General features: G+C 33.1%; 10 protein-coding genes and 5 long non-coding RNA genes across 19 annotated transcripts; 9 read left to right on the top strand and 6 right to left on the bottom strand.

Moving 5' to 3' along the window:
- Positions 1–16562: 16562 nt before the first annotated feature.
- LOC135152631 (uncharacterized) lies at positions 16563–18063 on the bottom strand. Its single transcript, XR_010292005.1, has 3 exons — positions 17862–18063; positions 16781–16903; positions 16563–16692 (listed from the first exon to the last, which is right to left on the bottom strand). It is a non-coding gene; the product is annotated as an uncharacterized LOC135152631 (long non-coding RNA).
- Positions 18064–19223: 1160 nt separating this feature from the next.
- On the bottom strand, positions 19224–20076 carry LOC108222604 (uncharacterized). Its single transcript, XM_017396500.2, has 4 exons — positions 19898–20076; positions 19740–19790; positions 19486–19665; positions 19224–19372 (listed from the first exon to the last, which is right to left on the bottom strand). Exons 1-4 carry the CDS (start codon positions 19905–19907, stop codon positions 19239–19241), a joined length of 375 nt encoding a protein of 124 aa, XP_017251989.2. The 5' UTR covers positions 19908–20076; the 3' UTR covers positions 19224–19238.
- Positions 20077–22396: 2320 nt separating this feature from the next.
- LOC108221526 (uncharacterized) lies at positions 22397–23262 on the top strand. The gene is made up of 3 exons (XR_010291842.1): positions 22397–22485; positions 22720–22786; positions 22893–23262. It is a non-coding gene; the product is annotated as an uncharacterized LOC108221526 (long non-coding RNA).
- A 2974-nt stretch (positions 23263–26236) lies between these two features.
- Positions 26237–29515, top strand: LOC108222964 (EIN3-binding F-box protein 2). The gene is made up of 2 exons (XM_017396964.2): positions 26237–26638; positions 26918–29515. Exons 1-2 carry the CDS (start codon positions 26611–26613, stop codon positions 28855–28857), a joined length of 1968 nt encoding a protein of 655 aa, XP_017252453.1. The 5' UTR covers positions 26237–26610; the 3' UTR covers positions 28858–29515.
- Positions 29516–29766: 251 nt separating this feature from the next.
- On the bottom strand, positions 29767–37150 carry LOC108222965 (CBL-interacting serine/threonine-protein kinase 24). The gene is made up of 15 exons (XM_017396966.2): positions 36978–37150; positions 36581–36782; positions 35568–35630; positions 35367–35438; positions 34767–34874; positions 34611–34685; positions 34335–34388; positions 33081–33206; positions 32437–32526; positions 32121–32243; positions 31902–32021; positions 31386–31502; positions 30731–30787; positions 30571–30645; positions 29767–30159 (listed from the first exon to the last, which is right to left on the bottom strand). Exons 2-15 carry the CDS (start codon positions 36743–36745, stop codon positions 30106–30108), a joined length of 1299 nt encoding a protein of 432 aa, XP_017252455.1. The 5' UTR covers positions 36746–36782; positions 36978–37150; the 3' UTR covers positions 29767–30105.
- Positions 37151–38777: 1627 nt separating this feature from the next.
- On the bottom strand, positions 38778–40836 carry LOC108222967 (equilibrative nucleotide transporter 8). The gene is made up of 2 exons (XM_017396969.2): positions 40051–40836; positions 38778–39563 (listed from the first exon to the last, which is right to left on the bottom strand). Exons 1-2 carry the CDS (start codon positions 40550–40552, stop codon positions 38869–38871), a joined length of 1197 nt encoding a protein of 398 aa, XP_017252458.1. The 5' UTR covers positions 40553–40836; the 3' UTR covers positions 38778–38868.
- On the top strand, positions 39561–41253 carry LOC108222968 (uncharacterized). The gene is made up of 4 exons (XR_001807096.2): positions 39561–39682; positions 40017–40473; positions 40579–40645; positions 41037–41253. It is a non-coding gene; the product is annotated as an uncharacterized LOC108222968 (long non-coding RNA).
- A 6031-nt stretch (positions 41254–47284) lies between these two features.
- On the top strand, positions 47285–53070 carry LOC108223587 (nuclear pore complex protein NUP1). Its single transcript, XM_017397908.2, has 8 exons — positions 47285–47608; positions 48286–48344; positions 49015–49181; positions 49868–50075; positions 50357–50674; positions 50757–50861; positions 51320–51982; positions 52406–53070. Exons 1-8 carry the CDS (start codon positions 47368–47370, stop codon positions 52898–52900), a joined length of 2256 nt encoding a protein of 751 aa, XP_017253397.1. The 5' UTR covers positions 47285–47367; the 3' UTR covers positions 52901–53070.
- A 4108-nt stretch (positions 53071–57178) lies between these two features.
- Positions 57179–62181, top strand: LOC108224055 (methyl-CpG-binding domain-containing protein 11). The gene is made up of 2 exons (XM_017398604.2): positions 57179–57414; positions 60979–62181. Exons 1-2 carry the CDS (start codon positions 57331–57333, stop codon positions 61819–61821), a joined length of 927 nt encoding a protein of 308 aa, XP_017254093.1. The 5' UTR covers positions 57179–57330; the 3' UTR covers positions 61822–62181.
- A 1899-nt stretch (positions 62182–64080) lies between these two features.
- Positions 64081–66551, top strand: LOC108220358 (blue copper protein). Its single transcript, XM_017394100.2, has 3 exons — positions 64081–64472; positions 64655–65038; positions 66062–66551. The coding sequence occupies exons 1-3, from the start codon at positions 64289–64291 to the stop codon at positions 66271–66273; spliced, it is 780 nt and encodes a 259-aa protein (XP_017249589.1). The 5' UTR covers positions 64081–64288; the 3' UTR covers positions 66274–66551.
- Positions 66552–68341: 1790 nt separating this feature from the next.
- LOC108222589 (uncharacterized) lies at positions 68342–70026 on the top strand. The gene is made up of 3 exons (XR_010291750.1): positions 68342–68601; positions 68926–68954; positions 69056–70026. It is a non-coding gene; the product is annotated as an uncharacterized LOC108222589 (long non-coding RNA).
- A 365-nt stretch (positions 70027–70391) lies between these two features.
- LOC135152983 (uncharacterized) lies at positions 70392–73160 on the bottom strand. The gene is made up of 2 exons (XR_010292396.1): positions 72746–73160; positions 70392–71062 (listed from the first exon to the last, which is right to left on the bottom strand). It is a non-coding gene; the product is annotated as an uncharacterized LOC135152983 (long non-coding RNA).
- A 28812-nt stretch (positions 73161–101972) lies between these two features.
- Positions 101973–103090, top strand: LOC108223491 (cucumber peeling cupredoxin-like). Its single transcript, XM_017397785.2, has 2 exons — positions 101973–102257; positions 102390–103090. Exons 1-2 carry the CDS (start codon positions 102068–102070, stop codon positions 102938–102940), a joined length of 741 nt encoding a protein of 246 aa, XP_017253274.2. The 5' UTR covers positions 101973–102067; the 3' UTR covers positions 102941–103090.
- Positions 103091–105606: 2516 nt separating this feature from the next.
- On the top strand, positions 105607–114218 carry LOC108223493 (uncharacterized). 5 transcript variants are annotated; one of them, XM_064093303.1, is made up of 8 exons: positions 105632–105879; positions 106008–106174; positions 108542–108698; positions 110833–110926; positions 111783–111936; positions 112047–112095; positions 112201–112293; positions 113712–114101. In XM_064093303.1, exons 4-8 carry the CDS (start codon positions 110860–110862, stop codon positions 113829–113831), a joined length of 483 nt encoding a protein of 160 aa, XP_063949373.1. In that variant the 5' UTR covers positions 105632–105879; positions 106008–106174; positions 108542–108698; positions 110833–110859; the 3' UTR covers positions 113832–114101. The 5 variants fall into 5 exon arrangements, with proteins under 5 accessions (XP_063949376.1, XP_063949377.1, XP_063949375.1 ...); XM_064093305.1 differs by lacking the exon at positions 108542–108698 and having other exon boundaries at positions 105631–105879; XM_064093306.1 differs by lacking the exons at positions 106008–106174; positions 108542–108698; positions 113712–114101 and adding an exon at positions 112830–113339 and having other exon boundaries at positions 105607–105879.
- On the bottom strand, positions 113711–120711 carry LOC108223490 (uncharacterized). Its single transcript, XM_017397784.2, has 4 exons — positions 120391–120711; positions 120178–120292; positions 119983–120097; positions 113711–119788 (listed from the first exon to the last, which is right to left on the bottom strand). Exons 1-4 carry the CDS (start codon positions 120489–120491, stop codon positions 118854–118856), a joined length of 1266 nt encoding a protein of 421 aa, XP_017253273.1. The 5' UTR covers positions 120492–120711; the 3' UTR covers positions 113711–118853.
- Between the last annotated feature and the right edge of the window lie 1034 nt (positions 120712–121745).

Genomic DNA, 121745 nt, shown 5'->3' with positions numbered 1-121745 from the left:
TTGTAAAAAGACATTAAAGCGAGGAGGGCAGGAGCAATGGTTGATACTTCTGATTCGTATGTTGTCTGTGATTACTTTTGGTGTATTTCATTGTGGAAAAGTTTAGCTGAAAAAAATTATAGCATTCAAAAATCGAACTGTGACTATCTTTAAAATAAACAGTTGTTCTAATCATGAGAGCAAGGTTATCACTAGGGAAAAACCTATAATACAGTCTGATTATACTAGAAAATCTACAGAGTATATGTATAAGTTAACTAATACAGTAATTCCGAAAAATTGAATATAGGCCAAACTCACCCCAATTCCGGGGAATGTCTTCTCTTTACCCTCCAATGTGGTTTCTGCTTTAGTTTTTGTCATAACTCATAAAAAAGCCAGCCATCCACTCCATGTGATCGTACTTTCCTATCTCTTTCCAATCACATTCGCTGGAAAGGACGCTTTATATCTATGGTTGGATTAAACTCAATTATTAGATCCTGTAATTAGGTTATGGAGTAACACAAACTTAACGTCAATCTACAATTTCATTAGTCAGTGTACAATTTCACCACCGTTCATTTAGGGAGCATGCATGTGCTTTTCAGCCTATCCTCTGACTCTTCAGGCTTCTACCATCACACAAATCACCTCTCCCATTCCCGATCCTTTATAGATGTTATATAAATTTGTAAGCCTCAATAATATTCACCAAAAAGTTTGTATTGTTCCATTATGTGTGCAAATTGTGTTTGTAAAATAATAAATAAATAATAATCACGAACTATCCCCAAAGTGTTTAAGATCGTTGTTTTAGCAACTTTGGTTTATAATAACTTAAACGGTCTTGTTTGATCAGCTTGAAATAAGTGTACCCACTTTAGTCAGCTAAAGAATACTACTGTACCAACTTTAGAAAAAGACTCGGTGGGAACAGTTTAGTTGAAAATTAAAATTAAATTGGCGATTCTGATGAACCCTAGCCAATATAAATGGTTGTGAATGGTGATGACATTACATATAAAAAGCCGGGGAGGCAAGTTACGTGATCTGAAATGCACAATTGTCCAATCGATAGTCAATACCTGCTTCAAATGACGCACACAGCAACTTACTAATCACGTTAATAATTTAGTTAAGAAATGATAATGATTAATTTAATTGCTTCGAGATAGATCTAGTCTTACCCATGACCTCAGCGACTTAGTTTACTTTGATCAATTCTTGGCGGCCCGGAAGGTCTTCACCGGAGGGAGCACCATAGATTTCTTTATATTTTTTATGTTTTTCTGCTGTTAATAATTCTCATTCATCTCTGTTTTCTGTTTACAAAATTCAAACTGCCTGCATACTTCTGAGGGGTCGTTTGATTGGAGAGGGGGTATGGGTTTGGAATGAAGAATCGGGTTGAGATGGCATGAGTTTGAGGTATCATTTCTGATATCACGTGTTTGGTTGAGTGGTGGAATAAATATGATGGAATTATAATATTTATTAGTTGTAATTATTTTAAAATATCCAGAACTACCTGACCATCCCGGCAACAAATAGAAAAAGATAGGTCGCTGTATTTCGCACCCTTGTTGTTTCTTTCCTCATTCCACATCACGGCTTTACACTTGGAGCAAAGTTCTGTCGGCGGACCAAGATCCATGTAACTTTCCCAGAAATCTGTAAGAATACACGGTGAGCATCAGATTGTCAAAACTTCATTTCTTTAAATGCATGGTAAAGAAAACAAAAAAACTAAGTATTGATGCACACGGTGAGCAACAGATTTAAAGAAACTTCATTAGTACCAATGCATGGTAAAGAAAAAGAAGAAACAAAGTATTGATGCACACAAGGCATATCCACTCTGTTATCATCTACGTCATGGGTTGTGTACTGACCACGTCCAGCCTCTGAGAAATTTCAAGGATGTTAAGATATGTTCGTCTTTCATTTCTCTGCTTTTAACATTGCGATTACATATATGAAATCATGATACTCTCAAGGTTTTGATGATCACACTGCCAGCAAGCTAATAGCATAAAACTGAGGCTTGTTAGCGAGCTATCAAAGAAATATATCTGTGCTAACAGTGTTTCAGGAATTAAGTATGACAACTCACTGTCAGCAAGCTTACAGGAAAATTCACAGACTATCAGCAGGCTCACAGCATACTGACAGGAAAACAAGCGGATAAAGATGAAGTCCTAAAATCGTGGAGATTTATTAGGAATCGATTTGTGAGGACTTTAATATTTATATATGACTTATATAAATATTAGAGCTCAGTTTTAAACAAGAGTTTTAAACAAAAACGATTTCTTAAAAGATAGGAGAGTTTTTCTCTACTTCGAACTTATCCAAAACAACTCCTATTCTATTTCAAATAAGTTGGTTTTATATATACAATTTTACTGGGACTTCTCTCAAACGTTTTATGGTTTTACTCAGTAACGTTCATGATGCTCTAACGTTCAATTCTGAACAAATTAAACGTGAGTTCAGCTGTTGAACAAGAACGTTGTAATTTGTTGCTTATTTGACCGTTGGATCATTGTGTATATATATTGGAGTGTGATTCCGTTTTGAAAAACAAGAAAACACTTCAAGCTTCTGAAATACAACATACTTTCATTGCAAAATCTTTATTTGAGCTCTAGTACTTATATTTGAATATATATCTATATTGAGTTCATAGTTTCGGTTGTATTACACTCATACATTGTATTGTTCAAAGTGTAAAGGTTTGTTGCTGTGTATCCAGCTTGTGAAACAAGGGAACAAGGGGACTAGTTAGCTAGAAGAGTATACTTGGAAAGTATAGGTCTTGGAGAGCTTTTGGTTCGTGGTTCAGAGGTTTCAGCAAGCTGATAACAGGAACAAGGGTATAAGAAAGTTATATTATTGAATCATTGTAATTGTTGATATTATTGATTAATAATATAATCTCTTGCCAGTTGGTAGGGGACCAGGACGTAGACCATTAGGGTTAGGGGTCGAACCTGGCTAAAATTCTCTGTGTTGCTAGCTTACTGATTATATCTGTTTTGCATTGCATCTGCATTGTTAGCTAGCTGACTGTTTACTCTGAAATTAACAGCAAGCTGTCTGTGACAGTTTAAGAAGGATGTAACGCCTGTAATATTTGACTTATATATATTACAGTATTTCATTTTGGTGATATATTAAATTTCGTGTTTTAATTGCCAAATTACGTGAATTTGACACGTTTATCGTTACATGACTTTTGTATGTCGTTATAATGTACTTATATGACTTTTGGTGAATAGTTCTCGCTACGCGATTAAATAATATTACTAGTTGCGACGGTTTTGACTTTTTATTAATAAATGTGATCGTTGTCGCTACCCGATTAAATAATAATAGAGATATATGCGATTTAGTGATATTTGATAAATTGCGAGTAGCCGATAAGCTTTAACTTGTAAAATAGCGTTTGGTGCATATATTTTTCTCGAGATTTTACGTGTATTATATTCGTGTTTTATATTTATGTGAAATGTGACTATTAGAGCTCTACTTGTAATATTTCTTTTAAAATTCATTCCTTGTCCAAAATTTGTGAAAACTATTTTATTAAACTTCTAAAATCTCATATTATTTGTGATATTAATTTCATGATTTATCGATTTGTACTTTATTTACTAAAACTCATTCTTTTAATACTCTTTTTAATCACACTTTTATTAATTATCAAAAGACTACATTACCCTTGCATGCATTTTACACCAACACTTGAAGAGAGGACAAGCTAGTCATTTCTGCATTCCACTACCACTAGTTGGTCAAGTCAAAACACAAGAGAACAAAATATTACATACTTCCACACTTCACTCATTCATACACACCAACTAAAATCAAACCCACTTCTCTCATCTCTCTCTTCTCTCTCCCTCACCTCTCCTCTCGGCTCTCTCTCTCTAAACCCTCCTCCATTGCCGTTTTCTTCATCTTCTTCAAGGATCAAGCTTGTCTTGCCAAGATCTTCATCACCCACACTTGTATCTTCTCTCTCAAGGTTAGACTTGGCTTGCATGTGTCACTTGGAACCGGAATGGGGCTTTAGTTCTTATGGACTTAGAGTCACCATTTCAGAGGTTCCTAGATGATGAGCTTGATGTGATTTTGGTGGAGGTTATACCTCCATTTGGCCGAAATACACTTGCTTCATCACCTTCGGCAATGACCCTCAAGGGAGCCGAAGGAAATGGGTTGTTTTCATGCCTTAAATTCGAAATGGTGTGATGTTTTGATATGGTTTCAAGAAGTTTTGATCCTTTACAATGTGTTTTACAAAGTTTTAGACCTTGCATGTTATGATTTATACAAGAACCATGTGAAACTAGTGATCTTAGGCCATGATATTCGAATGGGTGTTATATGTGATGATTTGGAGCTTTTAACTTGGTTTTTGATCAATGCATGCTTCGATTTTTGCCATAAAATGATAATGTAGATGGTGTCTGATGTATTATGTTTAGTTTTGATGATTAATAAACTTGTATGTATGTGCATTGGCTTGGAAAGTGCTTAAAAACTGCTCCTGAAATTCTGCTCTGTTTTTGCTCTACAAATGCCTCGGTTTTATGCTTATATGAGGTTGGATTTTGTGATATCTTGCTTGGAGTAGCTAGTCAGTAGGTATATGTATATTGTAGGGTAGTATTTGTGGCTTGGTTTGTTGGTATATGGAGTTTTGGAGGGTGTTAAGGTGGAAGGAGTCACACACACACCATGGCAGATTTTTACACCTTAGAAAACTAGTGAAATGGAGGTGTCATGCTTAGGCCCTCATAGGCCCAAGTCTCCTGGAGTTAGGACTTGATGTATACAAGTCTCCAGTAGCTTTAGAAGTCATAAAAACCATCATTTACATAGATGCACACACACATTTCAGAGTACACCCCAGAACAGGGCACAATTGTGTCATTTGCACTTTTGAGTGTTAAAAACCTTGTCATTGATGAGGCCCTCATGGGGCCTTGATTTAGATGAGCTTAGGGAAGTATTAGGAAGCTATTTGAGTCAGTAAATTGGTGTAGTGAGTGAGTTTAGTGAGTCTCAAGTTGTTAAGTTCATGGCAGTCCCCACAGCAGGGCAGAGTGCTCTGTGCCAACTTTGTTTAGAGGCCCAAGGAGGCCTGAGCAAGGCCTTAGTGTCATTCCAAGTGCACAACTTAGATTTAAGTCTTAAGTATCCAGTAGAGTCACAATTTCACCAAGTCACATAGTATAAACACTTGTTTTTGCCAAAACCCCCAAGAGGTGCCAAACTGCCAAGGCAGAATGGTCACTTTGGTACACTAGTTTTTAAGGACCTATATAGGCAAGGCCTTTGAGTCATACCACTTCATAATATTAGTTTAAGATTGTGTCAACCTTTAGAAATTGGTTTGGAGTCAATACCCTAAGTGGAGATGCCTCATTTCCACTAAAGAACACAAGTGTCACACATGGAGTCACATTCTAGTACCAACTTAGGGTGCATTGCATTTTAGTGTGTCATCAGTGAGGCCTTGACCTCATATTGAGTTCATGAGTTAGTTTTAAGTCATATTAGAGAGTGCAAGTTAGTTTAAGTCAATTCACTTAGTGTAGATGCATTCTTTTACCAAGGCACTCTAAGTGTCGCCAAGGTAAGCATACTAGTGAGTCACTTAGGTTGCACTTCACTTGTAAGTCTTGAGTAGTGGGGCACAAGTGTGCCTTACTATTAATTTGTTAATTTGAGGTCAGTAGAGTATGGTTAGGAGGTATTGGTCTTAGACCTTATGTGCTACTTGATTAAATGCTTAATTGACTTAGGAATAATTAGAGATTATTAAGTAATATAAGTTAAGTAACTAAGTGCCATGCTTTACTTGTTATGTGCATTACTTGATGACTATGTTACTTGTTTTAATTAAGTTTAAGTGTATATTTAATATATATGTATATATATTTATTTATATATATATATATACACATTTATACGCGAAAGGGTAGTTAGTGACGAGGATACTATTAATTATAGGTGCAAGTAGGAGGCCAGGCAAGGAACCCCTAGAAGCATCTATACAAGAGTGCAGTAAGCTTTATCCAGGCAAGTGAAACTCTTCCTTTATACTTGCTTTGTAACTGTATACCCTGTGAACGTTGAATTACTGTTTATTTAGGACTGAATTACCTTATCACCCCTTGTGATCATGACTTTGGATTCCAATAATACCCTTAACACTTGAATTACCTTATTCATGTAATATCACCTTACAACCACATGATTATACTCCAATAGTCCCTTGATGAATAATGAGAACTTGATACCCCACATTAAACTGAATTATCTCATTTGGAACCCTGATCTTAATAACATCCTTTACTTTTGAAAGATCGCTTGTATTTTGAAAACACCCTTGCTTATAACTTGTCTTTGATCAAGACCCCTTTTTGAAAATGATTTGATTTGAAATGACCTTAAAAAGGAATTGGTTAATATTTTACTTAAGACTGAGGCGCCAGTCAATTATTGCAGCATCAGTAGCGGGGAGCCTGATGTCTGTTTATGGCCAATGTGTGCCGAGGATCCTCCCTGGTTGAATCACTTTATGTGGTTCGGAGCTTGGTGTGGGCTGATCACCCCTCAATGCTCGTAGCGCTGTGTGTTTCCAATTTCAATAAATTGATACCCCACATTGCACCTTTACTTGTGTTTATACCTTGTGATATCTATTGTTGCTTTTGCACTTGATTATATTGCATATTGTGAACTGTTTTATTACTGCTTTCACTTGCTGAGCTTTATGCTCATATATATTGTTGTTGTTATAACCCTTCAGTGAAACCCGAGAATGGCCTGTTTCAAGCAGACCGCACGTAAATCCACCTCAGGCAACGGGATTGCTTACCGCCGTATGATGGAGCAGGTTGGGGACTCGTAGTTCCCTAGTGGTTATCTTTTGAACTTTTGGGATTTAAAAACTGTAGTAATGACTTAGATTTAATTTGGATTTCTATTTGGGTTGTAATAACTTTAGTTGTTGTTCATACTCATTCCTGGTGATTCCGGGATTGTGGATTAGACTTGTAGATTAATCGTTATAACTCTGTAGTTTAATTATATTTATCGATATGCATGCTTTAGTCGGTTATTTAAGTTGGGTCTGTCACATTAACTATTCGGTAACTATTAAAAATCGGTCATATTAGCCATAACACCTATTCACCCCCCCTCTAGGTGTGTAATTTCAATTGGTATCAGAGCTGTGTTTGTACTAATACTTCTGTAACAGGAATAGTATCGATCGATATGGCTGATAAGTTTCAGGGAAAGTCCGATTTTAGAGCTCCTCTCCTCACGGAATCTGACAACTACAATTGGTGGAAAGGCCAAATGGAGGCTCATCTGTCCAGAGATCCCCTAATGCAAAGAGTTGTGCAAAGAGGTCCTTTTGAATATCTTGATAAAGATGGCAAAGTCAAGGACGTCGATGTTCTCACAGTGGACGAGCTATCAAAGGTTGCTGCCAATGGAAAAGCAAGGAGTACATTGATTAATGGGCTGAATCAAGCTGAATATGACAAGGTCTCTTCTCTCAAAACAGCTAAGGAAATTTGGGATGCATTGGAGACATATCATGAAGACTCACAAGGCTTAAAGAAGGTCAAGCTCGGAAAGCTCATGAAAGAATTTGGAAGCTTCGCTATCAAGAAGGGAGAATCCATTCGGGAAAGCCAAGCTAGATTCCAAGTTACTCTTAACAGCCTTGAAAGACTTGGCAAAAAGATTCCTCAATCGGAAATCAACATGAATATTCTAAATGCAGCTCCATTCGAATATGGTGCCAAGGTCACAGCATTGGAATCAGCTCTCAACATTGATACTATGGATCACCTAGCTATATTTGCTGAGTTGGAACAATTTGAAGCTAAGATTGAAGCTAACAGCTCAGAAAGCAGCAAGCTGCCAACAGAGAAAATGAAGAATCTTGCACTGCACTCCTCTATCAGCAAGCTGGAAACGGATGAGGAAACAAAATCAGATGAGGATCTAGCTCTTTTGTCCAGGAAAATCAAGAGAATGATTGAAAAGAAAAATTAAATGAAAAGAGAAAAGGGCAAAGCATTTGGTGCCAAGAAGGATCCAAAAGATGATGCATGTTTTGAATGTGGCAAGAAAGGACATTTCAAAAGGGATTGCTACAAGCTCAAGAACAAGCCAAAGCCGCCTAGACAGCAAGCTGATTTCAAGAACAAAAAGAAATCCAAGGCACTTCTAACTTGGAGTGATGATGAAGATGAATCAACTTCTGAGGATTCAAGTGATGAGTTGGTGAACTTGGCTCTTGTTGGTCTCGATGGCTCAATTGATACAACTGATTCGGAGACGGACACTAATAGTGAGGTAAATTCTATTAATTCCGAATTACATACTATTGATACAACTGCTTGTGAACTAACCATGCAGGATAAGAGTTGTTCATCAATAATGGAACTCATTGATCTTAAGAATGAGAATTATGAGCTCGAGAAAGAAAATGTTCATTTGAAGAAAGTCATAGGTGATTTCTTAAATGAAAAGAGTGCCAAGGCTAGTAGTGGAATCATTGCTACTCTCAAGGAACAGATCTCACAACTTGTAGTTGTAGGGAACAACATGCAAATCCAAAGGAGGAATGATACACTCATGAAGGAACTCAGCTCGCTGAGAGCAGATCCTAAAGCAAAGGATGCAAGCTTGGAGGCATTCGAGTTGAGCAAAACTCAAAGCTTAGCCGAAATATCTATTCAAGCTGAAAAGATCAAGTCTTGGAGCAAGAAGTCAAAGATCTTCAGAAAGCCATGGGAAAGTTTGTTCAAGGAGAAGAAAGTCTCAAATCTATGATGAAACAAGCTAAAGGTTCTCATGATAAAGGAGGCATTGGTGCAGCTTCTACATCCACATCATCAATGAGATATGAAGGGAAAAATGACATTCCATATAATTATGCCATGCCTTGGGTGACTTGTCACAAGTGTGGAAAGAAGGGCCATCTTGCTAATAATTGTCCAATGAAGAATACTCAATCAGCAAGCTGGAGAAGGAAGTCAGCTCACAGACAGTATGTTGACAACAGAAACAGACAGAAGACAGCTCCGAGACAGTATGCTGATAAGACCAGCAGAACATGGAAGAAGAGTTCTAAAGTGGTCCAAATGTGGATCAAGAAATCTGATCTTAATGTTCTATATGTTTTATCATCTAACACTGCTGGACCCAACAAAATATGGGTACCAAAACGTTGAGTGTTTTGTGTTTGTTTTGTAGGTTTGTCTCGTGTCTAAAGTAAAGCCAAATCAATGGATATTGGATAGTGGATGCACTAGGCACATGAGTGGAGACAAATCTCAGTTTCTAAGCTTGAAGATGAAGAAGGGTGGACGTGTCACAATTGGTGATAGCAAAACTCTTCCTATTCTTGGCAAAGGAACTATAGGTAATAGTATCATTTCTATTAACAAGGTACAATATGTTAAAGGTCTTACCTATAACTTGCTTAGTATAAGTCAGTTGTTTGATGATGGTCATATTGTTAACTTTGGTAAGAATGAATGTACTATACTTGTTGGTGCTAACAAAACTCCTCTAGTTGCAAAACGAGAAGGAAATATATATGTTTTGAACTTTGAAGAACAGGAGGCATGTGTTTGTTTAGCAGCTGTGGATAACAATCCAGAAATTTGGCATAGAAGGCTTGGACATGCTCATATGGATCATCTCAGCAAGCTGTCAGCAAAGAAGTTTGTTCGAGGATTACCAAAGCTTAAGTATGTCAAGATGGAGACGTGTTCTGCTTGTCAATTGGGAAAGCAAACAAAGACTCCACATAAGGCAAAGAAAATGGTATCTACTTCTAAACCTTTAGAGCTTCTTCACTTGGATCTCTTTGGTCCCGAAGCTTATAAGAGTATTGGAGGTAAACAATATGCCTTTGTTATTGTTGATGATTATTCTAGATTCACTTGGGTATTATTCTTGCGTACTAAAGATTGTGCTTTTAGTGAATTTGAGAAACTAATAAAGTTGCTTGAGAACAAATTAGATACAAGACTTGTAGGTATTCGAAGTGATCATGGTGGGGAATTCCAAAAAGACTTCATTACTTATTGTGAAGAAAGAGGAATCTCACATGAGTTCTCAGCACCTCGTACACCTCAGCAAAATGGAGTTGTAGAGCGTAAGAACAGGTCCTTACAAGAAACAGCTAGGACATTGCTGCAGGAGAGCAAGCTGCCAAGAAGTTTTTGGGCAGAAGCTGTCAACACAGCAAGCTATGTTCTTAACAGAGTGCTTATCAGGCCAATTCTCAACAAGACTCCTTATGAATTGCTAAGGAAAAAGAAGCCTAATATCAGCTACTTTAAGGTTTTTGGATCTAAGTGCTTCGTACTCAAAACCATTGATAGGGATGGTAAATTCGATTCTAAATCTTATGAAGCTATATTTTTGGGCTATTCTTTTACAAGTCGTGCTTATAGAGTGTATAATCGTGCTAAACATACTGTTGAAGAGTCTATTGATGTTTCATTTCAAGAGTCTACTGATGATCTTGCAAGAGACGAGGAAGAATGTGCAGGTACAGGTACTAGCAGCAAGCTGACAGTGTAGGAAACTGGAAATCAGCAAGCTGACAAGTCAACTGCCAAAACTTCAGAAGGCAATAAAGCTACTGAATCCACTCCATCTCTTGAAGAAACTTTGGATAAGATGTCAAAGCTCACATTGGATGAATCCAGAGGTCAAACTTCATCAGCAAGCCAAAATGTTGTTGATCAGACTCCTCCTGGGCAGACTACAAGGAATGAAGAGGTCATAGCTCAACATAATCTACCAAAGTCAACTAGAACAGTGAAGAATCATCCTCCTCAGTTGATCATTGGAGACAAATCAGCTGGAATTCAAACAAGGAAAGCTCAAGCCAACATTTGTGCTCATGCTGCCTTTATAGCTCAAGAGGAACCAAAGAATGTTCAAGAAGCTTTACAAGATGAAAATTGGATCATGGCAATGCAAGAAGAACTCAACCAATTCGAAAGATGTGATGTTTGGGAACTTGTAGATCCACCAAAGGATGCTTCAATTGTTGGAACCAAATGGGTGTTCAAGAATAAAGTTGATGAATTTGGTACTATCACTCGGAACAAAGCTAGACTTGTTGCACAAGGATACAATCAGCAAGAAGGGATTGATTTTGATCAAACATATGCTCCGGTTGCAAGATTGGAATCTATTAGGATGCTATTGTCATTTGCATGCTACAAGAAGTTCAAGCTACATCAAATGGACGTCAAAAGTGCATTCTTAAATGGATATCTAAAGGAAGAGGTCTATGTCAAGCAACCACCAGGATTCGAGGATGAAAAATATCCCAACCGTGTCTACAAGCTCAAGAAGGCACTATATGGATTAAGGCAAGCACCTCGGTCATGGTAAGAAAGGTTAAGTGAATTTTTGATCAAAAATGGTTTTATTAGAGGTAAAATTGATCCTACTTTGTTCACTATCTTTAAAGGTCAAGATATATTAGTTGTTCAAATATATGTAGATGATATTATATTTGGATCTACTAATGATTCTTTGTGTAAGTGGTTTTCAAAGTGCATGCATAGTGAGTTTGACATGAGCATGATGGGAGAGCTCAATTATTTCTTGGGGCTCCAAATTAAGCAAACTCCAGAAGGAATTTATGTGCATCAATCCAAATATATCAAGAATCTACTCAAAAGATTTGGATATAAGAATATCAAGGGGAAATCAACACCTATGAGCGTTGTCAGCAAGCTGACAGCAGATGAGCAAGGTAAAGATGTTGATGTTTGAATGTATAGAGGTATGATTGGTAGTTTACTTTATCTTACAGCCTCTAGACCTGATATTATGTATAGTGTTTGTGTTTGTGCTAGATTTCAAGCAAAACCAAAGGATTCTCACTTACAAGCTGTTAAAAGAATATTTAAATATTTAAGTGGAACTATTACTTTGGGTTTATTCTATCCTATCACAAATGCTTTTGATCTTGTGGGGTATAGTGATGCAGATTATGCAGGTAGTCAAACTGATAGAAAAAGTACAAGTGGTGTTTGTGCATTTTTGGGTCAAAGCTTAGTTTCTTGGTTAAGCAAGAAGCAAACTTCAGTTGCTCTATCTACGGCTGGGGGGGAGTATTTAGCAGCTGGTAGCTGTTGTTCTCAAATGCTATGGATGAGACAACAATTGAAGGACTTTGGAATCAAATGCAAGCAAACTCCAATTTTCTGTGACAACACAAGTACAATCAACATTTCAGAAAATCCAGTCAATCATTCGAGGACAAAGCACATTGATGTTCGACATCATTTTTGAGAGACAATGTTGCAAGGGGTGTTGTCAAGTTGATTTTTGTGGCTACAGCAGATCAGCTAGCTGACATCTTCACAAAACCTCTTCCTGAAGAACGCTATGTTGTGCTGAGAAGGGAATTGGGTATGTGTGATGTGCAGTCAGCAAGCTAATAAGCTTGGTCCGGGTACTATCAGCTTACTCTCAGTACTTTACATAATTTTTAATTATTTTTGCATGCAGGTCATTTCAAGTGATTATTTGCATTTTAGTTTAATTAATAAACTAACCGTTATGTGCTGATTCAGATAGAATTTTATGTGAGAATTTGTTACGTGATTATGTGTTAATCTATGCTAAATTCAAATTCAAATCTATCTAATCACTATTTAAGTGGGAGTAAGATTAGTAACAGTAACAAATTTTTGTTTAGATTACGTTCGGATATACAAAATGAATTATTTAAATAATCTAAATCTAACTAGATTTATTCCTAAAAATCCTCCCCCGAATATAATTCAAAAGTGTTTGAGATATATCTTATCTCCGAGTCTGTTCAGTTCCATCTTTAAAAGCTCGCAAACGGAACCTAGGGTTTTATCTTTCCTCTTCAACCGATACACTTTACTCACCATAGCTACAATCGGCGCTGGTCTTGCAATGAAGAAGAAGACCCGAGCCAGTGCAAAAACTCCTACTTCTGCTATGACTAAGCGAAAGCTTATCGATGAAGATGATCTCGATCTCGACCGATTGGTGGATATTGAAAGCAGCGATGAGCAGTCTGGGGTTCGTAAGTCTGGTACGGTGGTTGAGAAATCCAAGAAAGCAAAGATGGGTATGGAAAGTGCATCGGAGGCTCGAGATTTGGGTTCTCGCAAAATAATCTTGGGTAAGCCTCTCTCTGGCAAGACTTCCTTTAATTGTGGAGTTGTGAAACTATTCTCTGAGTTAGGGTTTGAGTCATTCTTAGTTGATTTACCAAAAGTGTGTTATCCGTCTCTGGTGCGAGAGTTTTATGAAAATCTTCAACCTAATTCATCTGGTCTCTATGTGGCGTATGTCAATAACACTAAGATAACCTTGTCTTCGTTGTTTTTGAATGCGATTTTAAAAACTCCTCCATCACCAATTTTAATCTTTACAAAAAGGGGTTTTAAACAGTTTGATGATTTTACTGTCAAGGATCAGTTCAATTTGTTGTTTGGAACTGATGGGCCTTGTGAAACCTTTCCCTCCACTACACAAATTCTTCCTTTAGCTCATGCTCTTTTTAAGGTGTCTATTGAGAATGTGTGTCCTCGTTTGGGTACTCGTTCTAATCTTTCTGCTCAGGATGTTATATTTGTGTCAATGGTGATGGTTGGGAAGTCATTTGATTTGGGTGAGTTAGTTCTGAATAACATGATTGAGGCTGTTGAAGGTAAGTCTGGTACTGGGTTACCTTATGGGTTGTTGCTGTCAAGGATTTTTGAGTGGTATGGTGTTGACACTGATGGGGTTGAGTCAATGACCGCAAAAGAGTTCTTAGATGCTAAGTGCCTTAGCCAGTCAAATTTGAGGGTTGAGAAGGATGGGACTCTATCTGTTATTGAGTCTCCTGTCCAGAATACTTCTCCTGTGCCACCCCCTCCTGCTTCTAGTGGTTGTGTTGACTTGGGAATCTCAGCTAAGAAGATTCTGGATTTTATGGATGAATTACGGGCTAATCACAGACAGCTGGTGGATGGTCAGAAGCAGCTCTCGGAACAGATTCATGAGCTTGGCAGTCAGCTTAAGTTTTGGAAAGAGTTTTTCCTTGGTGCTAAGTTTGGAGACACTCCTGAGATGGATACTTCTGGCAATACTTCCGGTGGGATGAGTTTGCTCAATGAGTTGTACAAGTTTAAGCAGTTTTATGGGTCTGGTGGTTCTTCCGAAATCAAGTTCAGTGCTGGTACAGAGGATACTCCAGCTAAGGATGCTGATAAGGATGCAGGGAAGGATGCTACTATCAGTGATCCTCTTGCTATGGACTTGGAGGCGCTTCAGGCTAAGATGGATGAAAAGCTGCAGGCTGATGAGGATGACAAGATGGCTGCAGACGATGACGAGCCTTAAGTTTCTTCCTTTTAGATGATTAAGGGGGAGACAAATTTAAGAACTTTTAAGATTGAATCTAAAATAAGACTTGTGTGCTTAACTGTTTAAGTACTTTATGGCCCTATGTTTTTGCTTAAGACTAAGTTTGTTTAAGTTGTTGAATTTGCTTGGATTTGTTGGTCCTCAGGTGGTTTATCCTGAGTTGAAGTTGTTTTGAATGTTTATCTGTATCCAGGTGGTTTATCCTGGTCAGATGTTTAGCTTATTTATCTATGCAAGTACTCGTGTGATATATTTTTCTGCTTTGCATATTAAAATATCTTATCTGCCATATTTCATTTTATATGCTCAATTGCTATATTTGTTAAGTTTCATGATATTAGATTGCTGTATTCAGGGGGAGTATAATTACTTTTCCTAAATATGGTGTAAAGGGGGAGATTGATACTCTCAAGGTTTTGATGATCACACTGCCAGCAAGCTAATAACATAAATCTGAGGATTGTTAGCGAGCTATCAAAGAAATATATCTGTGCTAACAGTGTTTCAGGAATTAAGTATGACAACTCACTGTCAGCAAGCTTACAGGAAAATTCATAGACTATCAGCAGGCTCACAGCATACTGACAGGAAAGCAAGCGGATAAAGATGAAGTCCTAAAATCGTGGAGATTTATTAGGAATCGATTTGTGAGGACTTTAATATTTATATATGACTTATATAAATATTAGAGCTCAGTTTTAAACAAGAGTTTTAAACAAAAACGATTTCCTAAAAGATAGGAGAGTTTTTCTCTACTTCGAACTTATCCAAAACAACCCCTATTCTATTTCAAATAAGTTGGTTTTATATACACTATTTTACTGGGTCTTCTCTCAAACGTTTTATGGTTTTACTCAGTAACGTTCATGATGCTCTAATGTTCAATTCTAAACAAATTAAACGTGAGTTCAGCTGTTGAACAAGAACGTTGTAATTTGTTGCTTATTTGACCGTTGGATCATTGTGTATATATATTGGAGTGTGATTCCGTTTTGAAAAACAAGAAAACACTTCAAGCTTCTGAAATACAACATACTTTCATTGCAAAATCTTTATTTGAGCTCTAGTACTTATCTTTGAATATATGTCTATATTGAGTTCATAGTTTCGGTTGTATTACACTCATACATTGTATTGTTCAAAGTGTAAAGGTTTGTTGCTGTGTATCCAGCTTGTGAAACAAGGGAACAAGGGGACTAGTTAGCTAGAAGAGTATACTTGGGAAGTATAGGTCTTGGAGAGCTTTTGGTTCGTGGTTCAGAGGTTTCAGCAAGCTGATAACAGGAACAAGGGTTAAAGGGAGTTATATTATTGAATCATTGTAATTGTTGATATTATTGATTAATAATATAATCTCTTACCAGTTGGTAGGGGACCAGGACGTAGACCATTAGGGTTAGGGGTCGAACCTGGCTAAAATTCTCTGTGTTACTAGTTTACTGATTATATCTGTTTTGCATTGCATCTGCATTGTTAGCTAGCTGACTGTTTACTCTGAAATTAACAGCAAGCTGTCTGTGACAGTTTAACTATTAAAAATCGGTCATATTAGCCATAACACCTATTCACCCCCCCCCCCTCTAGGTGTGTAATTTCAAATCATTCATACCTTCTGCCTCTTCAGCCTGAGTGTCCGCTTCATCCTCTGTGCCATCTCCTATTCAAATACAATATACATGCAAACACGTTTCAATAAATTATAAGAAAAAGGGTTTTTAAGGCACACTGCGTTGCAATAGAGTAAGAACACCAAGCCACGCTCATTGAATTTAACAGATGATTTTCAAAGTACCATTGTTCATAGTTGAGGTGGATGCAAAATCAGGACCACCATAATCATCTGATGTTCCTCCACGTACAAATGTCTCAGATTCATGGTATTTCATGGAGCGTGTGGTAATTGTATCTTTCATACCTGTATCTGACCGTCTCTCTGGACAACTGTTTTGCCCAACCCTATTGAAGGAACTCAACAAATTCTTTTGACCAGGAGTTCCCTGATCAGAATACCAGGCTACAAAATAAAAAACAGCAAATAGTCAGGGCAAGATGATGCTTTTATCTCAAATTAATGCGAATGGTAACATGAAAATTTTAAACTACTAGGACGCCTAACACCGATTTTTACAAGCTCAGGAACCAGGACAGTGATTTCCGAATCAGGGCTAGACATACTTGTAGTATTTGCCGGGGTATGACGGTCCAATAAATTGACAGACCCGGTATTATTAAGTTTATTACCTGCAAAAAAATATAACATAGTGAATTAATCATAGTTACCAAAAAATAAGCTTGATGGATGGTTTTCAAAAATTGGATTTGCTATTACCAGAAGTTTGATTAGCAACGGTCCTTCTTATTGTCGACGCTGGCATATGGAATTGAATGCCATGATTGGAACCGGTTACAGATCTATTTGGCAGCCTAGACGCGGGTAAACGATAGCTTGGACCTGTTTCATTCGAAGACAAAACAGGAAAAATAAACGTCACCACAACATATTATACGTTGCAAAATTTTGTTATCACATCCAGAAGATGGGATACAAACCAGATCAAATGTTAAGTACACTACAAAGAAGGAATTAGTAAAAAAGGATGTTGTCAAAGGTGTACGTGTTGTATCATTACAGAATTAACTACAATATTTTATATTTATAAGGAAGCCCCATCCTTGCACCTCTTATATTCATTATATATCTCACTCTGTCCCATCTCCATTTAGTTTCCACCTAAGCAATTAGACTGTGATAGTCATGTGTAAATTGGTATTCAGTATTTAACGGGCAAAATTTCCTATTTGTTAATTTACAGGATGAGCTGTCTAATGAAGAGTGGCGGCTGGTTGTCAAACTGAAACACTTGCTTAAAATCCAGTGAATTTCACTTTTCAAGCTGAACAATCTGTTGATATCCAGCGACTTCTCCAAATGTGTACTAAAAGCAATTTCTGTTGTTCGATAAACTTGGCAGATAATGGGTGCAGATATTACTGTAAAGAAAGGGCTTTTTTTTTTTGGAGCAAGGAACTCACAGAAGGTATACAACAGATGAACCTGTAACTGTGGGCCTCAGATGTGGCATCAGTTTAAAGCTTTGAAAATTTTTAACAATGAAGATGGGACAGAGTGAGATATATAATGAATATAAGAGGTGCAAGGATGGATATTAATTTCAATTTTAATAATATTAATATTCATGCAATGAAATTATTAAAAAGATGAATAACAGAGGAGTAATATAAGCTGAAAGAACGCCCTGCTCTACTCGACTTTCACTGTCAAAACTTTATTTGCTTAAATGCCGCTTATAATAAAATGTTTAAACTTCCTGTCAATTAGTTAGTGCATCTAATACAATTCAATCAATCATAGCCTCAATCAAAATGCCTGCTTATAATAGAATATTTACCAGACATATCAACACCACGTAGCCTTCTTTATGATGGCGTAAGATACCCCTGCGTTTTGCCACCAAGAATCTGATTACCTGTGAAATAGAGACAGACATCACATGGAGTAGGTAATGCAGGAGGGTGTATTATATATATTATCCATTGCAAATATATTTATATTTATTTATTCTAACATTAATAATCTTGACAGATGACTCGTTTTGAGACATTTTTCTAATATTTTTGTTGCTGTGTAGGAAGACATTGCTTATGAAGATGAGACAGGAAAAATTTACAAAGCCGACTACTATGACAGGCTTGGGAGGACCGTGGTTGTCATGAGACCAGGTCACCAGGTTGATAAAAGTGTATATTACACTATAAAAATTTTCATATAAAAGCTATTATATTAAGTAATATATCTTGCATACTTCTCTTGACATGTGCTTTAATCTCTATTATGTCAGAATCCCACGTCAAATGAAGGGCAAATCAAGTACTTGGTTTATAGTTTGGAAAAGGCCATAATGAACATGGGATGAGGTCAGGATCAGGTTAAATATTTACACTACTAATATTTACAGTATTTTTTTTTGCGTGTAAGAAGGACAGGGTGATTGAGAAGTAATTACATTTGCTCACTTATTAAACACCGACTAATACACCATGATACAATTTGTACCTATAGTTGGCAGGATTATATGATTCTGTGTTCCTGTCCAATAGACAAATTCATGAGGTTTTCGTTTAGTTATACTTATGCATAATAAATTTAAGTTTTTACCTATTAATCACAATAATGCTCAAGTATTCTTCATTTCCAACATAAAAAAGTTACACATATAAGATCAGGAAACACGTGAATAACATTTAGCTGAACTTTTTAAATATCATACTTTGATATCAAATATATATATATATACTTTATACATGTTAGCCTTTGTACATGTACTTGAAGCCCAAGCTTTAATACATTTTTGTGCCTTTTCATGCTACACTTAAAGTTATATCCTGGATCTCTCATAGCAATGCAGGAGTTTAGAACTTGTAGCTATTGTGTTATTTTTTTTACGCACAATTGAACCTGGTGTTTGTACATAATCAAATGCTCTTTCTCTGGCACATTGTAAATGCTCTTTCTCTGACTAATTGTATGTGATTCTAAACATAAATCTGGATCATCATCATAAACGCTATAACCATGTAAGAGACTACGTACCAATGTCATGATTTCAAGATCCTGGGGCTAAAAATGTCATATATACAGTATGAGCCCTCTAATTATTATAGAACTAATAAAACACCTAATTGTTTTCTATGTAACCATCTTTGTCTACTATTTATTGTTGTCATGAACAAAACGGATTTATTAAATCAAAATAAGGATGAGAATGTCACATTAAGGAACTACTCTTGGTACATGTAAAGTTAGGTTGAATGAGTATGATATTTGAACCTGAACTCTGGGTAGGGTAGTAAGCCATTTTTGTTGTTTTACCAGCCTGAGATGAAGTACAAATCCGTGTACCTGGACAAAAAAAATGAGGTAAGATTTTGCTAAACATTGCTTCGCAAACACACAAACCGTATAAACTTGGATAGACAATGTACACGCAGGTCCTAAATCCGCTGAAATTATACCTGTACATGAACCCAGGTTGGAGTGTGATGGCTGCTGGCAAACATTATCATTACGTGCTGGAGTCTGAAAACTTGATTCTGGCAGAGATGCAGATGCTCTATTCGGTTCCAAATTCTCACGATTCGCAGATGACACATTACCAGATGTCTGCACATCATTGGAAGATCGCCTCCGTTGTGCTAACAACACCCAAAAATGTAAAGGTCAGTGGTCTGTATCGATATGACAGAGTTGTAAATTCATTTACGCTCACCATTTCTAACAGCCGAAGGAGAAACAGCACCTAAAGGTATGCGCTTACGACCTGTTCGCAAATATATCGCAACAAACAGATAGAATGCATCTTCAAAACACGAATATATAACCACAAAATTCAGTTTCCGAAACAAAACAGAGAAGACGGAGACTAACCACTGTCCATGGCTACTACTTTCAGCGGAGATCGCAATGAGTGGAAGGCTTCACCGTCCGGTTTCCGTCGGTGTAGGAGCTAGGAAAACCGAAATACTTGGAGAATTAGCAATTAGCAAATCCTGAAATCGTCACAACAACCGGTAAAAACTCATTCCCCAAAAATCAAAAGAAAAATTATATGGTATTATAACTCATCACCCATAACTTGAAAGAGATGGAGATAACAGCTCCTGAAATTATGGACAAACACAACCAACCCAGAAATTCAAAAAAAGTCACGGAGCGCCCGTTTTTCTTCGGATCCTACTGGAAGATAAGCGTGCTGCAGTTGTTTTTTGGTACGGGTCAGTACCCATTTTCTGTGGATAATCCAAGACGCTTGAGAAATTACTTGCAAACCCCTGGGCAATACTGACAAAGAAAAGTAAGGAAGGGCAGAAAAAGTAATTTGGGAGATGCTTTGTATTCACAGACTAGGATTATATAGATAGATATAGATTAGGATTATATATATAGATATAGTTTGCCAAAGTAGCTCTAGGACGACTAGTAAAGATGTTGATGTTAATGTATTGAAGGCCTGCTTTATCTTGTCACAGACATTTGGGCCAGTTAACCCCGGCCCATCTAGCAGTATTCCTTAAGTTCTTATATACTCGTAGTTGCTACTTGGTGGTCAGCCCCTTGAAAGCCCGAGTCAGACGGCATCAAAAATCAGGTCAGTAAATCACTAATAAATCCCCTCCGTACTGTTATATTAGGCCCTACACAGTCACACTGCATGTCCTCGTCGAATGCAAAATTCGGGGTAACTTAATATCGAATGTCCTCTGTGCAGTTCACATGATTTTAATCGAAAAAAAGTATTAGGGTAACTAAATATCGAATGATCCTTGTAATTTTGATTTGTACTATTACGTCATGCGATTATTTATGTTTCTGCACCTCTGATTTGCTAAATGCCTCGCTCATTTTTTGCATTGCATTACTATCAGTTTAGGGCTTCGTGTTTAATTATTGTCTTACTACTGGAGTAAGATCTACTGCTAGCCCTAATTAGATTGGAACGGTCGGGTTGAGTTAAAAAAAATGGCTTATTACTTAAAGGAAAGAAATCGATTATAAGAGATAACTAGGACATTTAATAACATATATTATAGTAGAGGTAATATTCTAGAGGAATGAAACAGGACTCGTAGGCTCATTCATTCGTAAACAAATGAGCCTTTAAAATCTTTTATAATTTAAAAGAAGTAAAGTGTTATCGGGAAAAAGTAGAATTGATAAAACTTCCTATTTCACTCTCTTCACTAGTGTTTTTGTTTTTTTATATGCAGGTCAAGAAAAATAGAAGTCCACTTTTTATTTTAAAAAAAATTTCTTCTTCATAGGCAAAACATGCACATTACTTTCGTTGCTACTTGATTTCTAAATCATGCACCTATTTATGTAGATATGAGACATGTTTCCTCGCATTGTATGGTTGTGACATCTATGAGCGAGTTCATCATGTGGTTTGGCCTGCATTGCTGCTGCTCTCGTTTTAACTTACTGTGTCTGTACAATGTTAGACAACTGGTTTCATGAAATACTATCATAATGCGGTTTCTCCTACAATGCAAAATTAAGTGGCTTTATAGATTTCCTGCTGACAAATTATATATTGTTATTTTCGTGTAGTCATGCAGAAGTTATTCTTGTGTTTTCTTAAGCTTATATAGAGAGTCAAGACTTTAAATATCAATGTATCTTTACATGATTCACATCTTCTGAGCCTGGAATTTAAATATTGAACCTCTAGTAAAAATGTAGAAAGTTCATGAAGACAAGGTACAAAGTAATGCAATAAAGTCCCATTAGCAAGGATTTATTTTGGTCTAGCTATTTTTGAATTTGAATTTGAATTTATCCTTTGTTTAAAGAGTAGTACAGTACTAACTTAAGTAGACACAAGAACTAGAAAATCATAGCTACAAAATTAGCAGTCATGCTAAATTCTTATGTAGGCAATAACTACAGTACACGTAATTAGTTGACATAAGTGCGCTCTTCAGTCTGCAGATATGTTATTCTGGTGATTACTTAAGCATGGGTATATCTGTTGTTTTCTTCTGAGAATCATAGGTTAATATGGTTGCTTAACCAGGTCCACACTAGTTGATGCGGTGAATGAACCGCCAAAAATCTAAGAATTCAAGGACTCACAAAGAAACCTAGTATATCAGAGATTTTGAAGCCCAAGCCATATGGACAGCACTACATGTTCTTCCCAGGGAACAACATCTGTCTGTATTTCTAACAGTCACCCCGGAAGCAGTAGCACTCATTCGGAATTTGTAAATCATGGCAAGTTCAACGTTCTATCTTTTATCATATATCCATGTCAATGAGCAAATTTTCTGCAGCTATACATTGAGTATGTTTACTTGTATTTACAGAGCATTTCCTTATTTCCCCTCTTTCTTTGTGTAATTAATTCAGAAAATTTTGAATGCAGGACTTCTTCTCTGGAATGAGATGAGGCTTAGTTGGACTAAAAGCAAAAGGACTGGGAACCAAAGTAAAAAACAAGAACCTCTTAGAAGGTTTGTATATGCATCTTTATCATGAAAGTCAGTATTTGGATGTGTATAGTGGCGATTAAATTTTACAAGTACAAACTAAAAACGAGGCATTTCACTCTTGTATGCTGTTGCAGACTTGCAGCACTTCAACATTGCTTTAGCAAGCGTTTTATTTACTCATTATTTACTTTTTTTGTTTAAGGACAGGATAATTGATATTTTCAGCCTACGGTCTAATCTCTTGCATTCTTGTAGGTGGGGTGCAACTTATGGAAGTTTGCTTGAGATGAACAAAAGATACCACAAGCCAGTCCCCCTTTCAGTAAGTCAAGCATATGCCTATCTCTGCCACTTCCACTTATACAGTTATATGCAGTTTGTATTAGACTGTTGCTTACTGTGAATTGGCTTAAACATTTAATTAATAGGAAATGGTTGAGATTTTGGCGGACATATGGGAGCAAGAGGGTTTGTTTGATTGAGGATGCTGGATTCGTCTATTTATCTTAAAGTCTTGAAGGATTCCAAAGTTCTGAGTAAACATATACACAAGTTACAAACATGATCATACTTTTTTACAGTAGAATTTTTAACGCTATTCTGCAGATATATTTACCATATCATTTAGTAGAACTACAGAAATTCTGTTAAACCACGGATCGTGTTCTCTTAATCAAATGTTAAACTCTAGATGTTAAAATTAGGGATGCCCAGAAGAGATTCTTGGTTTGTCTTAAATGTACATGACCCCGAGGTCCCAATTCGGAGATAAAAAAAATGATGCATGTACTTTATATATTTATCAACACAAGTTGTGCAATTGGCAAAGGGAGGGAATATAAGAGAAGAGTGAGACAATGTTGAAAACAGTGATGATGATAAGTACACAGAGACATGGAGTTAACATCATAGAGATCCATTGATTCTAGCCATCTGTATCTTTCATGCGAGTCAATGTTTGATTTATATAATAAGAATGATTCAGAAGAGAAAAGGCATGAGGAGGATGAGGCAGGACCTACATACATTAATATTTTCATACCATGCTACCGGCCAATACGACATGCAGTGAATCTTCCATGAAATTCTAGAGGATTATTCATATCATAATCTTCTTCTTCCTAGTGTGCACTCTTTAAAAATGATCTACTAGACTACTAGTGTGATATTATTATATATCCATTATATTTAAGTATAATTGTCCACCCTACCGGCAGTGTAAGAGGCAGAGATGTATAGCAAGGAATTGAGTTGATGTTGAGCCGCCAATGGATTTGAAATCCGGATCTATCCGATCGGAGAGTTAACGGGGACGGTTCAGTCATTTAGAACGAATTTGATCAGAGAATAATTTCAACTGATAAGAACCCGATCTAATTATCAAATATGAATTTAATATGATTCGAGTTATTACCGATCTGATTCGTATTAATATATACTAGTTGATAACCCGTGCCAAGCACGGGTTTAAATAAAAATTTAAAATTTGTTATTTATTGAAAAAATAATGTTTTTTTAATTACATTATCATATTTTCATTATAACTATTTAAATTATTGTTTTTCAAAGATATTTAAATTATTGTTACTTAATATAAGACTTTCGATATTATTAAAATTTGATCCTACTTTAAATTTATTTCATAATAATATGGGTCCCTGTTCTATGGAGTTCACAAAATAAGAGTATTAGAGTCCAAAATTATTTAAAAATAATCTACTCGTTTCAATTTTAATTTTTTTTAGTCTGCAATATTTGTAAACATATGACAGTTTGCAGGTTATGTTCAAGTTTTTTGGTACTTTGGTATAAAGATTGAATCTTGTTTATTTTAATTCTGAAATATGATAGAAATTTTATAGATTTGTTTCGTAAATTAAATTGTATGAGTTTTAAAAATTAAAACGAATATTTGACATATGTCTAGAGTTTCGGTTCTTTTATTATATGTTGCAATATGGACAATGACTCCAATTTTTTTGAGTTTCTATTTGTCAAGTCAGTGTTACCATCGCCTTATTCGTCTTTATCGCAACCTTCTGAAAAACACCGAATGATAATAATTATTATTATTAAAAAATATATGACCCAAGTTTTTTGGTACTTTGGTATAAATTTATTTCGTAAATTAAAGTGTATGAGTTTTAAAAATTAAAACGAATAATTTTGTTGACATTATTATTCTATTGATAGGATATTATATTAATATCAATATGAACTCTTTATTTATTTGAACTCTGAAGCATAATAAGAGATTTATAGAGTTGTTCAGTATATTAAATTATTTGAGTTTTAAAAAATTAAAACAAATAATTTTGTTGGTAATATATTTTTATTAGTGAGATAATTGTTATAATACAAAATCATGTCAAATATAGAAGTTTTTAATTAGTAATAGTAATAATTTTTAATTAAAAATATTATGATGATAGCCAAATTTTGATATGAATTTTATAAGACTGTTTCATAAGTTAAATTGTTAGCGATTTAACTGTGCGGATATGATAAATGTTATATTACAAAATCCTAAACACCATAGAAGTCTTTTTATAGTAGTGTAATAATCTTAAGCAATATTGAAATTTTTAATATAAAATCCAAATCAATATAGAAGTCTTTTCATAATTGTATAATAATAATTATAAAAGTCTAAAAATGTATAATAATAATTATAAAATCCTAACAATATGAAAATCTTTTCATAATTCTATAATGATTATTGTTATTAAATAAAAAATTTATATAACATTATCCTAATCAATATTGAAGTTTTTAATAATAAAATTCTAATCAATACAGATGTCTTTCACTATCCTAATGAATATTGAGGTCTTTAATAATAAAGTTCTATTCAATATAGAAGTCTTTTGATAATAGTATAATAATGACTCTAAAATCCTAATTAATATGAAAGTGACCAAATTTTGGTACTTTTACCATAGAAGTCTTTTTATAGTAGTGTAATAATCTTAAGCAATATTGAAATTTTTAATATAAAATCCAAATCAATATAGAAGTCTTTTCATAATTGTATAATAATAATTATAAAAGTCTAAAAATGTATAATAATAAGTATAAAATCCTAACAATATGAAAATCTTTTTATAATTCTATAATGATTATTGTTATTAAATAAAAAATTTATATAACATTATCCTAATCAATATTGAAGTTTTTAATAATAAAATTCTAATCAATACAGATGTTTCACTATCCTAATGAATATTGAGGTCTTTAATAATAAAGTTCTATTCAATATAGAAGTCTTTTGATAATAGTATAATAATGACTCTAAAATCCTAATTAATATGAAAGTGACCAAATTTTGGTACTTTTGGTACCGATGTTCCACCGAAAAGTGGTTTCGCTTATTAATAAAGGGTATTGATTATATAGGATATTGTACAATAAATAAAAATAAATGCATATGTTTCAGGATCCAAACCGTAAAAGAAAGCCTCTATGACCAGGGCGATTTAACGAACTGAGCTGTCCGCGAATAAGTTCGAACTCGGCTCGAGCCCTATCTATGACAAACTTGCAAACATGAACCACATGTAAACCGTAAACGTGAAGAAACCGGAGGGTGAGTGACCAGGAAGCACATTGAACAATGAACACTGATTAAGAAAAGCAAACCGGGTTTACAGAATTTCAGAGACTCATAAAGAATTAAAAAATTGACAGTGGGACCAGAGAAAAAACGGGCAAGAAAAAGAGAGATACATTGAATGTGTGTGTGTGCATGTATGTATGCACCAGCGCCACACAAGGTAACTAGGCGTACAAGGAGCTACCACTACCAGCAACAAGTGTTTAAACACTCTGACACCTGTGTTATGTATCTACATAATACATGCATACATCTACACACCAGATTCATCCCCTTTTATGTTGTCTAATATATTTTATTATTATTATTATTTCATAAATAAATATATATATATCTTGCTGCATTTGCCAAGTCTCACCAACATACAATAAGCTCTTTGTTTTTCTACTCTCCATCTCTCTGTTTTTGCCCTGTGGGTTTTTTCTGATGCAATCAGTGTTTCCAGTTGAAGATCAATTTGTGTGCTTTGTTTACTTGCTTCATCTCATTAGCTTTTTGGGTCTAAGTCCACAGTTTTCTCTTACAGATCAGCTATGCCTGCTCTCATCAACTACAGAAGAGGTATCAATCTTTCTGTTTCCACTTATTTAAAGATTGTGTATCTTTCTGCTTCTACATGTACAAACTGATTAGTTCATGTTCTTGAATGTAGTATACATTTAGATTTTAGAATGTAACTGTGATTAACTGATTATCAGATTAGTGTATTTTACAAAAGAATAGAATATAACCCATATAATTTGATATATTTGTTGAGATTAGAAACTCTAATTTTGTTTTGGATATGTATTATGGATTAGGCTGGTTTGCTGATGATGTTTCTTTACAATTGATTATCAGGGGATGATGAATTTTACTCTGCAGGGTCAGCTTGTTGTGCTGATTCAGCTCTTTTCTTCTCGACTAATTCCAATGTGCATAATGTTTATGGACCATCCCGGAAGAGGGCACGCATCACCAGCCCATTTGCTTTTGATGGTCATATGTTTGAGACAGAGAAACCTTCTATCGAAATTCTCCCTGATGAGTGCCTGTTTGAGATCTTCAGGCACTTGCCAGGAGGCCAAGAGAGGAGTGCTGCTGCTTGTGTGTCGAAGCACTGGCTCATGCTCCTGAGCAGTATCAGAAATTCTGAAATTTACCAAAAGCAAGAAGTATGTGAGCCTACTCAAGATATAGATATGGTTTCCGCGGATGAAACTAAAGAAGATAGTTGTGATGGTTATCTTACTAGATGCGTAGAAGGAAAGAAGGCGACAGATATTAGACTTGCTGCTATTGCAGTGGGAACAGCCACTCGTGGGGGACTTGGCAAGCTTTCAATCCGGGGAAGCAACTCTACTCGAGGAGTTACTGACCTGGGGCTCTCAGCAATTGCTCACGGCTGCCCTTCTCTTAGAGTTCTATCGTTATGGAATGTCCCTCTCATGGGGGATGAGGGTTTACTGAAGATAGCTAAGGAATGCCACCTGCTAGAAAAGCTTGATCTTAGTGAATGTCCTTCAGTTTCTAACAAGGGCATTATTGCAGTTGCAGAAAACTGTCCCAATTTGACTGCAATTACAATTGAATCTTGTCCAAGAATAGGAAATGAGAGTCTCAAGGCAATTGGGCTGTGCTGTCCTAATCTGCAGTCAATCACAGTTAAAAACTGCCCTCTTGTTGGGGATCAGGGAGTGGCTAGTCTTTTGTCCTCTGCCTCAGCTGTTTTGTCAAAGGTCAAGTTTCAGGCTTTGAGTATCACAGATTTCTCTCTTGCTGTGATTGGGCACTATGGAAAGGCCATTACCAATCTTGTTCTTGGAGGACTCGAGAGGGTGAGTCAGAAAGGTTTTTGGGCATTGGGTAGCGCTGGGGGGCTGCTGTCTCTTGAATCCTTGTTGATCACTTCTTGTGGAGGAACAACAGATGTGAGTCTTGAAGCCATTGGAAAAGGTTGCCCAAATCTGAAACACATGTCCCTAAAGAAGTGTTGCTTTGTGTCAGATAGTGGGTTGGTAGCGTTTGTGAAAGTTGCGGGATCTCTTAAGAGCTTGCATTTGGAGGAGTGCAACAGAATTACACAATCCGGCATATTAGGTGCACTTTCAAATTGTGTATCAAAGTTAAAGTCTTTAGCTTTACTGAAGTGCATGGGGATCAAGGATTTAGGTCTGGAAAATCCTGTTTCTTCTCCTTGTGAATCTCTTCGATCCTTGACCATCCAGAACTGTTTGGGGTTTGGTAGTGCTAGCTTGGCTGTTCTGGGAAAATTGTGTCCTCAGCTACATCACTTAGACTTGAGTGGGCTCTGTGCAATAACAGATACTGGCCTTCTACCATTGCTGGAGTTCTGTGAGGATGGACTTGTGAAGGTGAATTTGAGTGACTGTCTCAATTTGACAGACAAGGTGGTTGTTGATTTGGCAAGGTTGCATGGTGAAACCCTCGAAGTGCTGAATCTCACGGGGTGCAGAAAGATTACTGATGAGAGCTTGGCAGCCATTGCAGACAACTGCTTGTTACTCAACGATCTTGACATATCAAAGTGTTCAGTCACTGATGCCGGAGTTGCTGCTTTATCCAGGGGTGTGCAACATAATCTGCAGATCCTTTCCTTGTCCGGTTGTTCTAATATCTCAAACAAGAGTATGCTTTCCCTTGCAGAACTAGGCAAGACGCTAGTAGGGTTGAATATTCAGCAATGCAATTTAATCAGCAGCAGTGCCATTGAGCTGCTTCTGGAAAGTTTGTGGAGATGTGATATTCTCTATGGAGATCATACCCCTTTGCTCATTTAAATATGCAAGTCACGGTGTTACATGAGGTGACGAAAGCACAGGCACTCTGTGGTAGTTCACAGAAATTATCAGTGAGATCTCATTACCTCGGTGGATCAGTTGTTTAAACGAAGACTATGGCAGATTGTTTTTTTGTCGCCAATTTTTATAGGCTTCCTTGCCAAGAGGAATGTCTGTTTCGACTTGTTAGTCCCTGAGGCTCAAATTTTTCACGGCCATAGTCTTCCGAGAGCGTCTTCACCCTGCTGTGGTTTGAGGTCTCAACTAGTGGTACTGAAGGATCTGCAGTATAAGCCTAGTGTTTGTTTTCTTCGGTCCTTGTTCTTGTCTTACAATTGATTCTGGCCATTTCTATGAGCAGCACGGGGTTCAGTTCCAGGGGCTTTGGAGATGGCAACAAGTCCTTTTATTGCCGTCACAACCTTCTGGGGTTGTTTTTTAAACCAAGTCCCTGTTTTTTTATAGGATATCTTGTCCTATTTTCATGGGCCTCTTGCTGCTGGTTTAGTGGTCAATAATGAATTAATTGTATTGTGCATTTGTGCTTCCCTCTGTAACTTGATGATCTGTATACCATTATGCAACTTTAGTACTGTAATTAGTATGTATCCTGTACAATTTGGCCAGTGAATCAATATGCGTTTAGTTTTTGAAGGTACGAGACCGAGCACATAGATCTGCTCCTGGTTTTTTTTTTATCAGGAGTGTTCTTTTAAAAATTTAAATTACACTTTGATTTAACTAAAAATCTTCGATTTATCGCAAGACAATAACTATGTCCAAATTTAAGGTGAAACAATTACAGAATTTGTGTCACTACTCTTTTTTAATAATTTCAGATGCGGCTGAGAAGATGAGGTAAAAAGCACCATATCGTTTTTTGTCAAATGACTGGTGTAAACGTTAAAATATTCACAAGAGCCCGTAATGCATGTATTTGACAATATGATCCCATCGCAGGTTATTCAGACAACTGACTTCATCACTGATGTGTTTAACTACCTATCACTACAACAAACTCGGCACATTTTAACATAGTAGGTAGCCATATTCGGAGGTCTGAAGAAACAAAATTTAATGTCATACGTCTTAAACTCACACCTCACCTAGAACACACAATATAAATATCTACATCTCTCTGCTTTATTTTAAAAAGTGCTCTGATTCAATTATGTGCTTGATGATTTGCTTCACATCCCCATCACTGGATCAACAAGTCAGTGTTATAAGCATGACATATGAGGTCCTTTATTTTGGTTTCCAAATGATATGATCGAGTTTAGCACAGAAGCTCTTGTAGAACTGCAACAAAAGATTATACAGATTCTATTAGGTGTCGATCAAACTATAAGTTTACTCACATTATTCAATCAGAAAAGTATTTGGAACAATTAATCACAGAACCAACACATGTAGCACCAAGAAGAAAATAAAATAAATTGTTTGTTACTGTTTCCTGAATTTAACATCACCTACAGCAGATGTAAACAGAAGGCTTTGTGATAACTAAAAACAGATTGTACAGAGAAAGATTGGAGATACATGTGCCACAAGACACTCTGAAGGCTAAAACCTTGTATAAAGATCAGGGAATATAAACTAGAAGCCAGATGATTGTTAAAAGCTTACTGGGTACTTGTGAATTGGTTTAGTCATAAGCATCTGTGTTTCGAGAGAGAAAAATGAATACAGAATGTGCAATAAGAAGCTAACCTTGTGATACTCAAGTGTATCTCCAGTCGCCTTCCGAACATCCACCATGAAAAGAGATGGTGCAACTTCGTAAACCTTTATAACAAGCATTCTATGAGGGGAGGAATGTGCACAAGAAACCAATGCATCTATATAATAAGTAACAAATTACAGATATTACCTCCAATACAACAGCGAGCTGTCCATTTATATTGGGCGATCTTCCTTCAAGCCTTGTCTGTCATAGAAAAGAGTACTTTAGATCTGGCTCACACAAACAAATGTTCAAATTGGGGAAACTTGAGATTTCATAACCTACTTTATTTAATTTGTTTTAATCTCTTTGAATGCATAAAATCTCAAGAGCACCACCTTTTACATCTAATTAGGAAGTGTTTCAAAATCTCATATGAATATATAGAAAAACTAAAATGAAGACTTGGTAGGCTGGTAGCAGAGACACCAAAAAGGTTCAGGTCAGGAAATACACAAAAATTGACCAACCAAGAAAACCCTCAGGTCATGTAATTCACAAATAACTATCCACTGGGTAATGGGGTAAATATGTTACCTTAAACAGACTGGCAGTCCATGTGTGATTTCTATAGTTTTTTCAGCTGATATATAGTAGTTGATTTGAGGTAAACATAAAGCAACCAAACAAAACATACCTTATGATTATTTATTATTAAATTATTATTATTATTATTATTTTAAAAATGATATGCATTTTACATGATAAAATATTAATTTAGATAACATGAGCAAGTATCTCCACCATATAGCATTAGGAGTAGAATAATCCCTAAGAAAGAAGAAGAGTATAGGTAGAATACCTTGTAGTTACGCGTATGGACCTTAAGGGTCATTGATTCTGCAACGGATTCGATCGTTGAAATTATGACTTCAGCTGGTTGACGAGAAACAAAACGAGTTTGACGCTTGACATGATCCTGCAATAGGAACATATCAAGTCCATGTAAACAAACTAGAAGTAAGTTTAAACTGTAAACTATGATCCAACCACACAATAACTGATCCAGAATCCTGATACCCACACAATAGTTATATATCTGTATATTAGCAATACACACAAACGTAAAGACTACAACATCTAAACATTATTATTAGATTAATTATGATATTAAAACTGCAAAGCTTGTGCAGCATAACATCTGGCCATCTTACAGTACTAGAATCGGTCAGAATTCGGGGGAATGTAAATTAAATTTAGGTCTCCTGGGACCCTTTCTTGGTCCTCGAACCCAACTCAGTCTCCATTTTTCCATGAGTAAGGTGTTCCACATGATGCATAACTACAAAAAAAAGTGCAATACTGTATTTTAGTGTACCTGTCGCCTATCAAATAAGGCTGATAAATTCAACCCTTGAGACAGAGTAATCATCTCAAAGGCATTCATAACTAAAGGGCCATTCTGAGAAATTCCGGATTGCTCCGTTACATATTTATCCTGCATAATTAAAAAAAACTGGTCGATCAACAAGAGAATCTTCAACTGCATATTTGATATCTTAAACATTTAAACAAGTAAAGTGAACACTAAGCCAACCTCAATGTCATCAAAAACTGCACAAACATCATCCAAACTGATTTCTACATCTTCTGCAAGCTTTACAGACACATAGTTCTTCTGGAACCATGGATGGTTTTTTATCCCATCAATTCGAATACGCTGCAACGAATACAGAATGAGCTACAGAAGCAAAGGTGGAATAAACAGCTTATTGCTTACACGCACTTACAAAATCTATGCAGTGGATTCAAGGCCGGTATCTAGATTTTGTATAAGTATATCATCTATACACATCTAGTACGGCTTCATATTTCAAAGATATGAAGGAAGAACCTAATATAAGTACACTCACAGTTTCAGGATTAGGATCAAGTATTTTGTTTAGCAGCGACTTTGCACCGGCAGAGAACCAATATGGAAAAGAAAAATCTGCAGAACTGACCTACACAGAAGAATTACTTCTTTAAAAGAGAATCGATAAAATGCAGACCCTACAAATTTATGTAGCAACCATGGTTAGTACGGTTCCACAGATAACACGAATGGACCTAAATTCCTGCATCAGATAGGCAGTGTAACACTAATCCAGGCTTGAGATAAACCAAAAGTTTAGAATGACAGTCCTGACCCAGTAATTTTCCCGCGAAAAAAAAAGAGAATCCTGGATATAACTTGAAAAGTCAAGATTCTTTAGGTGAACGTGGTAAAAATGTGAGCAAAAATTTGTCACTCGGATTTCTCCTCAATATTCCCTTGAAACTTACCCTCATTAAAACACACTTCTGTTAGACAAAATCATATCTCTGTCATTATTTGCAACTAGGGGATATCTGGTTTTTTAAACCTGACAACTGGGTTTTCTTCAGTTATAAAGAAAAACTGGATGCACATTTTCTTGCAGGTATTCTTGTGACATTTCAAATATTGGATTTATAATTATGATATTAGAATGCAAGTGTCCGCGTGATTATATAATCTCATTGTCAAATGACTAACCTTTTTATACAAGGTTGGAAGGTCTATCTCATTAAAAGGAAGATATCCTGCCATTAAAACATACAATATGACTCCACAAGACCAAACATCAGCAGCAGCACCATCATAGCCTCGGTGGCTTAGCACCTGACAACCATTTAGGGGAAGCTAATGAAAAACATTGCACATTTTCACAAGTAATTACGATGTGAGGACAGACTATAGGTACAATAAATTTTACTAATCATAGATGAACTTAAAACAATAAAATAGGAGTGAAACTGGGGCAACTATAATATAGAAGATAATCAAGTAAGGAGGATCAGGCACACTTCTGGCATGCCAAATGCATCTCTTCTTTCCCATCTTTTACATGCAAAACTAGTTAGAAATTAGAATACCTCCTCAAATGTGGATTTTTCTCAACCCCGCCATCTCATGAACAATAACTAAAGCGTGGAAGGAAGAATATAATATTAAACAGTTTCCAGCAAATATTATGGATTGGGGAGCCTAAATATGTCCAGAAAAAAAGTAAATTTTCTTACTAGATGCGATGCTGAATTCAAAAATTGTTTGAGTTTATCAGAGTTTAAAGCATTTTATTTTTTGCAAGGGTGAGTTACGGTACTACTATTAGCAGATTGTGTAGGTCATCCAAAATGTTTACATGTACAGTTATATGTCACATATATTGATCCATATACAATACACATAACATGTTGACTGCAATATTAGTAAGTAATACATTGGGGTTAAATATCAAGGTGGCCACTATATAACTAGAGAAGTTTCAAATGTACCACCGACAAATTTTGGGTCTCAAATTGACCACTTATAGAATTTGGGGTCTCAAACTGACCACTTTTGAATCAGTGCTAAGCTAACAATACCTCAAAAATACCACCGAAAATCAACTATTTGGCCTCGAAAATGGCCAGTTTGTGACCCAGATTTTGTCAGTGGTAAATTTGGAACCTCTCTAATAATATAGTGGTCAAATTAATATTTAACCCTGATACATTGTTCCGAATCTGATCTAGTCGTCAAGGCCGACCAAATATGGATTATACCATTTACATATACATGCACACATCATGGTAATGTGATAAGTATTATTTAAAGTATTTTAATATAGACCAAGTAGTATTTCTTTTTTACCAGTTCCGCCATTGGCAGGTTCAATCAACATTAAGATGTACATGAAGTGGCAAATAAAACCATTAAAGATACTAGCTTCAACTAGTCAATTTTATGGACGTCAGGAAAATTTACCTCGGGTGCAATATAATTTGGAGTTCCACAAGTTGTATGAAGAAGCTCAACACCCTGCAATTACATTAAACCAATACCACAACGAACCATGGGTGAAATAATTTCTGTTTTAACAATTAAAACCAGAACATGATTTTGAAAAGTTGCTAATTGAACCATGGGTGAAAACAATTTCTGGTTTCACAATTAAAAACAGAACATGATTCTGCAAAGTTGCTAATTATAGGTGTAGAACATACTAATGTTTCGTACTTCGTTTAAAAAAAACATTCTTACTTGTTGTGGCAATGCACTTAGTCCAAAATCAGAGACCTTCAAGTTTCCATCAGAATCAAGAAGAAGATTTTCAGGCTATAAGATGGCAATAAAATTCAAACTTTAGGATATAATTTTCCAAACTTCTAATTATAATGTAAGAATACCTAAATTCACCTTTAAATCTCTATGGTACACACCCTTACTGTGGCAATGTGCTACTGCATCTATAAGCTGTTGAAAGTATCGCCTAGATTCTTGTTCTGAAAGCCTTTTCTGATTAACCTGCCATCCAAGGTATGCAATGAAGTAATAAGTACTCACTTCGCTGATGCTCTGTGATAGACCATTCCCCGTGTTTACTTCATCCTTGGAAGTAAGAGATGCTGACAGTTCATATAACATACTATAAAAGATAAATCAAATCAACCATTTTCCAATTCCTTAGTGCCACCGCTCGTTTAGCTTCGTAAGTTTATCTATAATAATTGCTGAGACATGCAAAGCCCCTTCATAAATCAATCACGATGAATTTTACAAATTAGACATACATATTTACATCATCCCTCTTTTCTTAAGAACCTTATTTGTCATCCTCGTGTTACTTATTATCTTGGAGTAATTATACAATCTTCAATTACCAACAGTATCTACCTATCCCATGAGGTGCAGTTAACAAATTGTGAACTCCTGAATTTAATGAATATGTTTAGGGGGAATAACTGGGTGAGATGAAATATCAAAGAGCAATAAAAAAATTATGAACCCAATACTTACTATTTTATCAAAAAGCTCTCCCCCAGTCACAAACTCCAGAACAATATATATTTTCGTCTGACTTGCCAAAACCTATTAATAAAAAGGGAGAAAGACAAATTGAGGAAAGTAAGAAATTGCAAGAAGATGCCTCAGCCAATCTAGAACGTTTTCAAGAAAAGCAACATATGTATAAGGAACATTATGAAACATTAAATTTACCTCATTTAGCCTGACTATGTTGGGATGCCTTACGATTTTCATTATAGATATCTCTCTTTTGATCTAAAAACCAACTCAAATAGGTGCAAATTAGCTTCTAAAAACAAATATCCTCAATTATATTTCACAAGGATAGATAATAGAACATGCAATAGATACATCTTGCTGGTTATATTCTTAACTTCAAGAATTACGTAGCTAATGCTAGTAAGATAATTGATAGATAATGCTAACAGGATCATCTCAAGGACTGCGAGAGAAGTCACTCCTTATAGAGACAAGGTAAAAAAACACAATAGCAAACAGAAAGGATTACTACAATTGATGTGGTTAAGGGTTAAGACACAACAATTGTAGAGCAAGGTCAGCTTATGAGAGTTAATGAAGTAAGAAAAACCATTTTCCCATATGTAATTAAATCTGTCAACATATATACACCTGAAAAGTTGGATTCAATGGAGAACCAAGTAGAATATGAACTCCAGGAATTCCGGTATAAGCCATTATATGATGACGAAAAGAAGTTTGATCAAATGTTTAGCTGATTTTGAGGTATTTTTCTTTATATATTTCTCAGAGTTCTTAGGGTAAGAATGGGTCTCATCTCAACCAAAGCCTATAAAGACATATATTTGTAGGATGAAAGAGTGGAGAAATGCTATGGGCCTACATTTATCAAGTATAAAAGGAGATTATTTATGCAGTCAATTTTTTTAGTGAAGGAATATTATCGACAAATAAACATCAGCAATGTTCATATTCTGGAAAGCCTAATTTATACTGCACACATCACTTCAACTGAAAAAGAACTTCAAGATCATCACAAAGAACTTAATCAAAATATCTCCATAAACACCTGACAAAAAAAAAATATCTCTATACAGAGCAAATTTACAGGCTATACAATCATCACATTCAACTCGTTTTAAAAGCTACTTATGGTGGTCTGTTCAGGATCTTATGCGAATAAAAACCTAACTTAAAACACTGCAAGTTACGGAAAGGTGTAGAACCTGATTAACCATCTTGTGTTTGAGTATCGTGCTCTTGGTCATAACTTTAACAGCAACGCTCTCGCCCGTCTCGGTATTTTTAGCAAACTTAACTTTGGCAAAAGTTCCTTGGCCAATCGTTCGGCCGACTTCATACTTTCCTACCTTTCGCGTTCCTTTATTCATTCTAACAAAATCTCATTTCACACAATCCACCTAGTTTCTTCAATTTTCGACAAAAATAATCATAAAAAACTAATCACACAACAATCTTCAACATGAAAATCTTAACACACATACAAACTGTGCATATAAAGAGTAATCGCAGTATATAAATGATTAAACAACAGCTTCAATTCAATGGGCGCATACATATACATATGTTTATATATAATTAGGATAATTAAAGTTTGATTACTTGTTAGAGAAAGAGAAATTGAACTGAGAACGAAGATATGTGATCGAAAAAATGAGCTCCGGCAGTGTGATCGGAAAGCTAACAAACTCCGGTACAGCTCAACTGGATGTGTCAAAAGTAAATATGTGTTTTTTTAAACTTAATTGTAAGTATATGCGAATATACATTTGATTATAATAATTATAATATTACGGTTGAAAAAGATGTGTGAGTATATTTCAGCATAAGTATGAGTGTATGACTGTATGTGGTGCATTAAAAAAAAAGTGAATAAAAGTGATTATATTTAACTCCGATTAAAAGTGATTGATATTTAGCTACGATTTCATTTTTGCTGCTTTATGTTGATAGAGACCTATGGTGGTATTCAGTTGAAACAGTGCAACGAAAGGAGTTAAAATAGAAAAAAGAAATATTGTCTTGAGAGGAATTTTTCTTCCTTAAAACAGAATAAACATAAAGTTGTAAGAACATTTTTATATGATTAATTAAATTAATTTTTTACCACAATTAAGTAAATTAAATAATATATAATAATACTTATGTTATCCCTCCGTCCTGTGCATTGTTTAAACGGGATTTCACACTTATTTTAAAACTCCTTTTTATAAATATTTTATTTTTTTAAAAGTCAATATTTATATATATATATATATATATACGAAAAAAGAATTTTCAAATATATTATAATATTATATATAATTAGCAAAAAAAAGCATATGTACAAGAAATAAAAAAAAATTATAAATAAATTACAGGACCGAAGATATATAAAAACAAGTGTCCATGTCCTAGCATATGTATGCTGAGGATCTGTTAAAAAACATACAGCTTTCTGTCCGTTGATGTATATCCAGTAGCCAGAATTAAAACAAAATTTTAACTATTTTAGGACTGCACATGTTAAAATTTTGTTTTAATCCTGACCGTTGAATATAGCCAGGAAGCTGTATGTTTTTTAACACGGGCGTAGGAACCTGGACCCTAAAAACAAAGGGTTGTCGATCAGGAATTATGTACACAAAATCGGGCTCATAGTACAACCATTCTCGAACCAGAAAAAAGAGTTGCAGTTTTAATTGCACTCTCCTGGAAAATAACTCTCTCTCATCTCTATGAATTTCCACCCTAACAAATTTAAAATGCTGGGTTGCACTGTTTTTTACATTTCAGCTATGCGATAAGGCTGCTACGCCATTTAATGGGTATGCTTTGGTTATATTCTTCTGTATCGTATGCTTAATGATGACCTTATAGATTGTTTCAAGATTTGATCTCAGGTTTTAGTTGTGTTGATTCAACTGTGCATGTTGTGCTGTATTATTTGTGTGTTATATAAGTTGTTTGCTTTGTTATCTTGTAATCATTTCATGAATTAGCATTAGATTGAGGGAAACACAATTTGTTAATACTTGAGCAAGTAATGGCAATTATATGTAGAGATAACATTTTGATCTTGATGATCACAACTGGATTTGGTCTGTTTTTCAGCAGAATTGTGGAAGTGGAACAAATTCTCATTTGGTACTTTTGAACCCAATTATCGAATATCGAGTTGGCTCTCTTTTTGGGTGTGCATGTAAATGTAATGGTTAGCTTGGGTTAACCCTGTAGGATAAATCCCTCATTGTCTTGTCCTTTTCTCTTCGTGTTGAACAAAAAAGCAAGAAAGTCGGAACTCATCAACAAATATGTGGTGGCAAGTTATTTATGCTTTAAAAGTTCCTTTTATGGCGTTGATTGGCTCTTGGTATTGGGAGGAGAGATAAATGTTATGTGACTAATGGAGCACAAGAAAAGTGACAATACTAAAGAAGTTTACTTCTTGACTTTTTGTAGGTAATTCAATTCTTGTGGATTAACATACTGAATGAAGACCTATTAATTAGGTTCAAATGATCCATAACCAGCCAACAACCGAACCAGCAACTAAGCCCAATCCCAAGAACAATGCCATGACAACTGCAGCTACTTCAGCTTCTGAAGGTGACACTGATTTAGGAGCCTGTATCATGATGACACTTGTCAAATAACCATTTGTTAGTCCGAGCATAAACGTCAGAAATATCACGGGCACCTCGGTTTTCATCCACTTAGATCCGTGGAGGCACACAGTAAATAGAGGGTAAAATAACAGCCTGCTGATTGAACCCCATGTTGCTTTCCTGATGCCCTTGAGCACATATATGGCCGTGAATGATTTTCCTGCTAAATCTGAAACATTGTATGCTGTAATCAGCAAAAGCGGATACCAATCTCCAAGAATGTTGGATTGAACATTTTCTGCTAAGAATCCAGGAAAAATTGACAAGGTAACTGTATAGATCATAAAGATTCCAAAAGCTGGCCACCTTATTATTCTCACCACATCCCAGAATTTTGGGCTTGTAGATGGCAGATTATACTGTTGAAATTTGTAATGCTCTTGCATGATTGGCAATTTGTGGAGCAGGTTGCAACAAACAAGGCAGGTCAACAATATAACCGTGCTAAATATGAAGTAGAAGTGGGCACTTGTCCTAAGACCTTGCGGAGAATGTGGTACTGCTGCCTTAGTTATAATCCGCAATATTGATACCAGGACACCTGAGCAATTAATGGATATTCAGCGGAGACAAGCATATGGCATGATAATAGAAAAGAGGCGAAATAGACTTTAAGTGTTTTTTTACCAATACAATTGGGGAGAAATAGATAAGCTATTGGTGAGTACAATTATCTCATTAAAACTTTTCTTTTCGTTGCTTTTATGAAAAGTAAATTAATTTTTCTGTTTTATATTATGGTCTTTTAAAATATTGTACAAACAAATACTGTGTTAGTTATAGACAGAGGTGTTTACTACAATATGTATCATATATCAACAAATACCTCTTAGCTTCATAATTGTAAGAACAAGAGCTATTTAGAAAGAAAAAGAAAAGAACAAGAGGAGCCCCTCTAGCTAAAATAAGTTTATGTCTTGGCAATTATGTCATTTTTCTGAATTCTAAGCTTTCTCCTTATTTTTTTTTTCTTATCTATTTTAAAATTTTGAAGGAATAAGAGCCAAAAGTTGGCTAAAATATGATACCTGAAGAAGCTGTTCCAGCAAAAACTGCTTGCATGTATTGTTTTGGTAGATTTCCCGAAGATCCTATCAGACTTCCCCCTATTAAGCCATCAGCCAAACCACAGAATATGACTGCGGCAACTACTAAATTGAAGTCAGTAGCTGATCTCACTCTCGATTGCTTGCTGAACCAAGCCCAGTCTATAATCGGACTTGCCATTATAGAGAGAATAAACATGGAAAATCCAATGTTCATCCGCAATCTGAAGGTCAGTTTTTTGCTCAGATTACTACCCCAACTTATCATCACCACTAAGACCAGAACAGATGAAGTCATGTAAGCTACTGAGAAAACCTTTTCTACATGTCTGGTTGAATAAATAGAGCCAAAATAATCGATAGCAGTAATCAAAGCATTCCATGGAATTAAATTTCCTGCACCAAGTAAGAAATGGATTACATACGCAATTTTGTATGCATCTCTTGGTTCAGTATGAACTTCTGTGTTCTTCCCTCGCTCCATTATTTACTAGCTTTCCACTCTTTCAGGCCTATAAGGTGCCACTAAGATTTTGCTTTCTCCATTCATTTCAGATTGTGCCATTATAAAGCTAAGGTGAGATGGACATCCTCATATGACTTATTGAAATGCTTTTCTTTTATTCTTTTTTAATTTTTTTTCTTGAAACAAGCTAATAGCACTACTAGCTAGCTAGTTAACCTCACTTACATGACAAGTAGGTAGTGGCCCCAGTCGAATAGACTTAGGGAGGTGGAAGTTGAAACCTGAAGTAGATGTGCTTGTTGTAGATTCTGGTTTTGGATTAGATTGATGGGGTTGAAAACAGAATCACTCTGGCTTAATTCACCAGGGGAAAATGTTCTTTGTGGGGACATGAATGGATGGGCTACACTAGAAATACTATCGTTCCTTTTTCATTGTATTTCTTTCTTCCTACTTACTGTTTACACAACTGTCGTGGCTGAAGTTTGGCCGAATAATGCAGGAATCTTCGGTTACGGACGGAGCAGAATCAAAGCATGAGGCATTTTGGTCCCTGTGTAGCTTGTGAAACTTATCTCTGTCTCATATATTCTGATTTCCTTTTGATCTTTTTTCTATTAGTTGCTGCTGATACCCTACTTTACAATTTAATTATGCTGTTTTTTTTTGTTTTTTTCTCTTCACTTGCTGAAAATCAATAATGGTTGAAAATTCTTTTATCCATAAGAGTACAAAACCAGTGCTTAGTCCAAGTATTAAAATACCCCTTTATCCAGAAAAAGAAACAAATTACTACTATAATGGGAAATCTGTATGTGATTATGTGCTACTACAAGAAATTGTCCATTTTATGTCATCATCTGCACACACTCCACTCCAAGTTTAAACGGGAGTGGAATGCCTAGAACCTATGACAGAATATTATTGATTGAGATTTGGAAAAGAGTGAATTAGTAGACCTTAAAACTCCTAATGAACTGTGTATATATAATTGTACATATAGTTTCAGTTTGATTAAGATCGGACAAAGTGAATTGGTAAACTTCAAAACTCCTAATGAACCTCAGTTTCAAATGTGTATATACAATTATACATAGGGACATGTTATACTTGAAGATGATATATGAAATGTTACATAAAAAAATTAAAATAGTATAGAGCGTTTAATACCTCGATTTTATTTTGAACATAGTTTTACGGGGGCTTATATGTAAATATGTTGTTATACAAATCATGTGAGTTTATATTAATTCACTCAACCATCCAATGGGGGAAATGACTGAAGATGCCTTCCTTTGTTTCCAGTGAGTGGTAAGTGACATAAAGATGAAATTGCTAAGTGTACTATTATATGCATAGGGTAGCCTATAGTATAGCCTCCTAACAGAACTTGATTCTTTCTTCCTGCTCATCACCATTAGTTTCTAAGTTGACATGCTTATCACATCCTTACTTTGCTCCTCCAAAAATAGATGGCTCAAGATTTTATTCATTTTTCTTCTTATTATCGTGTATTCGTGTGTATATTGAAAAAGAGGGAGCACTCGTCTTCCAGTTGTAAATTTTATGATTCTGGATTTGTGTGCATATTTGGTTGGACGTTTTTATATCATCGGGATCTTTGGAAAAATTACATCTCAGGTAAAACTTACAAACTCCACCTCAAATCGGATATAAATTGGTGTTAATCAAAATGTAAATGTTTATCATCAACATACCTTGAGACTTTAATGTGAGTAAAATATATACAGAAAACTTTCAGAATATGTGATATTTATCTTAGTATACTGACAAAAGGTCATGTTATATACTGATCATACAAGAGAGTTGGGCAACAGAGAGAATATTTGGATGATTTGTGTGGTATTCACAGAATGACACAAACATGCATAAAAGCTAATCCGTATAATGCATCTTACCTTTTAGTACGAATCATTTCAATAGTGTTTTATGCTCTGTTTTGTGCACAAAAATCATTTATATGATTTCTGGAAACTGAATAAGATTTTTCTATGGAATAGTCCAGAGAATAATCTGAATTATTTTGTGTCGCCAAATATGAAAACTGAAATTAGGTAACACAAATTTAATTTGTGTAGATCACAATTCAAAATTTTGCTAGATCTATGTATTAGTCACTAAAATCTCATTGCATCCACGGAAGGATTGTATATTTTGTGCAGAATTTTTTGTGTGCTAATGTTTTTTTTCTCCTGCAGGATGAGAAGATGTTCTTTGAAAATAATTACTACAAGGTTGGAATTGCCCATAAAATCTAGCATAGTCTGTGCTCTCTACCAGGATTATTTTTTTTACATTTATCAACTTGATATATAGATATAAATATGTATTATAATAAAAAGAAGTGACCAAACTAGGTAATAGTCCTTCACACCAAATATATTGTTAACTAGAACTTAAAGTGTTAAACTGATATCCAGGACTCAGGCGCATGGAAAGTTATACAGTCAACTAGGGAACAATGTTTCTATATTTCTTACATGGACACCACCCCAGACAACACTTCCATGCTGATAGTACTGGAGTCTAGACTACAGGTAGGCGTAGCCTGAGCATCCAGTCCGGCGGATCCAAACCTAAATTTTCGGTTTTTTAATGCGTTGGTTTAGCTTTGGGTTTGTTTTTTTTTACGTCAGGTTTACATACCGTAGATGAATTGTATTAAAATACAATAGTTGTGGCTAGAGATTTCTTTGTTTCAAGAAAATTTATAATCTAACTGAAAGTCACGCAAGCACGTACGTTATTGCGAAAAGAATATTCATAAGGGATCTCTCCAAGCATCCTGAAAACAAGAAACAAAGAAAGAAAAGAATATAAGTCAACATATAGAAAGATTATAAATATTGATAAAAGAATAAATGTTAGTATATAATAAATAAAAGCGTATGTATATGTATAATAAATATAATGGAAAAAATAAAATAAAATTAAGTAATATAAAATAAATTCTAACCAGAGGGGATCCCCTTTGGCTAAACATAAAAATTAATAACATAAATACAAGTTAAATACAAAGTAATAGGTTTCAGAAAATATTACATAACCAAACATTATATATAATATTTCAAAATAAATAAATATATTATATATAATGACCATCAAAATGGTAACACATGATATAAAAAATGGCATCCAAATATGAACTAAATACCATTAAAAGCACAATAAAAGCATCAATAATGACCATCATAAATTGTACTAAATATTCATAATCTTACAAGAGATTTGAAACATCACAATTACACGTAATATTAGCACATGAGATATAAAATATCAAAATAAAACGATTAGCAAAATCTAATGTCTAAACATATGAAATTAAGTTTCGGTTTTGATAATTAGAAAAATGATTTTTTTTTATTTTGGATTCGGTTTTCACTTTCAAACTGACTGAAATAACTAAACCGTTAACACATAAATGTTATAAATAATATTTTAACAATTTAATTATAGGGTCGCGTTTAAGAGAGAACCAATGCTTCAAATAGAACCATAGAACCACTAACGTTCTGCTGCAGAACCCAATATTTTTCCTAAATTTTCAGTATCTAAGTCTAAATACATATTTTTTTGCATCGTTGTGTCATGTGTGTGTTCAAAAGTAATTTCAAAACATAATACATAAATAAGACATTTTTTTTCATATGCAGTTCTGCTCCAGAATCCTAACTAATACTAGAAATAAGGTAATTTTCGCTGCAGAACCCTAACTAATACTAGAAATAACGTAATGGTTCTAAGGGTTCTCTCCCTGATGGTTCTCTCTGGAATATTACCCTTTGATTATAATATCTAAGAGCATCGAACTCTCCCTAATAGTTCTCTTTGGAACATTACCCTTTAATCATAATATCTAAGAGCATCTCCAAGTAAAATCATTAGCTAAAAATCAAAATTATATACCATAAATAAAAAATATAAAGATTATATAAAAAAAACACCAACTCCAATGGGGCATTCCCCTTGTCTATAAATATAGCCAACCTCTTGATATTGGGTATATTTGTCGAACCTCTATAGATCTATAAGCAATCTGTAAGAAGATTACACATCATTTATTACTATATTCAAGTGATATATTCTATTTATAACAACCGAAATATTAATAACATACTAATTTTAAAATATAGCCAAACAATATAGCTAATACCGTCAGAAGCAAAATGTCCTACAGGTTCAGCTAATTTTACATAATGTTTTACATGTCCAATTTATCCAATCATTTTTAGCCAACATCATTGGAGATGCTCTAAGCGTGCCTGTGTTTATTCGTTTGAAAACCATTCTCTAATTTTATCTTTATCCGTGTGTATCACTACCGGTTATTGTTGTATTTTATGTGTGGTGTATTTATAATAGAAACAAAAAATATGATTTTGGGTTTTCGGAATTGCATTAAACAAGTTAATCTTGCAAGTGCTTCACTTAGATTACACCATAATGACCATTTCATGCAAATACAAGTATTCTACCCAAAAATACCATTTCATGCAAATACAACTATTTATTTTTTAATTTTTCGATTGTTTTATTTGATTTAAATAAAAATAAATAAGAAATAAATTTTTAAAAATCTGAAAATATTAGCGAAAATAGTAGACTTCAGAATCTTTCATTTGGATGTAATACCATTCATAAAAAATGTGCGAAACTCAATATATAATATTTTCAAAATTTCGACTAACGATAGAGTCATATTTTTTATACAAATTTTTTTAATGAGTGTCTCATTTGAGTCAATTTAGGAATCAGTGATTCAATTGATACATTTGAATGAAACGAGTGACCTACTTGATATTTATCCTGTTTAATTAATATCGTCATCAATATATTAAATATATTGATTTGTAACTTCTATAATTGAATAACTTACTATATGTATATTTATCCCGAATGTATTCTAAGACGATCATTTTTTTTTTTGTCAGGTGAGAAAGATCATTATTATCACATCTTATCATTGTAATTTTTTATATAACATGTCCGAAAGTTTATTTGTGAGACCCCTCTTCAACTAAAGGTACTTAGGGAAAAATAAAATAAAATAATCCTTTCATAAAAATTCACGCAAAAGTGAATAAAATTCAATTATTACAATAATTATAGATATACATATATAAATTATTACAATAATTATTTCATGTTCATGGCATAAAGATTAAAGATCGTTGTCCATGTAATTTCGAAACTTTTTCTTGTGGAAATCAATATCTCTAATTCATGTTCGACAATTGACTAAAGATTGCTTTTCAAAATATATTTTTGGACTTTTTTCATAAATACCTAAGTCAAAAAGAATTTTTGCAAAAATACTGTTATTTTTAAAATAAACTGTAAAAATACTATGTTGCTAAAAATATTTGCAAAAATACGGTGGTGGTTGCATATACAACCATAACTGCAACTGTCAGCAACCATATTTGCAAACAGAAATGCAACTTTGAATTTTTTTTTCAAAAATTACGTATATTTGCATAATAAGTTGCAAATTATGAAAAATGAGTGCTCCTGCGAAGACAATACCAATATCACAAAAGCAACCATGAAATTAACTAAAAGCAAATCAAAAATCAGCTAAAAGCAACCAAGATCCAACCTCTTCCATCCAAGGTACCTCTATTTGAACCCTGTTGGTGTCAGATTGTAAAATTGCGTCACGTTGTGCTCCACTGACGGTCAAGCAATTGATTCCTCTTCGCTAGTAGTGATGATCAGCGTCGAGGAGATTAACGAATTGTTTCACCGCTGACATGACTTGTCGGGTCAATTGATCGTTGGAAAAGTCGCCAACAGAAAGTTGTGATAGTGAAGATGTATGTATCTGTGTGATGCAGCGGGAGAGACAGAAAGAAGGAGAGAAAATAGGGAGAGAAAGCTTATAATTGAAATCATAAAATTGATCAAAGTGGAAGTGGGGATGACATACTTGGGAAACGAAACAGTGCAAGAACGTAAAAATGAAATAATTTTGTGAGTATCGTATAAATGCAATGAATATACTCTGAAATACCGTATATGTGGTAAATACCCTATATTTTTTTTTATTTTACATTTTGATATCAACTGATATGATTTGATTTAAGATATCATTTTAAGTTTCCAAACGTGTACTATTTTTGAAATTAAATGAAATTCAAATCCAGTATATTTAAACAAGTCAGTTGATCATTCATAATCTCAAATGATATTGAAGTCATCCCATAAAATTTGAGCCTAATTAAAATTAGTTTGTGATTCAATTTAGTTTTAATTAATAAAATCTTTGATATTTATAGCACAAAATATGATTAAATATGAAAGATTTTTATTCCAATACACTTAGCACAAAAGATTGGCATAACTCGAATCAAGTTTATTTTAAGTCGAAAATTTTAGTTCATTACATTAATTTTTTCATTGTGAATATAATATATGATTTACTAAAACAAATATACACCGAGTATATATTCTTGAAAATTACTTTAAATTATAATATTTTATGTAAAAACACTTTTACTAGCAGTCAAACATTTTTTTTGATTCATAATTTCAATTACATGTATCTTTTAATAACCTTTTTATCTATTTAAGAAACCGATAAAGTGTTTAAAATAATTTACATAATAATACTATTTTCATGGGTATATATTTAATGAATCTGTTTACGGGGAGACAAAAATAACGAAAAATCAGAAAAAAAAAGATATTGCGTTATTAAATATTAAAAGAAAGTAAGGTAATATATGTAAACAGAGTAATTTGACCATGGTCCTTTTAACGCCTTCATCAATTTAGGGCTTGTACGTGGCTTAGAAAAGGTGCCTTTTATCATGGAAAGTGGACCGGCGAAGACCTACGGCGGAGGCGCCGGCGGCAAGTTTCGAAAGCCTCCGGCGAGAAAGCCGCCGTCGACACCTTACGATCGGCCGCAGGTTAATCAAACGACCGGAGAGCGGTCACGTGGCTGGCTATCGAAGCTTGTTAGTCCGGCTCATTACCTAATTTCTAGAGGCGCCACTAAATTGATGCCGGCGTTTTTTTCCAATTCAGTCGCTGATGCGTTAGATCCCGGTGAGTTGTATATGTGTGTATGTATGTATTGTGTGTAATTGCTAGGGTTTTGTAGGTTGGCGAGTTTGTAATTATTAAATTAACTGCACGTTTTAGTGTGTGTGTATTTGTTTTGGAGTAGATGTGACAATTGGAAGCTCATTGTATGTATTTGATTTAGAATGTGGTTGCATCATGTTCTGTAGAGCTGCGAAGTTGATTGATGTATCGCGCCTTAGTTGTCTTACTTATTCCCAGTTAAAATTAGCTGATTAGTTATACTTTGTGGTTGTTCGGTGGTTTTGTTTGCAGGTATGCCAGTTTATAATTTTTGACGTAACTTAATTGAGCGTGTGTGTATACACATATGTGTATGTAAATGTTTCTGATTTAATTTGATTACTGGAAGCTCATTTTATGCATATGATTAGATATGCTAATATGGTAGCGTAATGCTAGTACGATGTTTGTAGTTTGGTAGTTGAAAGGTGATGTTTGTAGTTTGGTAGTTGAAAGGTAAGTTGAATTAATGATTTAGATTGTGTAGCATTTAGGTGTATTGTGATTTGTGGAGATGTGATGCTGATATATTATGTTTTGTTTGCCTCACTTATTTTCTGCTGAAATTAGCTGATTAGTTATGCTTTGTAATTGTTCGGTTGTTCCATTTGTAACATGAACTTTGTTGACTTGGGCAGGTAATGATGAAACTGAATTGGTGGCGAATCCTGAAAATGATGAGTACCATTCTCCTGATGTAAGCTCTTAATGTTTGCTGCAATTATTTTCGTCTTTATCCTTCAACGTACAAGTGATTGTGATGATTGTATAAAGAATGTGTATCAATGTAGTTGTTTTTTCAGCTTTTTAGTTATATGCTCCAGCATGGGCCTTATTCTTTTACTTTTAAAATTTTTAAGGTACATGATTTTGATTTTGGCATGTGGCATACTAGTGAGCTATAAGCCTAACTCAACTAAAAAGTGGAATGAAGGAATTAGTGATTTGAACTGCACATTATATCTTGACTTAACAGCGAGAGTAATAATCTGAATTGATTTTTAAATATACAAAACATTCAGTTGTATTGGTATCAGTTATAAGTAATGGCACGGGTCACTTTGAATTGCATCATTAACTTATTCAATAATACTTTTCTGTGTGCGTATCGTACCAAGATGAAGGGATTTATTAGAAGAGGTCTTCACTATAAAGCTATGTGGCTCTACAGGACTACAAAGAACAACTAGCAAGTTGTTTTCTTTTTTATTATTGACATATATTAGTGCTTGAGAACTCTTTGCTGTTGATACAATTTGTGTTTATGTAAATTTGCCTTAAGCTTAGAAAAATCCACTATGTAATACTAACCTTTTAAACTCCGTACTCCGAACTATTTTGTATTGACTGGGCTTGTGTTTATGCAGCCTGAGATTTACAGGTCCCAAAGTGAGGCAGGGCCTAGCAGGCCTGCTGATAGTTTGGAGAAAAATTCATCCTCTTTGGAACTTGAACAAGATAACAGGAAGAAGTCTAATGGTGATTCTGAGTTATCCAAGATTGAGCAATTAATAAAAGGAAAATTGTTTTCTAGGTAATTAATCTTTAGTTTGACCTTTATCTAGTTCTGTTAATATTTTTTATGATTATGTGGCGTTAAGGTTCAAGTAGGATTTGTAGCTTGTAATTAAAGTTATTTTTTCCTTCTGTTACACTATACTTGGAGGGAAAAAAAATAAAGGGGTTCTTCTGTCTGCGAAGCTTCTGAGACTATGTAAACGAGGAAACTTCTAAAGCTGAAGCCTTGTTTTCTCTTGACTCCTTACAAAAACTCTCGTGCTTTCGTATTATACTTTTACTTTACATGGTCATGTGTAACATGTATTAGTTTTGCATGCCACCCCTCTGATAAATACGTTCTTCCCCGATACCCATATTTAAATTTTTCAAGAGAACTGATAAGTGATGGAGTCAATAAGTAGCGAGTGAGTCAAACCTCCCAAAATAGAAGAGCCAAAGAACATATTCCTCAACAGAAGTTGCACTAAATGTTTGTTACTTCCCTTTTAAATTAGCGTGTTGATCTCCCTTCTATTATCTACTACTTTAAAAGCTCCGACAATTTCCACAAGCTAAACCATCTCAGGCTACCTTTTTATGTGATAACCTCACCCTTTTACATTGACCAGTTAGCCCTGCACATGATGATCACTTTTTCTGTATCACAATATTAGTGGAGAAATTATCTGAGGTATCTCATTCTTTTTGTATGTTATGCAGGGATGAAATTAGTAGATTGACGGACATATTAAATTCTAATGTCTCTTCTGATGTTGAACGGGAAACAAAAAAGCCAAGTTTGACTGCAGAAGGTGAAGCCAAAATGAAGGTTTCTTTTGCACCAGAATATCGCATGATCACAACCGAAATTAAAGATGATGTCAACAGAAATGTTTTGAGGGTCTCATCTCCTCTTAAAGAATCAAATGTGAGTGTAGTGATTTTGGTAATTTGGTTTGTGGCCTCTATAGCCTCAGTCGACGGTTTTTGTTCTATGATTTTCTTAGCATAATTTGTTGATGCCCTTTTGTCCATTTTTACTCATCATCGATGATTTTGATGATAATGAAATACTGTTATTGCAAGTTTTCTATGTATGTATATTACCTTTTTTTATATAAATATTCTTTTACAGCCTATTGTTTCCAGCTCTATATATTTTTTGCAGAATTCTAACTAAAGATTTTATGCTATGTTATTAATTCCCAGATCCAAAACAATGTCAATGCTTCCCCAATTGATATCGCAAAAGCCTATATGAGAACTCATACTACGGAATTGGTCCCTAGTGCTTATAGCACCATGTCTAAATCTGAGAGAGCTCTATACAGAGGTGATGATATACAGGCAAATTTTTTAAATCCACAAGTACCCCAACCTTCTTCCAGGCCATCAAAGGGACCCATTGTACCAGATCAGCATGGTTATGCAACTCCGTTAGGTCAAAGAGGTTCATTTGGGCTTCAGAAATTCGCAAGAACTCCATATTCTAGAACCATCTATTCCAATTCTGAGTCTAGACCCAAGGTAATGCATACCGCTAAGTTTGTATACTTTATATGCATTCTTTTCCTAATTGAAATATAATCTCTCGTCTGTCTATTGTCAGCTGACACAACAAACTGATAGAAGGCCTCTTAATATTTCACCAAGTCCCTTCAAGCAGTCCCGAACTCCCATTTTTGGTCATTCTCGAACTCCCATTTTTGGAAAGGTACATCTGACATTCTGAGTGACTGATGTTTTCCTTTATATATTTGATGGATATCACTGAATATTGCTGTAGTAATGTTTTGCGGTATTTTTATGATACCTGTATAAAGACACATTTAAATAGAACTTCAAAAATTATTTGTTGATGGCATCAGTATCTCTAAGATGTATATGTACTGATTGGGTAATGCACTTCTTAAGAGAATAAGTGCGGATATAAAAATTGCAAAGGTAGTCTATTGAGTTAGCTTACCAGAGCCAGATTATTAGCAGCTGATTTCAGGAGATTATTGGACTTCGGGTAACACTCCGATGTAGCTTGGTTTAAGCTGAAGTGAAGTTGACAGCAGTGGTCATGCTAATTGTTGTAGCATCTTACCATCTTGCTACTGTAGCTCAGTAGCTGATATTATTGCTGCTGTAATTCTTGATATATACCTTTTCTCCTTGAAAACACAGGTTAAATCAAGGACTGATGATGATAGTGGATATGGAACTGGGGGAGCTATCCGTCGCATACGTAGTAAGTTTGCTTCAGAAACTCCAGGCAGAGGATCTGCTTCTCTGTATTCCGTGAAGAATGTTCCTTCACCGGTGAAAGAATCGAATGCTTCAAAAGTATTCTTTTCAAAAGAGAAGAATATGGAATTTATTGGAACCAGTGGGGCTGCAAACAACCAGCCAGTAGAATCTCTGGAATATGGCTCTAAAGAGGGACTACCAACATCAAGTCCACAATCTAGTCCAGTGGCTAGAGGAATATTGGAACACCTTGCAAACAAACCAACACCTAATGATATTGCAGCTGAACTTAAATATGCATCTGCATGGAAGACTTCTCCTAAAAAGAATGATGTGTTGCAAACTGAAATTACTAGTTCAACTCAGTTAAGTGGGAGTGCCAACTTGAGGAACAACTCAAATTGCCTTACATTTTCCGCCGAAGGTTCTGATGGAAAATATCTGACAAGTAGAGAAAAATCTCAGGAGAGTGATGCTCTCAATGCTATAACCATGAAGTCTAAAGTAAATGGTGATAGTAATGGTACCAATAGTACCATCGCAGAGCCTATGTTCGGCATAAAAAACGTTTCCGATTTTCAAAGCAAGAGAACACACGAGGTATGTTTAAAAGAGTACAAAAATGCATTTAATGTTTATTTACTTGATTGAGTTTGGAAATAGTTAGTCTACTATCTGACATTACAGAAGAAAGAAGAGAGAAAATTATTGTGAGATAGATACTAGTGTTTCTTGATATGAGTGATTGAGAGTAGCACTGGACCTTTTTGGAAATATTAGTTAAAAACGCCGTGTGTGGATTATCTAGCGTGTTCAAATATTATAGCTAGGTTTGGTTCTAAGTTTGCTAATATTTTATAATTGTGTGCAATCGAGATGCTATTTTTGTGAATGTTGGATGCTACAACTGTTTACAGATGGATAAAGCAAGTTTAAAAGATGTCATGGGTACCTACTATCCTAAGATTACTGTACACCTGTATGGCTTTGAACCAAACTCACATGTATATATCTGTATGGCAGAATGCTGTCTTGGATGCCAGAAGGAAAGATCAAGACACAAATTCTTGGCCCTTCCATAAACAAGTCAACGGGAAGGATATTATGCAGAAGACAAATCATGCAGAAGGATCCAAGTTGCTAGATAAGCAGCCATATATCTTTTCAGGAGCGAAGCGGACCTTGAAGTCCATCTCTGTCGAGAAGAAGGGTGGCCTGGGATTCACTTTTCCAGTTTCTGCACCTGGCTTACTATCGGAACCTCCTACTCCTTCAATCTTTCCAACCTTTTCATCAGCCGACATGCCTCAGGCTACAGAAGATTCCACATTACCTTCTTATACTTTTGGTACCAAGCGTTCCACCCCTCGCCTTGATTTTTCCTCTTTCCCTTCTACAAGCAGCTTCTCTACTGACGATACGGCATCAGAGATCAAGTTCAGTTTTGGATCTGAGAAAAATACTAGGGTTTCTTTTAATTTAGTGGGGAAGGATCCAATCTCCTACTCCTTGCTATGATATGACAGGTGTTGTAATTTTTATTATTTTTCTTTTAATAGGAATAATTTTTGACAATAGTTGTGGTAATATCATGTTATGACCAAGTATTATAGCTACATTTTCAAACAATTTGTAATGTCGCTTTAGAGTGTTATGTATGTTGGCAACAACTGTATGTTCCATTTTTATCATGCGGGTCTTTCTAGTATTAACAACTATTTTTTGTTTAGACGGAAGATTTTTACTCATGGATATTTTTGTGTATCTAGTGGCGATTATAATTTTTGGTAAAATTGTAGTCAATAAAAGTTTACAACCTACCTAAAACCTTTCATTTCATGAAAAAAAAAAATACTCTATTACTTTTTCGTACTTAATTTCTATTCAATTTTTTTCGCACAAAACTTTTATTTACTTCTTTTTGTTTAAGTATACCACCATCTATCTCTATTATTTACTCATTCGCCCCATAATATTATGAGTGATTTCTACGAGAGAAAATGATCAAAATCTCACATTTTGATGGATAAAGTGTCCAAAACATCTATACTATACTATTAAAGCCGAAAGATTAAAAGTTTGGTCGGTCGGTACTTGGGCCAAAATACGGGCCTATCTATATAACTAATTATTCTTTTTAATTTGGGTCAAATTACGGGCCTATCTATATAACCAATTAATAATTCTTTTAAAATCGTCGGTACTTGGGTCAAAATACGGGCCTATCGATATAACTAATTATTCTTTTTAATTTGGGCCAAATTACGGGCCTATCTATATAACCAATTAATAATTCTTTTAAAATCGAAACTATAAAAGTTTGGTAGGTCAGTACTTGGGCCAAAATACGGGCCTATCTATATAACCAATTATTTTGGACCTATCTATATAACCAATTATCTTTTTTAATTTGGGCTAAAGTACGGGCCTATGGATATAACTGGGGAGAAAAATAATATTTCATTGCTACAAGTATGGATTATTTTAAAAATAAGACATGTATTTGGATATTTCCCTTGAACACTGCAATATTTTTAATATAGGTGAAGGGAATTTTACGAAGAGAAAATGGATTATGGGAGTGTGTGACTTGAACTATTGATTGGTCTGTGCAGATATATGCCTTTATCCATCTGCCGCATTACATTGGAATTCACAATCAAATGTGTCTTTGCTCCAACCACCGCATAAGTTCCATACAGAGGATAGGCTGGTTCGCTTAAATTAATCCTTTTAATTGAAATATATTACCTTTTTTATATTTCTGACTAAAAAACTTAATCTTCTAAAATAACATTAAGAAACATGGTAATTACTTTTTTTAACTAAAATATATTATCTTATCATAAATTTTCTAACTAAAAAATTAATCTTTTACAATTAATACAGACATGGGCGACATATTTATACGTAAAGATGTGAGCCAAAAGTCTAAACATCAAATAATAAAAAATAGAGAGAGTATTATTATATTGGTCGGGCGGTCGGTACTTGCACCGAAGTACGGGCCTATCTATATATAAAACCAATTATTCTTTTTAACTAAAATAAATTATCTTTATATATTTATTAGCTAAAAGAACTCAATCTTCTAAAATAATATCGAGCAACATAGTAATTGTCTTTTTAATCAAAACGGGTTATCATTTTTAGATTTTCTAACTAAAAAATCGAGTTTTTACAATTAACACGGACGTCATATATATTAAAAAATATAATATCATTAAATATAATTATTAATAAATAACATGTGATATTATTAAACCAAAAATACATTAATAACATTATTTTTAAATACTCTAATGATCTCACATTAAAAATTTTTTACAAATCTATCATATACTATATACTATTACAATATTAATAAAACCGAAATAAAAAGTTCACTTGGTCGGTCAGTTAGTAAAGTTGGTGAATAGGTTGGTATTCGACCCACAGAGCTCTTGAATTTATAACATGTTATACTATATTTTTTTTATCATTTATTAAACCAAAACATTAAATTCAAATTAGTATGATGGGTCGGTATTTGGTTTCATGCGTCTCTTTAAACTATAATATGTTTTATACCATATTATGAATTATTAATAACGAAATATTAAAAAGGTTGATTGGTTAGTTTATATATGAGTTTATAGGCCTTCTTAAATCATAACATGCAAAAAAAAATATTTTAACATTCTCATTAAAATATATATGTTCGACCTAATATTTAATTAGCCATTTGACGGACTTAACTATGAAGAATTTATCCAACTGCTAAATAAAATATTTATTTAACCACATTATTCTATCATAATTTTATTTTTACAATAAAATTAGATAAATTTAAGATATATAAAATAAAATAACAAATATGTTAACCGCCCGTGCATTGCACGGGTTATAAGCTAGTATATTATTAAGATTAGTGCCCTATTTACCCAACTAGAAACGCATAATACACATGCGCGTATCTACCATAATTTTACATATATCACCTGCAATCTGGTACTCCTTTTACATAAACTATACATTCACACAACCCATCAAACAGATAACGTGCATCTTCAAATATGTATATATCAATTATAATAAACAAATAAAATCCAGTTCCTCATTAGAGCATTCACATTTGAAACCCCAAATCCAACCCCATCCTTATAATTTAAAGAAATCTACTAATTTTTGTAAAAATATTGTCTACATCCGGAATTCCAAAATAGAGTTTGGTTTTGGGGACTAGATATAAATTCCCATATTTGAGGTTTCACTATTCATCCCCCATACACTATTCATCCTCCATTTCATCATCATTTCACTATCATTTTATTAAATATCAAGTCTTATCTTATGCTTTTATGGGTATAGGGATTGAATATGAGGAATGAGTTGGAAGAAACTTTTAAAAACTTGTAAAAATTTTTGAGGGATTACTATTTTTAGCAAGTTTTTGGGGTTGGGGATTGGGGGCCGGATGTGAATGCTCTTATATACTTGTACCCAATCATGATGCACAGTGTACACAACCAAATAATTAAATTCATCATCTGCTAGAATGAAGGTGAATGCCCCTCTCTTACAAATACATAATCGATGATTTGCAAGTGATGATTCAGGCCAGTAAATTAGATGAGTAAATTGGATCAACAGAACCAGAAACACATGGGACAAGGATAATCTCATCACTCGTTGCTATTATATGCCGTAATTTTAGCTAAGTGATGGACATATGACAGTATACAACATACAAACATACACATTTACAGAATGTAACTTCAAGAGTTACGCATCCACAAATTGCATGTACAATTCTTGTCTCATGAGAAACATTCTGATGATACAAACACACGCATCAGTGTGATCGCATTCAATATATACGTCTTGTGGAGATGCGCATTCAACGCATACGTCTTCCGAAGATGCGTGTTCAGATGGTCATAAAAGACACTTTGTAGCTGATGGTTATTTTGGTTAGGGATGAGTGAAAATCAGTTATAAAAGGATTTCACTTTTTCTATGAACAATCTCATTAATCATGATATATCTAGTATGTAAAAACATCTTTATCATTAAAATTATTGAATTTTAATTAAAAATGATTATTTGTGAAAAACACCCTAAATAACTTGTGCACATGATACATTACACATATTGTGTCAAATCAAAGGGTAAGCGCGGAATTTGATATGTTTGGGAGATTTTGATTGGTGTGGTTGGTGGATTTGCAGGGAGGGTCCACAATTATTAAGATATGAAAGCCAATCAAAATCTCTCAAACTTATCAAATTCCGCGCCTAGCATGTGCTCATAAGCACACACTAGAAAAACCGCAAATCAAAAAGGGTTCTTTTTTTTTTTAACGATCAGAAGGGTGTATCGGTTAAATCAATTCTGTATACACGGATTCAGTTTGTTTAGCCCAAAAATTTAGAATTGGGAAAATTATAATAATTGAGTACTCCCTCCGTCCCTTTTTATCTGTCCATTTTGGAAAAAAATACACATACCAAGGAATAATTGATTGTATAAACTTTTTCATTAAATACCTCTAATTAATATCTTGAAAATGATGGAATGCCCCTACTTTATGTCTTGAAAACATGAATTCAACCAAGTTTTAATTAAGTCAAACCTTGAAAATTGAAATTATGGAGATATATTTGAAAAACTATCATTAAATTAATTTTGAAAGTATAAATGGACAGATAAATAGGGACAAATTTCTACTTTCAAAGTGGCACATAAATAGAGACGGAGGGAGTAATAAACAAAACGATAAAAAGGGTGGATAAAGGAAGGGGGAGAAGCCATTGACTCTACACGTGTCTGCAAAGTGTTGTGGATATTAGAAAGAGAGAGATATAGATACAGTTGGTTGGTTGGTACCGTTGTGTGTTATACATACAGTTTGCAAAAGTAAATAATAATAATATCTGGGGAATTCAGTTTCAACTAAACGTGGAAAAATGGCGAGCTCCGTGGTAGAGAACAAGGAAGCGGAACAAGTTGCATCCTTGGAACTCCCTGCTCCTCCTGGCTGGAACAAGAAGGTCCTCTCTCTCTCTCTCTCTCTCTCTATCCCCCCCCCCCCCCCCCCCCCCCCCCCCCCACCACTGTGTGATACAAGTTTTGATGTTGTGAATTTCTTTTTTAATTGTTCATTTTGCGTTTCTGGATAATTGTGCTGTTTGTGGACATGAATTAGTTTTGGTATTATTGTAACTATTTATGTGTGTAAGTAAGCTTCTGTGATTGGCTAGATTTGTATCGTTCATAACCAAGCTCTAGGGTTTGTGTTTTGAATTTCCCTGATTTGGCGTAGTAATTTAGCTCCACGAGCCTTGAATATGTTTTTTCTAAAATTTTTGGGGTTCACTTTTGTCGGTTGTGCCAGTGATACTAGTAGACTTGCCCATTGAGTTCCATGACCTGCAATTTTAGTTTCCACAGCGCTTAGTATACTTATAGGCTCAGATAATGAGAACACACAATACAGTATCAGTATTTGTGAATCGGGGTATTAGGTTCCTTGAACTAAATTAATATGTAATTTTAAAGACTTATTTAAAGAAGTTACGTAAAAGATGCAGAAAACCTTTAAACACTTGGGCTATGTTGGATGTATTCACTTTGTTGCCTGGTAGACTAGGACCATTAAAGTTGGGAACAATTCGATGAGTAATTAGTAAATCTGTCATTGCTTTTACTTTTGCATGTCACGTGATTAGTAACTGTGCGTCATCCTTTGAGCTCCATATCCTGCAATTTGGTGTCCATAATTGTTCATATAGGCACTTTTATCCAAAGATGCTCATATAGAGGTGGCCACTTGTGTGGTCCGGGTGAGGCGGGTCGGACATGTGAGCAACTAGCTCGGAAACGGCACGGAGGTTAATGCGCCATGCCATGCCGGGTTTGTAACCGGAAACCTGGAGTTCGGGAACCGGCATGTCATGCCTGGACGGCTTAAGTGGGTTGGGGCGAGTTGTGCCGGTTTGTTTATGCCTCTGATGCAGATGCTGACGAGTTGTGGCCTGCAGCTAATATTCGAACACATATATACCTTTGGAACCCTGCAACTAAACTCGCCAAACTCATTCCTCCACATTCTTTACATGGAGATAATAGAACACAAGTAGCTTTGGGCTTTGGTTTCAATCACTTAGGTTATGAGTTGTATCGCGCTCTTTTTTGTCGAAATCTATTCTGCAACCAGGAATTCTTGGGAAATCATTAGGCATAACCCGACTGATATTCCTTATGCCTATGACATCGACCTATGCCTCCATGGATTTTTGCTTGCCACGGGGAAGAAGGATATGATGGCTTTCGATCTACACAAGGATGCGTTGGGGCAGGAAATGAGCTGTGCAGTTCGTGAGTCCACGAGCCCGGCCGGTTCAAGGGCTCTTGCAGGACTTGTGCGGTTCGGTTAGCGGCCCGGGTCCGTGCAGGCTGCAGTTTCAGGCTTCCCAACTCGTATTTCGCATGATGAAATTGGCGGGTTGTGCGGTTTTGAACCGGCCCAGCTCGAGCCGAAATAAACTAATAAAACGGCGAGCCGGGCCTGGTTCTGCGGTTCAAACTCGCACAATTGGCCAGCTCTATGCTCAGATAATGAGACCACGAAATATAGTATCCATGTTTGTGCTTTTTTGAGTCGGGGTATTAGATTCTTTGAACTGAACTATTATGGTATCAACTATCAACTAAGGCTCAGTGGAAGAAGTTACATAAAGAGGCATGATAGATCTAAATTCTCAGGCTATGTTGAATTTATTTATATAATTGTCTAGAGGACTAGTAGCATTTAATTAGGAAACAGTTGTATGAGTAGGTAGTAAACGTGTAAAGTTGAGATTTTGTTATTGCACAATCCTGTCTTCTGAGCAGCTGTAACGCACCAACCAAATTTTGGAAGTACTGGGATTATTTGGGATATAAATTCTCAGTAATGTTATAAGATAGCTGCTTTCTATAATAATTCCATGTCAACGGGATATTAGATTGTCTAAAATGATTCATATTTTGCTTGGGTTCAGTATGGACCTCATCTGTGATCTGTGTAAGTTTGACACAAATGCTCAAGGTAAGTACTTTTTTGTCAGGCTGTTGTTTCGAGTTTACTGTGACAGATGAGGTTGGAGATCTTAGCTGGCTGCTTGTGTGTGGGATGGAAAAGGGAGGGTCGTTGTTGGGGGGGGGGGGGGGGGGGGGGGGGGGGGGGGGCAGGAGAGAGAGAGTTCCATCACCTGCAATTTAGCTTCCATAATTGTGCATAAACACGCTTAATATCCATATATGCCCAGATAATAAGAACAAACAATACAGTATCCGTATATGTGCTGTGTGAATTGAGGTATGAGGTTCCTTGAGCTAAATTATTATGTATTACTAAGGGGGTGTTTGGATCATGGTTAATGAGCCCGGTTAACGAGAATCGGAACCTAAAACTCGAGCTAGGGTGTTTGGATTAGCAATTTTGTGACATGGAATGGGAACCCCAATCCCACTTGGAGGGTAAATCATTCCTTGCGCTCCCCTTAAGATACCAATTCCCATACCCTTCATTCCCATTCCCGAGTACCTTTCCCACTCACGATCCAAACGCCCCCTAAGGCTTATAAGGACAATTTACATGACGAGTCAGAAAATTTCTAAAGACCTTTACCGTGTTCAATTTATTCACTTTGTTGCCTGGTAGACAAGTGCCATTAAATTTGGGAACAATTTGATTAGTATTATTAAACGTGTCATTACTTCTGTGTTTCTAATCTCCCGCTTATGGATGATAAAATATTGTTTAAGAGTCTCAGAGCAGTTTTCTTCTCTCTGCTTAGCTTCATATCTCTTCGGTTACACCATCACCATGAAGTTGATAGATTCCTTAATTTTTTATGAGTTTTTTACTTCCTTACATACACGTTCTTCTGGTTGACTGTAAAGAAGCTAGGTACTCCGTAATTTTAGCAAGTACTGGCCTTATTTAGGATATAAGTTTTCCAGTTGTATTTTCCCGTAGCTACTTTATATGATATTTTATATATTGACTGGATATAAGAATGTGTAGAAATTTTCTTGGTCTCCAATATACCTAATCTGTATATGTTTGACAAATATGTTCGAGTTATTATCTTACCATATACTTGCACTTAATTTTTCACTTACACAGTTATGCTATCAGACGCACACATATAGGTGCATTTATGGATTGTGGCACTACTTACATGTCAAATTATATTATATGTATACTTTTTGGGAATAAACTAAATTTTATCATTATATTATTATTGCATCTTCTTCTTCTTCTTCTTCTTCTTCTTCTTCTTCTTCTTCTTCTTCTTCTTCTTCCATGATGCTTGCTAAAGTTTTACATAATTGTTGCTGTGTAGTTTGCTCCGTATCTCTAAGTACTCTGGATCTATTGTACTTCTCTAATTTCTCTTTCTGCTTTCTTCTTTGATGCTATCATGATGTTATACATCATGACCTACCTCAACTAATATAGGATGAGAACTGCAATTATTTTTTTAATGTGTTCTCTATTAAATACATATATGTAGTTAAATAAACTAGGGATCGTAATGGGGGTTTTAAATAAGATAACTCTGCAGTTTTTGCTGAAGAACGGTGGAACACCTAAGAAGAATGAGATCATATTCACTGCTCCTACTGGGGAAGAGATCTCTACCAGAAAGCAGCTGGAACAGTACCTTAAGTCACATCCTGGAGGGCCTGCAATGTCGGAATTTGATTGGGGAGCAGGTGACACGCCTAGAAGATCAGCAAGGATCAGTCAGAAGGTAAAAGCAACTCCATCTCCTGAAAATGACCCCCCTACCAAGAGAAGCAGAAAATCTTCTTCTAAAAAGAATGTTGGAAAGGTGGAAGAAGCTATCCCCAAGGAAAATCTGGTGAAAGAAGTTGCCAAAGAAATAGCGGGAGATGAGCAAGAGGATAAAAAGGTTGAAACTCAAGTTGCAGAGGATGTTGGCAAGAAACTTGAAGATGAGAGTAAAGATGAAATCCATGTGAAAGATGGGGAAACAGCACAAGCTTCCAAGGAAGAACCTAAACAAGTTGACGATCTCAAAGTAAACAAGGATGCTGAAGAGAGTAAATTAGCTGAACCAGAAAAGGAAAACTCAAAAGAGCCCATAGTAGATCAAGCACCTAATGAGACCAATATACCGGAAAATGATGACGGATATAAGCAGGAAGCACAGGTTCCAGAAGAAGTGGCACAAATACCAGTCAAGGCAGAGAATGAGGTTAAGTGTGGGGATCAGGTCAAAGTGGACATCACTACAGAGGAAAAGATTGTGGAAAGTGAGGACAAAAATGAAAATTTTGGCTTGGGAAGTGCTAAACACAATGATGTAATAAACATGAAGTTCGAGGGAGAAGTGGAAAATAATGGCAGTAGCTATGTCAGTGCTGGAGGGATAAAGCCCTGAGCATTCACAAATAATTTCTGGTCCTTGCTTTATTTAATCTTTAGTCTGACATTCTATCTTGCGGAGTACTCTGGAAAATTGTAGTATTGTTGTTGTCAACCATAGATATCTGAATTTATGTGCCATTCTTGTAAACCATAGATTAGCCATTTCAGTGTTGCGAGCTTTTTCTGTATTAGAGGGACACGTAGCATGTGGAATACCTAGTAATATTAGCATCTTACTTAGATCAGTCCTTTGATGCTTTGATCTTTCCTTGCATTGATCGGGACTTAGGTTTCAGACTTGATGTTATTGTAATATTATGAATAAGTAGTTGTATGTTCAACAATGATCATGCGAGTGGACCTTTTCCATATATACTACCTTGGTGCCGATCTGTTATTTGGGATGAAACATGTACCCTTCTTTCTACAACTCTTCAGGTGAAAATGATCTGCGGCTTTAGCAAACTGATCTGCAGAAACAAAGACTTCACAAGGCATACTATAATTCAGTATTGATAGAAATGATGTTTTGATAAACATTTAGCAAATGGACCGTGATCAGAACTGATCACAATCAGACTCTGTAATTTGTTTGCACCTTGTTAGATCCATGCAATTTGTAGCTATGGTTGCAGTTAATCGAGAAAGGCACCCCTACACGAATTATATGTTACCCTCAATCCCTAGTTATCCTAACCCTTAATGCATACTGGTGCTGTACTCATGTGAATGTATTAGTTCTTACTTCTTACTGTATGCATTAGTATAGCTCTCTGAATAGGTGATCAACACTGACACCGTCAAAGACAGGCCTCCGATCTGTAACATATAGAGTAGGTGAGAAGTTGGAATGAAAAAGAGCTCTTTACTCAGAGACCTCCATTTGCGCAATTGACATCTGATGCAAACATTAAACCCTTCTTCTCTTTAGCACTTGCTCCTTGTTATCTCTCATAAGTCATGCTTCTTCAACCTCGCACTTTTTTATCTACTTACTATGCCCTGGCAAACTTCATTTTAGATAACATGAAACCTGCGGTTATCAATACATTACTTTTACCTTGCATTCTGTTGCGTACACATTTAGTATGGAGAAGGGTTGGGCGGTGCTGTGTATAGGCAGTGTCCTGTTTCTTCGTAAAAATCTTGATGGTTGTTATAGTACAGTACTAGAGTCTAAGGGTAACTCTGTTGAACTTTAGAATTCTGATGTACTGACAAATGCTGCACATGCAGGTGGTGTACTATGAAGTTGGTTCTACAATTCTATAAGAATTTCACTTATTTGGTTGATGGTTAATGAGCCCGGTTAACGGGAATCGGAACCTAATACCCATACATTGTGTTTGGATTAGTAAAATTTTTTGCTTGGAATGGGAACCTCATTCCCTCTTGAAGGGTAAATCAATACCTCCACACCCCTTGGGTTACCATTTCCCATACCCTCCATTCCCATACCCCCCATTCCCATTCCCCATTCCCATTCCCACCAATCATCCAAACACCCTTTAATTGCTTTTGAATTTTTGTTTTGTTGCAGACAAGAGGCTGCAAAGCTTCTCAGAAGAGTTCAGAAGGAAAAATTCTAGTGCCTGGTGTTGCTGAAGAATAATATTAATCAGCAGACGAGGACAAAAATGTAAGACTCAAATTCTCTGGTCTCTAGAAGTTCTTCCTAAACCAAATAAAAAACAAGTAACTTAGAATCTTCACAGAATGTATAGCGCATTACTAGATTGACTATAGTCTAGAGTGAGTGGAGTAACCGACTCCACGAAGTTATCAAGAATATGAAGATAGCCATAGTGATTGGACTTTATGTATTATTATTATTTGAAGTCAAAGTTAGACACCCAGTTTGATAGAATTACTTCGGTGATTGGCTGTCTTCAGAAATAATTAATACTTTCTGCTATGCTTGATAAATATATAAGACAAGTCGAGAAGCTCTGATATTACTGAACATGAATAACATACTGTTCTAGCTGTATCTCTCTTGGGTACTCCTGAGAAGAAATGAGCGCTGATACGGGCCTTGACACTATACTAAGTATGTTACCACAATTACTTGATAATTTAAGTATTGTGCGATGAAAAGAAGACCCTTGAAATTGAAGATTATCCAATTGTTGACTTCACTGGCTGTGGCCATGACTAAGCTGTATAACATATTACAACTTTTGAACTCGAAAGAATATTCATAATATCCCAATGAGAGTAGTCAATTCCCACTCGTTTTTTTCCTTACACATAGATAGTCAGAAAGCCTTTACATGCCAAAAGAGAGGAACATGAAATATATTTTTTTCAGGAGAAAGGAATACAAGTACTTAACTTTGCAGTTTGAATGATTGTAGACTTGTCAAATTAATCTAGCTGATACGAGAGTGTGGCGCAAAGTCAATACCAGAACTCTATATATAAAAGGGTGATCAAAAATAGATCGACAGTAAGACTTTGGATTCGATCTATTAAACAAGATGGTGCAGTTGAGAAAAATGGCTTTAAGCATCGCCATGATTGTCTTTCTTGTAATACAGAAGCCTGTGGCCGGCTTCTTCAATGAACGAACACACATCGTACTATGGACATCCCTTCCTGGCATATCTGTACCTTACAGAATCTGGTCTTCTATACAAAGGTTCTCAGTTAATGACAATGTTGGTATGTGCTGTTTCTATACATATATTTGCCTTTCTTTTCAATGAATACAAAATGTAGTGTATGCAGTTTTTCCGAAACATAAATCTAGTAGTAATTAGATATGTTCCCTTTTTTTATAGTTTAGGTGCTTAAATTTGTAAGTATAATGTTGAGGCCTTATGATTTACTATTTTTTCTCCAAGTTTTTGTGTTCCCACAGGGATTACACACAGCAGCTGAGGTAACAAAAGAAGGGTACGATAATTGCAATTTAACAGAGATTATATCAATCGAAGCAGCCAGTCCCGCAACCTTTAATCTTGAATCAGTTGGCACACACTATTACATATGCACTGTTGCTGGACACTGTCGAATGGGACAGAAAGTGGCTATTACTGTCCCTGACACAGCACCTAAACAATTGGCTACTCCAGCTCCCGTCTCCTCCTCCGGCAAAGATATGTCTGATGATGCAGTTACTACACATATTGTTGGAGATGAATTTGGATGGTCTCCATCTTCTGGTGGTGCCTCTGATTATAAAGCTTGGGCTTCCAACAGGATCTTTCTTGTTGGGGACGTTTTAGGTACGCTTTATATTCTAAATATCCTTCCAATTTTATTAAGCTTCAAACTTTAGCAATGTCATGCATGATTTAGTAGCTATACAAGTAATTGTTAAGTTAACAAGCTGGAGAAGGGCTTATATATAATGCTTAATTTACTATGCTCTTCCAAGTTAGAGACTGCTGAGGCAAAAGGATCGTGAATCATGAACCTATAGTCTACCTTGTTCATATGAACCTAGTTTTGCCGCTGTCATACCAGGCTCATATATGAATAGATTCTCAGAATTATTCAAAAACTTGGCTGACTTATAATGAGCTCAACTCCAACCATATTTTATGACTTATAATGAGCCGTTTCATGACAGATAAGCCTCGTTCATGACATGGCTACAATAACATGATAAGTTAACATATCTACGCACATTTCAAGATATATGCATCGTAAATAATACATAAATCAAATTAAACATGCCCAGTATATCCTGCTTAACGCAGGGTCTGGAAAGGGTATGATGTACCCAACCTTACCCGATCCCGGCTTGTGTGTGTATTTGTAAGATTTGTAAAATAATACTGTAAATGAAATATAATATACAAGTAAACTTATTTCGATTCTGTGAGATGAGATGATTCACAATGCATCTGATCCTTGTTCCAATTTGCTACCACCATACTCCGCCCATTGATCATTGAAGATCCAATGAGGCGTGTCACTTAAGATTGTGGGAGACCAAAACTTGGTTGTCCGAACAGAATTCCCATAATTTGCCAATAGATCATCGCTGGCCAAATCCACAAATCTACACTTCCTTATTACTCTGTGCAAAGTGCCAAGATTTCTCTATTTGATTTGCTCTCATGCTTATATAGTATAATTTATGTAAATGAAGAAATTGTGATAGTAAAACTATTTTTTTCTTGCAGAAAGATGAAATTAAGTTGTAAAAATGGAAGAACCATGCTTAATGTAAATATCTTTATCATTTAAAACAATGATATGTACTAATGGTTACTACATGTATTTGAATTGTGACAATGTAGTATTTAAGTTCGTGAACAAGCTCCAGGACGTGGCCTTGGTGCCCAAGTCAGCATATGAAAATTGCGACACCAAGAAGTCTGCAATTGCGGTGTATAAAACAAGTCCTGCCACGGTGATCCTCAACTCCGCTGGCTACCATTATTTCACCACCACAAATCCACTTATGTGCGATTTTGGGCAACAGCTTGTTGTAAATGTCAGGGGTCGCTAGCAGCAGCAGCGACAGTACAGGGTTGAGCCCTGGGATTTGACGGCGGACTTAAAAAGCCACCTACAGACCTTTACGCCCAATAATTCCGGATAATGCTTGCATCCTCTGTATAGCTCTAGCAACCTGGCAGAGTCATTTAACTGTCAGGGGTTACGGTTTGTTTCTTGTATTTGTTCTGCTTCAATGTTTCTTTCTTCGTTCATTAATTCAAGTCTTCAAAGACTGTAAATGCTAATGTGTGTGATTCCTTTGAATAAATCAACCAATTTATTACGGAAGACTCTAATAGTATTCAAAATTCCGTCCTCAATTTCTTTTCCCAATTCACGTGATAGACATATAGGTCGTGATAGACATATAGGTAATTTCAATTTGACGGATTATGTGCCCAAAGGAAGCCCGTCATACATTGTCAATTAGATTTGAGAACAATTTTCAGTTACACATCACTTTCCCTTTTTTCTTTTTATAATCAACTCCAGAAGTTAATGGTTAGCAAGCGAGGCAATAGTTTATTTCTCATAGGATCAAATGATTTGGTCATTACTAAACTGGACTTCAACTTGCAAGTGGATGACTAAACTCAAAAAACTTGCATTTAGCTCACTCAATCAGCTTTTACTTGCAATCAAATAACTTTCAATAACTTCCGTTAAATCAACTAACGGGACTAACAGTAAATCTATATGACAATACATGGCACTGAGTTTACTTTAAAAGAATAGTTGGATCTGTACCAAACTAATGAGAGAGTATTATGCTAAATCTTTCGTTTAATCTATTAGGAATGAGAGAGTATTATGCTAAATCTTTCGTTTAATCTGTTAGGTTTGGGTCAGATCCAACTAAAATTAATATACTAGTAACGTAACTAGTACGTTTAAATACAATTTTAAAAATTCTGATCCATACACAAAAAATTCACTAAAATTACAAGGTCCATCATGATCAGACTTACGGATATATCAATTGATATAATTTGAATTTTGAGGTTAGCTTAATAATTCAATATAACCCAATTGTTATTGAACTGGATTCAAATAATTCTTGCGACCAAAATTAAATTAACCCACAAACTGTTTTCCTCGTTACGGTCAGTGTCTAAATAGTTGATATAATTTGAAATTTGAGCTCAACTTAATAATATATAATTCAATTTAATCCAATAATTATTGAACTGAATTTTAATAATTCTTAGGACCAAATTCAAATTACCCTGAGACCGTCTCCCTATGCCCATTCTAATGAAGTGACTCGAGAAGGTTACAACTGTAGGGGTGAGCAAAACCGGATATCCGGTCCGGTTATGAATTATAAACCGGATATCCGGTTTTTCGGATCACTGAATTTTCATTCCGGTTCCGGTTCCGGTTTAACCGGATATCCTCTCTAATCGGATCGGAAAACGGATTATCCGGATCCTGTTTCTTCTAAAAAAATATGTAAAAAAATATGTATTATTTTCTGATTCAATAAGTTTGTAATGTTTAATTTTAATTTTTTTTCATGAGTATATGTAGAAATCAGCTTGAACAAAAAATTAAACAACCACACAAATACTTATTAAACGAACTTATCAGTTAAATGCAGGTGTTTTCAGTCGAACAGTGGCTTTCTTTGCTTTATATATAATTCTGAGCTTATCGCTGATAGAATTTTTAGTTGAGACCATCCTACATATAAATTTAATGGACTTAAAATTAATTCCCCAAAACACTGTAGAATTGCTAGCAAGTGATTGTGAAAAAGAGATGCTAATTACTTATCTGGGGGCCTGCAATTTCATATATAAAGTATTAGTAACATGCTGTCAAACTAATAGCAACTGTCAGACTCTTAATATTTTCTTTAAAATATTAAATATATATATATATATATATATATATATATATAAATATATATATATATATAGGGGGATGATCAAATACAAACCCCAATTTTTGTAAAAACTAAAAACTAATCAGCACCTTTGATTACTATTTAGCAGCTTTTAATCTTGGCCATCCATTTAGTTGATATAAAAAAAAGGAAAAAGACAGAGATTTTATCGACCAGCTGTTATTAACAGATATAACTTTCTCTCTCAAATGTTTCTCTCTCTACTAGCAGATTTTCTTTGAAATCTCTTCTCTCTCGCTGCTAACGATTGTCTCTCTCGGTGTTATCGATCCTCTCTCTCGCGTAGATTTCGTCTACTGATGCTCTATCTTCTTCGCATCACATCTTCGTCAGCTGTAGAAATCGAAATCAAAAACAGTTTTGGAGGTGTTGATTTATAATCTGTGTACGATGATAACAAAGATCTCATCAAAATCAGTGATAATCAAGGTGATTGCTTTAGTTTTATTGTTCGATTAACTATGCAGATATGGAGATGGTGATTTTAGTAGTTGTTGTGTGTGATTAACTATGTCGATATGGAGATGCTGATTTTAGTAGTTGTGTGTGATTAACTATGTAGATATGGAGATGCTGATTTTAGTAGTTGTTATGTGTGAAACTTGTAGTTTTGTGTTTATTCAATTAACATACATGTGAATGATTAATTTTTGTTAATGATATATGAATTTAACCAGTATATTAGATGAGTTTTGTGTTTATTATGGACAATGAGCAGGACTCATATTTCCGCGAATTTTTGTTCTGAAACAGGTTATGATCGAAAGGATCCAGGATCAGAGGTAAGAAATATATTCTTTTGAACATATTAATTTTGGTTTATTTGTCAAAAAGGGAATTTGCTTTGTTGTGATTCGTAACAGTCACGTGTTCTGAGTTGCAGAGAATTTGAAGAAGGTGAAACCTTGAGATAACCCCAAGGATTTAAGCTTGAGGGCGCATTTGAGCAATCGCGATATAGATGGAGATATTAATACCACAATTCTGAAGTAAGAATTTACTACATGTAATGTGTTGTTTTAACTTTGATCTTAATGTTCCTGTTGCTGGATTAGGAATGTCGTGTTGCATACTTGTTGAGAAGATATTAGATTTTATAACGTACTTGTATCTTATTGCGTTCCAGGAAGAACATCTCAGTGGATCTGAAGTTACTATGTCAAGTTCAGAGACGGGCTCTGAACATAATACAACTCGAGTGCTTGGCATGACAAATTTTAATATCACAAAAGATGGTAAAAGCTTCCTATCTTCTCTAGGTCAGTCCCCACTGGCTTGGAGGTCAAAACCTGATGCGTCTGCAGAAATCTATGACGAAAGGCTGGGATCACAATCTGAATGGTCAGGAGGTTCTCTTCTGGATGCAAGTACAGATGATTCGCTAAACAGTCCACGTGAGGCTCTTCTAGGTGAGAGGTCTCAGGACACTTCAGAGATTTGATTGAGAAGCTTAAAGCTGAGCTTGCTGGCAGGTAGAACTTTCAGAGTTAGAATTACAGACCTTGCGTAAGAGTATTGTGAAGGAGAGCAAAAGGACACAAGATCTTTAAAAAGAAGTTTCTAGCCTGAAGTAAGAGCGAGATTCATTCAAAGAAGAGTGTGAAATAGCTAAACTACGAAACAAATTTGAATATAAAAGAGGTGACCCTCGGGCTTTTCTTGAAGAACTGAGGCAAGAAATGAATCATGAGAAGGATCTCAATGCAAATCTTCGTATACAACTTCAAAAGACACAAGAATCAAACAATGAGTTGATTCTTGCTGTGCAAGACCTCGATGAAATGTTGGAAGAGAAGAACAAGGAGATACCGGGCCTTTCAAACAGATCAGCAACAACTGGAAATGCAAAAACCATCTGGGAAACAAACTTTAGTTTAGTTTAGTTTTTGATATTACTTTAGACTTTGAGAATTGATATTCATTTGAATGAAAATATTATGGATTATATAGTAAATGTTTTGTGGAATCACTAAATTCATATGGGTCAACTACTAAAATGTGATGATGTGATCACTAGAGTGTGACTTCCAATCACTTAAATTTAGTCGTGTTTTGACAATAGTAGTCATGTTTTTTAGTAGTTAGTTTGTATTTTGCAGTTCAGTGAATTGGGATTTTGTACATATTATAGTAAAATTTGAAGCACATAATATAATTTTGGAACATGTTAGTAGCATAAGTTAAATTACTCATATTACTGAATTGAAATTTGCTAGATCTGAAGAAGTAAAAAGTAAGATTGATACTTGCAGAAAATTTTAAAATCTTTGTACAATAGCATCATGAAAAAGTCAATAACCAATCTAGAATGCCACAGATAATTTTCCACATTGTGGATTTTAGTAATATTCGACACAAAAGAAATCACAAAAATAATCTAATTAGTTCTTTAAACAATCTTTTCTTGTCAAGTGGTCGTTGTGGATTTTCATCAAAAGTAGTTGCTGAAACAATCATCAGTTTCCGAAACAATCATTGGTTGTCATTCTGAACTTCATTAAAATTGCTGGTGAGGTTTTTTGCAAATCTGACAGTCTTCTTCTTAGCAGGCTTTGGTTGAGTAGTTGCTGCTATGTCTTCTTCTTGAGACGCTTGTGCAAATTGGATGGCAAAATTGATCAGTTTCTTTGGCACCATATCAATATATATTTGCTTCCCCACTTTCATGATTTCTGATCTCTTCAGATTCAGTGACGATGATAAAATCACATTGTTATATTTGACTCAGAGTCTGATAATGTGATTTCGCTGGCCATGCTGCAGTATCAAGTACAAATATACTATTATTAGACAACTGTCTTTATTGAGTAGGATAATAAAAGTATAAAAGTTGGAGTAATTCTTACATCTTCATCATTGATTGGAGTTGGTCATGGAAAGCCTACAATCACTATTGTACATGCCTAAGTTAAAAATAAAAGATCACATGACTCTAATATATAGTAGTTTCTTATCAGAGTCACTATAATATATAATTCTACAATCAACTAAAAGAGACAGAGCACAATATCATGTTGTTTTTAAACAAATTGGTATTGCACAAGAAGCAAGGTATTTTACAAATCATTACAAAATTCCTTTATAAACTCATCGAGAACAGATTTCAACTTCTTCAACGTGTATATAACCACTATAAACAATTGGAACAAAAACCACAAAATAAAAACTAAATTAGTTAACCCCCCTAGAAGCCTTCAAGCGCCCTGTAAAAGTCATCATCCCCCTAGAAGTCATCACCCGCCCTGTAAAAGTCATCATGCCCCCTAGAAATCATCACCCTCCCTGTAAAAATCATCAACCCCCTAGAAGTCATCACCCGCCCTCTAAAAATCATCATCCCCCGCCCTAGAAGTTATCACTCGTCCCCTAAGAGTCATCATGCCCCTAAGGACACTCCCACCCCCATTCAACATAGTCCCACTAGAGGTTACAATCACTTTGTAATAAAAGGCTACAATCACTATAACACAAACATAGAATCAAAAAGTTGCATCAATGTTTTGTAGTTTATGCACTAATGAACATAATATTGCACATGTGTACGCCATTTAAGTTTATGCAGATATAGTATTATATCACATTAAAAAAGAAATTTCAAGTTCAAAACAACAGTTTTGAATCTAATAACATAGTGAATGCCACCAAATATTTAGTTACATGTTTTGACACTAAATCAACATGTATGGTAGTAATGCTATATATGCTAGCACTAAGGTGATGATATACTCTGTTTTTATCATAAGAGCGTGCAATCACTACAAAACAAGTATAGAAATGATAATTATAAGTTAATCAATCACTATAATACAAGCCTAAGGTACACAATTAATCACATGACTCTTAGTAGTTTCTTATATAGATATAGATTTTTAAGTTATAATTATCCTCCTCTGATAGTCTTAAGGACATTAATGTGTGTATACATCTGGCTACAAAATTACTAGCAATTAACAACTATGTTATTTTAATTATTGAATTCTCATTAGCTTGGGCTAATCAACTTAGTACTCAAACACACATAGGCTGTTCAATCAATAGCTCTTAATCACTGAAGTTTAAATAGGAGAACATAATACGTTCAATTTGTTATCACCATCAGCATGACAATCACTAAAATATAAACAGATAATTACTAATATAATTTGAAGAAGATAGTGATTAACACATAATGTGCTGAAACTTACAATCATAAAAAACAAGTATGCAATTACAGAAATACTATAATAAATAGAATCACTAACACATAATGTGATGAAAAATACAATCACTAGAAGTGTGATATTCAATAACAGTCAAATCATAAAAAAAGTATGCAATCATAAGAAATTTTCAAAATCTCCTCACAAACAAAAATGAACATACGTCCTCTAGTTCTAGCCATTAAATTATGCTTTCACAATCAAATAAATGAGATCTACTTGCTGTTATAGAATCACATAAAGATGAACAATTAGTTTTTTGTCAAAAATTAAAAATAAACCCTAGAAACATCATTATACTGACATGCAATCACTACGAAAGTTTTATTCACTTGTTTATTAACTTAAATCACTAAAAAACCATAGGAATATACCTTTTGAAGATTTTTGAAACTGATTTTGCTTAATTCGACTTCAGTGATTGAAGTCGTTCGACTTTGGTGCTCGATTTCGCTGTGAAATTGAACCGCTGTGTCAAATACATGAAGAAATCAGTGAGTAATTGAAAGAAAATGCGTTTCGTAGTTGTATGGCGCGATTCGTACCTTTGTTTGAGGAAGAAAAAAAGTGCGAGAGCAAAGAAGCGTAACTATAATGTATGTATAGGTGTATCTAACTATAATATTAATTATTTTAATTTGTCGTCGTTTAAATTTGTCTGATGGGTGGCTATTTTGTCTGATGGATTGGGCTGTTTTGTTATTGGACTGGGCTTTGCTATTGGATTGGACTAGGTTTGTAGGTTTTTAGAATAATTTAGTTTGTACTAGAATAGCTCCCTATATATATATATATTCTATATAAATATATTTTTAATTATAAATAGTAAAACCGGATCGGATCCGGATATCCGCTTTCTTATATATATGTGATCCGGATCCGAATCCGAATTTATATGAAAAAACCGGATCGGATATCCGGTCCGATTTATTCGGATCGGATATCCAAATTTCCGGATATTTTAAATCGGATATCGGACCGGAAAATCGGATAATCCGGATTTCGGATTTTTGTGCTCACCCCCTGGTTACAAGGGTAAGGCCCATCTATAATCGTGTGGAGTATGGACTCGGTCCACTTTCTATTTTCAATATATACGATTATGTATTTCTAGAAAAGTTATGTTACTAGTACAGTTAAACCTCTTTAAAGTAATATCCCTCGGACCGGGAAAAAATATTACTTTACTGAATTTATTATTTTATCGATATAATATTTTATTACTTTATCGATAAAGTAATATTTTATTATTTTACCGAATTTCTATATGTTTACAATTTATAATTCATTATTTTCAAAAACAAGAATCAGTTACATGCAATAATTAATCATACGTATGCACTAGATAGAGTATACATGTACGGTAACATGTGCAGTGTAAATACTGTACATCATCCCAAGCGTGTCATCAAAGGAAACACTTCAAGCAATCAACACTTTAAACAATTACTTGTTACAACATGAGCAAAACATACCGGAAATTATTTATACTTTACATAGTCAAGGGGTTGATTTTGGCCTTGGTGGAAAGAAAAAACAAACTACTATAGATTCATATTTTAAATAGAACTAAAATTTGTAATTCATATACATTATATATATACATTATATACATATATATATATATATAGAGAGAGAGAGGTTCCAGAGAAAACCATGTTATCAAGAAAACCGAGGAACCCTCCTGGATATCATTGATTATTTTTTGTCATATTTAAGTATTTCCTAAATTATAATCAATAAAATATATATCCTAATCTAATAAACACATGGGCAAAATCGTAAATAATCTGTTGTTGATTAATTAAGAATCTTTTATTTTTGGCATCTGCCACAATTCAATCAAAGCACAAAATAATCTGAAATCATTACATATATTTTCCGTCGAGAAGAATCTCCCTCATTGTAAGAAAAAGACAGTCACGTTGAAACACTATGCTTCATCAATTCAAGGTCTATACTACGTCCCATTATCATAGATCTAGAACTTTTTTATAAAATTTATTTGTTACCATGTTCTATAACCTCCAGAATCATCCACTCTTTTTCAGGGATTCAATGGTGGAGAAAAATCTCCATGACAACATCAGCGATAATAATTCAGATACAGTTGGCTGCTATAGGGATTGAATTGAACCCAAATACTACGCTTTATTATGTTTCACCATGTTGTTTTGTGTTTCCGTCAGTGCCTTGGTTGATTGTTGAGTTCCCAGTATTGGGGTAGACTTCGGGTTTCCATTTTGATTTTTGAATTTTTGGGGACAAATTCAATTTGTGCATCTGCTTTGAATCTTGTTGTGTTTTTGCTTGTTCGGAATACTTCTGAATTGACTATGAATGTTTGGGGGTAGGTAAGAATTGGTTGTTCATGCTTTTTCGTGATCGGTGATAAGGATCAAGTGGCTCCGATTAATTTTGCCGGATATGGGGTGGCTCTTGGGTGTTGCATATTAAAATCCCTTGAAGTTGCAAGCAATAAAGAAAAATGAAGCTCTAAAGAAGGCACGGGAGGCTGACGAGGAAGGTTGAAAGTTGTTGGAAGAGAAATCGGAAGAAGTTGAGCCGAAGAAGAACGAGGCGGAAGACTAATTTATGAGAAAATTGGTTCTTCTGTGAGTTCCCAAGTCTGGAGGATAAAATGTGCAAGATGTGTTGGAGGATAAAATGATCGAGAATCTCTATGATCTAAACATTTTAGAGAATGCTAAGTTAGGTTCTGAAGAGCTTCTGTTTTCCTCAAAGGTCCTTCCTTTTGATTCATCGATATCCTGTTTCTGCGATGTGAGTAAAGACTTGATGGATGTTGATCAGGTTCTCTTGGAGTTGGAAAGCTTGGCTGATTCTAAAGGATCTTCTTAGAATACTAGGTTCTTTACTAAGGTGGAAGTTCATCTTGATTTAGTTTTTGGGTGTTCTAGTTTGTGTTCTAGTTATGTTTATAATCAACCTGTGTTCTTTTGATGGTTGTTTGTCTTTGTATTCTGGATTTTATTCGCTTATTAATATAATTTCTACTACTTATCATAAAAAAAAGTCTGCAGTTATGTTTCTAATTAGAATTTAATTTGTTTCTTAAGTATGTAATTTATAAGAGTTCTATTGTGTCTTCAACATTTGATATCAATCTGTAGAATCACATGGTGTTTTTGAGTTCCATAATCTAAAATATTTAAAATGATTTGATTATTGTCAAAAATATCCCATAATCAATATTGTCATATTATTCGAGTTTAATGAGTGTATACCGGTCTACATGAAAAAATGATCCGATGCATCACAACTTTGTAATGATCATGTTATGACTCGGTATAACTATTAAGCACCATACAAGATTCTTTTACAATATATATACAAGATTCGCTGAGATATTTTATTATTTTTAATAATAAATATTTGTGACATGCAAGATTCTTTCAAAATTTGAGATTTTTCTTGTATAAATTATTTTCCGTATGATATTCTTTTGACTCTTCTAGTACTTTTAATAATTATTTTGAAGAATCTCAAACTAATTAATATGAAAGAATCCTAATACAAAAATTATAATAATATCAAAAAGACACTTTAAGAAATAAATAAAAATAAATGTTAAAATACTGTGATAAAACTTCCCTATTTATTAAGGTGAATCTTTTGAAATTTGAAATTTGAAATTCAAATTTAATATACAGTAAATGCTCTGTGTGATTGATTGAGATATGAATAATATAGAAAAGGAAATTAATAAATTGCATATATTATTATTTATGTTAATCAAATAATGTGTATATTTGTAAGATGTTAATAAGAATATTTTAATAGTATTCTTCGTAAAAAAAATTATTAGATTTTACGAACATTTGGTACGATAATAAATATTTTCTATTTAATATTTGAATTAATTTTTTACTATTTAATAAAAAACATGATGTATTATATTTTTTTATTTTTGCGGTAAGTGAAAAATTAATATTAAGATTCTTTTAATCAATTCACTAATGATGTTAGTTAGTTTACGGTGAAATGTAGTATAAAACGTCAAGGTTTTGTAGAAAAATATATTGATAAGAGTTCGAGAATAATATTAAGATTCTATTAACCAATTTACTAATGATGTTAAAATGTTTAGGGTGAATTTTTTTTAAGGAATTTCGAATTTTATCGTATTTATAGATTTCTCAAATCAAATTTGTAACTAAGTATTTCAAAGAATCTTCAATAAAACATAATAAAATCTTTAATAAAAAGTAATAAAATTCAAAGAGTGTGACAGAAAAAGTGAATAATATTAATCATAGAGATTCAAGATTCTTGAAATAATTCTTTATTATAATCTTTACATCAACGTAACTCTTTAAATCACATGTAAAACTGTTCTTTGTGTGACCTTTGGATTCCTATTACAGTTCCTTAAAAAAGTTTAAAAAAATATTTTATCAAAAATACAAGGTTTTGATAAATGTTATATAAGATTATAAAAAAAACTGTAAATTATATAAGATGTAATTTTTTAATGATTTATTTTTGCTAAATTTTATTATCTAAGATTCTTTAAGGTGTTTTTAAAAGTGATTTAAGAATATATAAATAAAAATTAAGAGCTTAAACATTGAATAACTTATGTCAAAAATATTTAAAATATTTATGATGGATTCTTTTAGTATTAAAATTATATATTTTGAATGAAAGATTCATCCAAATAGTATACATAAATCTTTTTATCACATTAATCATTTACAAATCTATATAATTCTTAAAGCATGAGTCATTTTTTAAGGCTGGTTTGGTAATTTCACATTCTCTTGGATCAACCCATTAAGCTTCGGATCGACCCAGCATCTTTCTTATTCAAATTAACACTATAATTTCAAATTTCGGATCTTCATGTAACCCGACCCAGATAATGTTGGATCTCATAGTATCTTCCAACCATATGAGAGTTTGAAAAAGGCATTGAATTCGGTTCCTCCAATCATGGCACTCATTACTACGTCTGATTGATTTCAAATTCAAACATGATAGTTAATCATAACAAATCCATGCTTAATTATCTTAATCAATCTCTTCATCCTCCATTATGCTCTATGCTATTTTTTTTATTTGAAATTCGAAATTCTTATAATCTACTTGCATCTGTAATCATTTGATCATTTTTTTCTCTCTCGATTTGCAAGGTTTTTGGTACTAACATTTTTTTTATATTGTAGTGATAACGGTGGTCGTGTTTTTTTAGCATGAAGACGGATTCAACGTCGTCAACAAGTTTTGCAATCCTTTCTATGGTAGGTCATGTTGCAGTATCGAAATCCTCGATTATAATCGTAAAATTTTGTTTCTGCAGGTGCGTAAAGGAAAGGATGTGGTTCAAGTGTTGAAACAATTTTCGAGAATAAAAAAAGCACATGCACCAGGTATTTGATGGTTTGTTCGACATCCATGGTTTGGTATCAAAGGATTGTGGAAGGAAACTAAATGTTAAAAAAAGTTAGTGTTCTTACTGATTCTATCAAGAATGAACACAAATCTATTTTTAACGCCTTTGATCACGACATCAGTTTAAGAAGCCTGGTTTTCAAACTAGAAGAGCGGTATATGCTGTTCTTTTTGGCGTTTTCTGAATCTTATGGTTTCTACTGCGTCTTATGGCTTTTCAACCGCATCTCCAATCTCGGACGGATTCTGAAGCAGTGTTACTTTTCCTGGCTCCAATCTCGAACGGGTTCTGAAGTTTGTTGTTTGAACGCTGCAGGTATCGTAATCAATACATGATTTTGTATATAGCGTGTTTGATAATTTGCTACAGAGAAAAGCTGAGAGATATTTCCTCACGATTTCTATTGATTTTAATTTCCAGGAATTTGAAAAAAGATCCAATGAAAGTATACGATCGACCTACACATATGGGATTGTCGCTTAGCATTGGTCTATGTTCTCCTTTTTGTATTCATGTTCCAGTTTTTGAGTTTTTTTATATTGTATAGATGACATTATAATTTGTAATTTTTTTTACATTATTTTTGCATAATTTCCCTTCGTATTGATATATTGATAGTGATTATGATGCATACATGTCCTCCAGTACTGTATTTATTGAGGCTCTTTTGTTATTGAGTTTTCCTTGCAGCTGCTGAATAGAGATGCTTCATCCACGCCACTATCGGATGCTCATCGTGTGAAGATTTATATTCACTTTTCCTCAACATCTGCTTTATTGATCTTGAGCTTACTTCTTATCGTGTGTCATTGTTTTTTGACAAGAGCCACAGAGAATGAATATGACGCAATTTCCGTCCAGATACATGAATCTAGCCTGCTATAAATCATATGTAAATAGAAAAAAGTAGTCATAATATAATTGATTTTCAATGATTTTTGCATTTATTATTTCAATCCTTTTTTATATAATATGCAATGGTTTCTATATTCACTATATTCAATTTTCAAATCTAGATTTTTTGTTATAATTTCAAATTAAAGAAGTCTTTTTTCACTCCATAATTTTAGCTCTTGACAAGTAAGTTTTTATATATTAGATTTTTATATATTTAGATACATGGATCTAGACTATTATAGCTCATATGCAAATAAGGAAGTCAAACTTTATTTGATTTCCACTGATTTTGACATTAATTACTAAAAGGCTTTTTCATTTAATTTTTGTCGTTTCCATTTTCATTACATTCAATTTTAAAATCAAGACTTTTTGTCATAAACTTTAATTAATAGAGTATTTTTTTCACTCCATAATCTTAGCTATTGATAAAGAAGTTTATATATATTCGATTTTTTTTAATTTTTTGAAAGCATGGGTCCCATATGTAAATAAGGAAAAATAGTCAAAATTTATTTGATTTAACTAATTTTGGCCGTTATTATTATAATCTTTTATTGTATAATATATACTGAATTCCAAATTAAATACATTTAATTTCCAAATCAAGACTTTGTTATAATTCCTAATCAGTGGAACACTTTTTAACACAACAATTTTAGCTCTTGATAGTGAAGCTTTTATATATTAATTTTTTTTATATTTTTCGATACATAGGCATATGCTATAACTCATAGCAAGTAAGGAAATGTAGTCAAATATATTTTGATTTCCACTGATTTTAGCATTTATTACCACAATATTTTTTCTTATAATTTGTGCGGTTTCTATTTTAACTATATTCAATTTAAAATTGACTTTTTGTTATAATTTCCGATTAATGGAGTATTTTTCACTCCACAATTTGAACTCCTGATAAGAAAGTTTCTCTATATTAGACTTTTAAATTTTCAGATACATGAATGTAGCTTGCTATAACTTATATGAAAATAAAGAAACATAGTCAAAGTTTATTTGATTTTCAATGATTTTGGCATTTATTATTACAATCCATTTTTATATAAAATATATTGTCTTCCGTATACACTATATTCAATAAGCAAATCAAGAGTTTTGTTATAATTTCAAATTAATGGAGTCCTTTCTCACTCCATAATTTCAGCTTTTGAGAAGGAAGTTTTCATATACAAGATTTTTCAAAAAAATCATACCCGTGTGCGTAGCACGGGCCAAAATGCAATGAGCATATTTTTATTTAAATAAAAATTTGATACATGAGCATATTTTAATTTAAATAACTTAACAATAAAATTATTTACACACAGGTTATTATAAATTTTTGTTATTTTATTTAAGATACACGGCGACGATGAGAAAATTTTACTTATATAGTCATTATTATTTTCATGACTTTTATATATATTTTAGAAAAAATTACATAATATATTTTATTAGAGTAGTCATAATATAATTGATTTTCAGTGATTTTTGCATCTATTATTACAATCCTTTTTTTGTATAATATGCAGTGGTTTCCATATTCACTATATTCAATTTTCAAATCTAGATTTTTTGTTATAATTTCAAATTGAAGGAGTCTTTTCTCCCTCCACAATTTTGCCTCTTGACAAGGAAGTTTTTATAGATTAGATTTTTATATATTCAGATACATGAATCTAGACTATTATAGCTCATATGCAAATAAAGAAGTCAAACTTTATTTGATTTCCACTGATTTTGACATTAATTACTAAAAGGCTTTTTCATTTAATTTTTGTCGTTTCCATGTTCAATATATTCAATTTTCAAATCAAGACTTTTTGTCATAATTTCTAATTAATAGAGTATTTTTTTCACTCCATAATCTTAGCTATTGATAAGAAAGTTTTTATATATTCAATTTTTTAAGTTTTTTGGATGCATGGGTCCCATATGAAATAGTCAAAATTTATTTGATTTAACTAATTTTGGCCGTTAGTATTATAATCCTTTATTGTATAATATATACAGAATTCCAAATTCAGTACATTAATCAAGACTTTTGTCATAATTTCTAATCAGTGAACACTTTTTAACACAACAATTTTAACTCTTGATAGTGAAGTTTTTATATATTAAATTTTTTTTTATATTTTTTGATACATAAGCATATGCTATAACTCATAGCAAGTAAGGAAATGTAGTCAAATATATTTTAATTTCCACTTATTTTAGCATTTATTACCACAATATTTTTTTCTTATAATTTGTGCGGTTTCTATTTTAACTATATTCAATTTAAAATCGACTTTTTGTTATAATTTCCGATTAATGGAGTATTTTTCACTCCACAATTTGAACTCTTGATAAGGAAGTTTCTATATATTAGACTTTTACATTTTCAGATACATGAATCTAGCTTGCTATAACTTATATGAAAATAAAGAAACATAATCAAAGTTTATTTGATTTTCAATGATTTTGGCATTTATTATTACAATCCATTTTTATATAAAATATATTGTCTTCCGTATACACTATATTCAATAAGCAAATCAAGAGTTTTGTTATAATTTCAAAGTAATGGAGTCCTTTTTCACTCCATAATTTCAGCTTTTAAGAAGAAAATTTTCATACACAAGATTTTTCAAAAAAATCATACCCGTGTGCGTAGCACGGGCCAAAATGCAATGAGCATATTTTTATTTAAATAAAATTTTGATAAATGAGCATATTTTAATTTAAATAACTTAACAATAAAATTATTTACATACAGGTTATTATAAATTTTTGTTATTTTATTTAAGATGCGCGGCGACGCCGAGAAATTTTACTTATATAGTCATTATTATTTTCATGACTTTTATATATATTTTAGAAAAAATTACATAATATATTTTATTAGAGTAGTCATAATATAATTGATTTTCAATGATTTTTGCATCTATTATTACAATCCTTTTTTTTTTATAATATGCAGTGGTTTCCATATTCATTATATTCAATTTTCAAATCTAGAGTTTTTGTTATAATTTCAAATTAAAGAAGTCTTTTTTCACTCCACAATTTTGAGTCTTGACAAGGAAGTTTTTATAGATTAGATTTTTATATATTCAGATACATGAATCTAGACTATTATAGCTCATATGCAAATAAGCAAGTCAAACTTTATTTGATTTTCACTGATTTTGACATTAATTACTAAAAGGCTTTTTCATTTAATTTTTGTCTTTTCCATGTTCATTATATTCAATTTTCAAATCAAGACTTTTTGTTATAATTTTTAATTAATAGAGTATTTTTTTCACTCCATAATCTTAGCTATTGATGAGAAATTTTTTATATATTCAATTTTTTAAATTTTTTGGATGCATGGGTTCCATATGATATAGTCAAAATTTATTTGATTTAACTGATTTTGGCCGTTAGTATTATAATCCTTTATTATATAATATATACTGAATTCCAAATTCAGTACATTAATCAAGACTTTTGTCATAATTGCTAATCAGTGGAACACTTTTTATCACAACAATTTTAACTCTTGATAGTGAAGTTTTTATATATTAAATTTTTTTATATTTTTCGATACATGGGCATATACTATAACTCATAGCAAGTAAGGAAATGTAGTCAAATATATTTTGATTTCCACTTATTTTAGCATTTATTACCACAATATTTTTTCTTATAATTTGTGCGGTTTCTATTTTAACTATATTCAATTTAAAATCGACTTTTTGTTATAATTTCCGATTAATGGAGTATTTTTCACTCCACAATTTGAACTCTTGATAAGAAAGTTTCTATATATTAGACTTTTACATTTTCAGATACATGAATCTAGCTTGCTATAACTTATATGAAAATAAAGAAACATAGTCAAAGTTTATTTGATTTTCAATGATTTTGGCATTTATTATTACAATCCATTTTTATATAAAATATATTGTCTTCCGTATACACTATATTCAATAAGCAAATCAAGAGTTTTGTTATAATTTCAAATTAATGGAGTCCTTTCTCACTCCATAATTTCAGGTTTTGAGAAGGAAGTTTTCATACACAAGATTTTTCAAAAAAATCATACCCGTGTGCGTAGCACGGGCCAAAATGCAATGAGCATATTTTTATTTAAATAAAAATTTGATAAATGAGCATATTTTAATTTAAATAACTTAACAATAAAATTATTTACATACAGGTTATTATAATTTTTTTTTATTTTATTTAAGATACGGGGTGACGCCGAGAAATTTTTGTTATATAGTCATTACTATTTTCATGACTTTCATATATATATATATATATTAGAAAAAATTAAATAGTATATTTTATTATTTTAACTATACAAATAATGATTTGATAATAAATCCACAAACTTATAAATTTTATTCGAAACATGTAATATTATTATTATATTAAATATTTGGTAATATTAATGATAATAATGGAAAATCTATTCTGTTATAAAATCAATACCGAATATATTCCATCATAGATATTTATCACGTATATCTTTTTATTATCAATTTTCAATATAGGCAATAATTGTAGCATATAATTTCAGTAATGTAACTGAATTATGACTACATATGTATTCCTTTATTGATGAATCCTCTTAAGGTTAATTATTTATTAATGTATTTATCAATTTTCATTAAGGACAGGAGGAAAGTCTATCATCAGCATATTCACTTTAATTTTATAATTAAGGAATGGATGAAAGCTTTATAATCTGCATAATCTGGTTAAGTTTATTATTATTTATGTTTTTAAATACAAAGATTTATATAGTCCGATCGTTATAATTTCTGTTACGTGATTTTATTTTTTTCAATCGACATTTGTATATATATTATATTTTAACATCTACAACGTACTGATCGCAAATAACATAACTTGAGTATTTTGAATCTTACATACGTTGTTTTCCAAAACTTATATCATCATACTGTTTGTTAATAAAAAAATGTATAGGTTATCTAGATAAAGAAAAAAAAAATCGTACCCGTATGCGTAGCACGGGCCAAAATGCTATGAGCATATCTTTATTTAAATAAAAATTTGATAAATGAGCATATTTTCATTTAAATAACTTAACAGTAAAAATTTTTACATACAGATTATTATAAATTTTTGTTATTTTATTTAAGATACGAGGCGTCGTCGAGAAATTTTAATTATATAATCATTACTATTTTCATGACTTTTATAAATATTTTAGAAGAAAATTATCTAATATTTTTTACTATTTTAACCATACAAATAATGATATGATAATAGATCCATAAACTTATAAATTCTATTCCAAACATGAAATATTATTATTATGTTAAATATCTGGTAATATTAATGATACTAATGAAAAATATTTTCCGTTATAAAATCAATATAAAATCTATTCCGTTATATATATCTTTCGTGTATATCTTTTTATTATCAATTTTCAATATATGCACTAATTGTAGCATATAATTTTAGTAATGTAACTGAATAATGACTACATATGTATTCATTTATTGATGAATTTCTTTGAGGTTAATTATTTCTTAACCTATTTATCAAATATTTCTTTGAGTCACCGAGAATGAATATGACGCAATTTCCGTCTAAATACATGAATCTAACCTGCTATAAATCATATGTTAATAAGAAAAAGTAGTCAGAATATATTTGATTTTCAAAGATTTTGGCATTTAGTATTACAATCCTTTTTTTTGTATAATATGTAGTGGTTTCCATATTCACTATATTTATTTTTTAAATCTAGATTTTTTGTTATAATTTCAAATTAATGAAGTCTTTTTTCACTCAACAATTTTATCTCTTGATAAGGAAGTTTTTTTTTTTTTAAAGGTCTACATACACGTAGATGAATTGTATCGAATACAATAGCTGCGACAAGCAAATTGTTTGATTGAAAAAAATTTATTTTCTAACTGAAGGTCATGCAAAATGGCCTCATAAATTAGAAAATAAGACCTTAATGATTGAAAAGATAAAACTATCTTCTATTCTTCCAAATAATCTTGAAAAAAGAAACAAAACAAAACATAAATCAATACAAAAAATCATATATAAATATTATACATATATAAACTTAATTAATGTAAAAAATTAATAAATCTAATAAAACAAAAATGAAAGGAATGAATATAATAAAATAAAAGAAGTAAAATAATAAGAAATAATAATTAATAAAAAAGAAATCTAACCAAAGGGGATTCCTTTGGTTGGATGCATAAAACTTAATTATTTAATCGAGGAACAAAATAATGACATTAAAACATAATCAAATATATATATTATATAATGACCATCAAAATGGTAACACAAGCTATAAAAATGGCACACAATCATGAAATTATATGCCATTAAAGGCACAATAATGTCATCAATAATGACCCCCATAAATGATACTAAATATTCATAAAGAATATTTATCCTGCAAGAGATTTGAAGATCACTATTACCCATAAAATTAGCACAAGAGATATAAAACATCAAAAAAAGGTAAATCAACAAAATCTTTTGCCTAAACATACAAAATTAGATTCCTACCAATTTAAAAAATATTGAACATTAATATATATTATATAAAAACAATGATAATAATAAAACGAAATTGATAAGGAAGTTTTTATATATTAAATTTTTGTATATTCATTGTGTTGACGTTATATCAAATTGATCGGAGATGCGACGAGGCAATATCCCTACAACATATTAACAGGTGTGATCTTTCCAAAACATAAAATTACATGATTATAATAATTTTTGATTTATAATATATATTATTGTGGGGCTGTTTATATTCCATTTTTTTCATGATTAGGGTTCATTTTTTTCATGATTAGGTATAATTGTGTGTTTTTTTGATAGAGGTATAATTGTGTGCTTGAATCTATGATGTTATGGGTTGTTTTGTATCCTACTTTGTCCATTTTTGAAATATATTTTTTTATCATAATTAGAGGAAATTGAATTTGTGGTATCAATCTTATAGTGCATGATTAATTAGATCTTATTTGTTATTTATCCTTATTTTGATTCTTAGTTTCTTGTTAGTGTTCTTGACAAATGTTTGCGGTTCTTGGGCGATGACGGTGGAGATAATGTAGCGGTGACTCAATTAGTGCGCGTAGATTATTCTGATCATTTAATTTTATTGCATGATTTCGTTTTAATTTTGTAATTTTGAATATTGTTTGTTTTAAATAGAAGTAAGTGTAGGCCTTAATTTTAGTTACTTTTTAAATGATAAGTTGACTATTTTTAAATTTGTTTATCTTTGGTATTTGACTTTCCTCTACGTGCTTAAATTTGAATTCTTGTGTTTTAATTAGGTGATTAATTGATAAACTCTTTATTGCTGATTATTGTGCCTGAATTCCATAATTCATGGGGGCCATATATGGTGGCTTTATTGTGCCTTAATGAGGTATTATTGCAACATTAATGGTTGATTTGTTGATTGGTGTATACCAAATTTGTATAGTTCAAGTTTGTTTTGTATTTGAATGGATATATCTTAGTTATGGTTTCAATTTTCAGTTATATTTTTCTATTTATATTTAAAATATTTATTGATAGCAATAGTCAGTTGTATTCTGTTGGATTTAAATTTTATAAGGTATCCAACCAAAGAGATTTCACTATCTCTTTGGTGTAGATTTTTTATGATTTGTTTCGCATTAGTTTTATTTTACTTTCCTTATTCTTTATATTCATATTTTTTGAATGAGTTTTTGGCTTTCCTCTTTCGTTTTTCGATAGTTTTTATTATTATTCTGTTGTGTGTGTGAACTTGTTATGTTCTGTTTTTTTGTATTTTATTTTTTCAGGATACGCGAGTAGAAGAAAGAATGATAGTGGGACCTCCTATGGGTGTTTTCTTATCGAACATTAGTTTTATTGTCTAAGTGTTCCCGGTCATCTCTGCATGTCCGAGGATTAGATGGTAAACTTTCTTGAACGAAAGGAACTCCTGGCAGCTGCTATTGTATTCTGATACAATTCATTATACGTGAAAGTATCTTGTGACAAAAAAAAAAAAAATTTGTATATTCAGATACATGAATCAAGACTGTTATAACTCATATGCAAATAAGGTAGTCAAACTTTATTTAATTTCCATTGATTTTGACATTAATTACTGAAAGGTCTTTTCATTTAATTTTTATAGTTTTCATGTTCGTTATATTCAATTTTCAAATTAAGACTTTTTGTCATAATTTAAAATTAATAGAGAATTTTTTCACTCCATAATTTTAGCTATTGATAAGAAAGTTTTTATATATTCGAATTTTTAAAATTTTTGGATGCATGGGTCTAGCATGCTACCCATACGTAAATAGGGAAAAATAGTCACTGATTTTGGCATTTATTATTACAATCTTTTTTCCTATTATATGTACTGGTTTCCATATTCACCACATTAAATTTCAAATTTAGACTTTTTTTTATATAATTTCATATCAATGGAACACTTTTTAAATCCAAAATTTTAGTTCTTGATAATGATTTTTTTTCAATTTCCAAATACATGAATTTAGCAAGCTATAATTCATATGCAAACAAGAAAACGTAATCAAACTTAATTTGATTTTCACTAATTTTAGCATATATTATTACAATATTTTTTCGTATAATTTGTGCAGTTTTTATTTTCGATTAGTAAAGTATTTTTTCACTCCACAATTTTAACTTCTATTTAAGAAGTTTTTTTATATATCAGACTTTTTAAATATTCAAATACATGAATTTAGGCTGTTTATAACTCATATGCAAATAATAAAGAAATATTGTCAAATTTTAATTGATTTTATTAATTTGAAATTTATTAGTATGATTCTTAAGAAATTATATGTTTTACATTGTCAAAGTTGATAAATATGATAACGATTTATATGTTTTAAATGTGTAATGCATTTTTTAAGGTGTAGCACATATAAAATCAATTCGCACTCTATTTTTTTAATTATTTATTAAAATATCTCATATATAGTATTCGTACATGTATTAATTTTTTCACCAAGCCCTTCCTTATCATATCTTTAACATCTACCACGTACTGATCGCCAATAACAAAACTCAAGTATTTTGACTCTTACATATGTTGCTTTTTTTAATTTATATTTCATATCATTCTGTTTGTTGATAAAAAATGTATAGGTTAACTAGATAAAAAAAACAAAAAATCATACCCGCGTGCGTAGCACGGGCCAAAATGTTATTGAGCATATTTTTATTTAAATAAAAATTTGATAAATGAATATATTTTCATTTGAAAAATTTTGCATACTGTTATTATAATTTTTTGTTATTTTATTTAAGATACGAGGGATCGCCGTTAGGCGACGTCGAGAAATTTTAATTATATAGTCATTGCTATTATCATGTCTTTTATGGATATTTTAGAAACAATTACCTATATTTTTTTATTATTTTAACTATACATATAATGATTTAATAATAGATCTATTAACTTATAAGTTTTTATTCCAAACATGATATATTATTATTATATTAAATATTTGGTTGTATTAATGATACTAATGAAAAATCTATTCCGTTATAAAATCAATAAAGAAACTATTTCATTATAGATATTTATCACGTATATATTTTTATTATCAATTTTCAATATAGGCAATAATTATAGCATATAATGGAATAGTAATGTGACTGAATTATGACTACATATGTATTCCTTTATTGATGAATTCTTTTGAGGTTAATTATTTCTTAACCTATTTATTAATTTTTATTAAGGACGAGAGAAACTCTATCATCAGCATATTCACCTTAATTTTATAATTAAGGAATGGATCTAAGCTTTATAATCTACATAACCAGGTTAAGTTCATAATTATTTGGTTAAATGATCTTTTAGCCCTTAAAGTTTGGGTGGAAGTTCCGATGCGGCCTCGAAATTTAAAAACGCTCCTTTCGATCCTCAAAGTATCTTTGTCGTACCTTTTAGCCCATATGGCGTATACCGGTATATAACGGGGCTGGACAAAGTTGACATTTCACACGTGAGGGTTAAAAGGGGCATTAAACATTAAGGGTTAAAAAGAACATCTAATGTATTTTAATGTATTTTTTAGGGGTTAAAAGGAACGAGATGTATACTTTTAAGGGTTAAAAGGTACGTCCAAACTTTATCCCGAATATGAATTGTCAAGTTTATCCCCCGATTTATACCGGTATTTTTAAAAAGGGCTAAAAGGTACGACAAAGATACTTTAAGGGTCGAAAGATACGTTTTTAAATTTCGAGGCCGCATCGGAACTTCCACCCATACTTCGAGGGCTAAAAGGTCATTAAGCCTAATTATTTATGTTTCCAACGTACTGATCGCCAATAACATAGCTCGAGTATTTTGACTCTTACATACGTTGCCTTTCATAACTTATATCTCATATTATACTGTTTGTTAATAAAAAATGTATCGGTTAACTAGATTAAAAAAAAATCATACCCGTGTGCGTAACACGGGCCAAAATGCTATGAGTATATATTTATTTAAATAAAAATTTGATAAATGAGCATATTTTCATTTAAATAACTTAACAATAAAATATTTTACATACAGTTTATTATTATTTTTTATTATTTTATTTAAGATAAGATGTGTCGCCGAGAAATTTTATTTATATAGTTATTACTATTTTAATGTTTTTTATAAATATTTAGAAAATATTACCTAATATTTTTTATTATTTTAACTATACAAATAATTATTTAATAATAGATCCAGAAACTTATGAATTTTTATTCCAAACATGAAATATTATTATTATATTAAATATTTTGTTATATTAATGATACTAATGAAAAATCTATACTGTTATAAAATCAATAGAGAGTCTATTTTATTATAGATTTTTATCATGTATATCTTCTTATTATCAATTTTATCTATATACAATAATTGTAGCATATAATTTTAGTAATGTAACTAAATTATGACTACATATGTATTCCTTTAGTGATGTATTCCCTTAAGCTTAATTATTTATTAACCTATTTATTATTTTTTATTAAGGACGGGAGGAAATTCCATCATCACCATATTCACCTTAATATTATAATTAAAGAATGGATGGAAGTTTTATAATCTGCATAATCAGGTTAAATTTATACTCCCTCCGTCCCCGTGGTTGTTTACGTTCACTGTTTGCACGCATTTTGAGGCTCCTATAAAGTATAGTTGTAGAATTTTTTCTAAAATTTTCCTTTTTTGAATAAAAGTTTAAGTATCAAATTTTTATTCAGAGAAAACAATTTTAAAAAATATATTATGGAACTATACTTTAAATGAGTGTGGAAAAACGTGCCGAAAAGTAACGTAAAGAAATGAGGGGGACAAAGGGGTAATTATTTATGATTCTAAATATAAAGATTTATAGTCTGCGTCGTTATAATTTCTGTTGCGTTGCGTGATTTTTTTTTCAATATATATATTATCGTTAACATCTACAACGAACTGATCGCCAATAACATAACGTACTGATCGCCAATAACATAACTCGAGTATTTTGACCCTTACATGCATTGTCTTTCTTAATTATATATCCTATCATACTGTTTGTTAATAAAAAATGTATAGGTTAAATAGATAAAAAACAAAAAATTATACTTGTGCGCGTAGCACGGGCTAAAATGCTAATAAACATATAAAATTTTATAATCTAAAACTCATAATAAATAGTTTGACTACGCCGATTACCCGTCAGATTTGGGGTTAATCACGAGAAAAAGTATAGATTAAGTTAATAGAAAATCAGAGAATCAATACCCGTGTGCGTAGCACGGGCAAAAAAAGCTAGTTTATATAAATAATAAGTCTTGTGTGTTATGGATATAAAATATCTTATGGAATCTCACATTAGTCATATACATAAAGAATCTCAGAAAATCTTAAGAGAATATTCAATTTAAGTTAGTGAAACACTTAAAAGAATCTCAGAAAATCTTAAAAATATTTAAATGAATAAAACACTAGAAAGAAACTTAGGAAAAAATTTATTTTAAATTTTAAATTAATAGAGCACTTAAGAGAATCTTAGAAAATCTTAAATAATTTTACATTAGTAAAACACTTAAGAGAATCTTGGAAAATCTTAAATATTTTTAAATTTGTAAAACACCTAAGAGAATCTTAAAAAGATATTCAATTTAAATTAGTAAACCACTTAAAAGAATCTCTGAAAATCTTAGAAAAAAATTTATTTTAAATTATTAGAGCACTTAAGAGAATCCTAGAAAATCTTAAATAATTTTAAATCAGTAAAAAACTTAAGAGAATCTTGAAAAATCTTAAATATTTTTAAATTAGTAAAACACTTATAAAAATCTTAAATAAATATTCAATTTAAATTAGTAAAACACTTAAAAGAATCTCAGAAAAATCTTAAATAGATTTAAATGAGTAAAACACTTGAAAGAATCTTAGAAAAAACTTATTTTAAATATTCAATTTAAATTAGTAAAACACTTAAAAGAATCTCAGAAAAACTTAAATATATTTAAATGAGTAAAACACTTAAAAGAATCCTAGAAAAAAATTATTTTAAATTAATAGAGCACTTAAGAATCTTAGGAAAATATTAAATTTATTAGTAAAACACTTAAAAGATCGTAATAAACAAAATTATTAGATGATCCGTTATAACAATGGTAAGAGATTCGTTATCATACACAAAATAACGTAAAATATATAAACAAGATTCTCTAAGAGCATCTCCAACCATAGAGTACCCTTAGCTAAAATGTGAGTTGGCATACCATAATTAAAAATTATAGCCAACATCGTCAAAAAAGTACACTCCAACCACGCCCACCTGTTGTCTATAATTTTAGCCAACCTCCTATGGATGTCTAAATTTGTCGAACCTCTACAGGTCTGTAAGAAAATCTGTAGGAAGATTGCACATCATTTATTACCATATTGAACTGATATATTCTATTTTAACAATTTGAAATATTAATAACATACTATTTTTAAATTATAGCCAACCAAGATAGCCAATACCATTGAAGCAAAATGTGTTACAGGTTCAGCAAATTTTACATAAAATCTTACAGGTCCAATTTAGCCAACGATTATAGCCAACGCCGTTGGAGATGCTCTAAGATATTCGATCATTTTTTTAGCAAGGTGAATTTTATGAAATTTAAAATTCAAATTTAATACTGATTGATTGATTGAGATATGGATAATATAGAAAAAGAAATCAATTAATTACATATCTTATTAAATTAACTGATTGAATGCATTAGATATATGTACTAATTGAATGCATTAAATATATGAAGAAGATTACTATAATATCTCTTATGAATTAGAATTGATTGATTTTTTGACAAATCATAATTCATATTATAATTATTAAATCAACGGTGATTAAGTGGGTTTCTCGGTTTTCTTGATAAGCTGCGTTTTCTTAGGATCTTCCTCCTCTCTCTCTCTCTCTCTCTCTCTCTCTCTCTCTCTCTCTCTCTCTATATATATATATATATATATATATATATATATATATATATATATATATATATATATATATATATATATATATATATATATATATATATATATATATATATAGGCTCATGATCAAATAGAAACCAATCTTAAAATAAAAACTAAAAACCACTATTGAAACTCCTTAAATTACTAAAGGCACTCACTTACATTTAATTATAACCCAGCAGTAACAACCCACCCAGATCTGCCCCCATTCTTTCTCCTCCTTCCACCTTCTCTCTTTCATCAACCCCACTTCATCTCCCTCTTCTCCTTCCACCTCTACTATCACATCTATGCCCACACGCTCCTACCACCACTGCCACTCATGTCATTATTTCCGATTTCACCATCATCACCACCACCTCTACCACCCGCTCCTGATATTTTTACAAAAATCGGTGATATTCTGATATACCATTTAGTGATATCATCCATACATTTTAGTGATATCCGCTTTAGAAATTAGTGATATCCTATGTAGAAATTAGTGATATTCGTAAAAATCTCCAGAACTTGATGCAAACCTCCAAATCTGTTTTTGTTTGTTGATTCTGGTGGTGATGGCGGTGGTGAAGAAGAAGGTGGTGCAGATGGAGGGGGCGAAGGCATGGAGGATGCAGGGGTGGGGGAGGTGGAGGTCGAGATGGAGTTATGGCGGAGGTAGGACCTGAGATAGCGCGTGGAGGTGAAGATGTTGGTGGTGGAAGTGTCGAGGTGGAGGTGATGATGGCAAAGGTCGAGATGAAGGTGGTGGAAGAGGTGGAGGTGGGTGGATGTTGGTGGTAGAGACGGTGGAGGAGGAATGGAAGGATAATGGACGTGAACGGGGTGGTAGTGGGCGACACATGTTGAGGGAGCGGCGGAAATGGTGGTCCCGGAAGTGGAGGCTTAGCCAGAGAAGATGGAGGTGGAGGTGGGGTTGTTAAAAAATTTAGTGATATTGTGTTTAGAATTTAGTGATACTCCAGCTGAGTTTTTAGTTTGTATATATAATTCATGAATTATTACTTTACACATTACCTGGGCCTTTAATGAATTTCAAGATTTTTATTATTCAATACTTTTAGCGAAAATATTACTTTACAACATTGGCCCAAGTTGGGACCGGCAAAATTTATTATTTAAGCGAGGTTATCACTTTATTGGATATTACTTGATCGAGGTTTAACTGTACGTTTTCTTTTTTAACAAACTTTATTAGGTCCGTTAAAAAAATATACAAAAATATTCCTACATCTGACCAGGTTATTCCGAGTTACTAAAGTAAGATTAATTTCGGATTAATTACTCTGACAGTGTCAAAAATATTGTACGCTTTACCACTCATTTTTCTCTTATCTGTTTAAAGCAGTAAGCGATCCATTAATCATTATTGACATATCTCCACCAAATTGTTGAAAAATTCATTTGTTTCGCTGGTCTTGACCTATTTAAAGTTGAGAAATCTACAAAACTACCTACCTTTTCTTTTATTGTTTTCAAAAATACTACCTTTCAGAATTATTTTTAAAAATACCTTTTTATAAAAAAAAATTCAAAAATACGGTTTGCAACTTTTGCAACCTCATTTGTAACCTTGGGCGGCGCAGCCGTTTCAGTTGCAAATGAGGTTGCAAAAGTTGCAAATAAAAATGGAAAGTTGCAACTGTTGCAACTACAATTGCAACTAGTTCAACTGAAAACTGTAAGTTGCAACTTCTAGTTTTCAGTTGCCATTTTCGACCTCCGTTTCGACATATATATATATATATATATATATAGTTGCAAATGAGGTTGCAAATGAAGTTGCAACTGCCGTTGCAACTTTTGCAAGTTGCAGTTGCAACTTGCAACGGCAGTTGCAACTTCATTTGCAACCTCAGTTGCAACTAAATGCAACTGAAAATTATATATAATTGCAAATGAGGTTGCAACTGCAGTTGCAACTTAATTTGTAACCTCAGTTGCAACTAAATGCAACTGAAAACTATATATAGTTGCAAATGAGGTTGCAAAAGTGGCAAATGAGGTTGCAAATGAAGTTGCAACTGCAGTTGCAACTTTTGCAACTGCAGTTGCAACTTCATTTGCAACTAAATGCAACTGAAAACTGTAAGCAACAACAGATGTATGGTGTGCCCCTAGCGGGGCCGTTAGATAACAATAGAAACAACTGAATGCAACCATATGCAACTGAATACAACCATATGCAACCATATATACAATTACAAATCTTGATTTCAAGTTCCAGTTTTCAAATGTCATTTTCGACCTCATTTTTGAAATCAGGAATTCATTTGCATATGAGGTTGCAAATGAGGTTGCAACACGGCTGGCGCCGCCTGGAGTTGCAAATGAGGTTGCAAAAGTTGCAAATCGTATTTTTGAAAAAAACAATTTATGAAAAGATATTCTTAAAAACAATTATAAAGATGGTAGTATTTTAAAAAAAATAATTTTACAGATGGGTATTTTTAAAAAAAACCCTTTAAAGTTCAAAACCACTTTTTTATTAGAAAAGTTGCTTCAATTTGGGGCAGCACTAAGTGATCGATACACAAACTTATAAGAATATCAGATATGGAAAAACGTCAAAGTACGTTCAGGTAGACTGGACGTATCAATAATCGGCATTTGGAAATTTATAAATTATGAATCGTTGGATACTCGGCAATAAAATTTAAGAGTTGAATAGTCCAATATTTTTATCACTCCACGTGGTAGTACGTATATGCATAAGAGTATTTTGAATGGGTTTAGTTAAATTCACCGGAACATATATAAAAACGGGTTCAAATTTAGTTATGTACTCAAGTTTTGTTCTTAATTTTAGTTTGTAAAATAACATGGTAAATGTCTAAGTTGGTACAGTACCATTAATACTAGCATTTTACCCGTGCTACGCACCGAATGGTTATTTTTATAAAATAAAAATAAGTTTGTATACTTACAAATTCAAGTACATATTGTTTTATCATTTATATAATTTTATTACATAATATAGGTATAAATTTTTAAGAAAAATAATATTATTTCTTAAATACTCTGCTCAACACCCTCATATTATATGAAATGAAATAATCATATTTTCTTTTCAATCAAATATTATATAAGGAAATAATTCTTTTTTTCTGATTGGTTAACTGCATAAGGTGGTTGAAAGAAAGTTGAAGAATTAATATGATTGGTTTACCCGTGCTACGCACCGAATATTTATTTTTAAAATAAAAAATAATTTTGTTAATATATAAAATTTCAATTATATACTATGTTGTCATCATTTACACAATTTTTTTTACATAAACATAGATATAAATTTTTTTTAAAACTAATTTTATTTCTTAATACTCCAGATTTGATAAACTATAAATATCTCATTATTATATTAACTGAAATAAATAGAAACTCATATTTTCATTTCAAATAAATATTGCATGAAAATCAATTATCAGTTCAAAGTTCAAACATCACATAATGCATGCTCCCAATTTCAGAACCAAAAATCTGAATAATTTGGATTCAATTCAGTTTCATTATGATTTCTGAATTTGTACCAACACCTATCATGTATTAATTTACTTTTCGATCCCCGTTCAAACGGAGATAAAGATCCCGCAAGAATTTGTGAAAATCCTAAATAATATAAAACTGACTAATATATATATTACAATATATTTTAGAAAATCAATTCTTTTTTTCATTATTTATAAATATAAGAATTTAAAAGAATAATCAAATTCATATTATGTGAATTATTAATTTAATATATGAAATATTAATTATATTTTATTTTAAAAAAATTGTATTGGTTAGCTATAATTTGTATGTGGTTAACACATTGGTTAAAATTTCATAAAAGTAAAGTTGGAGAATGAATATCAATGGTCTAAAATTTAGGTATGACGTCTTATTGCTGCTAAAATAATTCCTTTTTCAAACTGTGCTACTGTTATTTTTCAATAAAATTTTTTTGTTAACATATAGCTCAACTTGATGTTGCGGAAATCTCCGATTTATTGATATAAATTATCAATTTATTTCTGATTAATACTTAAAACAATTCACCCATTTGCCGATTACACTCTAATTTTATTAAAAATTCAAACAAATCTTCGATAAATTTTCTCGAAGCTAATATTTATATAATAATTTTTTATTTTTTACCAAAATCGACCTATTATGTCATTTTAGTATTGGGGAGTACAACCCATGTTTCTGATTTCAGAATTCGAAGTCCGGGCTGAATCCACCCCGATTCTAAAACCCATTTAAACAAATATAAATTTATATTTTTCTTCTATGATAAAATTTTCATTATAAAATAATTTTCTTCTCGGTCCCGACTCCCGAACTTTAACCGGTGAATCTCAATACTTGATTCTCATAGTTATGGCATGAAGAAGAACCAACAGATATATTCTGCTTGAGGGTATGTCTTACAGGGGCGTATTGGATTGGGATTTTAAAGATTTTTTTGCATTCATGAAATCCGAAAGTATTCTATTGGGATTATTTGAAATCTATTAAAATCATGAGGTGTTCAATTGAGATTTTAAATTAGCTACAAAATTTGGTGGTATTCAATTGGGATTTTAAATTATGCTTTACAATCCGATGGTATTCAATTAGGATTGTTTAAAATTCATTAAAATCTGATGGTATTTAAATGCTGATGGATTTTTTTCATTTCATAAAATGATGGATTTTGTGGCATTCTTCAGTGTATTTTAAGTTTTTTGAAATCCCACCAAAATCAATGGGATTTTGAAGCATTATACATAAATCCTATCAACTCTATAACATTTTATCAAGAATTCGCACAAAATCAAAATCACATACAATCCATTAAAATCCATAGACTACAAACAATCTATTAAAATCCCAATCGAATACACCCACGTAGTTTGATAATTTTTTTTTATTTGATCCAAAATTTAGCTAGTGTCAAATCTAAATCCTAATATGATTTAAGTTTAGCACGAAGAAAATCCATATATATTAACCTTAAACCAAACCACTCCTCCTTGTAGATAACCGAGCAATGAGCATGAGTATAAGCCGGAGAAGCAACGCCAACTAAACGACAACTTATGAATAGCCAATCATGATATAAGCCAGTTCAAGATATAGGTGGTTCCATAATTTCCCGTTGTTTATTTTATCATGGAGAGTTTATCTTATATCAGTGAAATCGTCTTCCAAAAATAAATAAACCATTGGACAAATATGAACCATTCGATATTATTCTTTTATAAATAGTGGAGGCATATAATAATTAAAAATATTTATATATAATATTTGAATATAAAATAAAATTTATACATCGATTTTTTATATCAATTAAAAGCAGGTTTTGTAAATAAAATACTTTTCTTAATTGAATACATTCCATATTCTTAAATCATCACTAAATTCTTTTATTTTTACACATATAAAAAAGTTGATTCTAATCGCTTATAAATAAGCGTATTAAATATTCGTAAGATAATTTATTAAATAAATCAAAAAATAAATATATAATAAGCATATCAAAGAAAAATTTTAATAGATCTTTTATAAGAATTAATTACTTTAGTGATGGAAGCATAGTACTTTCTCCTCAGATATATTACTCCTTTGTTAATGAAAAATTTATGACACAAATAAATGAAATATGTTATTTGTATTACAAATATACTGACATATATTTTGTGTCCAAGTTAACGTTTTGTTTTTTTGACAGAGTGTCCAAGTTAAAGTTAATTGCAATTGTGGATGATCAGATACTGATATGTGGAGGTTTTACGTGATAAAGAGGTTGAGGTAAAATTTTGTTTTAATTTGGTTGGTTTAAAAATAATTCAAAATTTTTGATTGGTTAACTGATATGTAGTTTACCTTTAGTTAACTGATTAAAATTTTGTTTTAATTTGATTGGTGTAAAATTTAGGAGTCTCCCCTGATTGGTCCTAAAATAATTCAAGTTTTCTGATTGGTTAACTGATATGTGGTAGACTCAGGTATTATAATAAAGGATGTACTACCAGAAACTGTGTTTTAATAATCAACTAGCTTAGTGTCTAAAAATCACCGAGTCGGCCGAGTACCTATTCTGAGTACTCATTTTTAACCCCACGTTCGATCTGAGTTCCGAGTAATCGGATTCAAAACCGATTTATTAAAAAATCGGTCAAAACTCGATTTGACTCCGATTACTCGAGGTCAAATTCGAGATTGACTTCTCAATTTTTTATTTGTTTTATTTGAAAATTATTTCAAAAGAGACTAAACGTAAATTTATATGTGTTTTGGTCTTTTTTTGCAAAGTATTAACATTAATTAGAAAGTATTTGTGTATTATCATTATTTTAAGTGTGTTATTAAAATATCAATATTATTAGATAATTTTATTATTAATCAATATATAACTATATATGAGAGAAAAATTTAATTTAAAAAAATACACGATTAATTATGGGTGTTGCTAAATACAGTTGATTTTTACTTTGTGCAGTTCGCAGAGATTACAGATATAACCCTTTAAGCTATTAAATTAAATGTGTGGAATCATGATAAATACCTTCTGCTGATTACAATGTGTTTGTGCTCTCACGTATTAATATCGGTATATGTATATTTGCACATGTATAACACCTGCTACAACATTGATGTGTAAACTTGAAATAGTTTCTTACATTTTTAATTCTTAATTTTAAATTTAAAATATTTAATTTTTAATTCTGAAACATATATTCTTTTCAAAAATATGTTATAAATCTGATTATAACGTTTTAATAATCTATTAGTTTGGCATATTTAATACTATGAATTAATATAATTATTGACTATTAAAGAATCATTCACATTTATAAATATTATATACATTTTAAAATTGTCTCAACAGTAATTTTAAATATATTTTAAAATTATGAAGATTCTTAACACATATTAAAAATTCTATGTCACCTAAAGGTTATATTATAAAAAACTAGAGTATTTTTTATTTTGACTAATATATTATATCAAACATTATAGTTAATTTTTTAATATTTTATATTATTGGGATTTTAGCCCATTCCAACCCTAATGACCCGGATAGTAGACTTAAAATTTTAAATTGTTTTGATTAAACGAGAATGATCAAAATAAAAAATTAAAGAAGTGGATAAAATTATAAATAAAGTCAAATATTTTAACAATAAAATCAATATATAAATTCAAACAAAAATTATATGCATAAATATTATATATTAAAATTATCTTTCTAAATTTTCAATACACATTAAAGATTCTAGGCGATTTGAAGATTATATTTATGAAAAAATAAAATATTTTTTATTTTGACTAAAATATTATATCATACACCGGTGTTATCTTTTTAATATTAAAAATCAAGTAATTTCTATTTGACTAAAATATTATATCAAACATTAGTGTTAACTTTTAAATTTTTTTATGTATTAGAATTTTAGCCATTCCAACCCTAATGATTTTTTACCCGTCTCATAGTAAAGCCTAAAAATTTTAAGATGTTTCGATTAAATGAGAATTAACAAAGTGAAAAAAACTAAACACATCGATAAAAAATTAAAGAGGTGGATAAAATTATATATAAAGTCAAATATTTTAGTGATAAAATTATATATAAAATCAAATAAAATTATACGAATAAATATTATATATATAAATCATCTTTCTGAATTCTTAATACATATTAAAGGTTCTAAACCAGTTAAAAATTATAATATAAAAAGAAATCAAATATTGCGTAATATAGTCTCAAACTTTTAAGGTATTTTTTTTAAAGTTGAGAATGAATAAACAATGTTTTAACAAACATCAATAAGAATATCATGGAAAAAAGATAGTTAAATATATTAGTCAGTTGGTGGATGGATGTGTTGATTAGTAAAAACTTAGAGAATGTATTGATCGAAAAAAAAAACTTAAATATATTAGTCAGTTGGTGGATGGATGTATTGATTACCTGCATTAATCATGTTCACCTGCACAAAAAACTAGGGTTGACACTATTTTTATGTTCCAGATGCACAAAAGTTTAGGAAGGATATATCTGTAATCTACTTGTAATCTTCTGAACTGCACAAAGTAAATTTGAAGTGTATTTAGCAACTATGTTAATTATCTGATAACTCATTCCGAGCATTCTCCCGAATTTCAAGTATTTATTTTTCCGGAATCAAACCGAGTTCCAATTTTTACAACCTTCGCTAGTTATAATCACGAAATACAGTACTGGCAATCTGGCATCATCGTGCACCGCACTTGCAAAAATGAAACACATGTGAAAGAAACCCAACACATTTTTAATAAAGTTTTCACCTTTTTTCTTTCATGGTGGGAATCCAACTTTTCCCAGTATCGGCATACAATACAATAGAACTCCATCTTCAACATCACACTCCACCTGGAACACACCACCGTTTCCGTTTCTTTTTAATACTACCTTTAAATAACTGGGAACAAACAAAGTGTTAGATTCAGAAAATCTTTTGGAGAATTTATAAACATATAAGCTTGTGAGTGTGGATCCCAGAAAAACGGGAAAAAAAGTCTACTCCGATTTCACAAGTAAAAACCAAGAGAAAATTATTATATCAAATATTTATGACAGAAAATTGACGATGGAAAAGGATGTATTGTGGAAAAGGAGGCGCGAACATTTTTTCTCCGATTCGGCACCATCCCAACTGTGGGTGATTAACGAATTCGGCCAATTAGAATACAAACCTCAGTTTTGTAAGTCATTGAATTAACATTTAACAGATTTTCTTGGAGCACACTAGCAACTATTTTATAATTGAAAAGTAAATTTTTTAGGCTCTCGTCTCACTAATAATTATAAATATATTTAAAATATAATTATGTTGTGTTTGGTTGGGAATAATAGAATGGAATGAAATGAGTAAAAATATTTGAAATTAATAGAGATCAAAAGAAAGTTTTTGAAAAAGATTGGAAGAAGTGTAAAATTTCTATGATGAGATTTGAGAAGAAATTGACGATACGAGAGAATAAAGCATTACATCTCAAATTGAAGATGTAATATCTGGTACATGGCGTAGGGAATGGATTGGAGGAAGGAATGCAATCTCTTAACCATTGTTCATAATATAATTACTTTCTCACTCCATTTCTTCTGAAATCATTCACCACAACCAAACACAACATTAGTGTATGCTTATGAACACACACTACATGTGGTCACTTATTTTAATCAGATGAAACAAAATATTCATTTCCTTCTCATAACTAAATTCTTTATTGCAACTAATTTAAAATATCATATCAACAGGTTTTCTTTTCCTTACGTAACGGTAATCACGGTAATCCTTTATTCTTCTACGTAACGGTAAACTTTTTTTATGTTACCCAATACCCAGGCCAGCTAAGAAATTTCCAGGGTTCAGTTCGTCTGAGAAATTTGTCCTATTATCAACTTTTTTCTAGAATTAAATAGAAATTGGGATTCGAAAACAAATAAAATAAGAATATATTAAAGCGGGTGTTGTGGTAGCCTAACAACCGTGTCCCTTGACTGTGTCAAATTCCCGATGTATTCAACGGCACGAGTTTTATACTTTTGTTAAACCAACTTCGACGCGGCAGATCCAATTTTCAGTCCAAAAACCCGGCTACCAGGTGGCCCCCACCGAGTTCCCATCCGATCCGAGTCGTTGACCTAACTACGTAACTGTCGACGTCATTCGACACGCGTCCTTGATCACACGCTCCTAACGTTCCATAACGCTCATTGTAATTTGTCTCTATAAAAACAGAAACAGAGGACACAAATTAAAGAAGTTACACTACACATAAAGAGAGAAAGAAAGATAAAGCAAAAGCAGGGGCGATTGAAAACAAGAACACAAGGGGATTAAAGAAATGGCGTCTCAAAGATTAAGCATGGTGGTGTTTATGGTAGTCATGGTATTGGGTGCTATGCATATGGAGAGCTCGGATGCACAAACAACACATAACGTTGGGGGCAATATTGGTTGGACTATTCCTCCAAATGCTAACGCTTATACCACCTGGGCTGCTTCCCAATCTTTCAAAGTTGGCGATGTTCTCGGTATTTTTCTTACCATCTTTTTTCAAAACTCGTGTTCTAAAAATTTCTGATTTAACTAAAAATCATCAATCTATCAAATATTTCTGACTAATTAGTATCGGAATTTAATGTAAAATTGTATGTGATATGCAGTGTTCAACTTCACCTCCGGAGCACACACGGCGGCAGAAGTGACCAAAGCAGCCTACGATGCATGCACCCTCACCAACCCCATCTCCGTCTGGTCCAACGGCCCAGCCAGCGTCACCCTTAACTCCTCAGGCGCCCACTACTACCTCTGCACCGTTACAGGCCACTGCACCGCTGGTCAAAAGCTAGCCATCAACGTGGCTGCCGCCGCCTCCCCCGCACCCGCACCCACCACCCCCACCCCTACCCCAACCCCAACTCCCACCCCCACCCCTAGCCCAACCCCATCAGCCACCCCTACCCCAAGCCCAACCCCATCATCCACACCTACACCTAGCCCTAGCCCAAGCCCAAGCCCAGCATCTTCTCCTTCTCCAGCGGGAGGATTAGCTCCTACGCCATCAGGAACTTCAGAAACTTCGCCTCCTCCAGCACCAGGCAGCACTTCTACCCCAGGAGCCTCGGATACTCCGGATTCACCTAGCTCTGCTTCGTTTCTTTCCGCCGCACTCCCCATTACATTTTTGTCCATGGCCATGGCTTTCTACTACTAGGTCCACTTTAGACTACGGCTACAGAGATCTTGATTTTTGTTTCTCATTCGTTTTGTGTTTCTGAATTTCTTTTACTTTTTTTTATCTTACCATTGCTGTGTGTGTAATTTTTTGGGTTATATATACCAATAAACACTAAATTTATCTCTACTTCGTGATTCTATCTCATTTTACATTATACTGAATACAAGTTTAAACCAATACGAATAATATTCCAACACAATTACATAATTGAAAATAATCTGCTCACTGGGTACACAACTGAATTAAATATTTGACAAGTTATAGTAACAAAAATTTGAAAAGCTTGCTGTCCTGAAAATGGTGTACTGCAGGTAAGCTTCGAGAAACAACAAATAATTTTACGTGGCTTAAAAAGACTCAAGCATGATTAACCAAAAGTTAAGTGTCAAAGTGTATGTTCCTTGGTGCTAAACTTTTTCAGTAATTTGAAAACTAATTCAAAGTATAAAGTGACACCAACGTAGACTAGTTTAAACTTGCTCCCACCATCAAATTTCCTTGTAGTAATATTTTCCTTTTGTGTTCTCAATGGGGTTGTCTGTCTGTCTATCCATCTATCGCATACGAGCATCTCCCCACCCCACAGGCTGCTTAAACAAGTTTTTTACGGTGGGAATTGGGAAAAGTCTGAAGTGATTGACAGCTAATACTGGAAAACAAGAAAACTGCTCGACAACTTTGCCAACTTTCTTATCTCCCAAATTCTTTCGATAATATAGAAAAATATGTTTCCTGACAATGGGCCTGTTTGTTTAACAGAAGCAAAAGCTGCTTCTGGCTTCTGCTTCTTTTGACCCGTTTGTGTAAAGAAGTAGAAGCACTTTTAAAAAGCTGAGAATGCTAGCTTTTGTCTCTGCTTCTTTTCCAAACACTTTCTCAACTTATTTACTTCTCACTTCTGCTCCACTTCTCTAGTTTAAGCAAGAAGTCACTTCTTTTAAGCTTGCCCAAACGGCCCCAATATCTTTTTATTTTTATTTTTTATTTTTTTTTTTGAATAATGACAATATCTTTTTATTAAATAATTTTGTTCAGACTTTTAGTTTTAGTAGAATTAGGTAGGAATATAGGTCTCAGTGACCCCGCTCAAATTTATTCCTCGCCTATCCATATTTTAAACTTTTTTAAAAGAATTTATAGTATGAAAATTTATTTCTACATTTGATTTTATAATTTAGGATTTTTTTTATAAATATCCAAGTCCAAAATTTTTTTTATAAAAATAATGTCATTTTTTATAATAAATTGTCAAAATTCTATTTTCAAAAAATTTTGCAAAAAATACGGAGGTTGCATTTGAAACCAAATCTGCAACTGTTAGCAACCACATATGCAACTCTGAAAAAATTTATTAAAAATTACATTTAATTGTCAAATAAGTTACAAATAGTCGCAAATGCGAAACCGGTTGAATCGGCCCAAACTGCCCTGGCCCGCTCAAATGACTAGGGGTGAGCAAAACTGGATATCCGGTCCAGTTATGAATTATAAACCGGATATCCGGTTTTTCGGATCACTAAATTTTCATTCCGGTTCCGGTTCCGGTTTAACCGGATATCCGGATATTCGGATATCCTCTTAAATCGGATCGGAAAACGGATTACCAGGATCCCGTTTCTTCTAAAAAATATGTATTGTGTATTATGTATTATTTTTCGATTCAAACAAGTTTGTCACGTTTAAGTTCACTTTTTTTATTAGTATAAAAAGAAGGGATTTTCTATGGTGTGCCCAAGGGCACACAATAGTCCCCAACTCCAATAAAAATAACTCATTTCGATTGGTGGATGAACCATAAATGATAATGGGCCCCCCTGCATTTACATCAACTCCACCAATCAAAACAAGCTATTTTTATAGAATTTAGTGTTTAATGTGTGCCCTTGGACACACATTAGAAAGATCGTAAAAAGAAAAGCAAGTAGGATAAGTAGTTAAGCACAAATCAGTTTTAACCAAAAACCAAACAACCATCTCCACACTCCAGTGAGCATTCAACTATAAGCTACTGCCCGAGTGTCTGGTAGTATTTCTCATGAACCAGACAATTACTGAAACGTTGCTAGTTGCTACAATGTTACAGGGCCAGTGACTCAATTCTCAGGACTCAGTAGTCAGTAGTTGTGATATACTGAAAGTGAAATACAAAAAGTTTAAGAGACCCAAACTAACACCGTAACTCTGTAGATAAGTAATAATAACAGATTCTCAATATTTTATATAAAATATCAACAAAGTAATAATATATTATTAATAAATATATATATTTTAATTAAAAATAATGAAACCGGATCGGATCCGGATATCCGCTTTCTTACATATACGTGATCCGGATCCGAATCCGAATTTAAAGAAAAAAAACGGATCGGATATCCGGTCCGGTTTATTCGGATCGGATATCTGAATTTCCGGATTTTTTAAATCGGATACCGGATCGGAAAATCGGATAATCCGAATTTCGGATTTTTACGCTCACTCCTACAAATGACCACCTCTACCTACGGGCAATATTAATATCAAAAAAACCAACTGCAAAGTCAAAATCCACAACCACTGCAACTGACTATCAATATCTATCTATATATATTATAGGAGAACAGGTAGATGCAAAGGCTGGCTCCTGAGCAAAAAAAAATAAGACCAAACCTCGCTCCGAGCCTAACCTAGACGGGCGTGTTTTAACTAAATCTAAATTAAAAAAACATCACCTCCGCACCGTACCGTCGTCTTCCTGCTCTACCTTCCTCTTGCCCTTCCGCTCCTGTTGGCCGCCTAATCTAGGTCTTATTCCCTCCACTGAGGTCTTGGGTTTTGGGTGTTGAAGTTTGTAGATTGATCCCCGGAGAACGAGAAGACTACAGCGTCTTTCGAATTCGGGGTTCAAGACATGTATCCATTCCAATCCTTTTCATCAGGTTTGACTCCGCTGTACTGCTTTGCTTACTAGAAGTTTTACTTATTTAATTTGTAATTTGTAATTTTCGTATGATTGTGTTACTAAATTTGTTTAGTTATGCTTATTCTTGGTTGCGTTTTTGTTTAGTTGTATATGAATCCATGTTAAAGCATGATTGTTAGAGCAAGTTCATCGGTTCTGCCTAAATTTGTTGGAGATATTGCTGAAATTTAAAATCAGAGAGGGATTTCTGATGCTAAACTATGTCCCTAATGGTGTGCTATATTTTGTTCCAAATGTAACTTATTCTCCAGGTATCTCACTCTTCTAACTACAAATTGGTTTTTTAAAGATACGGTTTGGGGGGTTTTCGCGTGTTGGCGATTATAACTCCATTTATCTTGCGTTTGATATTTAGAACAAACTGTGATGTTTTAGTTTAGGCAGGATGTATAACACCACTAGAGTGCTAACTTTACGTATTGGTTCTTTAATATGGCTATGAGACAAGACAGAGCATGGTATTTGACCTCCTGTTATGTTTTTATAAAGTGAATGCACTTTCTTTTAGAGATAATGCCCGATCTCTTTTATCCTGGTGCTTATCACTACACATGCACCAGCAGTAAAGAAATATACTTGCCTAAACTGGAAATAGAGAAAGCATTGAAGAGCTATTTAAAATTTTGAAAGTGCAGTATTCATATTTTCATATGCTACATCAAATTCCTCTACGGCTACTTCTTTCTAATTGACTGGAAGTACTTTGAATCTTTTTGTGGCACTTACCGACGGATCAAAGTCCCCGGAAAGAAGGCTTGACCCGACCTCGCAAGCTACCCTCCTGGCCCCATTTTAGCGTCCCGTAGCATGTAGTAGTGACGAGTGTATCAAATCCGTAACGGCACATGTCCCTACCCTTCTGTGATGTTGTTTCATTCAATCACCTACTGTACAGATTTAGGATAGCCAAGGTGGCAGGAAATGAGGAAAAAAGAGAATGACTCATAAGGAAAAAGGGTAAAAGAAAATGGAAAAAGAGAAAAAAGGGACAGACGAAAAATAAAATATATCTCGAATATACATATTAATTAGTTGAATTTTCATTTACGCATATTTACTGGTTTATTAATCTAAGACGATTCCCAAAATTATACTCCTAAATAAAATTTTACGAAAAATATAAGAACATCCATCTCCCTGGAATGTTCCTTTTATATAATGGTCCGAGCATGTTTGGAATGTTCAATTGCAAAAGGCCAAGGGGTCACATTTTTATTTAACATTTGATATTTGAAATGCGGTTAGTTAACAGATTTGATGCCCTGATAAAAAGGATGTTGCAGGCTGGCTGCAACTTGCCACTGGGAGCAAATGAAGAATCTTCTGGATTATATGATAATATTTATAATATAAAGTCCTCCCTGCTTACGTTTAGGTCAGTGATAAGAATATTTATTTTTAACTGAAAACTTGTGAAGACCCATATGGTGAGGATAATATCGAGGTCTTTTTGTTCTGCTCACAAAGGAGGGGCAACTGTTGTCTTCTTGTTTTATCCCCTCAAACTTATAGGCCAGCTTTAGGTCATAGGTTAATTCGCACATGAATTAGGCATCCCAAAAACCTCAATTGATCTAACAATATTCAAAATCATGGTAAAATGAGTGGGCAAATGTTCCCCTCAATCGGCAAATCCAGGGAAAGACATTACTTCCATTTTGTGAATATGTTCACTCTCCCCAGGATGAGTATTTCAAGATGTGTGTGTTTTGGTGCTGTACAACATAGTCAAACGAATTGGGCTATGCAATAGTTATATCACTTATTGACACATGTCGAGACATGAATCTTCATGTCTTGAGCCCTTAAGAATTTAAACTTACAGAAAAGTGCACGGTTAAAAATAAAGATTGTAAACTGCATTACACAGTTATTCTGTTTTCCCTGTGGGGTTTGAAATTATGAACTATAATTCCACATATATGCAAGTGTAGCAGCTTAAATATAATCAACTACGGAATTTGAATATGAGTGCCAAATTGATTTATCAAAGTCAAATTGGGTGAACTATCATAGGAAAGAGGGAGTATTAGGATTTGGCTCTGGTATTAGAGACAATCTACCCAGTAATTATTGCAATGCCCAGTATAATAATGGTCTGTAAATACTTGGAAGTAGACATCTTCCCTGGACTATGTTGTTTGATTTTAAGTTTTATGTGAAGTGAGTCAAGTTTGAATCACTTGTGAACAACTCAAACAATTTCATTATATTATTTTAGTTTTTTAGTTTTGATTTGTGTAGAATTTTAGTTAAACATTATTAATTTAAAAAGAATTATTAGATGAATTCCAACCTAAGATTATCAAATGAAAGAAAAAACGTACAAAAGATAAAGTAAAAAGATATAATAAAAATTTATTATCAGTAAAAATCGTAAATAAATTTGGAACAGACCTAAAGATTAAATGATCATATACTAGACCATCTTAGGTATGTTTAGTATAATAAGCAAGTGCAATTTTAATTGCCCAAAATATTGATAGATTAAGATTTAAATTACCTGATTCCTAAGCACCTTATTAAACAGATATTTATTACAAACCTATCCGAGCCTCAATTTCCAGTCGAACTCCTATTACTCCAAACCGTATTTTGAGTTGAAATATAATTCTTAGCCTAGGTTTTAGTTGAATTGCAATATTTGCTCCAAACAAGCTTCCGCTCAATCCTCGTCGCCGCCTACTCCGGAGTGTGCCTCACCTGCCGATAGCCTCCGAACTCCTGTTTAGATCTCTGTGCTTTGTAATTCGGAATATTTCGGCAATACTCAAGGTAATGTCTCTGATTGGGTTCCCGTCTGATGATTTAGATTACTTTTCAATTCAGAATAAAAGTTCTTCCTTTTACTTTATCCTTGAGTTTGAGTGTGTATAGTATACGAGGTAGTTTCTGGTGCTTGTATTAGCACTTAAAATATCAATCATAAATCGGATTCCAGTTTTATAGAAAATCCTAATAATGACCTGTTGGTTTGCGATTGGCGTATATCTAAACTCTTGAGCCGGTTCTTTGATAAAGGGGGATGAGTATTTTCGGTCTGATAATTTTGATTACTATTTCCGGTTCAGGTTTGCAATTTTCTGCTTCACCTAATCAATTGATAATATTAATATCGTGCCAAATCAGTATATCAAGGTCATAATAGCATGTTCAATTTTGGTAGCCTTTTTTAGTTTCTAGAGACAAACAACTATTGATGCATTTATAAAATGATTTTATTAATTTGTAACTAAATAGTTGAATTCACCGCGTCCTAAATCTTGATGATCTGTGGGCCACTGAATGAGCTCTTACAATAGGAAAGAGTATGCATGTGAAATCAATATACATATTTAGTTTTGGTCTCTCGTGAAATAGAGTTATAGACGCCTACAAAGAAGAAACTCGGTTCCGCTCCTATACACTATTGTATATATAATTTAAGTTTATTGTTAATGCTTGAGATGAGATAAAGGAAGCTATGATAATAATCAGGAATTATAAACTCTCGAAAATAAAAATATGGATGTCTTGATGGTGAAGAAGCTCTGCAATAAGGAAAAGTGGAACCAAAACCATCTAAGCTTCGTAAAAGTTAAAATACTGCATCTACTGATTTATCATATTGCACCGGTCATGGGTCATCACTCTGTATGATATAGTTTTCGTATAAAATATAAAAACATCCCTAAATATAGGTATCACATGTTTTTCATGTTATGCCTTATTGACACTGTATCTTCTTGGGCAACAAATAACCATTCTGTAGCAGTGGAGATATGAATTTCTTCATACCTAAAATTTTACTACTTTTCTTTTCTATAAAAAAGTACAGGTTTTCTATGCTGTTTTGCTTGATTTGAAAAGATCTCATTTAAGATTAATCATGATTGTAGTGCGAATTGATAGAGAAGAAATGCAAAACCTTTGCATCGCACAGATTAATGAATGCCTATTTTAAAATTTAGGTCTTCATCACTTAATTCATGAGAAACAAGGAGCATGATTTGACCTAATGTTTTCTCTATAAATTGCATGTCGCAGTTTGTCATATTAAAAATAAATAAATTATAATTGGTGAAAACTTTGCAAGATATTATATATTACAAAGTACCAGACTTTGTGTCTTATTATGCAATATTTGTATGCTTAAACTCCTGCTATGTGCAATTTAGTGGGAAAATCTTGCACTATATTTAATAGATAACTAAATTATGCTCTAATTGGCATGAGTATTTCCCCTTATTTGGTGTTTTTTTTGGCTTGCTTTTAGCACTTCAGAAAGTTAAGTAGTTAAAGTGTATATAATACAGACCAGGAAGAGAGAGTCTTATACTTGAATCGCCAAGATCATTCTCCCACTTCTTCCCATGGTTTAGTACTAATTTCCTTTCTACTATATATGTTACCTAACCGTTATGATATTTTAATATTGTCACCCTTTATTTGTTATAATAAATGCTCAAAATGACGCTCTTCGCGCTATATGTGTAGGTAGTGATCCTAACATCTTCAAAAAAATAAAATTGCCATATAAATTGTTTTTATGTTTGGTATAACTTATTTCATAAATGATATAGTATAATATATGCGATTGTTGAATTTTAGACCACCTTTATATTCAAGGCCAAGAGATCCCGTAGATTATACACACTCAAGTGCTGTGCATATTGAATTAGGATTGCTTGCTTACTTTGCTTTGTAAGATAAATTTAGGCCTTCTACTGTTTTGAGTCGACGAGGCAGTCTACGATGCATTTTTGAGAAAATGATTCTATCCATTTATCTCAAAATGTATAGAGTAACTATACTGTCACAAAGATAGTTTTATAGCTTATACTTTCAAAGTAGCTACATTTAGTGCAAGCTATTAAGTATCCTTACTACTGCTTCTCAGAATTATTACTAAAAACAAACAATATTGCAGGACTATGTGGTCACATTCCACCTGGAAATGGACAGAGTCAAAGATCAACAACAAAGGCAATTGTTTAAACAATCAACATGGCCCGAGTTTGAAGGTATGCGACAAAATGTTACCGGAGATTCGTTTTTACATTACTGTAATTATTTAAGAGCACTGCCTCCAAAATATCAGATTAATAGAATAATAGTTTAGTACAAATGACGTTCTAATTTACACTGTTGTTTTTATCAAATATTTACTCAGGATAAGACATTTAAAATGGGGATCTTTAAAAGTTTCTTGTTTCTGAGACAATGTTCTGTTGTATTTACTAATTTCTCCATGTTCTATAAGATTGGTCACCTAATTCAAGATATTTATAAGATTGCAAGTTCCTGGTTAACATTGTATAGAAGGCATATTTGGTTCTGCTTGCAGTTGGGCATTCATTTTCTGTTGTCTTACATTTCAACCAACTTACTAATTTGACACATTTTATACAATTACTTTGATATGGGTGTCACTCTTATACTTCACGTTCCCAGTGGCTTAAATCACAGAGATGTTTGATATTTTTTTTATTAGAAATGGGAGTACCCCAGATTCTTTTAATTACAGAAGCCTGGGGATTGACACATAATGTTTGGTATAAGCTGTGACACAAGTCAATGACGTCCCAAGAAAGATACTATTCAAGTGTTTTCCCTAAGTAATTAATATAAAAATCATAGCAAAAGGAATAACACTTTAAAATTCCACACATGCGCTGTTAGAGTTCGATATTACAAGTTTATTCATGTCCAGAGGAACTGCTTATAGTTTATACGAGTACATACTTGCTCACAACTCATGCAATTGAAATGATAGAATGCTGCTTTTGGTTTAGCTCCACCTTATTATACTCAATACATGATGCACCTACAAGGGATGAACCACACATTTAACTTCATATATAAATTGCAATGGGGCAGGGTACTTCATCCTCCTCCCGCACCAACTCAGTTCAGAGGCTGGGGAGTTACCAGGCGAACTAAGTTCAATTCTTCATGTTATCGGTCAGATTTTCCCCTCACATCAGAAAGTTTGGGTTAGATCAAAGTCTTTGTTGGATAGCAGCCGAGGAAGGTTGGTTGACATGATTTGATTGATAAATGTCAAGGTTTTAGTTGTATATTGTTTATGTCTGTCATACTATGTTTACTTGATTTGTCATTTTGGCGTTGTATTCTTTACAGCTTTACTCTTTCAAGCAGGATTTCTGGTGGTCGAAGGAGCAGAAAAAATGTATGGATCACAATTTGTGAATACTATGACTGATTAATTATAATGATAGATCAGTAAATAAAACATGTATAATGATCAAACAGTCTAATGTGCATTCAAATGCAGGGCTCAGAGTCATCGGGGACATTGGGTGGACAACATTGGAAGAAGAGGCATCATAAAGTTACCTCCCAGAGACAATTTAATCTCAAGACAGAGGTTTGTTCACTGAATAGCATACATACTCGTGTCTATTGATTGAGTTTTTCCCTTCCTTTTTTTTGTTGCTAATTAAATGCTTTTAAATTTAAAAATGATGATTCTATTATTGGCGTTTAATAGTATATAATATTCTACCAGTATGTCCTATCTATTGATTGTAGATCGCTTGGTGAATCACCCTTTTAGCATTATTGTACAACAGAATTGACGTGTTTTAGATGACATCTAACGGGATATATAGACTTTGTAGTGGAAGAATCAATGTTTCTTTTGGAAATTTGGATTATGCTTCACGGAATGGAAGTGAGAATCCTTAAGGATGAAAATTTAAAGTTTAAACCTAAATTTGGAGAAAATAGAGCTTGTACCATTTCTGTTGTGTGCTTAAAGTTAGCGGCCGCCGGCCGGGGTTAGAGATTAACCCTATTGAGCATTGGATAACCCTATTGAACATTGAATTATAGGTGTGCCAACTGCCATGATCACCTCTCTGTGTAATCACTTCTTACTAGGCTCTAACCTCTGTTATACAGCCTTCTCTCCACTCTATTGTGCAGCCTCAGATGAAAAGAAGTGACCAATTAAGATCAATTCTGCATTAAGTCTTATTTGGGTCATTTGGTCCTGGAGAGGGAGACATAAATTGATCATAGAGAAGACATAATTTTCTTTTACAAATGTCACTCTATTTGTGGTGGAAAGCAGCACGGCTAATATTAATGAGCAACATCGTTCCTCCTGTGATATAACCCATTTTATACAGGGGGTAGCCAAGAAGCCCATAGGGTTACTGCATGTGAAGGTTTTACGTGCAGAGAAGCTTCTGAAGATGAACTTGCTGAGTGCATCTGATCCTTATGTGAAACTCAGTCTAAGTGGTGAAAGACTTCCCGCTAAAAAGACCTCCATTAAGATGAACAATTTGAACCCAGGGTGGAACGGGGACTTTAAGCTTACCGAAAAGGATCCTCAGACCTAGGTCCTCCGGATACATGTCTATGACTAGGAAAAGTTTTTTTTATAAAATTTTTGATCAAATATAATTCTGTCTAATCAAGTAAAATTATATAGCTGATACCATAATGCTTAATGCGTATTGTTATTTTATTTATTGAGCACATAGAATTTTAATATCATAATCCCCCAAGTTCCTAACTAGAATTGCAAACGGGCTTTGTTTTCAAAGGGCTCCATTGTCTAGAACCTAAATCTTGAACCAATTACTATAAATCTATGATGGTAGATCATAGTCATTATGAATAAAGATGCTCTTGTAACCTATATCAGAAACTTGAAGTACTTATAAAGTTATAATTATAAAGGTTTGCTCAGGATATGCTATTTGGTGAAGCGGACTTTATTTACCAATATGAATCAGGATTCTGAATAAGATATATCTTGAATCCGATTGCTAGGTCGGGCGACATGACAAGCTCGATATGCAACTCATCCCATTGAAGCTACTTGTGCCGCACGAGAGAAAGGAATTTGCAACGAATCTGCTTAAGAACATGAATCCTAAGGACACTCAGTGACAGAAAACTGAGGGGGTAAATTATGTTAAACCTTTGTACCTTTTAAAGAAGATTATGAAAGAAGCCGCTCTGTTGTTCTACAACATTCTATGAAAAATAGTTCAATAAAACGGTCTGAGTCCTGGTCCAGTCATGTGTACAGAGCAGGTTTACTTTTAGTTACTGTGTAGGTGCAAAAGATGTCAAGGGGAATATTTTTTGGTGATGCAATGTTACTGATATAGTTCATGTATTTTATCTTTTGCAGATAATGGGAGAGCTAGCTGTCTATGTTCTTTTGTGAATCACATAAACCGGCTTTAGTCTAGAATTGTTTCAAATAAAAATCACATGTCAGTGATAAATGGATGTAGAGTCTGGGGTTTGTAAAGTATATTACTTTGTGGGTTGGAGGGTATTAAACTGAGTTTTTATTTAATTATTTGTATCATAGATATACATTAAAATTTCATTTAGCTTTTTATTTTTTAAAAATTCATGTTCAAATTGAAAGTTTCAACCATTTTTCTGACTTTTCTTTTTGAGTAATATATATTACTGTAAAAAATGAATTTAAATAGAGGCCCGTGCCTTGCACGGGCTTTTATGCTAGTTCTTTATCAACCAACAACACAATCACACATACAATTAATTACAGACAATTATATACATATACCCATATGATTACTTTTAATCGGGTCTGATTCAATTTTTGATTTGGAGAAACCCAAATCAATATTCATCTCTCCAACTAAAATTCTGACGAGGGAGGAGAAAGAGCGAATAGAAAGACAACAACATAAAGAGAACAAGAGAGCATAGAGCTAGGAGAGAGAAACCCTCATCACTCTTCTATCTTTCTAGGAATTTCTAAGTCCAGAGCTGTTTTTATATTTGCAAGCAAAGAAAAATTGAAAGACAAAACTAACCCCCTAGATGCACATTAATAGCCTAGGAAAGAATCAATATAAGGGTAATTTTGTATTTTCATACATTTTTGCTCTGAAAATAAGAAAACAGCTCTGGAAATAACATTTCCACTTCTAATTTAGAATAAAATTCTTGTACCACTATCCTCATTCTATCACATTTTAAGTGGACAACCTTATTACAATAATAGACTATTACTTTTCAAAGATATAAACATGACCACAATTACATGGAATTCAAGAGAGACGTATTATTTAATTTATTTAAAAATATTCCTTAATTTATTCGAAATTATAATTTGTTAACTTTTACTAGTTTAAAGTCAAAACTTGATTATCGGACCGCATACTGGTGACCATTATTTGTGAGACTGAAGGACAGAGGGAACTTCTGAAATGTGTTCCATTGGGCTTCTGTTGGAAAGCATAACTAATTGGGAAAAGGGCCCATATTGCTAGTAAAAGGTGATGACAAATCTTAGCTGGTTACGATCGAGACCTACATCACTTACACTAAAAGCCCAACATATATGGCTATAATGTCCAGCCCACGAAGCAAAATGCATAGAGCATCTGAGATGTCCGCAACTATTATTCAGTCCTAAAAGTAACTGTTTGTTTGCCAATTACGCTCTAAAAAACCGTTTTGGTTCTGGAGTTAGTTTGAAATTGAGAGATTTATTTATTTTTAAAATTAACAGGGCACGAAATTTAGCTCAAGAAAAAGATAACGAATTTTCTATGGTGTGCCCAAGGGCACACAATAGTCACTAACTTCCATGTGAATACTAGCTTTTGATTGGTGGATAGGTAATAAATGTTAATGACCAATCAAAATAGGCCATTTTCATGAGAGTTTGTGCTTATTGTGTGCCCTTGGGCACACATTAGAAAGACCGAAAAGATAAAACCTGCTCAGAAATGCTGATCAAGTATCATTGGAATTCGTATTTTGCGGGTCGAATTCGTGTCGGGTTGGGTCCAATATTGCCACCCATAACTGGAATTAATGTCCAAGCTTACATGCTGGGGTGCTAAATTTAAAGCAGACCCGACAACCCGACATGAATTCGACCCGCAAAATACGTATTGTCATTTATGATGGAGCAAATGAAATATACGCATTTGAACTAGTTCTAAATCACAAGCCAAACAGATTAAATTAGACATCTCATTCAAAATCTGTCAATGGGTACCTGGGGCCTTTTTAGCGGATATGAATTCATCGAAAAAAATTCGATCCGAAATTTGATCCGATGAGAGAAATCCGATTATAAATGGAGCGGATATGAATTTAAGATGATCCGATCCGTTAATGACCCGATCCGGTAGAATATATATAAATAAATATATATAATAATAAATATAAATAAATAAATATATTATATTATTTTAGTTGCAGTAGTTATTTTTAGTTATAGGAGTCCCTGGATATTATTTACGTGAGTCGTGAGTCGTGGGTTGTGATTGTGTTTGATTAATCGTTTAATTAACTAGTATGCATGAGTTGTAAAGTTATAGCAAATAGTATTGGTATCTTGAAAATTCTATCACTTTGTTTAATTTGCCTCTTAATTTGTGATTTTTAATAGAATAAAAATGTAAGAAGCTACTTTGATCACGGCGTTTCATTTCATCCTATCCTTCCTTTAAGAATCACTGACATGATTTTTTTTAAAAATATTTTTAAATCTAAGCAAAAAAAACTAAATGGATCCGGATATCCGATCCGTGATCCGTGATCCTAATGGATCCGGATATGGATCGGCCTGTCAAAAATCCGGTCCCGATCCGATCCGATAAAATAAATGGATATGGATATGAATTTAGGCTGATCCGATCCGAACCCGATCCATTGACAGGCCTAAATGGACCTACTATAGCAAAATGCTAGCCAAAATGTAAATTTTCTGTTATGTGCGAGTTGCGACTGCAAGTCTGCAACAGATCACATATGCATCTTAAGGGTCATTTGGCAAATCTGAATAAGTTACGTCTGATTGATTAATATATCTGAATCAATAAAATATCTGAATGATGAACGATAAATATTGTTTGGCATATAAATTTTAATAGTGTCTGAATGATGTTTTTTTTCCATAATTTTGTTATTTAAATAGATAAATTCGTTTGAGCTCATGTATAAATGTTCTTCAACTGTTTTTTTAAGGGGTCCTTCAACTATTATTATTATTATTATTATTATTATTATTATTATTATTATGCTATTATATAGATATGATAATTATTAGATAAATTTTAAGAAAAAATGTTATAAAAAGACTTTATCAAATAAAATAATAAATAATAAGAAATAATTTTAATGACCTCATGCAAATTATATATAAGAAATAGCTAATTCATGAATATTAAAAAAAATCACCATAGTATACATGGCTGCCCCAAAATTAGCTGGCTATAGATTTTAGGGACTGCTGAACTGATAATTCAGGATTTGAGAAAGGTATCGCTCAGCAGTATATGATTCGCTCAGCACTAAAAGAAAAACTTACCAAACGAAATGAATGGCCTGGATCAGACGGTTAAGCTCATTAAGCATTCATTCAGACCAAAACAAATGGGCCTTTAGTATGGTACATTACATTGAGTAATGACTATTGTCCTCCCCAATGTGTGCCTTATTAGATAAGCACTGCACACAAGTTGTGTGGAGGAGCTAACTCAATTGCAATTATAGATCAAAAGGTCAACATTAAACAAACGACAGAATGGCTGACAGGATTTTTTATGTGATATGTTCCCGTACGGAAGGTAATGACCAAAATGAGGGAGAACAAACATGTATGCATGATATTCATCTCTTTCTCCTTACTATTTTATAAATCGTTTTGGCTAGTGTGTGCCCATGGTACATGCTAAGCACTAACATTAATAAAAATGGAGGGTTTTGATTGGTGTGGTTGTTGTAACTACAGGAGGTCCACCATTATTAAAGAAAATAAGCCAATAGAAACCCTCCAATTTCATAAATTTTGGTGTTTAGTGTGTGCCTATGGGCACACAATAGAAAAACCGTTTATAAATTCATAAAATAAAATTTCTACAGCTTAATTTCAACCAAATGCTCATTTTATCTTCCTACCAAGACCAAATCAAACATAAATTTTTCATGGTTTCACCGTTCTAGCACTCAATTTATCTCTCGGTCAAATCAAAATGTGTGACCATCAGCCACAGCATACCAAGACCAAATCAAATCAAATACATTCAGAGTTTGGTGAGGTTAAATGTACAACATTTACCCCATCCGTGTCTAGCTGATTCAGTGTATAAGATTAAACCAAAATAGATAAAAGTAAAATAACCAGGTTCGTGTTATAATCAAAAACTAAAACATAAAATTCTTGAATGATATGAAAAATAGTCCTAACAAAACTAGACTATTATATAAATATGACAGTTCTAGTCTTGACCTTTTCCGCCTTGCCTTGCACAATAATCCTAAGTAAGGTTGCTCTTATAAAGAAGAAACCTCCAATATATGGTTGTCCCTCATATTGAGTGAGACAATCTGTCATGTACTTATCGCCTAATCATCTTTCTCTTGCACCTATCGCATTTTCACTTACTCGCCTAATCATCTTTCTCTTGAACCTTTAAGCTTCACATTTTGTTTCACATATAGATCATTCCATCCCATTCACCTGAACACCACATTAATTTTACGAGTACACAGACACCGTATGAATGTTTAAACCTCGCACTCATCAAATTTAGAAAGCAGGTGTTATTGACAGGTTTTTCATAATTTATCTACACCTGGTTCGTCTCCGCTTCACTCTTCCGCAACTAAATGGAGCTTCTTTAAGCATTTTGTTTTGTTTACTAATATAATGCAATCTAATTCTAGTAGAATTCAGTTACTAAAACTGAGTTAGTAGCCACAGTTTGTTCAAACTTTAATTTAGGCATCACAAAAAATTTAGACACAACTGATGAAACATATGCTAAGTTCCCGAAGAAACATTTGGCAAAAATTTTATGAAGAAGGCCTTGGAAGATGCTTCAAATACTAATTGAAAAGCCCGGCTAAACTTTTGTTCTCTTTAGCAAAAAGGAAAAAAATTGTATGGTACAATAGAGTTCTGATCATCTACAAACCTGGCCATCTCATTCTACCACTAAAATGGTTTGCAGTGGGTTCTGGTTGCCAGAAAATTGGTCCATCTTCTACATTGCTGCGTTTCCTAGTAGCCACCTCTGCGTTCTGAACTTGACCCTCAAAATTCCTACTACTGGTAGACAACTCTAAGTAATTATGAGGCCTCTCCGTGGGAAAGAAAGTATGCTCTCTGTTTTGTGTGGAATTCAGATCATATTGTTGCCCCCTATCATGAGAACTGTGTAGACCCACTATGTCGATGTCAGAAGCTAAACCTTTGCCCCTATTCAAGCATGGGTCTGAAAAGAGGCCCAGCCTCAAAGATAAGTCACATTCTGTCTGCTCAAATACCTCCTGCTGCTTGTTTCTGGAGTCTAAATGAGTGATTCTGCTTAAAGCATTGTCATCCTCATTACGGGGGAATAAATTTTGAAAGAAACCCCTTTTAACAGGCTCGACTAACGGATAAACTGGGGTTCCAACGATAACAGTATTTGAGGTTTTTAAGCCTGGCCAAGAGACTTCGGGTTGAAAATGGGTGCCAGAATGCAAGGGATAAACATGACCAACGTTTGCTGAGGTGTTAGCTTCCACAGAGAGAAACTGTTTTTTCCGAGAAGGAAACTTCTCGTATGCAGCAGGAAACTTGCCAGAAGAAGTGGGCTCACTTCTATTATTTTGTATTGCAAGTCTGTTAGAATCTGACTGTAAATTGTTCAAATTCACAGTAACAGGCCTCTCCACAGTTGACTGATTAACGTAGTGGAGTGGGCGTGATGTCGGGATTCTCCCTTGAGTTGGGTTATCCAGGACCTTAGGGGGTAGAGAAGAGGTATCTTGAGTTCTATTACTGAGGTAAGTTCTAGGATTATTGTGCCTCTGGCTTCTGGAAGCTCTTACAGGTACACAACCAAGATTGAGAGCAGCTGAACATTACATGAAAGAAGGAAATACAAGCACATAATTTACAAACTAGACATCTGAAACTTTTAACAATTTAAATGAAAGAAAAAAAAAATAGCAGAAGGTAACAAAATCGCAAATGGGAGCACTCCAGAGGTTTCCATTTTATACTTGGAATTAACAAAACGTATACCAAACAATAATGTAGAACAAGTACCTTCAACACAAGGAGGCAACAAGTCCCCTGTCTCAGTACTCTCATCCCTCCGAATAATGATGTTAATTGCCTCGTTAACCCGGTCCCATATTGTTTCAAGATCCATATATTCAACCTAAGCAGCCCCAACATTCAGCAAACACAACCTCAACACCAAAAGAAAATGCCACAAGTAAACCAAAACACACAAATTACCTCAGAATTGGCCTTGGAGTACATAATTTCCTCAGCTTTGAACACAACAATAGGCAACTTCTCCTGCCACTCTCTGTTCCCTTTAGTAGCAGAAGAGTGTCTCCCATTGACAACCCTAATCAAACACATGGTGGGTATCATAAAATCTCACAAAAAACAAACATAACCCACATGAAATTTCAAGAAAACAAGCAAGAATCACCAAAAACTGACCTGAAAATCTGCTGAATGATAGAACCTCTAATGGGCTGGTGCCTATCACTATGCCAAGCCCTTCTCACACACTCATAAGGCCTTGGACCTGGCCTAGGCATCTTCTTTCATCAACTAAATTAGCAAGAGTTTGAGGTGAAAAGGGGCCAAGTCAACAAAACCCACATCAAAAATGAGAGAAATCAAGAGTTCTTGAACTCAAAATGCTATCTTTTTCACTACCCACCACCAGTTTCAAACCCTTAGTTCCAATCGTACTTGTTTTGCTTTTTGAAGAGAGAGGATGCTTTTCTAGTTTTGACTGTGTCCTGAGTTACATATATATAATATGTGTGTGTGTCCATAGGCTGGGTGTCAGGACGAGTGAGAGAGCCCAATTATTTTCTTAAACCATTCCACTGTTTAGTGTTTATTTTTCAAATAAAATTTTATTTCAGGCATTTTCCCAGTTTTTCTTTAAGCCGGCATTTTCATGGTTCATGGATAAGTCACCGCAATTATCATTATATCATGGGGCTTCTTGGCCTAATTTAGAAAAAAATGTTTATTATTTTTGAATGAGAAGTTAATTATAAGCGAGTGTTTGGATAAATTTTTTGATATTAATAATTTATTTAAAATAAAAATTATTAATGTAATTCTTTTAAATGAGTCCCCTGCATATTTGCAAGGTCACATTTCAAAATAAAAATAAGCTAATAAAAATTATGATTTTCAATTTTTCAAATTTTGATATATAAGTTGCAAATCAATAATATCAATATACTTATATAAAAGAGAAACGAGGGGCGTATAGTTGGCGCTTCTAAGACAGTTCCGTTATATTTTTTTAATTTTCTAAAATTTTTGGATGAAAAATATCAATAAAAAAACTATCTTTTTAAGTTTCGGATATACTAGAAGTAAGTTTCAGAACACCTTTTTCGAAATATCAAAAAACAATCTACCTACTTTTTTTAGTATTAAATTTATTGGAAGAAAGTTTCAAATTATGATCTGATTTTAAAAATATCAAAAATAAAAATTAACTTTTTTAGTTTCGGATATACTTGAAGAGAGTTTTAAAACTACCTTTTTCAATATATCAAAAATAAAATTGGCCTACCTTAATAAATATCAAATCAGAATTTGAAACTTCTTTTCGATTATTTCGATACCGAAAAAGTCTTACTTTTCTTCCAAGACTGTGATTATAATTTTGAAAAAAGATGCATATCAAAAACAGAAAATACGTTTACATAAACCGGTCTTTCTCAAATCAACCCCTATAAATTGAGATCGGACATCATAAAATTTAACATAAACAATTTTTTTGTGCCTATTTATCTTCTTCATCTAATACAATAGCTATACTA

The sequence above is a fragment of the Daucus carota genome, chromosome 5, assembly GCF_001625215.2.
Source record: "Daucus carota subsp. sativus chromosome 5, DH1 v3.0, whole genome shotgun sequence".
Classification (NCBI taxonomy): domain Eukaryota; kingdom Viridiplantae; phylum Streptophyta; class Magnoliopsida; order Apiales; family Apiaceae; genus Daucus; species Daucus carota.
The sequence above is the reverse complement of the archived record's forward strand: the minus strand, read 5'-3'. Positions and strand labels throughout refer to the sequence as shown.

Coding starts and splice junctions, on each gene's coding strand:
- LOC108222604 (XM_017396500.2), bottom strand. Junction 19,666..19,739: donor TCCTTCGGCTGTTAGAAATG/GTGAGCGTAAAT, acceptor GGGTGTTGTTAG/CACAACGGAGGCGATCTTCC. Junction 19,373..19,485: donor CAACCTGGGTTCATGTACAG/GTATAATTTCAG, acceptor TTTTTTGTCCAG/GTACACGGATTTGTACTTCA.
- LOC108222964 (XM_017396964.2), top strand. CDS start 26,611: ATGCCTGCTCTCATCAACTACAGAAGAG. Junction 26,639..26,917: donor TCTCATCAACTACAGAAGAG/GTATCAATCTTT, acceptor ATTGATTATCAG/GGGATGATGAATTTTACTCT.
- LOC108222965 (XM_017396966.2), bottom strand. CDS start 36,745: ATGAATAAAGGAACGCGAAAGGTAGGAAAGTATGAAGTCGGCCGAACG. Junction 34,875..35,366: donor GAGAGCTTTTTGATAAAATA/GTAAGTATTGGG, acceptor CTTGGATGGCAG/GTTAATCAGAAAAGGCTTTC. Junction 32,527..33,080: donor TTCCAACCTTGTATAAAAAG/GTTAGTCATTTG, acceptor TCTTCTGTGTAG/GTCAGTTCTGCAGATTTTTC.
- LOC108222967 (XM_017396969.2), bottom strand. CDS start 40,552: ATGGAGCGAGGGAAGAACACAGAAGTTCATACTGAACCAAGAGATGCA. Junction 39,564..40,050: donor TGCTGGAACAGCTTCTTCAG/GTATCATATTTT, acceptor TTAATTGCTCAG/GTGTCCTGGTATCAATATTG.
- LOC108223587 (XM_017397908.2), top strand. CDS start 47,368: ATGGAAAGTGGACCGGCGAAGACCTACGGCGGAGGCGCCGGCGGCAAG. Junction 50,076..50,356: donor CTCCTCTTAAAGAATCAAAT/GTGAGTGTAGTG, acceptor ATTAATTCCCAG/ATCCAAAACAATGTCAATGC. Junction 50,675..50,756: donor ATTCTGAGTCTAGACCCAAG/GTAATGCATACC, acceptor GTCTATTGTCAG/CTGACACAACAAACTGATAG.
- LOC108224055 (XM_017398604.2), top strand. CDS start 57,331: ATGGCGAGCTCCGTGGTAGAGAACAAGGAAGCGGAACAAGTTGCATCC. Junction 57,415..60,978: donor CTCCTGGCTGGAACAAGAAG/GTCCTCTCTCTC, acceptor ATAACTCTGCAG/TTTTTGCTGAAGAACGGTGG.
- LOC108220358 (XM_017394100.2), top strand. CDS start 64,289: ATGGTGCAGTTGAGAAAAATGGCTTTAAGCATCGCCATGATTGTCTTT. Junction 64,473..64,654: donor CTCAGTTAATGACAATGTTG/GTATGTGCTGTT, acceptor TTTTTCTCCAAG/TTTTTGTGTTCCCACAGGGA. Junction 65,039..66,061: donor TCTTGTTGGGGACGTTTTAG/GTACGCTTTATA, acceptor GTGACAATGTAG/TATTTAAGTTCGTGAACAAG.
- LOC108223491 (XM_017397785.2), top strand. CDS start 102,068: ATGGCGTCTCAAAGATTAAGCATGGTGGTGTTTATGGTAGTCATGGTA. Junction 102,258..102,389: donor CAAAGTTGGCGATGTTCTCG/GTATTTTTCTTA, acceptor TGTGATATGCAG/TGTTCAACTTCACCTCCGGA.
- LOC108223493 (XM_064093305.1), top strand. CDS start 110,860: ATGGACAGAGTCAAAGATCAACAACAAAGGCAATTGTTTAAACAATCA. Junction 110,927..111,782: donor AACATGGCCCGAGTTTGAAG/GTATGCGACAAA, acceptor GCAATGGGGCAG/GGTACTTCATCCTCCTCCCG. Junction 112,294..113,711: donor AATTTAATCTCAAGACAGAG/GTTTGTTCACTG, acceptor TCCGATTGCTAG/GTCGGGCGACATGACAAGCT.
- LOC108223490 (XM_017397784.2), bottom strand. CDS start 120,491: ATGCCTAGGCCAGGTCCAAGGCCTTATGAGTGTGTGAGAAGGGCTTGG. Junction 120,293..120,390: donor ATCATTCAGCAGATTTTCAG/GTCAGTTTTTGG, acceptor GTGTTTGATTAG/GGTTGTCAATGGGAGACACT. Junction 119,789..119,982: donor GTTGCCTCCTTGTGTTGAAG/GTACTTGTTCTA, acceptor TGTAATGTTCAG/CTGCTCTCAATCTTGGTTGT.